Source organism: Echiichthys vipera (assembly GCF_963691815.1).
Source record: "Echiichthys vipera genome assembly, chromosome: 19".
Lineage (NCBI taxonomy): Eukaryota > Metazoa > Chordata > Actinopteri > Perciformes > Trachinidae > Echiichthys > Echiichthys vipera.
Window position 1 is genome coordinate 11,023,221 of NC_139844.1, and position 144,179 is coordinate 11,167,399.

The 144,179-nt window shown below is 41.7% G+C and overlaps 9 protein-coding genes across 13 annotated transcripts; 6 read left to right on the forward strand and 3 right to left on the reverse strand.

Moving 5' to 3' along the window:
- Positions 1-5,012: 5,012 nt before the first annotated feature.
- Positions 5,013-8,361, reverse strand: sod2 (superoxide dismutase 2, mitochondrial). The gene is made up of 5 exons (XM_083934140.1): positions 8,239-8,361; positions 6,939-7,144; positions 6,640-6,756; positions 5,729-5,908; positions 5,013-5,642 (listed from the first exon to the last, which is right to left on the reverse strand). Exons 1-5 carry the CDS (start codon positions 8,265-8,267, stop codon positions 5,497-5,499), a joined length of 678 nt encoding a protein of 225 aa, XP_083790266.1. The 5' UTR covers positions 8,268-8,361; the 3' UTR covers positions 5,013-5,496.
- Positions 8,362-10,738: 2,377 nt separating this feature from the next.
- Positions 10,739-17,885, forward strand: wtap (WT1 associated protein). Of its 3 annotated transcripts, XM_083934136.1 has the most exons (8): positions 10,739-10,894; positions 11,843-11,880; positions 12,001-12,056; positions 12,161-12,219; positions 12,352-12,479; positions 13,827-14,005; positions 16,399-16,553; positions 16,699-17,885. In XM_083934136.1, exons 2-8 carry the CDS (start codon positions 11,851-11,853, stop codon positions 17,355-17,357), a joined length of 1,266 nt encoding a protein of 421 aa, XP_083790262.1. In that variant the 5' UTR covers positions 10,739-10,894; positions 11,843-11,850; the 3' UTR covers positions 17,358-17,885. The 3 variants fall into 3 exon arrangements, with proteins under 3 accessions (XP_083790262.1, XP_083790264.1, XP_083790263.1); XM_083934138.1 differs by lacking the exons at positions 16,399-16,553; positions 16,699-17,885 and having other exon boundaries at positions 13,827-14,749; XM_083934137.1 differs by lacking the exons at positions 10,739-10,894; positions 11,843-11,880; positions 12,001-12,056; ... (1 more) ...; positions 12,352-12,479; positions 13,827-14,005 and adding an exon at positions 14,015-14,755.
- Positions 17,886-18,551: 666 nt separating this feature from the next.
- On the forward strand, positions 18,552-23,855 carry acat2 (acetyl-CoA acetyltransferase 2). Its single transcript, XM_083934508.1, has 9 exons — positions 18,552-18,673; positions 20,477-20,611; positions 20,781-20,962; positions 21,939-22,056; positions 22,137-22,280; positions 22,370-22,492; positions 22,601-22,755; positions 22,836-22,946; positions 23,105-23,855. The coding sequence occupies exons 1-9, from the start codon at positions 18,625-18,627 to the stop codon at positions 23,273-23,275; spliced, it is 1,188 nt and encodes a 395-aa protein (XP_083790634.1). The 5' UTR covers positions 18,552-18,624; the 3' UTR covers positions 23,276-23,855.
- A 158-nt stretch (positions 23,856-24,013) lies between these two features.
- On the reverse strand, positions 24,014-29,305 carry tcp1 (t-complex 1). Its single transcript, XM_083933483.1, has 12 exons — positions 29,189-29,305; positions 28,639-28,724; positions 27,723-27,851; positions 27,231-27,328; positions 27,011-27,121; positions 26,703-26,884; positions 26,286-26,412; positions 25,848-26,023; positions 25,588-25,711; positions 25,131-25,323; positions 24,844-25,007; positions 24,014-24,445 (listed from the first exon to the last, which is right to left on the reverse strand). The coding sequence occupies exons 1-12, from the start codon at positions 29,259-29,261 to the stop codon at positions 24,232-24,234; spliced, it is 1,677 nt and encodes a 558-aa protein (XP_083789609.1). The 5' UTR covers positions 29,262-29,305; the 3' UTR covers positions 24,014-24,231.
- A 3,532-nt stretch (positions 29,306-32,837) lies between these two features.
- Positions 32,838-77,371, reverse strand: LOC310961817 (pleckstrin homology domain-containing family G member 1). 2 transcript variants are annotated; one of them, XM_083934058.1, is made up of 17 exons: positions 77,299-77,371; positions 57,169-57,743; positions 51,724-51,824; positions 50,472-50,541; positions 44,999-45,045; positions 42,835-42,985; positions 42,095-42,226; positions 41,164-41,346; positions 40,957-41,052; positions 40,510-40,596; positions 40,038-40,071; positions 39,827-39,919; positions 39,671-39,732; positions 39,381-39,566; positions 39,153-39,272; positions 37,210-39,061; positions 32,838-35,854 (listed from the first exon to the last, which is right to left on the reverse strand). In XM_083934058.1, exons 2-17 carry the CDS (start codon positions 57,592-57,594, stop codon positions 34,884-34,886), a joined length of 4,611 nt encoding a protein of 1,536 aa, XP_083790184.1. In that variant the 5' UTR covers positions 57,595-57,743; positions 77,299-77,371; the 3' UTR covers positions 32,838-34,883. The 2 variants fall into 2 exon arrangements, with proteins under 2 accessions (XP_083790184.1, XP_083790183.1); XM_083934057.1 differs by lacking the exon at positions 77,299-77,371 and adding an exon at positions 67,604-67,942.
- Positions 77,372-117,603: 40,232 nt separating this feature from the next.
- LOC310961902 (uncharacterized protein) lies at positions 117,604-120,698 on the forward strand. The gene is made up of 2 exons (XM_083934195.1): positions 117,604-117,673; positions 119,449-120,698. Exon 2 carries the CDS (start codon positions 119,511-119,513, stop codon positions 119,865-119,867), a length of 357 nt encoding a protein of 118 aa, XP_083790321.1. The 5' UTR covers positions 117,604-117,673; positions 119,449-119,510; the 3' UTR covers positions 119,868-120,698.
- Positions 120,699-121,042: 344 nt separating this feature from the next.
- On the forward strand, positions 121,043-126,198 carry paplnb (papilin b, proteoglycan-like sulfated glycoprotein). Its single transcript, XM_083934411.1, has 13 exons — positions 121,043-121,113; positions 121,383-121,468; positions 121,804-121,913; positions 122,457-122,517; positions 122,626-122,728; positions 122,971-123,101; positions 123,264-123,575; positions 123,921-124,097; positions 124,182-124,332; positions 124,412-124,492; positions 125,122-125,272; positions 125,390-125,468; positions 125,742-126,198. The coding sequence occupies exons 2-13, from the start codon at positions 121,406-121,408 to the stop codon at positions 126,027-126,029; spliced, it is 1,707 nt and encodes a 568-aa protein (XP_083790537.1). The 5' UTR covers positions 121,043-121,113; positions 121,383-121,405; the 3' UTR covers positions 126,030-126,198.
- Positions 126,199-127,448: 1,250 nt separating this feature from the next.
- Positions 127,449-131,134, forward strand: erh (ERH mRNA splicing and mitosis factor). Its single transcript, XM_083933795.1, has 4 exons — positions 127,449-127,621; positions 128,101-128,188; positions 130,112-130,232; positions 130,341-131,134. The coding sequence occupies exons 1-4, from the start codon at positions 127,619-127,621 to the stop codon at positions 130,441-130,443; spliced, it is 315 nt and encodes a 104-aa protein (XP_083789921.1). The 5' UTR covers positions 127,449-127,618; the 3' UTR covers positions 130,444-131,134.
- Positions 131,135-131,512: 378 nt separating this feature from the next.
- On the forward strand, positions 131,513-143,692 carry smek1 (SMEK homolog 1, suppressor of mek1 (Dictyostelium)). 2 transcript variants are annotated; one of them, XM_083933463.1, is made up of 15 exons: positions 131,513-132,516; positions 132,903-132,958; positions 133,053-133,151; positions 133,283-133,900; positions 134,800-134,877; positions 134,968-135,084; positions 137,514-137,630; positions 137,744-137,875; positions 138,401-138,503; positions 138,597-138,755; positions 138,868-139,037; positions 139,560-139,702; positions 140,585-140,775; positions 141,571-141,779; positions 142,512-143,692. In XM_083933463.1, exons 1-15 carry the CDS (start codon positions 132,375-132,377, stop codon positions 142,638-142,640), a joined length of 2,463 nt encoding a protein of 820 aa, XP_083789589.1. In that variant the 5' UTR covers positions 131,513-132,374; the 3' UTR covers positions 142,641-143,692. The 2 variants fall into 2 exon arrangements, with proteins under 2 accessions (XP_083789589.1, XP_083789590.1); XM_083933464.1 differs by having other exon boundaries at positions 139,563-139,702.
- Positions 143,693-144,179: the final 487 nt, after the last annotated feature.

Here is a 144,179-nt window from a genome sequence, read left to right on the forward strand (position 1 = left end):
GGATGGCTCTATACATAGTCGTGCAGAAACAGATGTACTGTAAACACAGACTGCACAGAGCCAAAGAGGAGGTGCATGAAAGATAAACCGTCTTTAAATATACTCTGTCCTATAGCTAATCAGGATGGTTAATAAAGATGGACATTCGATCTCATCTTTCCAAACACATGTCTCCCATTTATTAGTAACCTCCAGTTTAATGTGTGTTTATATTTCAGTAAATCCTTCAGGGATATGGTAATTAATAGCAATTGGGCTATTTCCTGGCTTTCCTAAGAGGGAAACCAAAGACACAGTCTATCTTGCTACTGTCTGCCACTTTCATCCATTTTGTTGATACCTGTAAAAGGAGGAATACTTTTTTAGTAAAAGGCCACCTGGACAGACTGATCCCCTCCATCACAGACAGGGAGTTAAGTCTGCTGCACTTGAAAGCACAATATTGCATTATAATTCTCTCAAGTGTTTGTATCCTCCAGATACTCTTCACTTCTCTTCCTCCTCTGACATCCTGAGCACCCGGCCAAAGAGGATCTGCCGAGTGCTGACTCTCAGCAAAGGATGAGAGAAGGCGGCCAAATTCTGACAGAAAATGTATTAACTACAGTATCTGTTCTCCGGATTGGATCCAACGGGATTATTGAATCAATATCCCACAGGCTTAATTGCCAAGATGAACAACACAGAAATGGAGACGACATCTTCAGAAATTATGGATATGGAAAGAAAAAATAGGGGCAAAGAAAATAATTTCCAAACAACTTTTAAACAAGGTGTCAGGGCTAAAACTTTTAAAGTTTAAGCTTCAAAACCAGTGCTCCAGTTTCATTGCATTGTAAGCCAGTAAAATGATCCATAAACCAAAGCAGGGGTGAGGCTTCATGAGTTTAAATACGTGCAATTATTGTTCATTTTAGGGATACAAGACTCTACATGAGCTACATTTGACAAGTGAGGAGAGCATTTCACTTTTGTAAAAGAAAAGGCAGCGATCTCCATGTGGATTTGTCAGGTTTGGATCAATCCCACATAAACTTAAACGACCCCAGGCCTGTGGTGATTTATCACACTCTGCTGCCCGAGCGATGTCCACAAGACTTTACTCACTGGTGCAAGTGACTGTTACATAACTGAGAAGAATTAAGCAGACACGGTCACGCCCTCTTGCTAACACAATCTTTTTCTCTCTTTTCTTAACAGCAAAGACTTTCTCAGAGTTGAGGTTTTCAGGTGTAAAAATGTTATTGCTCAGATGAAACAGAGGCACAAGAGTTCGCCAGTCATAGAAAGCTGATGAAATATGCACCTATTCTTTATGGAAGCTCTTGAGGATGCTTCTCTGGCCGTCATGAATCAATCACCCTGTCAGGCTGAGGTATCAAAAGCTTCCCACAAAACCCTGCTCTCTCAGACCCTACGGAAATGTCTGCTTCCTGGCTCTCAGTGCCTGGTGGAGGGCTCCCTCTCCAAAGCACTCAGACTTGGGCTCAGACCCAAACGGGTGCCCCGGTTTGAGCTCAGTCACCCTGTCTGCCAGGAACAACGGACGGCGAATGCTGGAAAGTTTTACCTCCTTAATGTTGACACTTCACTTTTTCTTAGTGCTTTCCAGTCCAAATGGGACAATGACAAGCTTGTGTAGAGCAAACAGCACAAGCAGTTCACATCAGGGAACAATGTGGGACAGCTTCGCATGGCGGAGGATAGTCTGGAGCCTAGAAATGTGAGGACAAAGCTGTGAGGGCTGGGGAGACAGAGAAGAGATTGAAGACATCCATTCAAGAAAGAGTCATATGACAAGTATGCAGAGCTTGGATATCAGATTTGCTTGGAGGCTGATGACGAGTATTAATCTTTCTCTGCAGGTGTGAATGCTGTAGAAGTTGTTTTTTTGTGTCTGGTTTTCTCAAATGAACTCAAATACCCTCGTCGCCCTCACCCATCATGTTCCAAATTTAACACTACTGATTATACAAAAGTGGATTTGTAAAAAGAACTTTTCATTCAGGTGAACTGTTCATAATTTGGTTCGTTTGTATTCATACTGCCACCACCTGAAGCTGGATCTTTCAACCATTTATGAGTTATGTTCAGCTAAACTGACGACTGACTTCTCTGCTCGATGGCAAAGTAGTGTTCAGGTGTGCAGGTAGGGCTGGGTATCATTTTAACAATTACATTACCTGTACCCCTAAAGTGATACAATAGAATACTTCATTTGATACATTTACATCTGTTTTTATATGATTATTTTGAGCTTTTATGCCTTTATTCTTCAGTACAGCTGATGGTTAGCACAGGTATTGGGGGACAGAGAGAGGGGATGACTTGCAGCGAAGTCCCACAGGTTGGAGCTGAACTCAGGCTGCTGGAGTCCGCTCTACCAGGTGCCCCGAGACCTTTTTTTCTACTTCATGTAGAGTTACTACATCCATCCAACCATCTATACAACAGTCTGCCGTTACTTTTACAGTCTCTGTGTTCATACACTAGTCTACAGTCATAGGCCTGGATCCTGGTTTTTGAAGGTTTCTATGTTTTTCTCTCTTGGCCACCCAACATTTATCTTTGAATTGTGGGACAACATTCACAGTGTTACGCAAGAAGACAAACTGTGCAGAAATGCAGGCCATAATCTGAATCAGTAAAGAATACAGTATGTGATGGGCACACACTTCCACCCATTATCTATGCCCCGAAGAAAGAACAAAAAGGACGTGAAGCAAAACCACATGCGAGTCTCGGTGCATGCTTGTGTGCGCCCACTGAGAAATCGCACCAACAGCGGAGCTTGTGTTTTCCAAAGTGTGTGTATCAGTGTGTGTGTGTTTACAGCTAAACAAAACAGTCTTCTTTGTTGCTGTTGAAAGTTCTTTGCAACACTGACCCTCATGTTCCAAAACAAGAAACTACTGGATGGACATTCCTCAATTGTCTGATAGAGACTGAAAATGGGATAAGCCACAACGATGAAAGTGTTTCAGTTTCAGATTTCTCCATGAAAAGAGGTTTTTAGGAAAGAGCACCAGAGAGAAACAGGGAGAAAGAAGAAAGACTAATGTCCAATACTTGTCTTTCTTCCCTTGCAAAGGTTAGAGAAACATTATCCTGCGTGAGTTCCATCTTTTTTACGAGTTGTGGAAGAGGGAGATATTTTTTGGCACACCCAAACTTTTACAGAGCAAAAGTAGGCCATATTTAGACAAACCATGGTCTTATAAATGGGGAGGCTTCTGTTTTTAAAAGCTGGCAATGTCTCCCAAATAAAACTACTCAAGTATGTCTACTTGTATTCGTGGCTCTGATAAATCTAAAGCACTTCTTTGTCATTTATCCCAAAAGCAAGTCTGAAGTCAGCTGTCATTAATGTGTGTTTCCACAGGCTCTCTGCAGCAGCTGGTTTCTGTCACTTTGGTAGTATTTTGATATCTAAGCCCCAAAAGGCCTGGAGGTCAGATCTAACAACCATTATCCGTGTAACAATAGAGCCAAACTGATGCATTTGCAAAATGTGAATCAACACGGTTTAAATGACATGTTTTATTTTTGTAGTCATCCATTCAGTAATTGCATTCCCTTAGGCAATCATAACAAAAGTGATACAAAACTCATTACAACCACATTTCACTCTGGTCAAAATGTGCTTGAACTCACAGTGTCCACTGAAAACCAGTTCACCTCTACATCAAGACAGCACCTCCAGGAAAAGGGAGAGATCTCTGGAATGTGAAATTCCCACTGGCAAACTGGTCAGTGCTAATCACTGACAGGAAGAGCAGAGTCACTTGGATGACGGGAGATGAACCAGCTGGAAACTATTTGTACAGTTGAAGTCCTTGATATTATTTTGAAGGGAACCTTCTTTTAAGTCACACCCAGTGTGCTGTTAAAGCCCTTGAAAATCTGTGGGTTGTATGTGTGTAGAAGTGATTATCTCTAGAAAGTCTGTCTGGGCCTAAGGCATGGATTTATAACCCCCATACAGTCGTCATTTAAATGCACTTGATTTTTTTTTTTTCCAGGAAGAAAGATCTGCATTCAACTCAGAGTTGCTACAGTGGGAAACCTTAGGAAACACTGCCCTCTTTTGGTAACACTTTTCAGAAGCAGGACGGATCATAAAGTGAACAGCCTGTACGGCCAAAATATATTTTTTAAAGTCAGATATTTCAGCTCAGACATGTACGTGAGGTTTTACAGCAGTAAACCTTCAGTATGTGCCTCAGATAGTGTTCACAAAGTGTTGGCACACCTCATTAACTCGAGCTGACTTTATCAGCAGGGCTGTGGTTTCTCAGCGAGCACTGTTTTTCCAACTAAAGCTTAAATCTTTTGATTGGATTGAAGCCAACTTGGCCGTGCTGTGGAAGAAAAACAATCTTAAAAAAAAGTAGTGGGAAACAAATGTTGCTATCATGTAGCGCCTCACAAGATGAAAGCTGAGAATTACAGCCAGAGAGGGCTCTTTGAAGTGGACTGGTTTCCAAATATCTTACATGCCTCACCAAATGTGGGAAAATGCTTATGCTTGCCTGCAAAGACTATGTTGTTTTATTTTTTAAATTCATGACCCGTGTTTAACACCCAAATTTCATGACCTAGGGTGCCGGCACATTGACTCAGAGTGAAATTTGATACACACTGGGATTATTTTGGGAAAATAAGGTGCCAGAGTGCATTAAAATGATCAAAATAAAGTTTTATATATATATATATATCCATCCCTCAAATCCTAGAAAGGCTTTGCGTACATCTGCCTTCATTTTAAAAGAAAGACCTACAGGAAGTGATTGATTATCCATTTTATCTGATAAATATTATTGTCATTTTGCAAAAGTGGCCCCGGCTGATTTTAGTTGCCAGGTCAGAGGCGGCTGGTGGGCATATTTTTATTTGCTCTGTCGCCCCCTCTGGCATAAATGACTAAATAAATCACATAACTAACAATGGGATTATCCATCACAGCACATAGAAATTGAAGAATGACACACCAAACAACCAGCTTGTACAATTGAAATCCTATAATTTTATTATAATACATCAAATACATGGACTGCAATAAGCTCACTGAATATGCACTCTTGTTATCTGACACCTACTGTAGTTTGCATGTATGGCAGTCAATATTTGGGTGTGATTAACAATAGCCAGCCTTGGATGTGAAAGGTGGCCATTTGTGCGCTTGGAAAAAATGATGGAGGTCGGTAACAGACCTGAGATTCAATAAAGCACTTGCAAATGTTTTTTACTTTGTTTCAACCTGTGCGTGTGTGTGTGCAGGGTGGTATGTTTTTCACATGGGCACCAACATACGGAATATTTTAAGGTTACTTTAATTAACTTAAATGCAGCTGATCATCTCAAAGTCCAAACAGTCATACATCTGAATACAAATGTCACCACTCAGATACTCCATGCTGTGTAAAATTGAACATTTGCAACTGCTATTTAACCCAGGTCGAGGTCAGGGTGAAAGGGGATATTTGAGGATTAGAGCTACTTTTTGGCAGTCTGCAGTCGCTCCATCACATTCTCCCAGTTGATGACATTCCAGATAGCCTTAACGTAGTCCGGCCGCACATTTTTGTACTGAAGGTAGTAGGCGTGCTCCCACACATCGATACCAAGGAGGGGGATGAGACCTGAGGGTAAGACATAGGATGCACTTACTCTGACGCGTCTGTTTCATACACGTCTTATCTCTACTTTAAAGCGGTTTTATACTGACCTGTAGTTCCTTGCAGGGGATCCTGGTTGGGGCAAGCAGCAATACGAAGTTTTCCACTCTCCTTGTCATAGCCCAGCCAGCCCCAGCCCGAGCCCTGCACTGCCACTGTAGCAGCAGACATCTTCTCCTTCATTTTCTGGAAGGAGCCAAAGTCCTGCTTAATGGCCTCCATCAGCTCCCCTACAAGAAGGGGCAGATGCTACTTCAAGGCAATACTCAAGAGTTATCAGTTAACTTCATTTTACATGATTTATTCGTCCTATATAATCTGGAAGAGGGCTGCCCTGTCAGTCTCATATTAAAAATATATATTTCTTCATTCTTTTTCAATAAATAATGAAATAAAACAATGTATCTTTAGGTGAGCCACATAATAATGTGTATAATGTTCCTGTATAACCTTTAAAGGCAGCATCTTTGACCACTAGGGGGCAGAATGACAAAAGAAAACAATCACACAGGTTGTCCCTTTCAAACACAAAATCAACCCTGGTTGAGCCCTTGGTGTGAAAGGGGTATAAACGTAACACAATGGTGAGATACCATCAGCTTTACAGGTTGCTGTGACACACTGGGGTCATGTTTCTGCCACCTGATGCACACAAGGCCAATATGAATACACTTTTACCTCTGGTTTGGTATGCAAAATCCTCAAACACATCTCAGACTTGCTAGTGCTTCACAATCCATTTATTTACTTGACTCTCTATTGTATTTATATTGGAGTAGTTAATGTTGATGGCTGGAGTGGGTGGTGAGACTCAAAAATAAAGTCTTTGTGAGGGCTAATAACCCACAAACAATGAGCTAAAAGCGGCACAGAGACGCTCACATTAACTACAAACCAAGCAGCGTAGGAAAAATAATAAGAAGACAAGCTGAAGAAAGTATTGGATACGTTTTTGCTTTACCCTGCGGCTCGCCTCCACCATTTGGAGAAAGATTTGTCCAGAAGATAGTGTGGTTAATGTGACCTCCTCCATTAAACCTCAGAGCAGGCTGGAGGGCAACTTGTGCCGTCACATCTCCTAAAATACAAGTCAAACAAATGCAGGTGAATGTGAAGAAATGTTTAGAATATATTAATAGCAATAGGAAATAACATAAACGTTAAAACCTGTACTCTGATAGTAAACAGTCTGATGGCAACTACTTGATGTAGTCAATTATTTGATATACAGAAGCTGATTGGTCATGTTTGTATTTGTACCCTTTGCCAATGCCTCCTGATATTTCTCCTCTGTAACGTTCAGGTTGTTGACATATGTGGCATGGTGCTTGTTGTGATGCAGCTGCATGATCTCTGCATTGATGTGGGGCTCCAGGGCACCATAGTCATAGGTCAGGTCAGGGAGCGTGTGCTTCTGCCTGGATGGAGCTACCTGGTTTATAGTCTGGCTGAGGCTGGCAGCACACCTGGCACAAAGCAAAGGTAAAACTCAACAACCATACAACTGGACATAAAATGAAGCTTTTAGTCAGGTTTTAAAGAAGCCAACATGATTGGAAAGTTTGACGTATGTCTGAGCATAATTCTTTTTTTTAAAACAATAGCTGGATATATATATATATAAGGGATGTCTGTGCAGTTGAGTTGCAAATTAGCCCAAGATAGTCTGGGACAGATGGGTTCAATTGTTTTGTAAGCCTTGAGCTGGCCTGAAGTGACCTAAATAGCCTCTATGTTGATTGTGGATTAACATACAATAAGTTCATGTTAGTTAATGTTTAGATATTAGCAGTGGTGGAAAGTAACTAGATTTACTCAAGTTCTGTGCTTAAGTACAATTGTTGGGGTACTTTACTTGAGTAATTCCATTTTATGCAACTTTATACTTCTACTCCACTACATTTCAGAGGAAATGTTGTAGTGTTTACTCCGCTACTTTTATTTGCTTTAGCTACTTTACACATATAGATTATTAATGCATGATATTATCAACAAATTAGATAATATATAATGTTATTGATGAAGCTACACAGCAGTGTATATAGTCATAAAATTAACTCCAGCTTTATCAGCTGCAACATTAAAGTGATATTTACACTAATCTATCAATATATAATTTGATAATAATGCTAATAAAAATAACAATATACTGCATAATAGATACTTTAAATGTTGTATTAAAGTACATTTAAAAGTAAAAGCTGTGAATACTTATTACACCACTGGATATTAGTAGAGTGAGATGACACTGAGTTATCTAGCTAGGTTTGAACAACTGTGCCGAACATAACAATAAATCAACCACTATAAGAAAGGCCATGAGTGCAGGACTATGCCATAGTTTAACCTAATCCTTTATTTGGTGCGCCACAGGCTAACCATGCGAGCTAACGTTACTAAACAAAGTTAGCATCGTGGTTAGCTAACTGTTAGCTCTGGCTAAACAACTGTCTCAAGTTCATGAGCAATAGCTGCTAGCAGGAGTGAGCTGTCCTATTTCCTATTTGCTCTTTGAACAGGCATGAATGACACTAAATGGTAAGTTGATATCAGTCATTACCTGCGTATCTGGCCAACTCTGCACAGCATGTTCGTGATAGTGCTCACAGGATAGACACACTGGTGGTAACTGCCCTTGAAATGTGCAATTTCAACTTGACAGCGGCAGCCGACCGTACCATTATCGTCCTGTGGGGGGGTGTTGAAGGTGTTGACGAGTGTGCAGGAATTAGATCATCCTCATCTGCCACAAATGAAGCCACTGCCCCTTTAAGAAATATTTACAGGTTATATATAATGACATTTGTATTTCTGGTACATCGGAAGATATTTAAAAACTAATAGATCATTTATTGTATCCCTCCCTCTTCTATAATACGTGTAAACTCACCCTAGAGTGCGTATAAAAGCAGCTGAAGCTGTCGTTGCATGTCACAAATAAATTCTACATGCTAAAATTAAATCTAGCCATAATAACTGTAAGTCATTTTTTCCAGACGGCTGCACAATGTAGCGTAATTAACGATATTGAAACTTACGTCAACGTAGAGGGTCACGTGAACGTCTCTTCTAGTACGTCGGAGGCGATGCCAAAGATCGTCTATATGGAGAGAAGCATTCACGCTAAGACATGAACCAACGAAACAACAGTATTCGTTATTAGTGGGTTCACTGTTTCCACAACCATAAGGACTAGAATGACTAACCTAGCAATTAATTTGTTCTGCAGGCTTTATGTATACTATTATTACCTCACCACATCTGATTCAAGAAATGTCTCACACTGAGAAAGTAAGCACACATTTCCATCATTAAAGAAAGAACCAGAGAAGAAGAGGCATCCACTAACAATTGATCATGCACCATTTTTTTGGTAGGTAATGGTAACAGCCCTGTAATAAACAACAAACACTGCAACTAATGATTAGCAATATGGATTTAGCAGCACATTCATTTCTTAATTAATTATTTGGGTTATAACATGTCATCAAAAATAATTAATAATATTAGTCTAGATCAGCGGTTTCAAACTCCAATTCACAGTGGGCCAAATTTAAAAACTTGGGCAAAGTTGCGGGCCAAACTCAATATTTACAAAAAAAAAAGGGGAAAAAAAGACTGCAAATGTGCATGTTTCCTTTCTCTCCAGATGTGTAATGTTGAACCTTTCCAGTGCAGGTCCTTGTTCATGTTTGTCGACAAAGTAGATGTGTATGTGCTTTATACTCGCGGGCCAGCTCTCGTAGAACCTTGATATGATCTTGCGAGCCAAATATAATAACACCGCGGGCCAGATTTGGCCCACGGGCCTGAGTTTGACACCCCTGATCTAGATCTACATAATCACTAGAACCCAAGGATGTCTTAACATTGCTTGCTTCATCTTGATTAAGTAAAAGAACTGAGTACTTCCTAAATCACTGAAAAGAAGTAACTGATTCAGCAAGCCTTAGATCCTCGGGCAGGTTGTTTCAAGAGGGGGCCCAATAGAGTGGTGAGGTCCTGGCCCTTCCGCTAGACCCCCATGTGACCTCTGATATCGTAAAAAATTAATGGGTCTCAATGCAGAAGATTGAATTATTTGCTGGTCCCTGTCGTTATATGCCCTTGAATTAGAAGTTGTTTGTGGATTTAAATGATGATTTTTCATGTCAAGAGTTTGACCGTTTATCGTGCGATTGTTCAGTTTAAGGCTGTAGAGGAAACACAATGAGAAAGACTACATGCCGCATATGTGACGGGTCATATCATCATCCTTTCTTACCGTTTCGCAGTGCTCATCAAACCAGGACGCTGGTGGGTTTTGTTCCTGAATGATCGATGCTATGATCCTCCCCTTGGAAAAAAAGCAGTGAAGTGGAGCAGAGATATCGCCATGTCACCAGGAGCAAATTCAAACAGCGGTACAAACAGATGGTATTTACAAGGTACAGGGGAGAAGAGGGGTATGACAAACACTAGGGTTCTCCCGTTTTGCAATACTTGTCTTTTTTTTAATTTATTGTTTTTGTGTTGTTTGTTGGTTATTGTTTGTTTTTGTTAAGCGTATTAAAAAAAACAGGATACACAGGAAGTAAGAAAACCTATAGTACTAGGAACTAAGTGGAGAAGGGGTAGGAATTAATAAGCCAATGCTTCTTCTTACTCCTTTTCAAACATACAAAGGGTTTTAATGACTAGTGCTTCAAGTGTAATATATTTTTCACATGTCTGAAATAAAGCATTCATTCATTCATCCACGTCTGTACCAGAGTACCAAGCGCGGGTGATGATGTATATCATTCAGGTCGAGAGCAGGGAGAAACACAAAAAACCTATGTGAAATTAATGGCACAAGTCAAACAGAATAGGAATACATGCATCAGAAAGTCATATTGAGATCTGATTGAGATCCCATGTACCGGAAATACAAAGGCGGGACTTCCCCAATCTAAATCTATTGAAGCCAAGTTTTTAGATTCCTGAAACCTTGGCGGAGTGAGAGCTCTGTATCGCCCCTCCCATCTCTGGTTGTACTCTGCAGCAACGCGAGTGCAGCAGCTCGGCCAGATCCATTCTGCCCTGCCGTCACACAGCGATGAAGATGACGGTGAAGCGAGTCGACTACGCATAAATCCACAGCTACATTTCAACACGGCTGCAATTGTGCGTCTTTGTTAAGTATATCCGTGAAGCAGAGGTGGTTCCAGAAACGTCGAAAGAGACGGGGCCCGGTGGTAAGTGTGTTTTTGATCGCTGAAGGCCCCGACATCTGCAGCCCAAGAGCCCGCTAGTTTCAGGAAAAGGAGCGCAAGGGAGGGAGTCATTTCCTTCACCGCCATTTTGTGATAACAAGGAGCCGAAAAACGGAGCCAAGATTACCATGCTGTCAAGCTGAAGAGAAAGAGACGAATGTAGCTTCACATTGTAGTTTCACAGCCTCTGTTTATTTCGAGAGCGGATGCTGAATCTTATTAGCCCCGGAGAGTTAACCTTGGTTAGGTTATTTGTGTTCCTCCATCGGTGCTGCCTGCTGCCACACCAGCCAACATTAGCCTCGACACCTCTCTATTGACTGGTAGTGCTGACTTTCATTTGGTCGGTCGTGTAGTTGACTTGACCACTTATAATTCATTTGTGAGTAGGAAACTACAGCATTTGTAGCAAATGAACAACTTGTCATACATGTCGTGTTTTGCTGCGTGTGGACGGCCGGGGCTCAGCTGAAGATGGTGTAGCAGCTTCAGTTCAGTTGAAATGTATTTATAGTGCTAAATCACAACAAAAGTTCTCTTAACACACTTTCCCTATACAGTCAGTTCAGACCACACATATATGACTTATTTGTGATTTACAGAGACCGACAGTTCCTCCATGAGCACCAAGTCACAATCTAGAATGATACTAATAATAATAAGGGGATGATCATCAATTTTAAATCCAATTTCATTTATGGTGCCAAATCATAACAAATGTTACCTAAAGACACTTTACAGATAGAGTAGGTCTAGACCACGCTATATGACTGATAATCAGCAAGTTGCACTATCTATAATAATGATAATATCTTCAAACAGTATTTATCCGGCAATCTTGTGCACACAGTAGCAATGAAAACATCAACATAACACACAACACCCAATCCTGTGATTTATGGTGATTTTCTTTTACTTCTTTACTTCTAGAGTTCACAATGACCAATGAAGAGCCTCTACCCAAGAAGGTGACTGTCTTTTTTTGGTTGATGCATCATGTCACATGCCTCCTTCATGTCTAATTATGAGATGAATTCATCGATGAGCTTCTTTAACTTAGCCAGTTTTTGTTTTTTTCCTCCATGCAGGTTCGCCTCAGTGAATCTGATATGAAGACCCTGACCAGAGAGGAGTTGTGTACAAGGTAAATGAACAGTTCTGCAGTTGGAGATTTAATTGTGTTGTGGGGGAAACTAGATCTATTTAGGTTGAGCTGTTAATGTTTACACATGCCTCTGCTCCTCTTAGGTGGAAACAGCATGACGCCTATGTCCAGGTCCTGGAGGCAAAATATACAGAGCTATGTTGTAAGTACATCTGCTGTTGCTTAAATGTGATCCAAATACAACATCGGTTATCTTGCCAAACTGCATGTTTGTGAAAGGGATGGCTCTCCTGATGCATTTTCTTTTTTTTCTCTCCTCTCCACACCGCCTTAGCTAACGATGTGCCAGGGCTGAAGGAGTCTGAGGAAAAGCTGAAGCAGCAGCAGCAGGAGTCTGCACGCAGAGAGAACATCTTGGTCATGCGACTTGCCACCAAGGAGCAGGAAATGCAAGAGTGCACAGTATGTATCTTTTCTTCTACTTTCTTAATGCTTGGGAAACTTGGTTTTTGTTCGTCTCAATGGGAGAGCAGTTGGTGCACTCCTTAACTTGATGTTGACAGCACCTCATAACTGAACTCTTAAACTTACTTTGTCTATACTTAGTGATGCTGTTATGAGATATACCCCATGAGTATCAGTAATAATGTAACATGCTGTCTAACTACTCTGTGGCTGAAACTAATTATTGCTTCAGTTCTTCATTAATGATCGGACGTTTTCAAATAAATGGATTGTGGGTCAAACGGGGGGCTTCGGTCCATTTTCTCTCAGTTGTCGGATCTATTCTTCAACATAAATTCAGCACAGTGTCAAGGCTGGCATCTGTAGCTCTTATCAGATTGACAGCTCAGTTGATCACCCAGTGGCTTCATGGCTGCACATGCCACTCTTAAAGGACAGCCGAGGTGAACACAAGGCACACTGGTAGAGGTTAGGGAGGTTTTAAACAGCTTAGCTTTGAGGCATATCATTTACACTTTTTGCCTGTCATGTAAATACATTCAAATAAGTTCTGTGGAAATGTGAGGTCATCATAGCTGTCACTTTGGCAGGTAAGATTTAGTTTGTTTTGAACTCGTTTTGGGGCTTTGGGGAGACTGTATGTAAAGCCGGCTCCTTTTGTGATGAACACATTGTGAGTCAGCTGGTACACAGGAAATCTAGCTATTTTTCAGAAGCATATTTTACAGCTTGTTCCACACATTCATTGCAAGTTTAACAGATTCAGTGTAGAGCAGAAAGATATGGGACACAAAAGATACTTTCTTGCTGCTAGGACACAGAAGAAGCGTTCTAAAAATAGATTTCCCTCTTTGAGGAATCGATCTGCCCTCAAGTAATTCATGTGATTACTCAATCTGGGAAAACATTACTCGTGCCCATGCCTAACAATAGCTTTTCATAAATAATTCAAGTTGGTTTGATTTTATATAACTTTAATCTTAATAGCTATGACTAATCATCCAACCAAGTAATTTTATTTTGCCGTTATCTGAATCCAAATATAGATGCTGTTGAAAACTGATTGATTATACTAATTGAAAAGGCAAATTGCAGAAATGACTTGAGTCGTTATCTCAAATAATCTCTTGTGACCCAATTTATCCACTTGAGGCTCAGTAGTGAAAGGTACTACGATACTCTGAAAATATAGCTGGATTTTAGAACCAGAGTATTTTAGTTCATCTGATTTTGGGGGTGTCAACTGAAGATTGGTCAAGCTAAAGACCTGCTACTCATAACAATCAAAAGTAGTAATATTCTACACTCTACCGTTCAGTAACACCTGTTTGTTTTATCCCCCAGACCCAGATCCAGTATCTCAAGCAAGTCCAGCAGCCGAGTGCAGCTCAACTGCGGTCATCCATGGTGGACCCGGCCATCAACTTGTTTTTCCTCAAAATGAAGGCTGAACTAGAACAGACTAAAGACAAACTGGAGCAGGCCCAAAATGAACTGAGTGCCTGGAAATTTACACCTGATAGGTAAAGACAATCAAAATAACCCACCCTCCCAAAAAAAGTCAAGACTTCCTCATGCCCCCCACCCTCACTCTCACTGCAGGCATGCAGGAACAATGGTGGGGGGGAAGGCTGACAAATGCTGTACTCACCGCGAGACTCAGACTTTACAGAAAGCCAGTCACTGCAAAACAAAACTGTTTTTGTACTCTTGCACTGTGCCAGCTACATATCACATAACCTAAAGCGAAAAGACAGTATGGTCAGGCGACACTTGTGTTTCAGCTCTCTCCCCTCGTATCCCCTCACCGTCCAAGGGCCTGAAGGAGTCCGGACTGTTCCTGAAGAGGTGGTCATTCACTTCCTGACACGGATATGCCTTCCCCGCCCCCTCAGCTCAAACCAGACAGTTCACTTATTAAATATTGGGGTTTATGGTGGAGGTTGAGTCAGGCAGGGAGCATCCCTAGCCTAAACGGCTATTGAACATTTTAAAGACAATTCCCATACTTGGTTTATAAAGACATTTAACTCTGGATTACACCACACACATACCCTCTAGTCTGCCTGAGAAACATAAAGACTTTTTGGACAGTCAGATACATTGCAGTCACATGAGGAAAGTTTCTAGGATTAAAAGTAAAACTGTGGGTGGAAGAGCCACTAGAAATGCTGTTAAGACTGTGAGCGGAGCCAGATCCACGGTCCACAGAGGACTATGGTTCAGGGATGAGGGTCCAGTCGCCTGTGTCTTTGAACATGGGCCCACTCACGGTAGAGTGTATTTACATGTTTTATTTTGTGACATGTTTATTTTTATTGACATTTCATTTGATCGTTCTCCTGTTTCTCTGAAACAAACACGTACTGCAGTGTGTGTGTGTGTGTGTGTGCGTGCGTGCGTGTGTGTGTGTGAGAGAGAGAGACAAACAAGAGGCACGATTGGCTTTGTTTACACTTGTATGAATATTTTCACTAAATTCTTCAGATGCATATTGAAACACACTGCTGTAGGTGCACTGAGTCCTGTTTTCAATTTGTGAATCCAAATGTCTTTAATGAGTCATGTTTTGAGTTGATGGGACTGTATTTATTGTATTTCTGTGTATTTTTGTGATTGACCTCCCATCTCTTCCTCAGCCATTTACTCTTAACAGCTCATTAGACCATTCTTGTCTCCCCTGTATGGCACAGATCTTTAACCACTGTTTTCTTAATGAAACACACGTGGATTCTGTTATGTGTTTTCTTGTCTTTAAGAATTAATTTATCTCTCACACTTAAGTGAGACTGTGAGATTTGAGCAGGCTGTGTATACACAGCCTTTTCAGTGCTAAAAGCTTATGTCTTCCCTGTCCTGGAGACAATCATGGTTATAACAACTATCATTTGAGAAGAAATGCAATTAGCTGATTTTTTTATGACAAGTAAGAATACCATACATGGTTTTTGGTCAGTTGTCTGATCTGTTACCACTTTTTTAGAACAGCTTCTACAGGGTACAGTTGCTGAGTTATTTGCCATTACTGTTAATATTTAATTTTCTTCTGGCTAGATGACTTCCATAGGCATTTATAGTCTAAATAGATGGCGGTTATGGTTTAATATAGCATGTATGCCTGTCATTTGTTTGCGAATTTGGCTTCTTCATTGGGGCTTTTGTTAAGAATGGCCACAAAAACGGCTATTGTAAAAATAACAGGTGTGCTGGACTGTTGGAGAATTCCTTAACCTGTTGAGAAAGCAACGCTTTAAGCCGTTTTACTGCTGAAACACTTGCTTCTGTGTGTTTAAAGTGAAAATTGCACAAACTCAGTGCCTGGTTCTGCACTGAATATTTCCTGTTTGCCACTCATAGTTAAGGTTCGATGTCTAAATTGTAGGGTTTCTTGTAGTGTGTCATTCTATTATATTACTGTTACTTTCTTTATTCTGCCTTTTACTCACATTCAGTGATGTAGCAAGTGCATTTGAATTTGAGAGTTTTGTAGTGACAGAATTGCTACTGTTTTTAAATTGCTCACTTTTCTTCAATATGCAACATGGTGAATCAAGACAGGTGTAAGAATGGATGCACTAGTTCCACAGAAATGTGTCGAGGTAGCTTGTTTTGGGTTTCAGCCTTGAGGACCTTATATCTTTTTTAAAACATACTCATAATTTAGCTTCTAATTTTAATTAGTGACAAAAATGTCAGTTTGTGTATTTGTACAGAATAGATTTTTGTTAGTGATATTGTATTACATTGAAATCTAATGCTATAATGAAAATCCTGTTGTGTCTAGTCCTTTAGGAGTCTCCTGGATAGAGAGTTAATTTTGACCCGTAGCTTGTGGCGGGAACAGATCAATGGCACCTCTTTGCCTGTTGTTTGTCTCCTGGTTCATTGCGTGATGTGAGACTTGTTTCCCTTACAGCCAAACGGGGAAGAAACTGATGGCCAAGTGTCGAATGCTGATTCAGGAAAACCAGGAGTTGGGTAGGCAGATGTCCCAGGGACGTGTCGCCCAGCTGGAGGCTGAGTTGGCCCTGCAGAAGAAGTACAGCGAGGAGCTCAAGAGCAGTCAAGATGGTGAGAACACGAGCAGCATCCACATCCTGGCCATTTTCACTTTACCAAGTGTGACTGTCATATGTCCATCTTTTAACATGCTACTGTTGTTTGATGTTTGATTTTTGCCTTTGTTCTTTGTCTGTTCCTCATCTGTCACTCCCAGAGTTGAATGATTTTATCATCCAGCTAGATGAGGAGGTAGAGGGGATGCAGAGCACCATCCTGGTCCTGCAGCAGCAGTTAAAGGACTCTCGTCAGCAGCTGACTCAAACTCAGGGGGCACTGGTCGGAGCAGGACCCAGCAGGACTTCACCCGCTGCTTCCTGCTCGTCCACTGAACCGTCCACCCAGCCTGAGCAGGCCGTCGTACCCTCTGAACCAATGGGCAAAGACTACGGGAGGGTCTCCAACGGACCAAGCAATGGCAACTCATCCCAGAGGAGCGAGACCACCACACCCAGCCTGTACCGGGAGGTCAGCAGCACCGAGGAAGACTTTCCCATGTCCCCCGTGGTTTCCAGCCCCGGTGAAACCGAGACCAAACTGTCCAACCACTCGGAGGAGGCGTCAGGGAGTCAGACTGCTGCTGGGAGAGTTGGAGGACCTGTGGGCTTCGGGAGCCAGCTGAGTGCAGGGTACGAGAGCGTGGACTCTCCGACAGGCAGCGAGACATCATTGACTCAACACTCGAATGACACAGACTCCACCACCGACCCCCATGAGGACAAGGCTGCCCTAGTGACCAAGGGCACCAGGACTGCAGGGTCACGGCACGCTCAGAATGGCCTGGACTCCGGCACGGGCGACAGTGTGGTTTTGTAATGTACTTTGACGTGTAATGTCTTTCTTTTTTTCTTTTTTTATACAATATACAAACAAGGCAACAAATGCATAGTCTGTAACACAGCGCTGCTGTCCAAGACATTTTGTTTTCACCCTCCTCCTCTTGCCTCTTGTGATGCCTGTCACATTTGTGTTGCTAAACAGGGATATAACAGGTATTGGTTAATGTTAGATTTGAATTGAGTGGATATATGATTTAAAACTAGTACGTTTCATTCTGCTGTTTCTTTGAGCATGTCTATGCTGTTCTCATTTGAGCTCTTGACACTGAAATCAGGCATCTGGTGTTGTAACTCATCGTCATAAGTCAGTAAAATCACTGAATTACACTAGCTTTGCAATATTAAAGGTCATTTTTAGATGTTGACCCATGTTTTTTTTAATGCAATTTTAATTTTTCATTGACAAAAAAAATTCTGTTCAAAAGACTGTTGAATTGTGAGTAGTTTCTATGCGATGTTCATATTATTCTGACTTCAGTCCTTTTCATGTACTGACCAAATACCAATAAAGACTTTAATACTACAGAGCGAAACCCATTATTACTAACCATCAATACATTAAAATTGAAACTCAGTAATTATATAACTGAGTTTGGCTGAAGCATAATATATTTTAAAGGCCTCAAATCTACCCCACTGGGTTGTAGACTGCTCCTCAAGTGAGTTTTAATACAAGTATTCAAGTTTCGCTTTATTCCAAGGTAATTATGAAAGGATGTGTTGTTACTTTTAAGTCTTAAGCTTAAATCATTTTTACAAGAATCTTGGATAAACACGATTTGGTTGTGACATGGATAAAATCACATTTAATGAATCCCTTTGTTACAGCATTAAAGTAGTACAGCAAATAAGTCTATAATACACAAATGGGCAGATCCTAAAGTATGTTATCCCAACCAATGTGGTATGCCTAATATTTGGAAAGCCTAGTATAAATACAAAGTGAACATATAGGAGGATTTTCTATTAAATGTTTGGTTACTTTAAAGTATTTATTAAATTCAGGTCAATGGAGAGTGGGCATTATAATGACTGCTCACTCTTCCTCCTGACCCAATGGTGGCACTGTGGTGCCTTTCTCCCCCGGTTACACTTGCACACATACTGTGCAGTCCTGAGAGACAGGCAGTAGTGTCAACAGAGCACGGTGCGGTGCGTGGACAGTCAGGAACAACCACTCTCCGAGGATACAACCAGCAACACTTTGAAGCAAGCACTCCACCTCCAACCAGCCGTCTGTCAAAATGAACACCGAGCCTGTAGTCATCGTCTCTGCTGCACGGACACCAATTGGTGAGCTTTAATATCCGCTTAGTGTCATACACGTTCATTTATAACAGTTTGCTACTTTACTGTTGCTACATTCTGGCTCGTTGTCGCTGTGGTAACCTTAACTATATTGGAGAATGTTGTATATCATGTTTCATTATAAATACTTACAGTTACACCGTTGCATGAGCTGCTTTTAAAGCTATCAGTTGTCTTGTTTAATTTGGCAAAGTGGTCGATGTCATTCAATTAAACACGCCGAGTCCCACAGGGCTCCGATTGGTTCGCTCATGTGTCCGGGAGTGTTCCAAGGCCAGTGATTGGCTGGCTGGTCATAGTGCCACGGAGCACCAGCCTCCTGTTATTGGTCATCCTAAAACATGTCCACCTTGTCACAGGGAGTTGGGCGTGTTACATGTAATTTGACAGTAATTTAATAACAAGATACTGTCAAATCGAACTTTACATAACTTATTATATATATATATACTTTACCATTATACATATATATCGTGGTTAACCTTCAACTTACTGGGTTGATACAATCTAGAACAGCACCAACATGCAGTTACCACCATACTACTCACTATATTCATTTCCACTTTCACCTAATCTATTATTATTTTTATAGAGTATTTTTATGAATTAATTAAAATACATAATTCGGTTCAGGATAGTCTATACATTAGTAAGTCCTAATTACGTGTCACGTACTATTTAGCTTTGATACAATTTGAAATTATCACACAATTAGATTTTTCGTTTCCATGACAACAGCAAAGAAAATGCTAACTGCCGGTTGGTTTCCAGTCACGCTAGCAAGCTAACTTTAGTAATGTGTAGTTCGTCAATATTTAAGTACTTCTAAGTGCTAAATAGGGAAAACAGGGAAGTCGACACACCTTTAAAAACAATAAATGACCATACCTCAATGGATGAATGTTATCGTTTCGTCGCTGCTATAACCGGAGTCCTGACGATGTTGGCGTGCGTTCGTACGTACGTAAGCCGTATTCGAGACCTTGGCTGACCGGAGATCAGTTCTCCCGGCCACAGACAGTCCTGATGTTACTGTAGTAGTTGGAAATGTCAAACTGGTCACACATCAGCGGATCAGCTGTCATCATTGACTCATCAGCGTTATGTTGATGAATTTAACCAACTACCTATGCCAATCAGATTTCAGGGGTGGATTACCAGGGCCACCACCTAAAATCGCCATGATTTTGGTACTTCTGGTTAATACCATACAGTCTATAATCTAATCTATTAATGATACACAGCATGCATATCACTTTTCTAGATCAGAGGTCCAAATTGCTTCACAACAAAAGATAAATGTAAGACATTTAATGGAGACTTTATTGACTTAAACTAATAGATAAAACTAAGTAAAGTCCAGTCTGAACAGGTTGGTTTTGGGCTGCTTTTTAAAATGACCTCAAAGTCTCTTGACGGCATTTTTATAGTTTTATAGTTTATAGTGTTAAGCCCGGAGTGAAGAACAACCAGTAATCTCTAATCACATTACTTTAGGGATCTACTGGTGATTTCTGGCTGCAGTAGTAGATCTCAAATGTATAAACTATTCAAAATCCAACAGTATCCAATGTAGAATAATATAAAAGAGGAAATCCTAAGTGACCTAAAATGTATTATCGAATAAATTCAAGAGCCGATGGACAGCTGCAACATCTGCTTATCTACCCTCCTTTATTCATTTTTTGTGATCTGCTAATTAAGTAATCGTTTAAGCCCTTGCAGTGGATCGAACCCTCCACTTTGTCCCGCATTATGTGCACATGCTACATTATCTTCCCAACACAGGGTCCTTGAACGGTGCTCTGTCCACTGTGCCGCTGCCTGACCTGTGTTCAGTGGTGATCAAGGACGTTCTGAAGCGGGCTGGGGTGAAGCCAGAAGAGGTCTCTGAGGTTATCATGGGCCACGTCCTAACAGCAGGTGAAAGTTCACAAAATCACTGAGATAAAAGTGTCCCGTATTCTGTGTTAACAGATGTTGAACCAAGATATGGCTGCTCTTTCACATCATTTACACTCACTCAACCTCCAAACTCACTTTATCTCATTGGTGTTCACTTCAATTGTATTTCTCCCTTTCTGCGCTTAAGGTCAAGGGCAGAACCCGGCACGTCAGGCCAGTGTTGCGGCAGGTATCCCCTACCCTGTCCCGGCCTGGAGCTGCCAGATGGTGTGTGGATCTGGGCTGAAGGCTGTGTGTCTAGGAGCTCAGTCCATCCAGTCTGGAGAGTCTGCTGTGGTGGTGGCAGGGGGCATGGAGAGTATGAGCCGGGTAGGTCACATTGGAACCAGAGCGGAGGCATAATAGAGTTAAAATACCTATTAGTTGATCGCATAGTATCTAAATATCAGAAATACTTTAATAATCCCAGGGGGAAATTATTTAAATTAAATATATAAGAAATGTGGCAATTATAGACTATTTTACCCTCCTTGCCTGTTTGTTTACAACTTAATATTTGAAAACTATGAACATTGTAGTAAACTAAGAGGTTGCTCAGTATCAAACTTTGTGTATTTAAATGGAAATAGTATTGAACATTTTTTAAAAGATACCCGGCCCTAAATGTAATGCTGTAGTGCTAATGTCAGTGCATATGAACTCATGAAAATCAAGGCGACGGGCCTCATTGCAAGAACCACTTGTATGACCACGTCTGTTCTTCAGTGGCACGTACAAGACTTTTTGCTATTTACCAAATTTGTCATACGTGTTTTACTTATAATAAGGCGCAAACCAAAATCTCAAATGCTCCAGACGTGTCGTGCAAGTCATGAACAGAAAGTCTGCCTTTTCTCACAGGGAAAGACATGCAGTAAGTGTCATAATGCCTTCATCGTTATTAAGTTTCTAAGTGTATTATGATACAGAAATAGCTTAAAATAAATTATCACTAAGACAAACCTAATGCAAAATGATATGGCATCTAATTTCATGTCAGAACACTTGCATAATATAACAACTGACTCTGCTAAACATTTTGTCTGCTTCCAATAGCAGGACTTGTCAATATCAGGGGGTGTTGATTATGCTAATAATGATCAAATTTCACAAACTAGCTTGAGAGTTTGGTGGATCCGGCTTGAAACGCTGAAACAAAAAGTCTCACAGCAGTTAAAAAATTAGGATAGGAGATAAAAAATGTTCTTGCTTAAGGCCCAATGTTTTGCAGTAGTCAAGATGTGAAAAATGACAATTCCTCAATGATATATCATCTTTAAACATTTGTTTCCTGGTTTCACCGAAGGCTCCTCACACTCTGCAAATGAGAGCAGGTGTGAAGATGGGCGATGCCTCCTTGCAGGACTCCATGGTGGCTGACGGGCTGACAGACGCCTTCCACGGATACCACATGGGCATCACAGGTGTGCATGGCTGAGAATATACATAGGCGAAGCGAGCATTTATTGTGATGTCATTTACTGGACCTTATGTATCTCATCAGCTGAGAATGTGGCGAAGCAGTGGAAAGTCAGTCGGGAGGAGCAGGACCTGTTTGCTGTCCAGTCTCAGAACAAAACAGAGGCGGCACAGAAAGCGGGACATTTTGATGAAGAGGTTGTCCCAGTCATGGTGCCATCCAGAAAAGGCGAGGAGTTGCTCACTGATTTATTATCAAGAAATTGCCTCATTCATTCTTGGTGTGCATGCACTGTAACCTTTGTCTTTCATCTTCAGGTCCAGTGGAGGTGAAGATGGATGAGTTTCCTCGCCATGGCAGCAACATGGACAGCATGTCCAAACTCAGACCCTGCTTCATTAAGGACAGCAGTGGCACCGTCACTGCTGGGAACTCCTCAGGTTTGACAGTCATTTTTTACCTCATTAAACAACCACACGTTTTACACTGCTGTATGTTTTAGTGCAAGCTTTTTGTCTGAATGCATATTAACCTTCGTATCGCTGTAGGTATTAATGATGGAGCAGCAGCAACTGTCCTAATGAGCCATTCAGAGGCTGTGAAGCGTGGCCTAAAACCCATGGCCAGGATCGTATCATGGGCTCAAGCTGGTCTTGACCCGTCTATTATGGGAACTGGACCAATACCAGCCATCCGGAAAGCGGTGAGAAATCAGAAGCACCTTACTGCAACAACTGAGAAAGCGCGCCTGTCTTTATTATTGTCATTGCATTCCTCCTACAGGTTGGGAAAGCAGGCTGGCAGCTGGACCAAGTCGACTTATTTGAGATCAATGAAGCATTTTCTGCCCAGTCGATTGCTGTGGTTAAAGAGCTTGGCCTGAATGTAGACAAGGTAACTCTGTCAGCGCGGCATCAATAGTCCATCTTGTCATTCTGAGATTTTAAGTTTAAGGTCATGTTTATCCAGTGTGTCCATTAATAGCCCGCAACTTGTGTAAATTTCACCGTATAATCGAACGACATGCTAACACATATCCTTTTTCTTCTCAGGTGAATGTGGGTGGTGGCGCCATCTCTCTGGGCCATCCCATTGGCATGTCTGGCTGCAGAGTGCTGGTGACCTTGTTGCACGCCCTTCAAAGGACTGGGGGACATAAGGGCGTGGCATCTCTCTGCATTGGAGGAGGGATGGGAATCGCCATGTGCGTGGAGAGGGTTTGAGATGAAAACTTAAATGCTGCCTCATTGATTGCACTCGACCTCATCTTTTTAATGCATAAGGGATACTTAAACTCAGTTTACACTGCGGGACATGATATAAAATGGTTTACCTGGGCATGAGGCAAAAGTTGCAATTGTTTGAGCTTATCTCACTGTGAACTTTAAATGAACCCTTCCTCAGGTTATAGCCGTGAAGCATGTGACTTAATGTTATTGGGTTTAAAATGTCTAGATAATGTAAATCTAGCGTATACCGACAGCTTAAACATGCTGGTGTTAGATGTGCCAAATAAGCACCATACTTTATAGTTGTCATTGGCAAGTAATCGACAAAGACTGGATCTGCTCAGTTACCTGTACAACTGAAAAGAAACAAAACTGCAATAGCATGGCTAGGCTTCAGAAGACATGCTACCGTCTCTGTAGATCCTCATTTTGTGGTTTAGTTTACTTGATAGATGTTTCAGGCACTTAATCAGAATTAGTATTTAGAGCAATCTAAATCTATTAACATTCCACTTTCTCTATCAAATAACAGCCTTGAAACACAGTGCTAAGTGCCATAAGGTTAAGTATGCCAGCCTTCTCTAATCTAGTACTTCCTGTACATAGCATGATGTTTGTCCCAATGTTTCCTGTAATGCAGCGGTTCCTATTTATCAATAAAAAACTATAAACCATAGTCAAACATTTTGAAACTCATTTATCAGCCTGCACAATAACAACAGCAAGTCGATCTGAATTAACAAATCAACGGCCATTTACAACCATTGGTGCTTTATTAAGTGTCCAAAAAAAAAAACGACAAATCACTTACAGTTCCTCTGGAAGCGTGAGCCCCGAGGGAGTGGGAGAACAGTAAACAGGCAAAGTGCACGGTCTACACTAGAGCGACAGCCATGAAGAGCTCCTTGCGTATAAATACAGATAAACACATCAGGACCGATGACAGCCTTTTAACCCTGCAGAGATCCAGACTGCACTGCATCCTGGTACGATTGCCCACCCTCCTTTGGCTCCGGGAACAGTTTGATGAGGTCGTCGATACGAAGGATGGTGATCGCAGCCTCTGTGGCAAACTTGAGGCTCTTTGTCTTAACCATGGTGGGCTCGTACACGCCAGCCTGACGGTTGTCTCTAGGCTTACCATTGACCAGGTCCAGACCAATCCTACAAGACAGAAAAGTGATGAAATACTGATTTTACAAATCACAAGTTCACCTAGCAGCTAAGAAAGTAAAACTTCTCTCCTCCAAGTTAAGTGCCTGCATTTTCTAGTTTCAAATGGGTGATGGCAAGAGGTTGTCGTTTGCAGCTTATTACCATTATTTACTTCATTTATTGATTTATTTTGTTCTGGTAGTGGGAAAATGTTCCACTTTTCCAGAGTCTATCTTCAAGCTGCTAATTTTGTCCAACCAACAGTTCGAAATCCAAAGATTTTCATTTTAAAACCACTTTTTTTAAAGCAGCTGTTAGAGGTGCAAGACTTAAAGTGTGTACAGTGTCACTTAACTAAATGGAAACGTATTACATTTTCATGACTGGTTCAAGAATGAAACACTCACCACTTGAGATTCTTGCGTTCAGGATTAACCTGAGCCTCATTGTGGAAGGCCCGAAGTTTGGCCACCAGATCAGTGGAGTCCTGTGCTGCATTTACAGCCAGCGTCTTGGGGATGATGAGGAGAGACCGAGCAAACTCAGCAATAGCCAGCTGCTCTCGGGAACCCTGAAGAAACATGGGATGAGTAACAAGCTCAGCATTGGGGAAACCATCATCTCTTCGAAGAGAAGAACCCCACCCCATATACCCAAGAGATGCGTGCTTTTAGAAACAAAAAGTTTTGCTCACCATGCTGGTCGCATAATTCTCAAGGTAGATTGACAGAGCTGCCTCCACGGCGCCACCTCCTGGCACTACAGACTTTGACTCCAGCACCCTCTTGACCACACAGAGCGCATCATGCAGCGAGCGCTCCATCTCGTCACACATGAAGTCATTGGCCCCGCGCAAAATGATGGATGCTGATGTGCGTGCTTTGGTACTGAGGGGAAAATTAGGCAATACAGTTAACATATGTCAGATTGTAGAAAATGTATATTTATGCAATTGTAGACAGACATAGGAGGGACATCTGCCTTGTAGATCATAATGAAAAAACAAAAACAAAACTGCAAATATCATGAGGCATAACTGAAAGCACAGAAATGTTCTGATCCTACAGTTGCTTCGACATAATGAATTTGCATTGTGTTAGGAGTACTTTAGTTATTATGTAATATAAAACTGTATACGTTGCAGTTCTTACTTCTTGACAAGGATGAGCTCGTCGTCACAGACACGTTCTTGCACAACTTCCTCAGCCTGGCCAAGCATAGTGGCCTCAAATGTTTCCTCTCCTTCCAGATTGGTCAGAGAAGGGCAGATGGTGGCTGAGAAAGGACAAAATAACAAAGTTAACATGATATGTATTAGTTTTAACCACTGAATACAAGGGCTTTACCAAAACAATAAAACATGTACACATGTTAATACCACAACACAAACTTCAGCGTACTCCCACCCTACCTCCTGTTGCCTTGGCAATGCGTTTGAGGTCCTTTTTGAGAACCCTTCTCACTGCCATGGCTCCTACATCCACAAAGTACTTGAGACACATGTCATCAATGCCACCGGTGGTCAGGATAACGGTAGCGCCTGCTGCCAAAATCTTTTGGATCCTCTCCTTGGTGATATCAGATTCCCTGGAGCAACGGAAACCAATATTGATTCAGTTTCAATAGTTGTATTTAGATAGAATACAATATTAATATAATACTAAATTGTCCAGCCCACAATACTGGTACAACAGCTCGGCGAAACTGCTGCTTTATATTGGGGCTGCTTATATTTTCTCCCACGCGTATCACTGTGTAAACTATTGATTCAGCATCACAGCAAATTTTAATGGGATGATTCTTAAGGACATGTTTGTGACAGTGCGAGGAGGTGAAAAACAGTATGTACCTTTGTCTGATCTGGTCAAGCTTCTCTGGGTCGTTGATAATGACTTGGACTCCCATCTTCATCTTAGTCTTCTGCAGGCTGAAGTCCAGGCAAGCAATCTTGGCGTTGACAACGCGCTTTACCATGGCTTTGGAAAAACACAAAACAGCATGTTGAATAGGGGAAATGCTTCACAACTCAATAGTATGAGGACAAAATAACATTAAAAAACATTTTACTTTGGGTTATTATTCCATTGTCTGGCTAGAAAAGTTTTGACGCAGTGAAACTACTGCATCCACATTCCTTTCAAAGCCAGTATACTGTCTCCCACGCGTATCACTGCTTACGCCATTAGGTGAGACATAGCAGCAAATTTAAATGGGAAGTGAATCAACCGCAATAGTAACGTGTGAGGCATAATGGCAACTAACATACCTTGTGATCCAACTGTGCAGTTCACTGCATAGCCATTAACCAAGAAGCTCTCTTTCTGGCTGCGGCCATGGGCTTTCAGCACATTGACAGAGTTGATGGGATATCTGGCTACCCCCTTACTGTCAACAAACTTCACAGCAAGGGCAGCATCCACCACCATGTTAGCGAAGAAATCTGAATCACTGAGGGCTCGGGGTTAAGGCAGACACAGGCTTTACAAACAAACACTGCCTGAAAAAAAAGAGCCAGTGGCTTTGTGGGTTTAATCAAAACAAAACATCATATGGACTGTGCATCAAAAAGGATACGTTCCAATGATTTTGGACGACATGGAGGTCTTGGCTGCATTTATTAAGCACTCTCTGCCCAGGTCATCTGTCCCGATAGTGAGATTCTCATTAATGTAGCGAACCGCTTCCCTGAAAGAAAATGATAAAGGCAGGTTAGCATGGCAAAACATCCGGACAGATCTGACCCAGCCATAATCAGTGTCTCTTGTGAACAGAGTACAGTATGTTAGCATCTCACTTGCAAGCCAGACGATATCCACTGATGACTGATGTGGGGTGGATCTTCTGCTTCACCAGCTCATCTGCACTCTTGAGCAATTCTGCGGCGAGAATTACCTAAAAGAATGCCACATGACATACATATGCACAAATTGACACTGGTTTCCTATTCCAAATGAGAATATTTCGTTACACCACAAATGAAGGAAAAAAGGTATGAGTTTCATATTGTACCATCATTTCATTAGGGGTGGCAGAAATGAGGCCGCTCAACCCCTTCAGACACAGAAGGACAATTTCTCTCTCCTGTTAGCATAGCCACACACCCGTATCAAAAGGCAGATGCACGGTACTATAACAGGACGTTACATTTCACTGTTTACAACAAACTTAACTCAGTATTACGTGTAAAGTTAGAATTTTGTTTATCAAGTACAGATCATTCTCCCTGAGAGAGTATTATGAGCCTCAGCTCGGACACCATGTCGGAGCAGCTGTTGACCCTACTCACCACGGACGTGGTCCCGTCTCCGACCTCCTTGTCCTGCAGGTCAGCCAGTTCACACAAGACCTTAGCAGCTGGGTGCTCCACTTCCAGCAGCTTCAGGATGGTTGCTCCATCGTTGGTGATGGTCACGTCCTGTCGTACAATAATCAAAGTCAGCTTTAGTGTCATGTATGGCATAAAAAGGAATGAAAAATGTTAATATTTATCAGTTAAACTTGGTCCGGGGGTCAGGGGCTTTTAGTGTTCTATGTGAGAGCTGCAATGAATACTTGTCTTATCGATTAATCAATCAACAGAAAAATAATCGGCAACAATTTAGATAATCGATTAATCATATTATGATGCAGAATATGCTATTTTGTTGTATATCATATTAAACTGAATATCTTTGGGTTTTGAATATAACAAGATTATTTACATCTGAAACTGGGATGACATTTTACACACCAAACGATTAATCTAAAAAAATAGCAGTCGATTATAAAAAAATAATCATCGGTTGCTGTCCTAATCTGTACAAAGTGGCTAGTGCCGTGTGTTAACTTGGGTGCATGCATCTATTATGAACATGTTCATGTTTCATAATTATAACTTTTAAACGTTTCTTCTTATATATTTGTGTTATCCTAGTTGCATGGATTTGAACATATTTAGTGTATTCTATGTGTATATTCTGTATCTTTCTGTAATTTTCTGCATCCCCAATTCATAAACACCAGGTCAAATTCCTAATATGTAGTGTGACAACATACTTGTCAATAAAGTTGATTCTGATATAGTTCTTGCAGCTAGTGCTGTGTGGCTGTTTGCAAGGGGTAAATTAGTGAATCTGGGAATGACAAGTTAGCAACTCAGATCACAATGTTTATCAAGTAAACAGACTGGTAAAGGCATAGGAATAGTGGACTGTGACACAGACCCCGATGTCATCCACCAGCATCTTGTCGAGGCCAACGGGTCCCAGGGAGCTCTTGACGATGTTTGCGATGGATGATGCGGCCATGACTGCAAAGACAAGAAGCAAGCTGCTAACTGGTGCATCCTTTAACACGTCTGAAGATAGTACCTCTTTCATTGGTATATATCCTGTCATTTTATTGAGTGGGGCTCACAGTAAAATAGCCACACCTTCAGACCATGACAGTGTTTTTCTAACCCATTAGCATAGCCTGTCCATTCATAGTGATGCGAATGGAAGGTACTGAAATGGGATAACGACTTCATAAACTATCGCATTTGGGTGTGTGGTGCGCATTTATATAGGAAGGGCAAAGGAAATAGCAGACTTTAGCAGAATTACACTGGAGAAGGAGCTTAAAGTTCACATAAAAGTTAGCTAGCGTTAGCATTAGCCACACGTGTGGTGTACATGCAGTAAATGAAATCACTTCTCCTGTCGACCATTCGTGACGCACAGAAAATACACGAAGCGTTTGTAAAACACTAGTTAAAAGAGCACCGTAACTCACCATTTTGAGTACGAACGGACTCGCCAGTCGTCCTCTGGCCGAGCACATTTAACGGACCATCTAATAGAGACATTTTGGACCACCACACAACCAAGAAGAAAGGAAGCGGCGCAGTGCACTATGGGTAAACCGGCATTAAGCAGAAGCTTCGAGAAGAAGAAAGATACAAAAAACAAAACGGAAATTACTCTTTAGGGGCCTTTAACTGTGTAAAATATCCCAATTTGTATTTGCAATGAAGTTTCACATTATATGCTTCCTTTTTCAAATTAGAAAATAACGCTTTGTCACGTAATTCTGACACACTACATTTCCCAGCATGCTCCTCGTTTTCTTATTCTTGCGACGATAGCTCGTTGGTGGCTGGCTGCACGAGCGCCTTCTGTTGTTGATTCTTGTTATCACAGAAATGTATGGTGACAAAATCCATGTTTCACAGTTTACCTTTAAAGGTTTTAGATCAGAGGTCTTAGCAGGGTGTCTTCAGAGGTACTGTCCGTTTGATCATTTTCCATTTTATTTTTCAAAAATGTATGTGAATATACACAAACGTGAATGCGATTTATTATTAGCAAAGATACATTTGTCAAAAGAAAGAAATACATTTAAACAACCTTGACGATTAGACTTACTGGCTTATAGGTAGTCACTAAGGTAGCAACTAAAGTAATCACTAAGGTAGTAACTAAAGTAGTCACTAAGGTAGTAACTAAAGTAATCACTAAGGTAGCAACTACGGTAGTAACTAAAGTAATCACTAGGGTAGTAACTAAGGTAGTAACTAAAGTAATCACTAAGGTAGCAACTAAGGTAGTAACTAAAGTAATCACTAAGGTAGTAACTAAAGTAGTAACTAAGGTAGTAACTAAAGTAGTAACTAAGGTAGTAACTAAAGTAATCATTAAGGTAGTTACTAAAGTAGTCACTAAAGTAGTCACTAGAGTAGTCACTAAAGTAGTCACTAAAGTAATCACTAAGGTAGTAACTAAAGTAGTCACTAAAGTAGTCACTAGAGTAATCACTAAGGTAGTAACTAAAGTAATCAATAAAGTAGTCACTAGAGTAATCACTAAGGTAGTAACTAAAGTAGTCACTAAAGTAGTCACTAGAGTAATCACTAAGGTAGTAACTAAAGTAATCACTAAAGTAGTGTAGCGTCCCGAAGTGTACAGGGCTTCTAAAGTCACTCTTTACTGCTGACAAGAACTCACGAACAGAATACTCTTTTGGAGCTGAGCAACACACTCCGTTTATAACTACCTTTTTTTTCCCCGCAAACACAACATCAACCACAACAAGCCCACTGTCACAGTAGCAACTAAGGTAATAACTAAGGTAGCCACTAAAGTAGTCACTAAAGTAGTCACTAAGGTAGTCACTAAAGTAGTCACTAAAGTAGTCACTAACATAGTCACTAAGGTAGCCACTAACATAGTCACTAAGGTAGCCACTAAAGTAGTCACTAAGGTAGCCACTAATGTAGTCACTAAAGTAGTCACTAAGGTAGTCACTAAGGTAGCCACTAAAGTAGTCACTAAGGTAGCCACTAATGTAGTCACTAAAGTAGTCACTAAGGTAGCCACTAAAGTAGTCACTAAAGTAGTCACTAAGGTAGTCACTAATGTAGTCACTAAAGTAGTCACTAACATAGTCACTAAGGTAGCCACTAACATAGTCACTAAGGTAGCCACTAAAGTAGTCACTAAGGTAGCCACTAATGTAGTCACTAACATAGTCACTAAGGTAGCCACTAAAGTAGTCACTAAGGTAGCCACTAATGTAGTCACTAACATAGTCACTAAGGTAGCCACTAAAGTAGTCACTAAGGTAGCCACTAATGTAGTCACTAACATAGTCACTATGGTAGCCACTAATGTAGTCACTAACATAGTCACTAAGGTAGCCACTAAAGTAGTCACTAAGGTAGCCACTAATGTAGTCACTAACATAGTCACTATGGTAGCCACTAATGTAGTCACTAACATAGTCACTATGGTAGCCACTAATGTAGTCACTAACATAGTCACTAAGGTAGCCACTAATATAGTCACTAAGGTAGCCACTAAAGTAGTCACTAAGGTAGCCACTAATGTAGTCACTAACATAGTCACTAAGGTAGTCACTAAAGTAGTCACTAATGTAGTCACTAAAGTAGTCACTAATGTAGTCACTAAAGTAGCCACTAACATAGTCACTAAGGTAGCCACTAATGTAGTCACTAAGGTAGCCACTAAAGTAGTCACTAATGTAGTCACTAAAGTAGCCACTAACATAGTCACTAAGGTAGTCACTAAAGTAGTCACTAAAGTAGCCACTAATGTAGCCATGCACAGATACAATTGAGCTTAATGATTTAATGTGCCTTGAAACCAAATGTAAATTAAACATAAACATATGATGTATAAATATATGAATATGTTTATAATGATCATTGTATTATCTTAGTATTGTATGCACCATTAAAAGCTGTGTGTAGGCTTTAGGCCGCCCTAGCTGTTAGGCCCAGTTTAATATGCAACTCAATTTAATACAGTATTTGTAGTAGGGGCTTCTACTTCATTGGTCTTTCAGCGAAAGGGTCCTAGGCCTAAAAAACGTTGAAGGCCTCTGATCTAGGATTGTTGATTGTGTTTTTTTGTTTGTTTTTTAAGTGTACTCCTTTTCCTTTCTTTCAATTTTATTTGATCTAGTCTCTGCTCTTCTTAATTTTTTTCTCCTTATACGATTCTTATTTGTCTTTCTGGACGAGTGTGTGATAATTTACCGACTTGCTCAGACTCCCTGTACTTGGGCAGCTCTATCTTTCTATTGATGCATGTGATTAGGTCCTGTTTGAGCATGTGTGTTTATTTCGGCGCTATGTTATGTATTAAATGAATAAAACATTTAATGTTCCCTCAGGGATCAATAAAGTATATCTTCTTCTTCTTCTAGTGTAATAACCAATCGCTCAAGCATTATGCTGATAAGTAGGAATGCGTGCTTGTTACAACTATACGTGTTCCCTGTCCTTTGCGGTTTACTCCCCTTTTGCCTCTCCTGAAACTCTACGCCTGGGAAAAAGGGCCTAGAAGCTCCTGTGGCAAGGGCAGAAGGGAGAGGCTCTGGTATTGGGTCTGCTGGTGTTGCTGTCTCACAGCCTTGGATTTTATATTGTTTCATTTACGCGTTTTTATGTTAAAATTTGAGTGTTTTAAAAGTGTTTTCTGTGGCTGTTTTGAGTTAGAGGTTATTAGCCCCATATGGCTGCCTAGGGGTGGGGTATAACAATATTTATATGGCATTCGGCATCATATATATATAATAAAACTGATAAATGATAATAAAAAAAACAATGACATGTGTTCTAAATGCTATTAAATAAATGGGGGATGCATTATGTTTATTCCCACTATGCACATTCTTTCACAAAATGTTTATCATCTCAAGTGTTGTCATATTTGAAGGCTGCTCTGCTTGTGTTAGACATCTTTAAAACATAAGCAATGAATACTTCCTCCTGATGAACATAATATCTGAATGATCGGCAGCTGTTCTGAGCAATATTCATATTTATTAAATGATAACCACAAAAATACAAATGGGTTTAATTTGAATTTATTACCTCCAATACATTGTTTTGTTGAGCAATGGCAACTAGGCAGTTAAAAAAAAATACAGTACACTTAACTTAAACATTAAAGCATTATGAAGCATACCTATGGCATACGAGAATAACTTTCCTAAAATGTACATCTTTACAAAGTGTTTACAAATAAAACGTTAAAAAAAAGACCGAAAAGTGCAAAAAATAGTCAATGAAGACAGACAATCCCCACCAGTGATAGAGGAACAAAAATGTACAATGAAAAAAAAAACATACTTCATATTCCTAAGTTGCTTTTGATGCATATGTTGTGATATGAACATTAGGCCATGATATTGTGCTTTTCAACTTTTCACGCTTGTTATGGTTTGGAAGTTATGCGTGATAGAAAACCTACATCTGAAAATATTCACAGTATTTGATTCAAATTTCGTCTGCACCCTCGAATCTGAATCAAACCATCTTTTAATAAATACTTTATTTTACAACTTGTCTGTGGCTTGAAGTGATAGAGATAAAGGCCAAAATACGAGGGCCAACTTTTCAAATAAATAGGAAACATTTTATGATTTCTTTTCCAAGGCCATGTGGCAAATAAATGCTTCAAGGGGAGAGAAAACAAACGTGCTGTATGAACCCAATTAAAGTGATCGCACTGTGACTTTCTTTCTGTGACTGTGGATGCAATATCAGTAGTGTGACAGTTGGGAGTGTCCCATAACGTAAACAAAGTAAACAGACTATCCGTTTGAAAAAAACAACAGAACACACCATACAGTACTGTAGTCTTTTAACTATCTCTCCTTATTGTTCTCCTTCGTGGTCCCTTTTAAAAACAAAGTATAGATAGAAAAACATCCACTTGTTGAGATGCATTTCACCACATGATGGATGCTTCCAGACCACACCGCGTTAAAACATCTCTGATTTACTCACAGATTCAAAATAAATATGAAGCCCTACAGTTTCTTATAGATGATCTAAATTACCAGCATCTTCTCTTGGTTTTAAAGCGTGATACCCTACTGATGACAAAGGTGGCAGGTAGTTTGAAAAACAATACCTTCAAATAGACTTAAAAGGTCGAAGTCTACCTATACTTATCCTATTGGATGAGATCAACATGTTTTTCTTTACAGCTGCGTCCTTTTTGTTACGGTTACTGCTAAAAGCTGTTAAATGTGACAATCTAGCCTGAGAAGCAAATTTGAAAAAGCTGCTTGTTCAGAACAGTTTGATCGTGTGAGCACAATTAAAAACACTAGCCACTCTGGTGCACCGCTCCTACACGGGTTAAGATTAACTAGTGCTGAAAATGCAGTTAAAATAACCTTAACAGCAAATTAAAAGAAAGAGTTTGAAGAGACAAGATCAAAGTTTTTATGCCTGTATGGAAACTCTGAGAGGCAAGCAAGATTTTCTTTTTCCTTTTTTTTTTTCTTTTTTTTGCCAGAATCATTTTTCTAAGTGTTACGTTTGTTTATTTGTTTGCTTGTTTTGGGAGGAGAATGAAAAATGATCCTGCCCAAATTCTTTTTTAATATAATAATCTTGCTTGCCTCTCCGGGCTTCCGTATATTTGATACGTTGGGCACTGACAAGATTGTATTTCTTCCAATCTGCAACATATCCTGAACCACTGTAACTGTACAACAGTTTATTGGCACTAAGTTCTCCAGCAGAACCAATTCAAATATCTCTACAAGGCTCATGAGTCAAGCAATTAGTGCGTTTGAACTCCTTTGAATATTAAAACCCATTCAGTCACACTGAATGCCTTTACAAGCAACCAAGAACGTTTTTGCTTTGACCACTGACGCCTCACCCCCAGATCTGTTTGAAACATACTCAAGAAGACTGTTACAGCCTGGAAGTGCTAAGGCGACTCATGCAGGCTTCTGACTATGAATAGTAACCTATCATGTATTTTACATGAAAGCCCTGTAACAGAAGGTTTCACACAAGTTGTCTGATCTATGTTAAGAGAGGTTGTATACTTGTGGACTATGATGTTGAATGATGGAGGGCATTCAAGGCAAAGCAGCAGTGTCCCTTTGTTGCTATATGCTGTATGTGTATATATATTTGGCTTTTATTCATCCTGTAGATTCAGGCGAAGCTACTGGAGCTCAGACACTGAAACTTCTCCCTCAGAGACTGGACGATTTTGGGTTGGCTCTGCTGCGGCTCGCTCCACAGGTACTTCTCCAGATGCTCGCGGTCCAGAGATCTCAACGGGTCGCAGGAGTGCCCCGGTGTGCATGGCAGACTCTGGGAGTGGACAAGACCCCGGTTCTGATTAAGGACTGCCGTGCTGCAGTTTTGCCGTGCCAGCCTGTCCTGCTCCTGTTCACTCTCATCCTCTGAGCGGATCTCTACATAGTCATCATCATCTTCCCCATCGTCCTTAAAATTAGCCATGTAGTTCTGGGTGGCCGTAAGTATGCTCAGTGCAGAAGCCCGGTTCAGGACCACCACCTGTTGACCGTCGTGTAAAGTGAGGTCTGACTGTCCATAGGTAGAGCGTTCTGGGAGGCTACTCTGGCGACCGGCACGACCCAGACTTGGGCCACGGAGTCTGTCTGTGGGTCCGTTACATTTAAGTCCAGACAGGCTCTTCTCCTGGCTGCTCAGAGAGCCCAGTGACTGACAGTGACTGGATGTCGAAGACTTTGAGGAGGGCAAAGACGGAGCATTAAAGGAAGTATGTCTCTTAATGGAACTGTACACGTGCTCCTCTTTTTCGCTCGGTGCCGACATGCATGAGCTCCATCTCTGGGACGGTGGTGTGGTAGGCGAGGAAGGGGAGGTCTTAAGAGAAGGGATGGAGCAGGCGGAGGTAAGTCTGTGCTGCGGGGTAGAAGACGCTCGAGCACTGTCCAACTCGTTGGACGAGTAGACGAAGCTGGACAGCTCTCCGTTGCTGTACGTGGAGTGGAGCCAGTCCTCCTCTAGGGAGGTCTCGGGCATGGACGGAGAAGACGGCAGCCCTGGATGGGTGTGATGTGGGCCAGCTGGACCGGCAGAATCCTTAAACATTACCTGGTCATAGAGCTGGGAGTATTCTGCTATCCTTGCACCTGAAGAGGGAAAACAAAGGATGTAAAAGTGGGAGTGGGTTATATTTGTATTTTATTATATTATATATATATATTTAAGCCTAAGATGTTTATAAGCCCAAAAGGAAAGATGGTTTATGATTTTCTCTACTTATAGTTAAGACAAAGTGAAGGGAGGTATATGCAGTAGCATATATGCAATGTCTTGATTGACAGCTGTGATCAACTGGCTAGACGCTAGATGACGTGCCTCCACCGCCCGATCTCTATTGCGCAAACTGCGGTTGCAAAATTACAACATGGCGGCGCCAGTATCCGGGATATTTTGGCTTCACTTTTGTATAGTGGGAGGAAGTGGAAACCATCTTTAAATACATTCTATGTTCTGCACCGCTACTGTAGCCGGGGAACGACTGTAACGGCACTTTCTACCTAAATATAGTATAGTTGTGACATCACAACCTAACAGAAGTCCACAGTTTCTGAATACGGGCTATGTGCATTTCTTTGTGGTTTGAGCATTTGAATATGTTCACAGTATTTATATACAGGGTTCCTACACATTTCCCATTTAAAAATTCCAGACTTTTCCAGACTCAAATTTCCAGACTTCTCGGAGGATTTTGCAGTCAATATTAAAAATCTCAATACCAATTGTTGGATGGTTATGTAAATAAATGGTTTTAAAATCCAACTTTTAACAAGTATGTTAAATTCTGAAATGTATGCCATTATGTTGCCAAGCATTTTAACATACGTATCGTAGCTCATATAAGTGAACGATCTCCAAACCGAAACATGATCAATGAACATCATTTTATTCAAGCTAAATGCTAAAAGAGTGCAATAAATAACTTAATAACTCATCAGGCCTACTTGTGGTTGATGGGTCAGTTGTTTTTTTTCTTCGCTGACGCTGACGCTGGCCAGTGCTAGATGCTTTGATGAGACGACAGTGCGTTTAGCCCTGCATATGGCTTTCAATTGCTGCCAGCTTGATTTGTTTCATGTCATCTACAGGTAGGCTGTGTTGCATTAGTAAGCTTGTTTTGATTTGTATATATTAATATATCTAATTTAAGAAAGTGAAATAATAGTCTGGAAACAACACAAACATTTTTCCATACTCTTTCCCTTTTTCCTTACTTATCCAGACCTGGAAATTACTCAAATTAAATTCCATTATTCTCCGTACTGCGTAGGAACCCTGTATATAGCATCTCAGCCTTCTTTATATTAAATAAATAAAAAAGACATGTAAATCTCAATTTTTACAATATGGGACCTTTAAATTGCAGATTGGTACTCAGTATTGGCAGATTCCCTGAGTTTTGATATGATAAGGTTTAGGTTTAGAGTTACAGGTTTTGTGTTACCTATGGCAGTGCCGCCTTGTTTCTTTTCTTCCAAGATGGCTGCCAGGTCTTTCTGCTTCTTTTCAACTCTGACCCGACCACAAGCATCTCCAGGGTCCATGCTCCTCATGCGCAGCAGCTGGTTGGCTTTCTTGATCTTCTGGCTGTACTGCCGTGCCATCAGGAACACCCGGTTCTTCGATTTATCCAGTTCCAAATCTACAGACTCGCCCAGCAGGAGAGAGGAGGAGGCCAGGGGTGAGTCCAGGACTGCAAGCTCCCCTGGAAACAAGCTATGAAGGTCCTTGAGGGGTATATCCTTCTGAGGGGTGTTTCGGTGAGGAAGCTCCACCAGGTCGTCGTCCTCTAGGCGAAAGCTGCCGCTGCTGAGGCGAGCCAGTCTGTTACGGATGCTCTTCACTGTGCCTGGGAGAGGCTCTGGGGTGACAGGAAGGGGGCGTGATGTTAGAGCATGGCTATGGCTTTCATCTGCAGCAGTGTCTTCACTTTGAAGTTCAGGGAGGTTGATGACTGGGATGGTGAATGACAGCGTGGAGGTGACAGGTGGGGGTTTAGGCTGATGTGTTGGGGGACTCTTTGTTGGAAGGCCGGCTGCTTCAGGACTAATAACAAGAGGGCTCTTTGTAGGGCTGCTTCTGATTAAGGACACCTTCTTTGGCGACTCACTGGCACTGACAGGGAAGGCAGCAGGGAGTCTATCAGCTTTCTTCTCATTGTTTTTGATGTAGTTTTCCAGATCGTTCCAGATCTCATCAACTTGCTCTGACATCTTATCCCCTTTCTGTGAGCGCTGAGAGAAAGTCTCAGAGGCAGAAGAGGAGGAATAATCAGGTTCAGAGGAACCAGGGACAGTGTGGGAGGTATCTGGTCCTTCATCCTCTCCAAAGTGCAGGCTCTCCTCTGATACAAACCCTCCAAGGCTTTCAGTCAGGTCTTGTTCATAGGCCAGCAGACTGTCCCTCTCTTGTTTTAGTTTGCTGCATTCAATCATTCCTTTAAGCTCCATTGATGGGGGCTCCCTGAAGCAGATGGTGTCGTAGATGCTCTCCTCTACTATCTTGAGCTCACATGGCCCAAATGGCCTCCCCTCCTGTGCGGTGGACTGATTGCTATCAGAGGAAATGTCTCGTTCGATTATAGGCTCTGTGACCACAGGAGCCTCTGGAGCATTTAGTACGTTTGCTGCCTGGCCCTGGGAACCCTGTGCATCTGTAGAAGTGTTGTTCCGTGACTGGCTTTCCTCAGGGTCTCTTCTAACTAGGCCCATGCTCTTCAGGTCCTCATAGCTGATGTTGTCATACACATTTTCAATATCGTCTATTGTCAGCTGCTCGGCTGAGGATGATCCAGATATGTCATTGCTGGAGGATTCGGTGTGAATCACTTCCAAGTTGCTGGGACCCGTCTGGTCATCATCAGGACTCTGTCGTGCCTCAGTAGCCTTCTCCCCTGCGCTGCTTGCCCTCCGCAGGACTCTGCTCCCATCGGGCGGAGGGTCAATCTGCACAGTGGGCACCTGTTCCACGTGCCAGCTGCAGGGCCGAGCTGTCTTGGGCGAAGAGGTGGCCTCTGACCTCACCAAGGGCGCCTCGGGTTCTGGTCCGCTTTGCTCTGTGGGGACAAACATCTGGTAGATGTCCTCGTCCTCGTCATCAGGCTGCATGGTTCGCTGGCGGGTGGGGAACATGGCCCTGCGAGCACGGTGGTCTGCCCAGATGTTCCTCACAGAATGGTCACTTTCTGTGACTACTACAGAGGGAACGGGGCTGTCTGGAGGCTCCTCCGTCACGTTAGGTGTCCTGAGAAGCGGCGGGTGGTGACTTCCTTCCCTCACTAGGGATTCTCTGGCTCTCTGCGGGAGAGGAAAGTTGTTGTTTTATACTTAGTTAAGGCAGCCTAAAAACATCAGGATAGAAGTAGATTTGTGTATTTGTGATTAATACCTGTAGGTCTGAAGTGCTCATGTTGAAGGCTTTCCACTGTTCTATACTGTCGACAGATGCCTGAGGGTTCAGCCTCTTCCTACTGCTTTTGCCGGGGACTCGCAGCCGCTTTCCGCCTCCCTGAATGCAGAGATTTCAGCATTAACAACATGTTTGTAGGACTAGAGATGACAGTGGAGTTCTACAAGTGAATAATGAACATCACTTGTTGAGCAGCTTTAAACTCACCAGGTCACTGTCATCTTCATCATCAGCATCTTGCTGATGTGGCTCTTCTTCTCTGTCACTGTGGTCATAGCGATCACCGGGGTCCAGGGACTCCTGTGATTGGTTGATGAGACTGCGGCTGCGACCAATGGTGCCCAAAGCCAGCTGGGACATTGGCGAGAGCAGGGTGGCACCCAGACTTATTCGCTGGAGGGGAGAATGTTTTTTTCAGGAGTTTGATTTAACAACTTTACTGTGAGCGTGAGTACTTATGAGCCTAAAACTGTTCATCATCTCTGGCTTTCACTCACCTTTTCACCTTCTGTGTTGGCAGCATTCTGCTTGGCGTTCTTCAATAATTTGGAAAAAGGTTCTGGAAAGTCAAACAAAACATTTATGAATTCTTTAAGTTCAGCGTTGCAAGGTGTGACACTTTTTAAATACAGTATATATTTTAAATGTCTTACCTTTTCTGCGCCCTCTACGAGGGGTTGGACCCTCCTTGGTCTGAGGGGAATTCTTCTTGTCTCCATCTGGGGTGTAATGAAACCCTGGATGATCTAGAGAAAGAAAAACATGTTTAATATGAATGAAATATGGCTAAAGATGTGGCAAAAACATGAAATATGTTGTAAAATATGGGTTTGTTAAATTATAATTATATAAATTGGCACTTACGCATTGCATCCATCTCCAAAATGGCTTGTTTAGCCTATAATTAAAGTAATAAAAAGGGTGAGTTAAGTGGTTCAGATTATGGATGAACATAAACTTTGACACTTGGTGGCGCCACATCACAGTTCTCTCAACAATTATACCCAAGTTTGACACTTAACAAGCATCCCTTTATATAGTCACAGTGACCTTTCACAGTGACTTTCACCCCTGGAGAGGAATCGCCAGTTTCCACTTCCACATGGCCAAAAGATGAAGAGACAGAAAAGTGATTGTGGTTGAAAGAAAATAAATTAGAAGAAGAAATTGGAGCACATAAAAGGAAAGAGGGGAGAAAAAGCAGGGGGAAAGAAAGATGAGTTGAAGGAGAAAGGAAAGGGGGAGTGGCACTTCCAATACATCCCACTCAAAGTTTGTATTTACACCATGTGTGAAACAACAGAGAGGGAGCTGTCAGGAGCCGAGCTGCTCTCACCTTGGCGGGGATTTTGGCCGGATGGTTTTCAAGTATGAGTCTCTTGAGGTGTAAGATCCACATGCGCTTGTCTTGCTGTGATTTAGCCTGAGGGCAGAGCGCGAAACATCAGAGGGAAGATCATTCAAAAGGCAGCCGAGAGGGTTGGGAATGAACCCTTAAAAAAATTGGAACATGGCTTTCTTGCAGCACACAGATTATCTTTTATTTTTCAACGCTTGTCCAAAACACAGTGGTTAGGTAACAACAATGGCTGTCATTAGCCTCTAAACACTCAACATGTCTGAGCAACTCAGTGAGGTGAGCCTGGACACCTGCAAATAATCTTCATGCTTTCAGATTGCACTCTTGCTCAACACTGCTGGTAGCTGCGCAGTTCAAACGAAACATGTAATTGCAGTTACACTTTTGTTATGATGTGTGCTCTCTTATGCAATGCTGCTGTACCTGGACTGTGTGCTGAAGTTTGGGATTCTTGTAGTGAAACACACTGAAACTCAGTGGTTCTTTAGGAATAACTTCCACCAGCATCAGGTTACAGCACTGCAGAACAGACAGGAGGAAGTGTGTGTTAAAAGTACTGAGCAGGAACATTTTTTTTTTGATTTTTTTTGTCTCTTTGGGACATGTCATGCTTCGAGTAGCATGACTGACCAGTATGTGAGCCTTGTACGTGTAGGTTTCTTCTCGTTTCTTGGTAATGAGCAGAAGCTTGTCAAACAGGAAGAGAGTTCTCTCATTTTTGGCACGCTGCAGACGAAACGTTCCTTCCAGAACCAACTCTCCGTAGCCGATCAGATCAGGGCCCTTCCAGTTGGTGAGCAGGCTCTGGATTTCCTGCAGAAAGCACAGACATAAAGAGAGAGAGAGGGGAATCATGTGATTATAAAAAAACAGACTGTGGAAAAATTAACATTCGACATACCACACATATAAAAAAAAAGAACAAAATAATTTGAAAACGATCATGAAGAGGACAAAACAACAAAACCCAAAATTTCTAACCCGCTTCCACAACACATTCCTGCATTCATATAACCCTTCTGGCTCACAGCTGATAAAAGCAACAAGCTTCTCTTTTTATGTGTCCTCCTTATGCAAGGCCATCATTAGCCCAGTGGAAAACGCAGCGTCTTACGTAAGACGTGGGGAGGATCAGAGCCTTGGCAAACTTAGCAAAGCTAGACTTCACATAACTGTTCTGCAGAACAATAAAATAATTGGCTTCTTGAAAAGACTAGAAGTCACCGCATCTGTTTTGGTTATGGGAATAATGAAAGATGAGGAAAGTGTGCAGAATACATCATTGAGGAGATCACACGCTAAACGTTTAATGGATTTAGGAGAAGTTGTGAGCAAGTGGGACAACACCTGTTCGTACAGTGACAGTCTCAAGTTGACTGAAATATTTTGCATCTTTCTCATTTTTACCTGTTTTCCTGTGTGTGCGTGTGTGCGTGTGTGTGTGTGTGTGTGTGTGTGTGTGTGTGTGTGTGTGTGTGTGTGTGTGTGTGTGTGTGTGTCATCAAGGCAAAATGTGTCATCCCATGCTGGTCTCTTGTGTGTTTTTGTGCCTGTGTCGTACCTGCAGCCTAACAGCGTGCTCGTGTTTCCTCTTCATGTCGTTGATGTGCCAGGCCACTCTCTGCATGGTGTCTATGGCTTCCTGCACAATCTCATAGGTCTCTGTGTCCTTCTCCATGTGGTTGGCTATCTCCTGCACGGGTGACACACACGTCACATCAGAGGGTTATGATTAGATTATGTTGACTATCGGAGGTAATGTGTAATATGATGCTTTATTAGCCACGGGGTCATAGATCTGACTTGGACTGACCCATTTAACACACACACACACACACACACACACACACACACACACACACACACACACACACACACACACACACACACACACACACACACACACACACACACACACACACACACACACACACACACACACACACACACACACACACACACACACACACACACACACACACACACACACACACACACACACACACACACACACACACACACACATAAATGCACCCTTATGGAAGGTGTACATACACAGGAACATACATGGAGAGCACCATATGTCTAAACATTTGGCTTGTTTGGCTTTGGCTTGGATTGTCACTGGGAGTCAGAAATGCTGATATTCCACCGTATTCATCTATTTGTATAGGTGCAGTAAAAAACATTAGTGTGTCCTGGACTTACAAGTGTGTGCCTGTGCCTGCATGTCTGTGGGTAAAGAGTAATTGTTTGCGCGTAAGTGTGTTGTTGTGGGAGACAGACGACAGTCAGACATACGTGGAGCAGTAGGTGGTACTTGAGGATCCTCTGCACTGGCTTGAGCAGGTAGGAGCCCAGGGGCAAGGAGTGCCTTAGAGATTCCTGGCGCTCGCGGAGAAACTTGGCCAACGCCTTGTTCCTCATGCACTCTGTTAGCACAGCCACCGACCTGTGGAGACAAAACACAGCGAATAAGATATCAGGGAGGTGCAGTAAACCGTAATTTGACAGTGATGATGAGTTAGAGATGTAATGTATGTCCTGACAGACAATTAGAAAACAAGGCAAAGACAGAAAGGTTGTAGCATGGTGTGTGAAAGTGTGAAGACATTAACACTGTGCATGCATATACAGTCAGGCTCGCTAGTTCAAAAGTCAAATCACCACAGGAATTTAAATTAAAGGATAGGTTCATATTTTTTTCAAGTTTGCCTTAAAACAATACTCACATATGTACAGTGAAAGTGTTTTGCTTGCTATAATCTGCCCTCCTGTTCATACAGATCCTTTAAGATCCCTTATTTACTTTGTATATATTGTTTATACTGATTGTATTGTGTGGAATGACTGAATAAAAATACTACGACTATTGTTTTAAAACAGGCGTGAAAAATAGTGAACCTGTCTTTCATTGTTCAATGCATCGAACTGGGTAGGTGTTTGTTGGGTGGGTTACATCAGATGCAACTCTTCACACATGTAAAACAATAAAAAATGTATTCATTTTTAATTTCCGTTTGCTTACATTATTTTATGCCATTGAAGGTGATAAATAATGTGAATAAAGGTGAGAATAATGGTGATAGTAAATTAACGTCCAGGTTTATTTCAGCCTCAGATCTCAATCTCAAATTGCATTTGATGCTTTTATGGTTTTCAAGGGCAGGATGAATTGATTTTTGATACATATTCCACTAACACAGCAGCTCTGTACAACCCTTGAAGACCTGGATTTACTGATGAATCTGTGTGTGTGTGTGTGTGTGTGTGTGTGCGTGCGCACGTACATACGTATGCACAGTGGAAAAAGACAGAGAAAGACAGTTGTGAATTGCTCAAAACCTTCTTTCTGTGTCTTTCTGTGTGTGCACGTGTTCATGCATGCGCATGCATACACATGCATGTCTGCATGTCTAAATTCCAGTGAAGCTCCACACAGGCCTCACATTGTTCTGGAGGAAACCCGACCTTAGAGCGCAGCATGACCATGATACATCTGCAGCCTGTGTGTGTGTTTGTGTGTGTGTGAGCGTCTACCATGACTGTGTGTATATCTGTCGTGTGTGACCTTGGTTGGGGTCACCAGCTGTGGTGTGGATGTGGGAGAAGGTCTATCTCAAACAGCTGACAATAGCCCCTTCTCACGCACGCACGCGCACACACACACACACACACACACACACACACACACACACACACACACACACACACACACACACACACACACACACACACACACACACACACACACACACACACACACACACACACACACACACACACACACACACACACACACACACACACACACACACACACACACACACACACACACACACACACACACACACACACACACACACAGTCATCATTAGCTTGTAAATAGTTTCTTCCCCCACGTGCCTTTCTTATCATACACCGTGGTAGAAAAATGGTAGCCAGAGGAGTAGGTGTGTTCAGTGGGTGCAGTTTATCTTTGGCATGAAGAAGAGCTTCACGTTTCACACACAATATACACACTGACACAAAACAAACTCCACATTAGTCCTCCCAACGGACCACACTCACACAAAGCTTACTAAAACATTAACAGCGTTAGGTATGATAAGGTGACAACTATTATACCCCATCTGTCAGTGTGAGCTGTAACTCTGTCAATAGGCAGCGAATAAAAGAATGGAGGGAAGAAAATGGGGCATGAAGAAGGGAGGGAGGGAGACCCTGAGGCACAACTGAAGGTAGACACTTTGACTCCTGCTGAGGGGACTTCTATGGAGCGTGTCAGCTCGTCAGGGAGGGGGACACGGTAATGCATTGAACGACGTACACAATGGAGCTACGTGAGACGCTGGGAAGATGAAATGTGGAGGTGAGATCAAGATAGGATGACAACAAGAAGATGGGTTTTGTACAGTAGACAGTTGATAAGAACACACACACACACACACACACTTTGTCTTACCGTGGGTAGTTGGTGCAGTACTGAGTATAAATGTGGAATTCTTCACTCTGTAAAACACAAGAACACAAGTGGTTGATGCATTTAAGTAACAGGAAATAACTGAAGAGTTACAAGAGTAAGCTCACATCACAGTCACAATGTTAGCAGGTATAATGCTCCTTATGTTCACCATCATAAAGGCACGGTCACTGACCAGGCGAGTGACCATCACCTGAGGAGGCGGAACCAGCTGGTTAGACACAGCATCAATCAACGTCTTCTCTCATCTTGGCTTACTGGGAAAACTACTGCCAAGCAGGCTCAACCACGCACACCGCCTTGCTATTAGTTGAGGCTGAAACTTCTAGGGTCAAAGTTCACCAAAGCGGAAGTTGGATTTGTTTTGCCACCAGAAGCAAATGTTTAATTCGCCCTTTCACTCATGTAGAATGGAAATGAATAGGAGGTGGATGTTGATTTTGCGCATGTGTGGCCCTGCCTTAAAATGAGAAGGCATTGCTGACTGCATTTTGTTGTGGTTTGGTGTTTTTTGGTTCAGCATAATTAGAGCATGAAATGGATTAAAGGCCCATGAAGCAACAAATACTTTGAGCACTCCATCGTGAGCTTTTTCGGTCGGGGAACCTCGACTCCTAAACAACCTGGTGAGCAAATATTTGTGAAATCATAAAATATTTATCATAAGGTTTTTGTTAAAAACAAATACATAACTTTTTTATTTTGGTAATTTGCATGCGTGCGTATATTTGTATATGTATACATGTAGTACTTGTATGTATGAACTGATCAAATGTTTTCATGGTTTATAATTCTTATGCGTTTGTGTATATTTGTCTTGTAAAGCACTAATTTCTGTTTTTGATAAGTGCTTTATTAATAAACATTATTATTATCATTATTGTTGCTGATCATGTATTTTAAAAAAATGTTTTCTTTCTTATTATTCCAGACTGCCTTTGGTTTCTGTTCATTTCATCAGTGGACTATCTACAGTTGCTTTGTAGCACTGTTTAATTGCAGATTGATTTATAAAGTCAAATATGTTTCCTCATAACAATAACGCTCATTCGACCATCCTAACGCACAGTTGATGGTCACAAAGCTGGATTGCAACTGAAGCATCTGCTCATAAATCCTCAAATCATAGGGGGATGATTTAAACACAAGGGGTGCCCGGAGCAAGAAAATTTGTTTTAAATTTCTAAAAACACAGCAACAACAGTTTGCAAAAGTGGTTAATAAAAAGCATACCTGCCTTGTCATACATGCAATACCACTGGTACTGAACGATGCTTTGAGGGTAAAGATGTATGACCCTGTTTTGCTTCATCACTGGTTGCACTGTATCTGCAGTGGTCCGATGCTGTTGTGATGGCTGCCCTGGTTGTTTCATGTTTAGGGCTCTACACACTCAAGAGTCCGCAGACAAGGCTTCCTCTCTCCTCCGTACTAATTGAAAGTCAACCCTGTAGCTTATTATTAGCCTGCGTCCTCGCCTTTAAGTCTCTGTTGATCCCAACGGCCCTGAGCCCTCAGATGATATCCCCTCATACTCCATCGCTGCCCCTTTAATTGAGACCTTTCCCACCTTTCATGCCTCCCTGAGCATCAAAGACATCAGAGACGGCATGACTTATCAAAGCTTGAAGCTCTCAGCGACTTCCTCTGCTCTTCAACTCCATACTGCTCACTGTGTCATCACTTCATTGACCTTTTTTTGGATATTCTTCAATTTTTTTCTCTTTCATAATCATAACAATTAAAATTCCTTCTCTTTTCTTAAAGCCTTTTCTGTTCATCTCTCCCCCTCATCCTGCTCTCCTGGAGACCTGGAGATGAACCCCTTTGTGTTGGATAACGTGAGAGTCTAATTGAACTCTATTTGTGTCCATAAACACTTGGGGGTCGCAGGATGTGCACAGTCATCAGGAAGCGACATCATAAACACACGGGGCAGATGACAGAGGTTGTCCTGGTTCATAATGCACACACACATGCACACACACACGCGCACACACACACACACACACACACACACACACACACACACACACACACACACATGAACACACGCACATTTCTCAACATGCGATTCTTGCTGTAGGGAAATATACATTCCTATTCAAGTCACAGTGAACAATTCAAGCCACCTACACAAACAGAGTGAATCCCATCAAAATATACCAAGCATAACACACACGCACGCATTTGCACACACACAAACTCATGATTTGTTAGCCTGAGGTGCTCCATGGGAACCGTCCTAAATTGAAGAGCAGAGCTCTCCTCCTCGTCTCCAGCAGTCTGCCGCCACAGACCAGGCCTAAACACAACCAGATGTGCCACCATCGATTTCTGACGACACACACCGACACACACTCCTAATACACACTCTTAATATCCCTCTGGACCGGGGACACAACACCGCAAGATACATAAATGCTCATATGGAGTACAAATTTGTGCAGAGCATGCATGTCTGCACACACAGACTTTGTCATTAAAGCGAACATGTCTGCACACACTCTTTGAACCAGCAGACCCTGAAATAGCTCAGATGTATAATATACTTCCCCTTTAGAAATATATACAATCTATGCTCAATCGTATAATCATCATATCCAAATGGGCCGCATTTGTGAGGGTTTTGGCTCCTATACATGATGAAAAATATCCCTTTCCACAGTAACAAGATACAAATTATATAGAAAGATTCTTACTGTTTTAAGCAGTGGCTCCAAATCACTATTTTGTGTACAAGTAAAGGTTGACTTGTATCAGCACCCACTGATCGTTTTTAGCGGCCAAGTTATACAACAACAAAAAATGATTGATTGAAAATGATGATCGAATTGATTTGCCAGGACTGCTCACAGTGAGTCATCAGCTGAGCACCCAACACAACAGGGGGGCGAAGAATATAAAGCTTAAGATCTTGTCGTAATTGTGCTCTCTGTGCTTCAGTCAGCATGTAGAAACCCATAAAATGCATTAAAGGCTTACTCATCACATTGCACAGTTAGGATTTAGTGGAACACAGAGGAACATGAGGAGAGATAGCCAATTATCTGAGAGAGAGGCGGAGATTTACAACTAGAGCTGTCTCTTCTTCAAACACTGTGCTGACTTGTGATTGTTGGCTGCTCAGACTCGAGTAGTATTAGTATTAGTAAGTATTAGCTGCGAGTGTTTGTTTGTGTGTGTGTGTGTGTGTGTGTGTGTGTGTGTGTGTGTGTGTGTGTGTGTGTGTGCATGCTCATTTCATAGCAGATAGTGAAAGAGAGGGTTTGTGGTTTTTCTGGGTCTAAGCAACCGTGACTAACCATTAGCAATACAAAAGAACTCTGGTTACAACCTGTTAACCAGAATTCAGGCTGTAAAATGTTGAACACACACTCACACACACACAAACACACACGTATCAATGTAAAGGGGGCGTAATGGTCAGTGGTGACATATATTTCCAGGCAGAGGTCCGGCTGCAGACCAAACATTCAACAACTGTATTAAACCTTTTACTGACAAATCCACAAAGGCCTAAAGGCCGCTTTCTTCATCATCATCATCCTGTATGTTCGTCTCAACTGTTTCAGACAATCTTCCTCAGCAGGTGAAGCTTGCCCAGCTGCATGTCTAGATTTCCATGTTTTTCTCAGTATTTAAATAACTTGTTTTGCTTTTTTCAAGGTCAAAAATGTACTTTAAACCTCAGTTTTTAAGCCAACACGGACGAGAAGTTTTTACTAAAGTGATCGGAAAACTTAAAATCCCATGAGAAATTGGCAAAACTACATCTGCAGAGGCTCCAGAGAGCTCCAGAGCTACTAAATGGACCTTGGGATGAGATTATTTTGCAAACTCTTTGCAAAGTCAAGAATAATCTTTCAATCTTAATGGAAACATGTTTTCATAAAGTAAACTTGGGGTTGTGTAAAAGTAGTTTGGTGAAAGTCTGTATGGACTATGTTAAATCTAATCCAATTCACTATTTTTGGGTTAAATTCTGCACGGCGTGAAGGCACCAAAACGGGTACTATAGCTGAACTGTATCCATGCATATTAACATTAACAGGTAGAAACGCAAAATAGGTGTGTGTGGAGCAAGTCAGGAGATCTTCTAGTAAAAAAATTGGAAATTTCTAAGAATTTTTAATGAACATCTGCATGAGAGGATATGATTTGGATTCAAGAGGTGGAGCATTGTTTTCGGCTGACTTTGACCCATTACATCCCCAGGCTATAAGGATGTTATGCTGGCTACAGAGCAGTCACCTACAGGTTGTCTGTATTATCTGAGAACAGTTCATCACACTGTAACATTAATCTGTCTGTAACAAGATGTCATCACGCTGGTTTGTTTATGATATCAGTTAATTATGCAGAGTGTTGCTGTGGGCTGCTATAATACTGCTTCGTCTAAACAACAGCTGCCGTATTTAGGGAGTCTGTGATGCTGACTGGGGCTTGCTGCTTTTATATATGGTCAGACAGTTGCTCTGTGGTACTGGGTGTAATTGCCATCGGCAGGGAAGGGAATGTAAAGCGTTTTAGAGGAAGTGCTGGAATGCAGCACATTATCATGAGACATAATCGTGCAGCCTTTTTTTTTTTAGGGCATGGACGGGGCGAAGAGCAAGAGGGAACAGTGATACTTTCACAAGAGTTGCTGAGTCTTCTTTTCGTGATGAAGCACTGCTATTATCCCCCTTCAGTAAAAAAAAAAAAGGTGATTATATATTTGGACGGTCCTTAAAATTCCTCTGGAGTTGTCCTTCCTCCCGGCCCTCACGTTGCACTTAAATCTCACATTCCAACCACCAAAGTAATGCTACTGGCTGCAATAAACTTAACTGACTTCATGCAGTGTGTCTTCACCTGATTTTTTAGGTCTTATCTCTTATGATAATGCATTACCTGCTCCTCATTTTCTGTCCTAAGTATTTCTGTTTGTGCATTTGTGGTTGTCTGAACCAGCTGTTTAGACAAGTTTCAACGAGCGGAGGAAAGGTGTGTATACAGACGGACGGACACACAGACAGTGGTGGAAGAAATACCAATACAACAATATAAAAATACTCCATGAAAAGAAAAAGTCATGCATTCAAAATCCTACTTAAGTAAAGGTACAAAAAAAAAAAGCAAAATGTACTTTTAAGTATCAAAAGTAAGAGTATTCAAATCTCACGGACCACAGCTTTAAATACATACTCAAATAAATGTATTTTCCACCACCGGAGACAGAGAGATAGATGGCGGGGTGTTGGAGTAGAAAGGGGGCAGGGGGGCTGCCGGCGGCCCGGTGGTTGGAGCGGTCGCCCCCATGTGGGGAGGCTAGGGGTCCTCAGCCCCGGCCTGCGGCCCTTTGCTGCATGTCTCCCCCTCTCTCGCTCACCCCATTTCCTCTCTGAGCTATATAGTAAAGGCTTGAAAACTGCCCAAAAAACTAGGGGTGTAGGGAGGGGACCATCTTTACCTTAGATACGAAGCACTCTGCGATGGCCACAGGGTCAGCGTTGCACTTCTCAAGATCATGAAGAAGATCCCTGAAAGAAACACAGAGTTCAAAGGAATCAGGATTTGATGTGAAAATGTGCACCATAACAACAAGAATATAAATGAGTCCCCCACGACTCATTGTTCCAAACAGGGTTTCAGGAGCAAACGTCAGCCTCGGTACAGAAATGAGGTCTCAGGGCACTCAGCTCTGAACAAATGAGAAACTTCCATGAATTCAAAACGGGCAGCTCCCGTGTGTAGCTGTGAATGTGTGTGTTAGTGTACACTGTGGTAAAAAAAACAAAAAAAGAAAAGTCCACCTTTTGAGTTATTGTTTCATAGCTGCAGCATGAGGTCATAGTGACCGCTTTAAACTGCTTTTATGCTTCCTTTTAATGGCCGGTTTGTCTGCGCTTGACAGCTGAGAAATGAATAGGTGCAGAGAAAGAGTGTGCATGTTTGGGTCTCTAGACCACCATGGCTGATGCTCAACTAGCCATCTCGTCTGAATACACAACACACACACACACACACACACACACACACACACACACACACACACACACACACACACACACACACACACACACACACACACACACACACACACACACACACACACACACACACACACACACACACACACACACACACACACACACACACACACACACACACACACACACACACAGGGTTTAGAGCGGTGCCGGATGAGACATATATGCAGACAGGGACTTATTACACACACACACACAAACACACACAACACCCCTCCCAGAAATGAACAGGTGGTTCAGCCCAGTTTCACTATTAGTAGGACATTGTTGAGCCTGAGAGAAACAAGAGTCTGTTTGTACATTTCTGTGAGTCAAAGCTGTTTTTAGTCTCCAGTCTTTATTAGCAAACTCAAAGTCAAAATCAATGTTTCTCATTAAACTTGGCAGACTTTGGCATAGGTGAGAGATTAAGTCATTCAAATGACGACGCCTAATTATGTTATACTGAAGCTGTAAAACATAGTAAAGTGTGCCTGTTTTTATCTTGTTCAGTTTTTATTGTTCAAGAATTTGACAATATTTTTTCTTTCAAATCTCAAATCCATTCAAGACTCAACGTTCACACCAACTTGGCTTGGGAATCTTTCCCATCTTTACCATCCAATTGATATGAAGTGAACGCAGCATTAATTCTGACAAAAGTCCAAGTCTCCAGCTGAGTGTGTGTCACACCTGTTGAAGTGGTAGATGTCCTGGATGTTGCCGAACAGGGAGCCTTTATCCTCAGAGCTCAAGGCCAACCGAGACTGATTACTGATACACTCCAAGTAGTCCTGCAGAGAGAAAGAGGGAGAACGTAGTCGTGTTAGAGCTTTGTAGCTGACAACTTGATTGACAGACCGTTCACATTATGACTCCTACACACACACACACACACACACACACACACACAGCACCTATAGTTTTAACTCCATTGGGCCACTTGACTCTTCTTTGCGCCACTTTGACCTTGTGACGAAGACTGTTCTGTTCTTCCATAATTACACTCTGTGAGTTACCTGTATGTTAATGTACGAATACTTTTTTTTAACTACTAAAGAACATTTAATAGCAATAAAGCATTAGTAGTATGATTTAGCTGTTTTTTGAAGATCTATGTCTCTTGCCTGGGAACCGGTCAAATCTGCGAGTTCGTGGGGTTTGATTTGGTGATGATTTGGTGCCTGCAGGATTTGGCACCAAATCAGCCACAAAATAATGGGAGGTTCAATTACGGTTGGAGTACGGGTGCAAAGGTTCAACAAGCCCACGGTTCGGGTTGTATTGCAGTTTTTGGGTCATAGTTTCAGTTTGGTTTGTTTTGCACATTAGAGATGAGAAAAAAAACATTTCTAATGTTCTGTATATTTTATCGTTTTTATTCCACCCAGAGATTTGATAATTGGGGAAAACGATGGGAGAATCCTGCAGGCACACAACCCAACAGCTTTTGTTTCCTTATAGAACAAAAACATTTCAGCTCACTGCAAACGGGCTGAGGTTTGTGTAGTGAACAGTTCGTAGGATTTGTAGGATTCTTCGTTAATGAATCAGGCAAACCATAATCTACTTTCTTGAAGCTTAGTCCTCCATTTGTCAGAGCCTTTATGGCTCTATTACTACTTAGTATTACATTTCATCACCCAGAAATGAATAGAAGATACAAAAAAATAAAACACTGTTATATATGATTTCAGTTTTAATGAGATTTAAAGCGGGAGAAACAAAAACTAAGGGGCCGTCCACACGAACGCGGGTATTTTTGAAACCACGGTTTGGCCTTTCATCCACACGTAACAGCAGTTGTGGGCTCCTGAAACCAGAGTTTTTTTGTAACCGGAGTCCAGGGTGAACTTTTTCAAATGGTCCGGTTTCAGCAGTCATGTGTGGACAGGAAAACCGAGGAAATCCGCAATTTCTTGTCGACACTGTTTTACGTCCCACTGTGTGACGGTAAACAGTCGGTTGTATCCATGTAGACTTGTGGAGCACTCTAGACATGACCAGCTGACGGAGGCCGATGTTGCAGTTTCATGTGGACGTAGAGATATTTTTTATTTTTTGTATTTTTTGTTTCAAAAACCTCCGTGTTTGTGTGGACTAGGCCTAGAATTCTAAATATGCACCGGAAAACAAATCCGGACGTAACGTTGAAAACAACAGCTCATTTGTGTAATGCACTGCCTGATCCCTGTAATGTTATTTAGTGTAAACAGCTTGATAAGGAAACTGGTTTGGTGTCAATGAATCCTGGAAACAGCAGGTTTAACATGGCTCCTTGTTAAAAACAGGAAAGAGTCTATTCAAGAGGATTTTACTCTGTGGCTCTTATCACTGCCGTTAGTGGGGAGTGCAGATTAAACAGCAGCCTCGGGGCTCAGTCTGGCCTGCAGAAAGAAAGTGAGAGGTGGGGAGAGAAAGACAGATAGACCAGAAGTCAATACGCGACTGTCTCTCTGGTTCTCGTTTGGAAACTTCTCTGCGCAGGCAGCGTGCTGATTATGATCTACTGAAAATTACAGCTACTGCTGCAGGCTACAAGCCAACTTTGTTGCACGTCATTCCTTTCAGGTGCAATTATTTTGTCATTATTCTGTGTAAATATTGTTTTCACTCCATAACAAGCAAACGTGGTCTCCAGAAAATCAGAATCAGACAACACATAGGAGACAGGGAAAACTTTGTCTGTGTCTCGGCTCTTTCCTACAAAGTGTCTCTTGCTTGTCTGACTCCCTTACAGACAGGTTTACCTCGGATACCAGCATCCAAAAACACAGGAAGAACACTTGAACCACCAGTGCACACAAACGTCCACAAAAATGATCTCAACCATCACTGCAGCTGTATTTAAACTCAGGAGCAGGTGTGGATAGGGGCTAAGGAGGAGCAATCATGATGGTGGCAGCACAGTTACAGTTTTTAAACCAAACCACAGTCTGCAACTGGGCAGGACAAACATTACAACACTGAGAGAAAAGTATCAGGCTGCTCACTCCCAGTCTGTTTGCCTAATTTCCAGTCTGCTGCGGTGGTTTCCGTTCCTGTTAATGTTTTATGTATTTACCCATCATTAGCAATAGCTGAACCTGAGCAGTCCATTAAAGTGTGATTATAGACAAAGGAGAGAGGCAAAAAGAGAAAGAGACAAAATGATCTCAGCTAAAACAAAGACTGGAGAGTTGACAGATGACAGTCATCTTGAATGTTTTGAGCTTAAGGCCAAGCTTTTGGTTTTGAGGATTTGAGTTAGTGAATAAGACTAAGGGGCATGTTGGTGGTTATGTTTGGGGGTCACGCCAAAGGGTCATGTTTAGATTATGTTGACTATCGGAGGTAATGTGTAATGTGATGCTTTATTAGCCACGGGGTCACAGATCTGACTTGGCCTGACCCGTTCACTCATCACACACTAAAGGCTGACTGAGGTTAACAATGGGCAGCGTTCACACACACACACACACACACACACACACACACACACACACACACACACACACACACACACACACACACACACACACACACACACACACACACACACACACACACACACACACACACACACACACACACACACACACACACACACACACACACACACACACACACACACACACACACACACACACACACACACACACACACACACACACACACAAGCATCAGACATAACATGTATCAACTTGATATTTTCTAATGTTAACCATTAACCTCCTCAAGTACACACTTTTTTTTTAAACACACCAAACATATCCTTCACTCTGCACCGTAGAAGGAAGTAATTTCTCCAGACAAAGAAAAATGTAAACATCTAAATCTCATTACTTTCAATGTTTCTGCAAGTCAAGCGATGTTGTTTCCAAATTCCTGCTCGGCCTCAAATGGTCGACAGTGCGTCAGAATGAGGACCAGGAAAGAGACAAAGAGGAGGAGGGGGGAAACAAAGATCAGAGCTTTGTCTTTGAGCTTGTTTGTGGATGACGGATTGGCCTCATTACACACACTGATCGAGCTGAGGAGGGGTGATCACGCAGAACTGACAAACACCCAAACAATGTTCAGACACAGAAGTGTAGAGGGTGGCTGAGCATGGGACAACATGAACATGTCATGCCATGACTACCCTGGCTAAAGTTAGTGGCTGTGTTTTACTGTTTACAGCACGTTATGAAATGCCCTTCATTTGCCATTCTTTTGTCTATCTGTATGTCTTCTCTTAACTTGCAGTACGCTGTCCTTTCTACCCCCGTAGAAAAACACACACAAACTCGAAACCTACTGACAAACGGTGCAATACTTACACACGTGCTGTTAGCAATCTAAATCCACACATACAGTTCACACACAGGCAGGCAGAGTATGAGTGCCGCTGACAGATGCAACACAGGTGAGCCTAGGGGAGTCTGGGTAAATATTTGTGTTAAGGCCGTCACACCCTCTTCCATTGCAGGAAGCAGCATGGGCAAAGGGATTATTGAAACGGGAGTTGTAGGACCAGCTCAAATAGGACGGTGTTGATAATAGATGGTGCGATGCTGTCCAGCAGCCCGAGTCTTTTCCTCAGTGTAGGGAAACTGTCATCTTAAAAGCTCTATTCAAACACATACAATCTGTGCAATCCATCCTCTGTGCACTCACTGGAACTGTCATTAAAGGGGTGAAGAAAGGCTAAATGCATGTGTCCTTTTTCCAAAGTAGTGGTGAAGAATTAGCTGTCTTGCCATGTAAGTGTGGTCTTCCATGGCTGGGTGGTCTGCTTCTCTAATGGCAATTGGTGGTCTGCAGGGTACAGGCAGAGGGTTATTAAGTACAGCTCCTAAGCTCTGTTCAGTGTTTTCCTAACCTACTTTGGACATTGTTATCTCAGAGCTAAATCCCTCTACCTATCTTCCTCACTCTCTCCCCCCTTCCTCACCTCTGTGCCTTGAAGAGGGGAGGAAAGGAGGAGCAGGACAGGGTGGGACATCGATCAGGGGTGACAGGCCAAAACCACAAAAACTAAACCTCACTCCCACTACTTATCCCATGTTGGGAATATAAGTTTCCTGCTCTTTTTTGACAACAGTCATGGACCTTTTTAACCCTGATAACAGACAGACACACACAAGCACACACACTGGCCCATGAACCAACAGCCTAGAGTGGGGGAGGAAGCAATGTTAAGAGGGAGGATATGGGAAAGTGTGGACAAAGCTCCACACAAACCTTTTGGAATTTTAGACCAGAATAAATCAAAATCAAGCTGCAGAACGCAAATGCAAAACACACATCACATGTGCGCACCACATTTGAGCACACATGATATGAATTTTAAGTTTTAATAGAGAACCAAAAAGAGCTTAACAGAGAAATAAAGAGGAGGGAAAGAGAAAGGTGAGCAACCTTTGAGACAAACCACTACACCCAATCCATAACAAAGCCACTAAAGCACTGACTAGAGGCCATGTGTATCCTTGCAGTTCAAAGCCAACCTCATAAAAAGAGTGTATTTATCTGAGGGTGTGCATACAGTATTGTGTGTGTTTAAAAAGTTTTGAATGTGTGCCTGTGCCGGCAGCACAAAGGCACCGGTGTCGTGTAACTCGTCCCAACCCCGCCTGCAAGTGCAGGTGACCTTATTGTACTGGAGGTTCCCAGCAGGCAACGAGCTGTGTGTGTCACGTGTGTGAGGAAAACCACAAAGACCTAAAGGATGTGTGTTATCTGTGTGATTTAAAGCCCTGCATTGCTCCTGGCGTTCCACTGCTGCTTGGGCCTAAACTGGGTCAGCAGGGAAACATTTTAGTTCGAAGATGGGACCATCACAAGGTTTAAAACCATATGCTCTTATTTCCGTTTCTTCATTGAATTATTGAATTAGAAGAGTGACTCCTAAACTGGGGGCCACTGTTTAGGTCTTCAGGGTTTAGAGACTTTTAACAGGAAAGGATAGAAAAAAACATAAATATTTCTGTCAAACAAAAGTAAGTCTAGTTTTTCAGAAGAAGTATTCTGGATTATATTTGAAATTCAGGCATAGATGTCACAATGCGCACATATTTGTTCAAGGCCTCACTTGACATTTAATGTCCTGCCACACCTTTGAATCGCTGCCACTACGTCGGCTCCTTCTGCTTCTAATTTGTGCAAGTTCCTTACCTCTACTATGCTCCGCAAGTCCTGGACGTAGGTTCTCTCTGTGTCCAGTATCTCCTGCACCACCCGGTCCACATACGTCCTTGGTCCCTGCACCTGACCCGTCCGCTCTCCTCCCTCTGGGCCCACCTCCGGCTCTGAATGTTCTGTGTTCTGAGTCTGTCCGCTGCCCTGTGTCCCTTGTCCCCTCCCCGTGTCCACCTCTCCATCATTTCTGTCGTCTTCCTCTCGGCATCCTAGCTGCCGAGCCGGTACTAGTTCCAGCCGGATCGCCCCGGAGTCCCGGTCTGAGGTCACCGGGTTACAGTGAGGGGCGGGGACGAGGGTGGAGCGGCTGCCCAGCGAGCAGTGACTGTCCCGGGAGGAAGCAGAAGAAGAGGTGGAGCTGTAGCTGATCGGCCTTTCGGCGCTGTCTGGAGAGGAGTCCATGCTGAGGGCGGAGCAGTAGCGCGAGGAGGTGTGGCGAAAGACCGTGTTGCGGAGGCAGCGGGCCGGTATGTCAGCGGAGCTCAGGACTGAGCCAGAGTCCGGGACTTCAGGAAGAGGGGGTAACGCATCAGGCAGGTAGTTATAATCGTCTGGAGGAGAAAAAGAGAGGAAGGAATAGATTTACATTAATTCATTTTATATCAAATATGATATTGTTTTGAAACACTCAAATGACTTGGTCATGCTTGCTGTTGTTGGGCTGAACGTGCCCTACACAAGGCTCTCACTTTTGCATTTTCTGATATATAGTTGTCACATAAATCTTGATGACATGTATAATTAACATCAACAAACAAGACCACGGTCTAGACAATCGGCCAACAGCATTGTTTGTGGTTCTAAATATATAGTTGTATATACAATGCATGTTGTTGCTGTCTGTCACAATGATGTCGGGCCTGACACATTTAGTGTACCTTGGCAAAAAAAACGATGAAGGTTTTAGATTCGTTAAAACCAGAAGAACAACTTTCTCGTTCCTATTTTTGTTTTCCTTTGGGCTCTAAAGCAATGTGCAAGAAATCTGGCACAAAATGTACAATGTTTTCAAACAATAAAGCAGTTGGTAGTTGTTAATTTTATTCTTAGAACCCAAAAATGTTTTTTTTCTCTGAGAACTTTACAGATCTTATCACAAAAGACATGATGTATCCTTAGAATGTCAACTTGGATAAGAAAACTTAAGCTTTAAAAGTAGAGGATTTCCATGAGGTGCCATAAATCAGAGTAGTCAGAAGCAGCAGTAGTAGAATTACGAAAAGGAGTACACATTAGGTTTATAACATTTATGAAATATTAAGTGTAATAGGCTAGTGTACACAGGAAAAGTGTCAGATCTGATGTGTTAACAATCATTATATGACTCTCAAAATGAACCTCCCAATGATTCTGGAAAGTCACACGCAGAGCCGTTAAAATTCTAATTAAATTCACACATTCGACAGGCCCTGAACTTGTACTTTCCGCTCTCTCACTACGTGCTAAAAAGACTCACTATATGGAACTTCCAACAGTTACAATACCACTTTCATATTCTTACAGTCGTTATCTGTTTAGCATCAGCAATTCTCGACATTCCAGCTGACCACAGTCTGACTGACCACCCGGCCTACGAGTACCACTAGCCCTCCCAGACTTGTCCTCAGTTCCACCCAAAGCGAACTTTCATAACAGACACACACACAAGAAACAGCAACTTTCCATTTCTAGAGTATTTGTGCTAGTGGTAACCATATGTGGGTCAGCAATGTTGCACCAAAACAGAATAAAGATTGAGTTTAATGACAAGATTAAGAGTGTAATGCTGAGAAAGCTCCAGTCTTGAATGCAATGAATGAAAGCCCTATTTCCACGAAGGACATACAAGTTTGTGTGTTTTGCGTGTGTGAAACTACAGGGGTCTATTTGGCGTCAGGCCGCGGTGCCAAACTGGCTCACAACCTTGTGTCTGTGAAGAGATCCGTTAAGATATGATTACCACCGTCCAAGGCCCCACAGCCGGGCCAGCTGAAGTGAAACCACACAGGCAGCGTATCAGACAGAAGCCTTCCAAGTTTCCCCTCAACGTTTTCCAAGGACTCGCTTCATAGACAGGGCCAGCTTTAACGGGAAGAACAGGGAGTAAATAAACAGAGCGGACAAGTTAGGGAAAGACGGCATGAGAGGGCCTCATACCAGCTCAGTGGGAGTTTGACCCCAGTCTTTATCATCAAAGCTTGATACACCGGTGACCCAGCAACTCTGCTGTTGTGGCAACATTGAGATCCGATGCCCTATAGAACAATGTCACTCTCTCGCTGCCGGCAGCACCGGCTCAGCCTAAACCCCCTCTCACTTCAAAGCATCGAAGATCACAAACCCGCGTTCAAAAACATGAAACGTGAAACTGAGAACGAGCTCAAAGAATCCGGCTCTCTCACCTTTCAAATAGGTACCTTGGTAGGGTTTTTTTTTTGTGCTATGGTGACACATCTTTTGAGAGCACTTTAGCTGCAGACTCGCTTGTTAGACTGGTCTGAGATAGAGAGATCACAGGTTTGATTCTGGCAACCACGACAGTAGTGATACCAAGTTAAAAAACTGAACCTACATGTTCCTGCTCTAGCAATTTATTAAAGTAATTTTTTTTTGTTATGCATTCATTTAACATTTGTTGTCTTAGTGAGTTACACAAGAAGTTTGATACCACTGTAACATCTGTGCACTACGTACAGAGTGAGTCCAGGAGGAGAAAAGCTAGCCTGGTTCTGCATGTTAACACATGGAAAGTTTACGTATAAACATGTTGTGTTTCGTTTGTTTAACCTTCACACACACAGAAGTGTAAAAACAACATGCTGTGGCTGTGCTAGAACTATTTCTTGGGTATTCACTGAGCTTTGGTCAAAGCTAGGCGACAGCTGTTTCCCTCTGCTTCCTGTCTCTTGGCTAATCTAAGAACATTACCCAACCACTGACCCAATCAAAGAGGTTTAAATTGGCAATATTTACCAAAATGTTGGCAATAATCTAGCTTTTTAAGTGTTAAATGCTCCACTTTCTTGCTTGCTAATTTAGACTCTGCTGTCCGATGCTAGCCAGATAGCGTACCGTTGGTTTATCTGAGGTTTTTCACTGGAAACGAGGTAGATGAGACATGCAGGCCAACCAAAACATTTAACAACAATGAGCTAAAAGATGCTATGTTAACACTGCCACATTGATTAGCGCAGCTTCAAGTCCAACAATCACATACAGAAGTTTGCCCTCAAGTCCGTCCCTCTTCCCTGAACTATTACGTTAGTGTTTTGAAATCCACGTCTGAAAAATAAGAGTGAAGGGAGATTCTGATGCACTGAATCACAGCTTTCTCTAGTTTGGATTTTGCTCCACTGCCATGCCAAGAAAAGCAGGAAGGAATTGGAGCGTCCAAAAGCTAAAGTGGCATGAAACTTTATTTTCCTCCGACAACTGATTCCCCGTGCATGTGTGTCCATCCATCCAAATGTTTTTACTCCCAAGCCTGACCCACTTTTTAACAATTACAGATCAGAAAGGAAAAGGGATCTGGAGGGCGAAAACAACACATGCAGACAAACCAACAGCCTTGGCTTTTACATACGCAACACAACGCCAACACCATGACATTAATAGGTAACTGACCATTTTCTTTGCCCTTTGACAAATCTATAATCCATCCTTCCTTATCACAGTAAGTGATAAATGTAAATCCATACTGTGTGTGTATGTTTCACACACAAAATGCATTACGTTTATCACTTCAAAGATAACACGAACTGAGCTAATAACTTAATGGAGCTCACAACTTTGGCAGCTAGATATGAATGGGCAGAGTGTGCACACGTGCAACCTGCACACACACAAACATACAAGAAGAGCAAATACAGAGAGACCGTGTTTCCGTTTGCCGTGTAACCCAAACACAACAGAGAGAGAGATTGCTCCATGCCGTGTTTGTCCAGCCCCTCCCTCCAACCTTCATGTTTGGGGCACACCCTGGCCGTTTCCTGGGTGAACTGGCTCTTGTACACACACAGACAACCAGCACCCCCACTCTTCTCCTCCTCATCACACACACACACGCACGCATGCACGCGCACGCACAGGCACACGAGCACAGAGAGCAAAGATGGCTAAGCTTTAGTTACCTCCTGTCTAGATTATGTTCAACCTGATCCTTGTAAATGATCTTTAATTATGCTCCTAAGCATGCAGGTTGGGACTGTTTCTCTTGTGTGTGCGTGCATTTGAGGATTAGGATAGTGTGTGAGAGCTGTGTTTCCTGCCAGACTAGAGAGAGAGAGTGAATCAGCAGGTTTATGAAAAACCTGGCTTCAATCTTTGGCTTTCATTTCACTGTGACAAAGACCCGGGGGCGCTTTATTATTCAGCCAAAGTTTAATAAGTTGAACATCAGGCCTGTCCGGAAAACATACAGTGAAGAACAAGACTGGAGACTGAAAAGACAATGTACACTGAGGGGCAAATTCATAAAAGGATTTCACGGGCATGGCATTTGATAAACCTGCAGAAATAAGACAGAAAGAAACCGTGGAATTCTTAAAGCATCCACAGAGGGTGAAATGCAAACTTAACTGCGCTGCCAAGCAAATAGCCTCTTAGTGCTCCTGTGCTATTTGTACGTATTTTAAATAGGTAAAATACATACATTTAGTGCTAAAGTGCTTTCTATGCAAATGAGCCTCATTGCAAAAACAGTCCAATTCACAAAGATCAGCACAAATTAAAATGATTGGCATCTTCAGAGAGTTGGTGGTAATGAAGCACACTTAGAAGGGGTTTCCTCCATTTAAAATCATGCCATCTTCTGTGTATGTTCATTCATACATGTGCATGTATATGCTGCTTCACTCCATTGATCCAGAGCCAGTCCAACAGGCAAGTCCAGCCAGGTTTAATGACTCATGCAACACTTAACTCGTCCACTTCAGCCGCACTCTTCATGGTCACCTGAAGGGCTCTTTATGCTGGAGTGGTCAGCAAACAGCTGTGAGCACCCTCATCTCTTTATGGCCCTGACGATACTCACAAGTGGCTCAAACACCACCAACAATCCGGCGCCTGTTTTGTTATGGGCACATGAATATCCTACAGTATGTGGACGTTTAAACCTCAAACAAGTTCAAACTATTTCAAAGTATTATGTCATATGAAGGATACAGAGCAGCAGCAAAAAAAACAATCCCAGTGTTTATTTGAAGTCTTGTGGTATCCTAAATCATTGGGTTTAAAACAAGTGACAATATGTAGTAGTCGGTCCCAGCAACAAAACCCACACGCGACTTCCAGGGAGTATCCCTCAGCAGTAAAACACAGCCCCGAAAAATCAAAGAGGGGATTTCGTCCTGAAAGGACTACTTTGGAAAATACCCACTTGGTTTGGCTGGCTCTAAAAGGCTTGCATTAGATTTGGCTGAAATTTGAAGGCATTTTTGCACAGAGTGAGGACTGTGTCGTGCAACAGAGGAAACAGTTCAGGGTCAGTAAGAGAGGATGAATGATTACAGCGACCAATTTAGGGGCATATACGCTGTGGATTAGGCCACATCGACCGCTGACTTGCATGAACTTCTTCTTTTGTTACATTGGGTGTCTGTGTTTGGGTGTGAGCATACAGTTTAGGCAGTCGTACATTTTGGGCTGGATTGGGACTGTCCGTGCAAAATGTATGTTACAGATGTGTGAAGTATATATTGTAAGCCTTTATTACATCACAGAGAACTAAAACTGATTCCAAAAACAAAATCTGCATAAGGAATACATTGGACAAGAATTAACTACAACAAAATACCGGACCGAAATCAATTTATTCCAAAGGAACTACCGACATCAGTGGACTTGCACGTTGAAGCAAAGCAATCTTGCACTCTGCCTTCATGTTGCTGATCTTAGGGCGTGATCACACTGTCCTCCCGGACCACGACCCGGACTTTAGGGTACTTGTCCCCCCTCCCTCTCCCCCCCGCGCCCCAGCCCCGTTTGTACTCACACTACCTGGGCCTCGGCCAATGCTTCTTGCTGTCCATACGCCTTCAAGCCGTAACACGTCACACGCATTGATCGCGTGTGTGTGGCTTTGTTTACAAATCTTTCCGTAGACCTCAGAGTTTTTGTGCGTCTTGTCGACTGTTTTTGAATATTTTCATCCGACCAAATCTGCAGTAAACACTCCACCTCCGCATCACACCAACGTGAACCTTTCACCACCATTGTTGTTGTTGTTAAATGTCCGCGCATGGTCCGTCCTTCTATTTACATGTCCGAACAGGCGGACATAACGCTACTGCCGTAGGGCTCGTGCTCGTGCTCGTACACGTGCGCACGCTTGTGCTCGTACATGTGCAAACGGCTCCGCTAAAGCCCACCTCTTTCAAGCGGGCCGTGGCGGCCCAGCTGGGCCCAGTTGTGCACGGAGCGGGTGCGCTCACACTACTTAAAGGTACTAGACTTTAGCTGAAAAACCGGTTTTGGCCGCGGCCAAAAGGATAGTGTGATCACGCTCTTAGACACGCAAAATCTGTCCCCTTTGACAAACTGCTAAATGTCTTGACACTGCTGGCATTAAGGAAATGGAAAGAACCAGAAGGAAGCAGTCATCTTAGCTGTTTTACACCATCCAGTTCTATAGAACTCGACTCTGGCGAATTAGAAGCAATGCCAGTAGAGCTTTACTCTTCATTTTGCCATAAACAATGCTAACTGCAACCAAAGGCAGTCCCAGTCATCACTTACTTTCTACTTTGCGGGTTAAATAAAGAGAGACATCAACATCATCATTTACAACATGACATCAGTGAGGAAAGAACGAGAAAATGGGTCATATCAGTCAGTTGAAAGACATCATTTTCATTAGTGTCACTTACATCCAGCCTCTCTGTCTTGATTCCTGACATTTTTTCCTTCCTTCCTTCCTGCCATTCCTTTCTTCCCTCTTCCTATTATATATTCAAATATGTTTGGCACGTCATAAAGTAACGCCAAGTTCACTGTGTCATATGAGCTCCACAGGACATTCCTATGGGCTCAGACTGGCCTCTCCAAGCATACACTTTACTAAATAAAAATACACATTGAGCGGCCTGTGTATATGGCTACAGACCACCAAGGCTCATATTTGCATTTGGAGCGCATGTGCTCATACCACTCCCTATTCACACTCAAATTACTGAGGATATCACAGGCGTTGAGTCTCATTTCTTTTAGAGTTATTGGGAGAGTTGTAAACCTTTAAATTGCCCTACAAGATTTTATGGACTTATTTTAATTGAATTTTAAATGTAGATATAGATAGATAGATATAGCCAGCTTCACAGACTTTTCCCAAAATAGAAAGTTGAATTTAAATGGAAGATTAACTTAAAAGACGATTAAATATAAGACAGAGAGAAAGCAAAGCCAGAGAGTGTCCAACTGGTGCCAGAAAATGATTTCTTAAAATATATTTAATGCCCGTTGATATAGAAAAACGTGACTTACATTTTAGAAATGAAAGAGCAAGACATTATCTCTTGAAGTGCAATGATTGACATTTGACATGTTTTGTGTCAAATTTCACACTCAAAAGCACAATTAGGTACAAAAAAAGATGCATAGATGTTCTCACTAGGGCAAAAAGACAGTTAATACAACATTCACAGGTGCCCAGTTTAATTACGTACCTCAAATGAGTTAAAAGACTGAAGCTTTTGTCCCAGAGAGGAGTGAGTTAACCAGGCAGAACATGACCACACATTTGGAACAGCTCATGGGTCCTTTAATCAACCTTGTTTGTCCGTGTGTGTTCTTGTTTATACTCTCTACCAGATGGCAGCTGAGTTCAATGCCATGCAGCTTATTGCTGACTTTACAGTCCTACGGCACGACAAGAATTGGGATAGATTGTTTTCATGCAAAACTACAAATTGGAAGCGAAAGCATCTCGAGTCATAGTCGAGTGGTTTTTGTCCTCACTTTGGAAAACAGTGGAAACCCTTAAAAAGACAACGTAAAGGGGAAAGATGGTGGGGAGAGGACATGTGTGACTGTGAAAGAGTGAGAAATGAGGAGGAGAGGACCCAAAGGAATGAAAGTAGGAAGAAGAGATGAGAAGAAAGGACAGAGGTCAAAACACCGCCCACTCCTTCGCTTTTCTCTTTTCCATTTCCCACTCGCTCATTTTGAATCCTGCCTTTTGTAGTACTTTTGCAGTACTTAGTGTAGTAACCCTCAAAAGTTTTCTCCATCTCAAACCAATCTACCAAATTATTTCGGCATTTTCGTGTTTTAAAGTTTCTTCAAATACAAACCTCTGAGTGTTTTTGTTCCCTGAAGGCTGAGCAGAGACACAGCAGCACAATAGAGTGCCTACTGTCCGTTTAGTTACGGCCTCATATCTTCCACCGCGTCCACTCAAAGGTCAGTCTCTGTTTCTGATAGAGACGCAGGCCTGATCTCAACTGACGCTAAGGACCTTAAAGTGTCACTCAGGATTTCACACCGCAGATTAGACACCGCAGTCGTTCGAGAGGAGAAGAAGAGTGAGGGCAGAGGTGGGAGAGACGGAGAGAGGCGAAGGATGGGATTGGAAACGGGAGGCGTTTTCCCCTGAGCAACTTATTACTGGACCAACAATGAGCTGCGCTGGAAGGGACATACATTATAATGCAGATGTTCCAGAAGATGGATGGAGACTGGGTTGGTGCAGAACGAGCTGCAATAGCTCTTAGAATCTCAAGATGCGTCATGACTGGTAAAGACAGGAGTTTAAACATGAGGTGGGACTTAATAGACTCCTGTGGCTTTCATTGCCTCACAAAACATGGTTTAAGTAAACATACACACAGCAGCTGGGAGGCTAATTAGCAACAAATGGCTGTTTTCTCACAATGTAAAACCACAGAAATAATTAAGCATCCGGCATGCACGTTCACATTCACACATTTTATATATGCAGATCAACACCCTCTTATCTTCAGGTTGTGTTTTATGAGATCTGAGGTTAAATCCTACAGTCTAGTAAAGATTCTCTGCTCGTCTCTGACACTGTGGACATCAGCGAGGAATGTGCAGCAGCGTTTTAGCTGACAGCACCGGTGTTTAGCCTCTGTGGGAAAGAATGTCCACCTGCAAACTTACACCCCCTATTTTCAGACACACACTCTGCACCCTTGGGACGCCGAATGCGACCCTGGCTGCACACACCCTTGCCCTCCCTCAGAAAGCGACACACTAGCCTCGTTCGCTGACCCGATTGGATCGCAGCCCAGGGACTGGGCTCTCTGTATTCACTTCAGTTATTCTCTGTGAAGTCCTGCAGCTCCTATAGCTACACACACAGACTTGGGTGGATCATGAAGCATGATATTGGAAAACTATTGATTTGTTTTCAATATAAGACAGCTCTGCCCCCTCCTTCCTCCTCCGCCCATCTAGCCTTCAGAGGGCTGCACGTCCTTGTGCGCGAATCCTCAGGATGGGGGGCAGATGTCCTCCCAGAGGACTGGGCTAGCAGGGTGGGAGGAGAAGGTTGGAGGGGTGGTCCATTGTCTCCGGCACCTCTAAACCAAAGAGTTTGCTCTAAAAAGTAATTACCCCCCCCCCCCCCCCCCTCTATTCTGCTTTCCTCTATTCCCATTTGTAGCAACCCCCCAACTGCTGCCCTCCAGGCTCTAATTTGGGTCACAGGCTGTAGAATGGCATCTCAACACTCAGTCAAACTTACACCATGGGAAGAGGACACTGAAACATGCACTGGCCTTAAGAGGTATGCGATCGGAAGTGGAAAAGAGGTAGAAAAGAGTTTATTAGTTATGTTCTTTCTTTATTGGCATTTATATATTAAAACTACCAACAAAGTAAAACTTTTAACCACCACGGCCATGACAAACCAGCAGTAAACTGTGTACAGCATCATTAGGAATTTAACCCACGATGTCTGCGAGAAAGCAAACACACTCCATTCAACACCAGAGGTGAGAAAACAATCAGTAGACCCTGTTCATACAACTGTACTGCCGAGAGACGGACGCTGCAAAGGCACTTCACACGACGCTGTCAGCTGAGGAAAAAATATCACACACACACACCACATAAAAGAGCCCCTAATACAAACAGCCACCGATTACTATTAAATGGACCTTGTATTTTTAAGTTGCTGTTTGAAGTTTGTGACTTTTTCTATTGTTTTGTGACGCCACCCATCTTATTCTAATCATCATCAAGTCCTCATTTCACCAAAGAGACATGTCAAATCAGGATATTATTCTCCATGAGGCTTTTGTTTAAGCCCGTGTGATGAGGTCTGCAGACATGCAACACTTTTAACAGCAAAACGTAGTCTGACCACATCACAGAATCACAGGAAAGACTTGTGTGAGTCTTTAATTTGAACATGCTGGGAAACATCACTGAACATATTTGAAGAAGAAGAAAAAAAGCAATTTGCTCTTACCGGTAGGCATTGTGGCTTGGCTCCAATTCAAAAGAAATGAGAGTTTGTTTGTTTTTTGTTTTTTTAAAAAGTAAGGCTCAGGTTTAAAGGAAAACAGGGTTTCCTGAGCAGGTCACATATCCAGAGTATTCCAAACGGTATTCCCAGCAAAAGCATGGAAAGATCCCCTTAGATTTCCCAAAACATTGTGAATCCTTTCTCCTGGGAGCAAACGTGCAGTCCGCTCCTCCAAAACATACACAGGAGCATACACTCTCAGGTTTCCTCCTGAACACACACACACACACATTCAAACACACTCCTGTGGCTGATGTCTTTTCTTTCTCTCACTTTAGTTTGTCGAGGATCTCCTCTGTCTGAATGCCTCTCTCCCTCCCTCTCTCCTGTGGCAACACATCCACCGCCTGCATGTGTGCGTCTAAAAGTGTTTTTGTGTGTGTGTGTGTGTCTTTGCATGCATGTGTGTCTATAATAGTGAATGGTCTCTGCTCTCTACTGCTCCCTCCCCGCTGGGTATTCCCCTCCCCTTGACTCCTCCTCCCTCTCTCTAACAGCAAATTACAAGGAGCTGGGAGTTCCTCCTCTCCCTTTTCCTCTCTTTCTATCCCTTCTTTTATCTTTTCTCCCTCTATTTCATTTGTGCCTCTGCTTCTTCTCCTTCCAAAATCAAACATTTGAGCTCGGTCTGTAACGCTTGTAGGGCTGGCGACACCTTTTGTGTGTGTGCGTCTGCTGCACGCTCAGCAGGCAGCTGAACTGCACAGCTCCAGAGATCACACACACGCACACACACACACACACACACTTTACAAGGACGAGAGAGAGGGGGGGCGGTTAGGCTTATCAATAGGGCCGGGAGCCATCTCAAACAAAAGCTCCTCATACATGCTCATTGTGTGTCAGATCAGAAAAAAGGCTGGGCAGAATGAGCGCACAAAACGTCACAAGTGGGATTCCAGATGTACATGAACATCAGTGGACGTGGATGCAGATGAACAACGTAAACACAGTGGTTCCAAACCTTTTTGGCTTGTGATCCCTTAAATTAGCTTTTTTCAAGCTCTTTCTTTGGGGGGTCAACCGCTTTTTTTCCGTATTAAGGCCCACATTACAGATTTTTACAAATCCATCACAGGCGTATTATACTTTCCAACACTTGAGACATGTGGGAGCCAGAAAGGGTTTAATAAAAGACTCCTGAGGTGCATTGAGGTAATTATAGGATCATTTTAGGAGTTGTACTCATACTAGGGAGTTAAAGTCTGGATATCTCAACCTCTGCTGCTTTGATTGTTACCATTCCTTTATTTCAATGTGTCTCTTTTACGCCCTGAGCTTTATGGTATTGCAATTCTAAATACATGGAGTACCCCTTTAACGTTGCTTTTACACAAGTAGCCGGATCAGACATAAATGGACAGCCAGTTTACTTATGATTTACACCAGGAAATAAAAAACAGCAAAGACTAAAAAAAAGGAACTGACCAAATATGCAATGCCAACTTGACATGACAGTATAAAACGATTTTTGGTTGGTACTTAAAAAGAATCAAGGTTCAATACCAAGTGATTTTTGTTTTCCTTGTTTTAGAATAACATACTTCATTTCAAAAACTTAAAATATACATATATATATACACATATATATATATATAACAAAACAAAACAACCATTAACGGTGCAAAAGGCATCATAAACATTTCATATTGGAAAAGGACACAGAGGAAGCAATATGCCTGTAAAGTCCTACCGCTATATTAATCCCTATACTTGTATTTTTACTTTTTAGAGGTCTGAGGAACTGAAATTATCCAATCATTTGAGGAAAGTTTGGCTAGCAGAAATAAGTCCTTTTTGTTCTCTTAGGACCTTTCACACTCATCTTGTGACCCCTCATAGGTGTCACGATCCCCAGGTTGGAACCCTCAGCTCTAAAAAGGTGTATAATTTCAGAGTGCAGTTATAGTTCAGGACAGGCCGTTTGTCACAGAAGGAGGACACACGTGAGACAATAAGCCCCCCGTCTCACGCACTAAAGCAAATGTGTTGACTTATTTGCCGTCCCTCTTTAAAGACGAGGACTGGTCCCAGCAGCATGAGGTCCTGCTAACACCACCCCCTTCTCCTCAGCAATACAATTATAGAGACCCCCTGGACTATATACACACACCAGACTCCAAGAAGCACGACCCATCTCTCTAATGGTTTGAGGGTCCGTTGACCCACGAAGCCCCTAACCCTCCACTCCCAATCTAAATACTGTCCACCTCCCCCTTCCACCTCCCCCTGCCACCTCCAGCGCGCACACACACACACACACACACACACACACACACACACACACACACACACACACACACACACACACACACACACACACACACACACACACACACACACACACACACACACACACACACACACACACACACACACACACACACACACACACACACACACACACACACACACACACACACACACACACACACACACACACACACCTTAATGAGCACCTCTAGCTTGGCAAACACAGAGAGCGTCTAAACTCCTCGGTTCAGCCAAGCACGACCTGTTGATGACAGAAACCTACAGCAGCAGTCCGGCTTATCTGATGACCCCCGCGTGCTCCGTAGGCCTCCCTGCAGGAGGTCGACCAGAGAAACCATATTGTTCCTCTCTGACTGGATATGACAGCTGCTACATGAGCTGCAACACATGTAGACACAGTTTTTTTTTAAATCGCAGTCGCCAACAGTTGTTTGATCATATCCACTGAAGCCGACACGATGGTCTCATACAACAACATAAATCGTCCGGTTTTAGAAATAAAAACACGCCTCTACATGCACATACAGCATACATATGTTGTACACTCAGCCCTGTTCACAGTTCGTGCACACACCACAGATCCGATCTCCCCCCTCACGCATGTTACAATATCACATGCACACGCCTCAAGCTAGGCATACGCTAAATGCCGTTCTATCTATCTAGCTATCTATGGGCGCACTCACACGGTTTAGCTGTACCGTGCCCAAGCACGTTTCACGGCCTAAGTCTAGTTCATTAGACCAGTGTGAGTGCAAGACGTGGTACGGTTGCCAGCCATGGCCCGTTTGGGAGAGGTGGGCTTTTGTAAAGCATGTTTGCACATGTACGAGCACGAGCGTGCACACGTGTACGAGCACGAGCCCGAGCACGAGGCCTACGGCGGTTCTGACGTCATTTTGTGTGCACCTGTTCGGACATAGAAAAAAAGACGGACGGACCATGCGCGGACATTTAAAACAATGGCGGCAAAAGGTTCACGTTGGTGTGATGCGGAGGGGGAGTGTTTACTGCAGATGTGGTCGGATGAAAACATTCAAAAACAGTTGGAAAGACGCACAAAAACTCTGAGGTCTATGTAAAGATTTGTAAACAAAGCGACGCATTGCGATGATGTCAAGCGATGCGTTTGACGTGTTACGGCGTGATGACGTATAGGCAGGCAAGAAGCATTCTGCCAAGGCCCAGGCAGTGTAAGTACAAACGAGCCTGGGCCGCAGGGGGGAGAGAGAGGTGGGGGACAAGTACCCTAAAGCACGGGGCACGGTACGGACGGACAGTGTGAGTGCGCCCTATGATTAAGTTAGTCAGCCTACCGTACCTCATTGTAGCATTTTCCAGCACGTTCACAACAATCCGGTGCACACACACTGACGAGCACTCGATGGGAGGGAGCGGAGTAGCTTGGTGATGGAGGGGGAGGGGCGTGAGAGTCATAAACATTCGAAAATTTGACTGAGTCAACTTCGATCTGCCAGGATGAAAGGGGAGATTTCAAACAGACGTCTGAAGTATCTTTCCCTTCAAGAAAGAAAGATTGCAGCAGCTTGGGGTTAGTGCTCCGATGATGACCATTTTCATTATTGATATAATCTGTCGATTAGAATTTATAAATCATACAGTCTGTACAATTTCACAGAGCCCAATGTGACATCTTCTTTGGGTTTGGCTCATGTCTGTATAATAAATTATGCTAGAGAGCAGGAGGGGATTAGCATAGCTTAGCATTAAGTCTGGAAACTCTAGTCTAGCCTGTCTCTATCTGGTGGTAAAACAAATCTGTGCTCGCAAATTAACTAATTTGTTGATTGCATGCATTGACAAACGTAAAAACAACAATTAGTTAAAGACGCTACTGGAGTTGCATTATGGGCAATGTAGGAGCTTGTGTTTTTGGAGCTTGTTCCACATTAGGGACTAAAATTCCGGAGGGCTCTGCCACTGCTGCCTCAATTTTGACGACTATTTCTAATCTGTCCCAAGCTCCCAATATTTTTTGAAGTTTTTGGCTTAACTGCTGGGTACTCTTTTAAATGATTAATCAAAGCTGATAATAGTTTATGCACTACTTGCTGTCAACTCAATAATGTGGGTTTTCCCTGCCAAGTGCAGCACATGCTCCACACCTAACTCTTTCTCAACACCTCCGCCCTCACTCTCTGCTCTGCTCTGATATCATTCCCCCTTTGCATGTCATCCGTCTACACTCCGAGAGCAGGTTTCCCAACAGACCTCCCTCCTTTTAAAGGCGAACAATAAGCAACACACAGACAAACACCCTCCAAAACCCCCTCCAATCGACCAGAGTAAGAATTGATGGTTTTTCGAGTTTGCGGTGTTGCCAAGATGATCGGGAGCCATAGCGCCGTGGTGGTCACTATGGCGACAGCAAGGCATTAATCTCCAGTGGCATGTAGAAAGACAGTGAGAGCGCGAGAGAGAGAAGAAATGCCTATTGTCAATAAACCACTCCATTCCTCATAACACTCAGGCAATGCAAACAGTGAAGCAGGGCACAGGGTTTATACACACTCTATTCAACTAATACTGGTGCGCGCACACACACACACACACAACATTGTAAACTTCGACTTAAAAGACCACAGCCTCTTGAAAATGTTTGTTTGTGTGTGTGTGTGTGTGTGTGTGTGTGTGTGTGTGTGTGTGTGTGTGTGTGTGTGTGTGTGTGTGTGTGTGTGTGTGTGTGTGTGTAATCAGAAGTAAAAACAGTCCTGTCTACAGTTTGAACACCCCTCAATGGGATGTTCTGGCCTGTGTATGTTGCTCCTTCTGAAATGGACAGATGCCATCCCTCCATACCACACACTATGAATCAGAAGTACTTTATCTTATATGAAATTGGAAAAAATAAAACATACACTTAGAGGTTCACCTAGCAAATTTTATGAGATTTGGCAACCTTTTTGAGAAATCAGAGCTGCATGAAACGATGTAATTAGAACAACTGCTGGCTTCACCTTATTTAGGTGACAACCTGCTCGGATTTGACTCTGTATGTACTGTACTTTTCTAATGTTTCTTTTCTGTTTGTTGTTTTGTTTCTCTAGTAAGACTCTCTCTCTTTGTCATCATGTGTATATATGTCCTCTCTTAAAACAAATTTGATATGCATCAACTTAGATTTACTTTTTTTTGTATTTTTGTTATTATTTAATTATCCACTTTTTGGGGTGGGAACTCTGAATATTTATGTATGTCTTTTTTCTGTTGAAAAAAGCTCAATAAACAAAGTTTAAAGTAAAAATCAGTCCCCATCTACTTAAGCATGTATGTTTGCGTGTGTGAGTGAGTGAGTGAGTGAGTGAGTGAGTGAGTGAGAAAAATCAGGTCCAATCTCTTGCTCGGACGGCCTGGCAGCTTCTTCATTTTCTCAGCTGTCCACAGTTTAAATCGAAGGCTGTTTCCTCGGTAACACATAGAGCACGTCGGAGGACTTAACTGAGGGAAACAGATTCAGACTGAGAGAGACTGTGACTAATGACAGGAGTTTGTGGGGTGGAGAGGGGTCATTCATATACAGTTTCCCCCTCCTTCTGTGACCCTGTCTGTCTTTGTCACTGCTGAGATGGATCATCTGCAGACACACTCTTTCTTTCACACACACACACACACACACACACACACACACACACACACACACACACACACACACACACACACACACACACACACACACACACACACACACACACACACACACACACACACACACACACACACACACACACACACACACACACACACACACACACACACACACACACACACACACACACACACACACACACACACACACCGCCTGAGCTCTTCATTAACCCCCTAAACACAGTTTCATCGCTTTTTTTTTAAATGTAAGGTTGGAGAATTCATTCCTCCCTGTCTTGGCAGCGCGACACGTATTCTATATTCAGCAGGTACAAGTACCCCATTTTAAGTGGCAAAATCCAGCATTCGTCCATGCTCTCTAGAAAAACACATAGTGTGTTGTGATCTGACCCTATCGGCAGCACATTGTCATATGTCATTTTATCTTATTTCCTCCAAAGTCATCACAAATCACAATTCAAAGTGAATCAGTTTTACGGTTAAGGCCTGGTTTACCCACAAAAACAGATGATGGTTTCGGTGAAAGTAAACCCTTAGCTAAGATTCGGATTGAAATGATAAGTTCATTTAGGTTAGGGGACATTCGACGTCATGGTTACAGAAATTATCGCGTAGGATATTGAAGCATCATGGTAAAGGAGTATTCACTATTTGCTGTAAACAGAAAATGAACAGCTGTCCATTGTTCACCATTCAGCCATCAGTTAGCCTCATAATAAGAGTGAATTGGCAAACAGTTTCTAAACAGTCAGTAGCAAATGACGTATGCAGGTGTCCTAAATATGTGTAATATCAGCTGACACAGACGCTCCATTTAATAGAAGCAGGTAACATCTTTCGCATTGACTGAAAAAAATGTGACCTGAAATGAAATTATTTGCTTAGATAAGAAGATGAATTAAACTCTCATGTCTGTCTAAATACGAAGCTACAGCCAGCAGCTGGTTAGCTTAGCTTAGCGCAAAGACTGGAAACGGGGGTAAACAGCTAGGCAGTATCTGCCAAATGGGCCACTGAACACACTAATAAGACCTTTTCACATGAAGACATCTGACATATCACAGCGCAGGTATAAAAAATGACAAACGATGTCTGAATTCAATTTTGGTCAATTTCAGGGGCCTGTGTGTGTGTGTGTCATTGCTTACTGGAACATCTGAATAGACATATTCAGCCATATTTAAGAATATTTTTAACATCTGTGCTACAAGTCCAAATGTCTGCTGTACACATATACACATTTCTCCTACATTTTGAAATATCCAATAGAATTTAAAATGAGTTCTGTGAATATGAACACATTTTGGCCACAGAGCCGGAGAATGTATTCTCGGAAACACTGGCAGGTTTATTTCCCCTCTTTTTGATGGAGCATCTACTTCAGACTTCACTTCAGGTCGATGTTAGAAAGTGATCTTTTATTGTGCCGTTAGTGATGCAGGGCAGCACACTTGTTACAACACATTTGTCTTATTGGATCAACAGAGACCATAAATCATGATGACATTTCTGGCAAGCAACAGTCAGTGGGGACGTGCAGCATTCTCTGTGCCGGGGCCAATTCCATCTATGTAAAATCTAAAAGTCCTGATTCACTCAGAAATAGCCCGTATTGATTTTTCCTTTCCCAGATGTATGAGGTTCCGGGATTCACAGACAGTGTTCCCTCGGGCCGCAGCGGTTTGCTCGCAGTGCCAGGACAAGTCCAGGAATTTCTCTCGCTGGCCAGAAGTCCGACTGAGGCACCAGTTCCAGCTTATAAAAGCAGGAATCCCTCAAAAATTGGCCGGAGGAACATCCAGGAAAACAAGGAGTGTCTTCGTCATTCCAGCAGACTAAACAACAGCGACACAGAAATAACTACAGCTGCTACGTCAACAACAACAAGGTCAGCAGCCGCAGCTAATGATAGAGCAGGGTGGCACCACGGGCCATAGCAGAACCCGGGAAAAGTATTTACGATGGGAGATAATGTCAGTATTCAACTATGCAGCAAGTTGGTATTCACATTAACAGATGCAGACGACAAGAAGGAAATCACCAGGAGGAGGAGAGGAGAAAAACAGGTGGTTTACAGGAACTGTTGCTTTCATTTTCTATAATTCAATATTATTTGACTGTAGAGACTATAGATATACATTTACACATCAACACTACATGAAACTATACATTGTTAATGTTTACTGTCCTTTTGGTTTCTTTTAACTGAGTTTGTGTAGCGTACAGTAGATCTCAATTAAGCGTGAGAATGAAAATAAAGTAGTGAGCTTCATTTCTTTAGGGTTGTGTGTGTGTGTGCGTGTGTGTGCGCGCGCGTGTGTGTGTGTGCGTGTGCGTGTGCGTGTGCGTGTGTGTGTGTGTGCAGAGTAAGTGTGTGTTGAGTGAGCATGTGAGCATGTGTGGCGGATATATGGAGGAAGCTGTGTTTGGCCTCAGATTAAAATGCAGGACGAGGGTCCCGCTCCAGGAAAGGAGACCAGCAGAGTGCAGACATCGGGACTTTTGTCCCATTAGGGAAACACGTGACATGTACTCAAATCATACTCTGTAAAAGGTACTCAGACTAGATTTATTTTACTATGTGAATACAAAACAATATGTTTCTTAAATAGGTTGTAATGTGTTTAATATGCACATGCTTGTCACGTTTTTATAAAGAGCAACATAGATATGAAAGCAATTCAGGAATGATTTGCGCACATTTCTGATCTGCCACATAAAGCTCTGATATTTATCTTAGCAAAGACACCGCAGTCATGTATGACAGCAGTTAAAATGTCAGAACTGAACTTATGAAGACGTATATCAAGTTATCATTAATAATAAATGAACCAGGTTTATTATTAGAAGTACTTTAAAATGATCCAAATGCAACTATACATGACAAACAAGGTAAACCTGAGACCAAGTGTCCTCTGACGTACAACCAGAACAAAGAAACAGTATTACACAGATTGACAGATGACCAAGAATCAAGTGACATAACACATTAATCTTAATGGTTGAGATTTATGGCAAAAGTCACACATGCCGACAAATGAGTCCATCCCATTTTAACTGTAAATCTGTGTCCCTCAGAAGCTGGGTGCTCCAGTTAGAGCTCCCAGAATGAGGACACACCACAAAGGAGAACACACGTCTATGTGTGTGCGTACACACAAACACACGCACACACACTTAGGTAAGAGTGTGAGGGTTATTGTAAGAAAAGTTATACTATGTTTAAGTGACTGATTTCTGTTGTATAAAATGTTCATTATCAAACTTTCCTGTGAAGAGGCACATCTGGTAAAACAGTGATACTTCTTAAAATTCAACTACTTCTAATGTTTTTCTAAACAAAAGTTTCTTAAAAATGCACAGGCGACATTCTTGAAATCAGTGTCACTCAGCTTTCTTCAAAAGACAACATACGGTAACAGACTTATCGTCAAACACCATGTTGATCCTCTCACATACACAAAGGTGAAAGTATTATTAGATATCCAAGCAGCATTGACTCTCAAGCCTCAACACAAACAGGTAGTCTAAGTGCAGCAGTCTGACATGGTTCTTAATCAGACAAGTGGGCAAAGGTGCCATTAGAGTGATGCTAAATTGAAACTTTGGACCCAGTAATTGAAGGTCAGACTGGCTTTGGTGGAGTCAACCCCTGCAATTATGATTAAATAAAGAGCTGGGCTGTTAAGAAGGAAAAAAAAGACTCTCGGCGCCACACAAAGACAATGACAGCTCACCTCAGAGAGACCATTCCCACGATTAGCCTTTCCTCAGCCGCTGGCATCCCAGTATCCTGTCCGGGTTAGATCCATGTCCAGGCATTCGAAAAGTTTCACACTACGCATATAGTCTTAGAAACGCTGACTGGCTTCAGAGAGGTAGGTAGGGCTCGTGTCAAGGCGGCCCGGTCTGTGGTCCACCCCTCTATGAGGTCAGAGAGAGAGAGAGAGGGGCGGGGGGCAGATGGAAGCAAAATGCAACTGAACTGGGAGGGGAGGGGGACAGAGAGGGAGAGAAGAGCCTGCACATCCAAGCAGCCCACTTCCTGACCAATTACTGCTGCAAGACTAGTCTCTCTCTCTTCCTCTCTCCAACCGGGCCCTCGCTCTTTCTCTCTCTCTATATCTCTCTCTCTGTCTCACTTTGTGGTGTGGGATCATCCGCAAGAACTGGAGAGCGGCCAGCACTGCAGGAGACACGAGTGGCAGAAATCAACACTGGAAAAAAAGCGAGAGCGAGCTGTCGTTTAAACTGTGACGAAAAGAAAAGGGGAGAGACAGTGATCAAGAATGAAAGTGGGATAATAGTGATTAACAGGAAAGCGGTGTTAGCGAGTGAGACAGAACGATGACGCAGGAGGAGGAAAGAAAAAGAGGGCAGCACAAGGACGAGTCGTCTAGTAGAACCCCAAAATACACTTCAAGTGGGTCACACTACAGACAGCATCAGTTAAAGTCTTTTTTCCTGCCACTTTCTTGGTCTTGACTTAACAGAGTCAGAGCTTCTTGGATAAAAGAGGTCGGGTGAGAGGAAAAGGTACCCCAAAAAAACAGCCAGCCAGCAGAGATCACAGGCCTCAGAGCTCAAAGTGCAACCTGCTGTGAGCTGGTCTGTATGAGCACACACAGAAAATATCCAAGCCAGTCATCATTGTGTATGTGAGAGTAATTTGGTCATTGTTCTGCATCCTAACAGAGCAGGATGAAGGAAAGTCCCTGTTCTCAGAGCCAGTGGCTGTTGTTCCTGCCTCCTGGTAGCAAGGCTTCCTGGGATTGATAAAGCAGCTCCTGGCCCTGTCAGCACACACACTTTCTCACTTCCATGTTTTCACCGGTCTTGAGTTTTTCCAGGGAAAACAAAACTGCACGTGGTTGTTGTACGATCGCAGACAGTGGCAAACATTGACATTTCAGAAGAAACAAGATACACTTAATTCTGAAAATAATAAACCTAAATCTTCTTAAAACATACATGATTTGTGCAAATACACACAAAATGGGGCATGCAGTGACTTTTAGCATGCGTCAATAAACTCAAGTAACTTTTTTGACCCCCGACGCCTGTGACCTAAAGTCGTATTGACCGCAAACAAACAGGGCTGATGCGGGTCACTGACTCGCTGCAGCTATCCTAACCTGGATAAAACACAGTGCCTTTGTAACCAAACACCACACCTTGCACTTTAAAACACACAGAGACAAAGACAGACTGCATCTGAGGAAAAACAAGCTGATAGCCGTCTGCAAACTGGACCTTCTTATCATTGTTTTTATTCTGCTTCCGGGGCAACACAGGTAAGCTTTTCAACGGTTTCCTATAACTGTTTGAGATAACTTAATCTGATAGTATATGGTTATCACAACACTTTATAGCTAAGGTATTCCTTAATATGTTGTTTATGCTGTGACTGAGTTATCTGCACATACACAATGAGGCTATTAACAATAGATGGACAGCATATAGGTAGATTTATCTGAATTCTGGATATGTGATTGCTATCTAAGGAAAACTAAAGGTCAGTTTGTAAACTTCGGTATGTTCATGAGCTTTAAAGGTTGAATACGTGGAATCTTCATTAAAAGTTATATATATTTTTCAAATAATACACCCACAGGGCGTTCTGAGGGGTACAGAATGAAAGTATTGCTTTTCCATAAAGAAATTTATTAAGTCCAAATTTTATCCTAATTTACGGGTTTGACAATGACTTTCTGTCACGTTCTGTTTACATTGTACCAGCCAATAGCAGCTGGCATTGCGGGTTGCTAGGGTTGTCTATTGTTTGGCGCTGCTAATCCTGCAGCTGCGTTATTTGTCCCAGCAGCTGAGTGACCGAGACAGGCAAAAACGACGTTAACGGTGAGTTCAATGGCATTAAAACGCACGCCGAAACAGCTACATTTCTCCTTGATTGGTGAGCTAACTCTTTCATGGTAACGGTAACTGTCAAACTCAAGTGCACACTTGATTTTATGGTGCAATTTTTCTGGAGGGTAACAGGCTCAAACAGGCTCAAACAGACTCCGGTCTCCTGTAGGCTACTGGGCCTTGTCTGACCAACCTGGCAACCCGAGTGCTTTTAATTATTTTTGTTGTTGCGACTACGATCTTGAGACACTAGATGGCGTACTTCTGCTCATTCTACATATTCAACCTTTAAGTCCTAATTTGGAAAAAACGTAGACACTACAAAAGAAGAAGTGTTGTTTTTTTATTGTTTAAAGTGTTTAAACAACATGCTGTATCCAGTATTTGCATCACATCGAAGCCATAAAGTATGATTGGGAATACAATTTTTCCAATTACTCTGACACCACATGATTGCAGCACAAATCTCACAATGTTATCGAAAGTGAAAATCGATTTGCGTCTGCCCCCTGGATTCAGATCTGCTCCAAAATTGAATGGGTTCTCCCTTGGCCCACGCTACACCCTTCCACCAAGTTTAATGGAAATCGGGCCAGCCAGAAACATGACCTCCTTGACGCAGTTACATTCTTTAAATTGTAATGATACTGAAAATAATGTGATCGCTAATGGTTACATTATTTGCAGCCTCAGAAAATCCAGCCTGCCCTGAGGTCATACGCTTTTTCAGCTGTGTGATCATGAAGAGGAAACCAGTCATATCCCATTCTAACTGAACAGGAGCTGCCTCCATGAAAGAATTCAGAATAAAATAGCTGTATGTGACGGGAAAGGGAAAGAGGTCAATATATTTTTGTCTGAAGCGACTGGTGGATAGCATGGGATCATTCCAGTGTTGACAGACGGATGGTTTCTCCAACAGGAAAACAGAATAAAAGTAGAAATGTGAATTCGAAAAGCTCAGGACCTCCCCGAGTAATAGCAGAAGGGAAACTCCACCCCCGACGCTTGTTTACTGATAAAGGAATCAAACAGGATGTGACATCATCAGGCAGGTGAATCACACATCATGTGGTGGCTTTGTCATTCGAGCATCACCGTACATTACGCTTTTATCTCCTCCACCCAGGGATTTCCTGGTTATGGTCATTCTCTTATTGTTCTCTGATGTCATTAGGGTTCAACTCATACCACTAATCAATTATTCATTAAATATGACTCATAATTGGTGACATGACTTTCTTTTCATTAGTTCGCTTTAATAACTCCAAAGCCTCGACAGCTACATGTTTAAATCAAGGTGTACTGAGATATCTATCTGTAGAGGAACGTTTTCCTCCACCTTCACCTGCTTCGTTGGTTCAGGGGAAAGAGGGAGATATTAGCAGACCAGACCCCAACCAAACGCTTTGGAAATGGAAAAGTTTTTACCATCCAAACACATATGTATGTCTGACTTTGCTATATACTACGACCCACAAGCTAATGGTCAAATGTGGTTCTATATAAAGGGCAGGAGTCACCTCAAATCTACGTAACCACCCCTGAATTCAAAATACATATTGTTCATATAATAAGAGGCTAACCAATGGACCAGTAAACCTTGCCTGACTCTGTTCCTTTTATTACTAGACAACTCAAAAAAACACAAAGAGAATCGTAGGTGTAATTTAATCCCAGAATCTCCATTTGTAATCCCTTGTATTCCTTGTTCCACATTACTGTAACATGTGCATGTAGTATTGGTAATGCATTACTGTCCAACATCCGAGGCCAGGCACATACAACTTGTGCCAAAAATGTAATGCTGAGCTTTTCCACAATAAAACAGCATTCTCACAACATGGACCGGATTCACTATATTAAAGGCGGGAGACAATTAGGGATATCTAATGTCTGACAAAGCAGTGTTGTGGTGTAGAAACGCCTTGACGTCAGCATTAAAGTGACTTCTTGAAGGAGTGCTCACCAACGGCTCTGAAATACAAACACACTTAGATAATAATATTTCTTGGTGTGGCTTTGAAAAGTGTAACTGATCCTACCTCTGCTGCTATAAATATGAATGGGGCATCTTTGTGAGTGCATGTGTTTGGCATTAAGATTAAAAGCTTTGCATTTAGAAACAGAGAGGAGGCCACAGCTCAACCGCTGGGCTGCTGTTGTCAGAAGTAGGAGCCAAAACACATTATTGCCCAGACTAAGATAAAGCAGGGGTGAAGTGATGGGTGTGTGTGTGCTTGTGTGTGTGTGTGTGTGTGTGTGTGTGTGTGTGTGTGTGTGTGTGTGTGTGTGTGTGTGTGTGTGTGTGTGTGTGTGTGTGTGTGTGTGTGTGTGTGTGTGTTTGTGTGTGTGTGTGTGTGTGTGTGAATGTGTGTGTGTGTTTGTGTGTGTGTGTGTGTGTGTACGCCTGCATGTCTGCTTATGTGGGTTAGAGTGGGATAAAGAGCCAGGAGTGCTTGTCGGCAGGTTCCCTTTGACCTGTGGAGGCTTTATTTTCCCTCATATTCATATTGGGCTAATACTCTGCCTTTCCCATGCCAGTGAAAACCCTGGAAGCCGAGCCCTCTCCGGCCCTCTCCTCTCTTTAGGGAACCTAAGATGTCACTGCACACAAAAGGAGCCGTGAAAGCCGCCCAACTCAAGCAGGGGCTATTATTTACAGTACCAAAAGAAAATCGCTGTTCTCCCAAACAGTACCCCCCCCCCCCCTCCTCCCGAGCGTCAGCCCTCTGTCTCCTTGTAATGCTTCCCCTATTTTGCCCTATTCCAATCTCTTCCTTTCATTTTTCTAACATTTTTCTTCTCTATAGTTTCATTTTCCTCCAATCGTGTCTCTCTCTCTCCCTCCCTCTCTCTTTCTAACCCTCTCGCCCCACCATAATAAAGTAAATAGTGGGTTTTGTAACCAGTAAGCCCAAAATTAGGAGTAAGCTCTAAACCGCGGCTTTGCCTATCTTCATTGAGCCATTCAAAACAGGCATAAAAATCCACACTGATCATATAAGTCCCTCTGAGGGGAGAAAACTTGAAATTTACACAACAGCCTCACATTTATTCCTTCAGGGGAATTCAGATTTGCACACAAAAGCATTGACTTACTTTATGCTTAAACTAACAAATCTGAAAACAGAGGGAGATTAGGCAGATTACAAACTTCAAGAGTAATCTTCTCTCTGAGTTTCCGTACAGTTACGATGCAAGTGCATGCATTAGAGTCCGCTCACGGCGTATAAGCTAAAGCAAATGTTGCCCCGATTTTTACTGGCACGAATGAATCAAAATGACAAGCTAACTCATGTTGAGAGACGACAATTGGTAACACACTAGGGCTGGCATACTGGCGCCTGGTCTGCACACAGTTTCCATTAAAGGGAATGTTTCACACGTGAACAGTGATTAAACTGTAGACAGATATTCATTTCAGGTATTAACATAACAGGTTTTTAATAATTGCTTAGCAACATGATCCCCGGCCATTGCTTTTTTAAGGAGTCTGCAGCCTCTCAATTACAAGCTTCTGTGTAAACAGTAGTCCAAACTGTGGTCCGGCTGACAGAGAAAACCATGAGGTCACATGTAGCTGTAATAACAGCTGGACACCGAGGCTAAAAACGTGTCTACAGTCCATCTAAATAAAGTTGTAAAAGGAATATGGAAGTGGAAAAGTTCCTGCCCTCGTGTTTACAGTAAATACAGATGTTAGTGACAGGTCTTAACTCGACCCAGCTGTGACCACGAGGAAAATAGTCCTCATAAACACTGCAACACCCACAGACACCCTGACAGCACCTTCTACACCCTGGAGAGGAAAAAGAGAAGTAAATATGCATCCACAGTGTCTGACACAGGCAAACACAGCCAAGACATTAGAGCATTAGGAATGTGGTCATCTGGGACACTCTTGGGAGTGCACACAGGACATCTGACGCAGTTTGACGACATTCTAGTCCTTAGATCTGGTTAAATTCAGGTCTGAGGACCGAAACATCATAAATAAAATGACAATAGCCAGAGTTTATGATCCGGCACACCTAAGACTTTCTGGTGTGTAGGAACTTTGTGCTAATTAAAATTATATTTTGGAAAGACAATAATTGAGGGCATGTGTTTGTTTTTCCTTAGTCTGTGTGTGTAGAGCTGAAATGTGATTTATTTTCTAATAGCCAACTTTTGAGTAACAAAATGAGTTACAGCACTTCCTGTTTCTTTAACAGCATTCAAGTGTTAAATATCAATTGAAAAGCAGTATTTCCAAACATTATCATGAAAATGTTATCATGAGGTCAAAATCAGCAGCTGAAACTGATATGAAAACAATTGTTCTCTATGTGCTGGCACATTAGATACTAATATGCTTGTGCTGGATTACTTAACATATTAAAAAGATCTCTGAAAAGTCTCACAGCTATAAATGAAGCCAGAGATACTGACATCTTTTTTTACCTGCACAGTTACTCTACCTCTCTTTATCTTCCTCCCTCTCTTTCTGTTGTTATCAGTCTGCAGTGTTCGCCACATGTATTATGTTTCAGCTGAAGTGTGCTGCTGATATAGGCCCTCAGTGACCACACACATACACACACACGCACACGCACACGCACACGCACACGCACACACACACACACGCGCGCACCCATGGAGCTGTGACAGAACTAAGGATCAAGGATAGAAGAAGAGAGGAAGAAAGAGAAAGCGGGCGAGTTAGCAATATTTTTTAATAAAATGATACAATTAAATGGATGTTTACAACATAAAAATGCACTCATCAAATAAGGCATCAAGACAATTTTTTTCTATTAACGCAGATATCCGGGAGAGACGCTAACAGCCGCTAACAGCCGAATGCGGCTAACAGGCATTAAAGCGGCTTTTTTAACCACTAATACTGCTCAAAATAACACCAAACCTCTGCAGTAGGATGAGAAGAGTCCCTACACATTAACCGAAGCACCAACAACGTAGTTAGTGGACCTGGAGTTTATTAACAGAGTGTTTTGCGAGACTTGCCGCAGTAGCAGCTCCTCTCCTTGTAAGGTCCATTCAAATCAATAACAAAATGCAATCCAAAAGGAAGGAGCCCATTGATGCTTTTCACTTTATTACACTGCGCGTAAAACTATTAAGTTTATCAATGAGCTCTCTGTAAATATTATGGATTATTCTTGATATTAGGGTTTCAATTGATGGTTAGTATTATTTCAGATTACAGTTAATAAAGTCATCATTTAGTCTATAATAGTCAGGAAATAGTAAAAAATGTTTTAGATAAAACACAATTTCTTCTCGCTTGATAGATTTCTTAATCTGTTACCAAACATTGCTGTTAATTGATCTTTAATTCAATTCAATTCAATTTATAGTGCCAAATCATAACAAAAGTTATCTCAGGACACTTTACAGAGTAGGTAAAGACCACACTCTATGACTTATTTATGATTTACACAGACCCAACAATTCCCCCATAGAGTACGGTGGCAACGAAAACCTTCACTATAACAGACAGAAACATCAGACAGACCCAGCTCTGTGGAGGACGGACATCTGTCTGCACCGGTTGGGGAGGAAGAAAAGAAGAGAGAAAGAGAGAAAAGACAGACAGATGGACGGAGAGAGACAAAGACAGACAGACAGACAGACAGACAGACAGACATACTTCCAGAGATGCAAGCAACCACAAAGTAACAGTGACTATAGTGATGGTTAAAGCAATATGAATATGACTTACAAGTTATGGCAGTTAATACAGCAGAACAGCAAGAAACAGGCACAGCCAGGGTGACAGAACATGAACATGACAATAATCACGGTAGCAAACATGGAGTTGAATTAGTAACATGCATTGATGAGACATGAATGATACAGACAGAGAGGATAAAAGCTCAGAGTATCAGCAGCAGGATTATCACCCAGCAGACTAGGCCTATAGCAGCATCATTAAGCAGAACACAGCTTCTTTCAATTCATTTCAGCAATAATAGGTATGCATTAGTTATTGTGACAGAGCTGCAGAGCCAAACACTCAGACGTTGTTTCAGAACACTAATAGGTATGTATATCTTATGTTGAATGGTTGTTGTTTTTTTTAACATTGAGACAGCAATCATTAAATAATGTTTCACATACTGTGGTCAGTCAGTCTTGTGAAGTGCGCAGTAAACCTTCATGAGTAACTGCTGTGTAACTGTCACAAGAACACTGCGAGCAAAAGTGACTGAGGGTGAACTCACACTGTCCGCCCGTACCGTGCCCCGGGCTTTAGGGAACTTGTCCCCCCCTCCCTCTCCCCCCGCTGGCCAGGCTCGTTTGTACTCTCACTGCCCGGGCATCGCGCGAATGCTTCTTGCCATACGTCATCACGCTGTAACACGTCACACGCATTGATTGAGTTTTTGTGCGTCTTGTTTTTGAATATTTTCATCCGACCAAATCTGCAGTAAACACTCCACCTCTGCATCACACCAACGTGAACCTTTCGCCGCCATTGTTTTAAATGTCCGCGCATGGTCCGTCCTTCTTTTTTCTATGTCCGAACAGGCGCTAATAAAATGACGTCAGAGCCGCCGTAGGCCTCGTGCTAGTGCTCGTACACGTACGCATGCTCGGGCTCGTACATGTGCAAACGCGCTCTAGAAAAAGCCCACCTCTCTCAAAATGAGCCGTGGACAGCGAGCTGGTTGTACTCACACTGGTCAAACGAACTAGGCTTTACCCGTAAAACCTGTTTGGGCACAGTACGGAAGGACAGTGTGAGTGCGCCCTGAGCAAGAAAATAAAGGTCGCATGAACATGTGTGTGATGACGCTGGTGAGAATGTATGGCCCCGGTCTATATGTGGCCTGGATACACAAGAGGCGAGGAGTGAGCTGGATGGAAGAGGGAGGAGGGTTCTTTATTTTAAGCATTGTTCCCCTGGGCCTTTATCACCAAGATGTGATTTAGAGAAGAGTTTCTACCTGAGCTTTCGCAGCTCATAAAAGGCCTGACGCCAGGATTATGAAGCACTCTCAAGTGTTAAAACTGCATTGCTGACAGATGGAGCTGAAACATCGGAAAAAAGAGCTTTTGACTAGCTGATGTTCTCAACTGTTAATAACTTTGAATAATTAAGAAAAATCTTTGGAAAAAAAGAGACACCAGAGAAAAAAACAAAGTCATGTGAAATATTGCTGTGTTGGGAATTTACAACTAGCAAATTGCACCTGTGGAGTGCTCAATACAGTGCAACTTCCTAAGGTACAATCCATTGACATCAAACAGGAACACACACAAGCATGCACGCACACACAGCACAAGAACTCCACTCATGCAGACGCAAGAGGCTATTTATACACCACATCCTTTTATTTACCCTGCTCATTGTTCAGACCACATCTGCTGAGGGCCAAGGGCACAATGGCCAGTCCATATAGCTGACCACACACACACACACACACACACACACACACACACACACACACACACACACACACACACACACACACACACACACACACACACACACACACACACACACACACACACACACACACACACACACACACACACACACACACACACACACACACACACACACACACACACACACACACACACACACACACACACACACACACACCCCTTTGGTTCTGAGTCCGAATGACAAACTCCAAAAGCTGATACCACCTGTTACACAGCCTGACATTCTTGCACACTCACCCACTCACAGACCCATTCACACAAAGACACAGGCTCACACAAACAAAACCCTCACACACGCATATCCAAACACGCATTAATTCACACGCGCCTGCACACAAACCTGCACAGATGCCGTATGTTAGCGTTACTTGCACAGTTGGACATTTAGCTCGGTGCTGGAGATGACAGCCCATTACAGCCTGTCTGTTTCATGTCAGCTTTAATACAACAGGAAGTCACTTAGGGGCTTTAAAAAGCCACTGGACAGCTCATTACCTTCATGGCCCAAAGGCTGTTGGCTCAAAGCTGAAGAGCCAAACACAGCAGACCGCATGTCACATATACACAAAACAACAAGTCTGTAGAATCGACTCAGCTCCTAATAAATAAAAAAAAACAACACGCACACACACATACACTGACATTCAATTCCTGTAATTCTAAAAACTCTAATGTTGCTTTTAGCCATCTATTTTGAGTTACTTCCTATGTGGACGGGAGCTGCCCAAAATGGCCCCTACGGAGTAAACAGCTCAGATCGTTATCTTCTCAACTCTCCACCAGTGAGCCACAGGGGTACAGTACAATGGTGGCAGACTAGGGGTACAGGAAACCACTACGGTTTCATTTTCAAAACCACTAACCCAACCACCCCACCACAGGTCTCCGTAAATCAGATCCAGGTACACAGTAACATGTTGTAAAAGCCTGCAATTTAAGCTAGTTGACACCCTCTGACTTAAACCGCAAGAAAAATTGACTTTACTTATAGGCTTCTAAAACTGTTGAGATCAAAAAGTAGCCTAAAAGGTAGAATAGGTGCAACAATGTCAGGAAAAGACACAAAACCATTTAAAATCCAAGTAAAATATTATGCAGGAAATAACTTACAAATGACTGAGCTGAAGTTCAACAACAAATGTAGCATCAGAGAAGAAAATCATCTATAATGCAGTGAACGTAACACTTCCTCAGTAAACACACTTTCACGCAAATATACCCTGGAGCTCTTCCTTGGTCCCTTCGCACCACATTCAGGCTGATTGGTGGTTAGAGGGTAAAAACACATCCTTCGTGTTCTTTTGAGGGTGCTGTACTTTGTGGATGGTACTGCAGGAATTGAGGCTGCTTCTGATTTTTCACTCCCTCTACATATTTTCCCCTCTGTACAGGAAACAGTCGTTTGTCAACACCACAAATAAATGATGTTTGTTTCCTGTCGGGGGATTTTTCGGCCCATTTGGAAGCAGCATGACAGATCCTGGAGCTGACGTGGGTTTTTAGAAGCCGAGCAAACCATAAAAATGTATTTTGGAGTTGATATTTACGGAAAATGTAACACAAAATGGCTGAATTTTAAGCTTATATATTTTTATTCCTCATTTATACAGGAACAAATCGGTCTTGGTAATAAACACGTGTGAAAGACACAAACTATTACTTTCGGGGGTTTCTACGAGAACATGTTTTCACACTTTAATGTTCAAAAAACACATTTTTCTCATGCTGTCTGTGTGAATATACCTGTGTTTTTCCTCTGTCTGTCAGGCTGCATGCTCGTTTCTTCAGCTTAACATTGTTGAAACACAGCAGCTAATACTGGTAGCAAGAGCAACAAGTTAGCGGACCGCTGAGTGTTTGGACGCTGTTTCTCTGCTCTGCGTGTGTTTGCAAAGCCCCACCCTTTGATAAAACACAGAGATCAAAGGAGAGGAGAGAAACGAGTGTGACCGTGATGACGGCAAAAAGAAATGAAACAAGTGCACATAGATAATATAAATACAAAATGTGGTTTCTTTCTTTCAGTGGTGGCGGGTCGGGGGTGTCAATCTGCATCTCAGCACAGAAAACTTGTTTGTTTTTTTACTTTCACAAGTGTTAAGAGTGGGGAGACTAACAGCTAAAACTAACAGCTTAAAAACGTCACAAAGCTCATTTAGAAAGCAAATGTCCAACCGCCTCTTCTAATCTTCTTCTTAGCCGGGCATTCACGCTGCTACACCCCAGAGTTCAGAGGGGGTCGGACCCCTACCCCGACTCCAGACGGGGGTTTCCCTGTTGAAAGCTGCACAACAATAAAACAAAGGCATCACACTGGGGCCTGTGAGGGAGGTGGGGGGAGCATGCAGGGGTGCAGGGTGGGGTAAGGAGGGAAGGCGGAAAGTGAGAGGAACAGCTGCTGAGTGGGAGAGTTGGATGAGGGGGAGGACACGGGAGAAAAAGGAAAGCTGGAGGAAGGAGGAGGGAGTTCTCGCTTTTCTCTTTCAGTGAAATAAATTACTTTTATGTTTGCAGCCAGTTCAGGCTATGCTATCGTTAGGGTGCGAACCCCCCTGTGCTCTCTTTAGGCGTACGCAAATTGACAGGCGCACAATGACAGCGCTTATAGCTACACTGTTCTCTCCGCAATATTGTCTCAGTGTGGAAAGCTTTACCACACGGACATGTTGGCATCCTAGTGTGCACACACACTCAGTAGGAAGCTTTTGCCTCCGTCTCTGAGGAATTCTCCTTATTAGAATCAGTGTGTCGGCCCGTGGCTGAATGTGCAGAGTGCTGACAGACCTGCTAAACACAGCGATGGAGATGACAACTAGGAGCTAAGTCAAGAGCCAGGTGTGTGTGTGTGTGTGTGTGTGTGTGTGTGTGTGTGTGTGTGTGTGTGTGTGTGTGTGTGTGTGTGTGTGTGTGTGTGTGTGTGTGTGTGTGTGTGTGTGTGTGTTTCTGTGTGCGTGACAAAGTTCTACCAGTCAGACTCTTGTTTCTAATCCATCTTTGATTTCTGGAGTCGATTATTAAAAAGGTACCCTGTCCAGGTTTTTAACCATTAGTGGTGCTATGGACCAATGTTTCGATGAGCAGATCTAAAGTTCTTCTAGCAAGTGCATGAGACACAGCACACATTCTTTTTTGTTTTGTTGTTTCTATTTTTTGTTTAAATTATGAATAAATAAACAGAGAAACTATGCAAGTCACATTCCAAACTAAAAATAAAGAAGAGCTTTTTTTGATCTCCACTAACTCCTGAGAGAAATATCTGGCTCTCTAGCTGCTAAATGTTACAGTATGTTCACCAGCTAGTAGCTGTTTGTCATTTGTTTCCAAACACTTAGTGTACAGAGGGTTTTTAGAGCTCCTCTTGGATCATAAAAAAAATGATCAAAATGACAATAGTAGCAACACACTGACTGGTTTTCAACTCATCTATAGGCATTTTCATGAACTTATCTTCGTTTCGATCCATTCCTAAAACTGAAATACACTTGCAGTCATTTATTGCTCCGAAAGTCGTCAAAGCTGTAAAATGTATTCTGCTGAGCATCAAAACCATTGTCCTTTAACCTCGCGTCAGCAAATAGCCGACATTGGTGCTTGAGGTCAATTCTGAGAAACAAGGTGACCTAAATTTACAACATTATTATTAATGTAAGTTATTGCTTTAGTGCATTGGATATTAACAAGTAATAAAACAACATATCCTCATTCCACATATATTTTACGACGCCTCTGACAACCTGCCATTGATTACCTGACTGTTTCCAAGAAACAAAGCAATGACTTACAAGTATGCAGGCTAGGTGGTAGACAGCAACACGCTTCATCCACCCCTCCATGGACAGTTGTTTAGTTGACAGTGTTTGCGTTGGTAGAGCCCTTTGGCGACATCCAAATACAGCTGCTCATTCCACTCACCCAGTTGCTAAAAAACACCAGCTAGCAAATGAAAAGTGTAGAAACAGGACTGGAGGCCTAAAACTAAATTTATTTGGGGTATTTTTAGTTACATGAAGCAAGCTGGTAAGTGTTTCTTTCAACACTGAAGCTAAAAAAAGCTTTGTTAGTTGCAATTTCCCCCACTTCCTCACCACAGCTTTTTATTTTTGTTAGCATTTAATAGGCTGCCCCACTCTCATCCGCTCTTTCCCTCTTCTTCTCTTGCCCTGTGCCTCTTTTACTGGGCAGCGCCTTTCACATATACATTAAAATGAATGGAGGTCATAAATAGTGCAGTGTATTTGGGGGGGGGGGGGGGGCTGTAGACATAACAAAATCAGGGAGGAAAGTAGCCAGCCACATATACAGGGCCTTGGGGAGTACTGTGTGAGAAGGGAGGGTGGCGCGGAGGCCAACAATGGCACACATTCACATTCTGGTTCAACCTCATTATTTAGCAGACTTAAGTGGAACACTAGTCTGTGCAAGAATTTAAATCTTGTATTAAAATGATTGAAAAATGTCTCAGTGAATATGAAAAATGCTCTTCCAAATAAACTGAATGATGACCCCATAGACAACAGATGTGTGACTAATCGTTTTTTGGCAGTTTGGCTACTCAAACTCAACTTTTTCTAGTGAAGTACAGTGTGCCAGTGTTGCGTTTTTAAAATTACTATAATGATGCATTAGTTATCTCCCATGTAATTAATCAAATGATTAGGTGAAATAAATAGTTTCAAATAGTGAGTGTTCTTCTGAGGCAATTATACCAAACCAAATGTAATTAGTGTGCCATCTTATGCATTACCGCTCACTGGCATTGTAATGAGTCAGTGAAACAGAAAGTATTATCTCTGACTAAGTCCTCCATGTCACTCCTACAGCTTTATCTTCAGTCATCGGACTTTAATCTGTCTTATTTATACCTGATGACATATCAGGTTTGAGGTTAACCTGTGACTGACCCGCCCTAGAAGACAGGAACACAAGGGGAATTCATATATTATTTCCTAATTATCTCAAATGACTTTGTGCGAGGGAGATATTGAAAAGAAAAATGGAAAAAACAGTAAACAGAATTCCTTTTCCACCACTAAACTCAACTGTGCATAGTTTCCCACTTCACCAACCTGATAAACTTAGCAAGGAATCCACTCGACTGGCATAAAAATGCTGCTGACTGTCATGGGACATTCCCTGGTTATGGTGAGCTGGTGACCCCTGACCCACACTGGCACTCTCTTTCATCTTCTCCTTCTTCTCCTTGTCTTTCCTCCCAGTAGGAAATATCCGATGGATTGTTACAGGACTGTTTCACTGAGCGACATGATTAAGTGAAAAGCCCCATGAGAGTCAGCTCTCAATATGGAGCTTGGGAACTTGGCTTAAAGCTGCTCTATTGCAAAGGAGAACAGCTATTGCATTCTAATGACTGAGACAAACTTAATCAGAAATGTTGCTGGTGGAATACGATAGGTCAGTGAGCGCGGTAGAGCTGCGGTGATGGTCATCCATTACAAGGAAGACCCAATGAGACTCATGACATAAAAGACAGCCTGTAGATGTGTTATTAGTAAATAAGAAACCTACGATTTTCTCCAGCAATTTACTTAACCGAGCACCGCATTCTGACTGAACCTGTAATCTTGGAGGTCATACAGAGGGATCCCAGAAACTACAAGAATAATCGTCCTTCAAAGATTAAACTTCCTGGCCCACACTTGCATCAGTTCTCGTCCCACGTCGCCTGCTATCCCACAATCCTTTGAGAGCGAATTCACTCACAGAAAGAGAATATTTTGCATCCTTTAAATCAGTTAAATTGTAACAAAATCATGACAGTATAAGATATAAAATACCTTGAAATAAACAGTATATTAGAAGCACACACAGGCAGTATAATGAGTGTTGGTAAATCAGAATAAAAGCACTGAAATATCTACAATTTTATGGATAAATAAGCTTCACATTGAACCACCAGCATGGTAAGGCAGACAAAAGATACACACAAATCCCAAACACGCCCACACGTGAAAGGACAAAAGCAGGTGTGTTTACATGCCCTTTTTATACAGAATTAACTCTCCACTGTATGATCAATGCACCTCATTCAGCTCTTCAACTGTACAGACCCTCAGTGATATAGCACATACAACCACTGTACAATAAAGGAGTGTGTCAACCGACCTGCACTCCCATATATAACCACTACTTTTTGGATTCCTTTCATGTTATCTGGAATTAGCCTGCTGCCTTCAGAGCAAGAGTATTTCAGTCTCACCCTGCCCCTGACCTCTGACCTTTTAGCCCTTGGTTTACACGGCCACAACCTGCAGGGAGCAGCAAGCTGGGAGTTACAAGTGCACGGGTGAACACTTCTCAAAGCTGGTGCAGTGAATATAATATTTCTTCAAGGTGTTCAGATTAACCAACATGTGCTTTCAGTATAACAAACAGTTGTTAAAAGATTAGCATCGATGCAGCAGAACCACAGATGTCATCTTGTTCTTCTTCCTTGTCAAAACCTGGCCCCCTACATTACCCACAATGCAACAAAACAAGATTCTGGTGTCTTGTACTTGTGGCATTTAATGGTTAATCAGCATAAAATTGGTGGAGTTCCCCTTTAAGCTTGAGTACTGAGAGGTGATGGGCTGATAATTTTAAAAAGATGAATATATGTGGGAAAACACATGCAAATAGAAATATGAATATCATTATAAGCTTTGTACATTCTGTAATACATGCTTGAGTGGTTTGCCGTATCTGCCCTATGGCCATTATACAAATCTAAATCTGTGCACAGTGGCAATTAAACAAATCTGATTCAAAATAACCCTATCATTTTGGTAATCGTTCTCTTGTTCAACCAGGTGGGTATTAAAAGCTATTCTGAAAAAAGCATGCATTTAAATATTTTCTAACGTTACCATTTTAAACGTTAAACTCTGCGGGGCCAAACTTTCCCTGTCCTCTTCACAAACCTTGTAATTATGTGAAACATGTTTTCACAGTAGATCTCTAAAGTAGCTTAAGTGGTAGTTGGTAGTATAGAAAAAGCTTGAGAGCCAACATGCACTGAAATCACAGCCTATAGGTATGTCTACAGGGAATGTTTTTCACTACTGAACAAATACAGACACCGGGGTGTTATCAGATGCAGAGGGCGCGTCATGACATACAGTGAATATGCACAATTAAGCCCACACACGCTTCATTTCACATCTGAAGTAGATGCGTTACGTGTGTATGTAATCAGCAGGTTTCATGTGTGCCCCTCGGTAATCCAAATGTCTCTTCTGAGTCATTTTCAATGATTCAAACCAGACACACACTGACACAAAGCCACACACACACACACCGACACACACATACCAAACACAGACATGAAAACCTGGGATGACCTTTCTGCACATCGCCAGATAATGACATAAAATTGAAACGCTACCACGTTTTAAGTACCATCACCTGCACAAAGCTGTCTAAATTTAAACTATCTTAATGGGGACCAATTAAGTTTTTCAATATAGAAAACACAGCTGATTAGCAACAACAGTAGATTAAAAAAACATCAAGACAGTATGAAAAACATTCAGTGTAGAAGTAATAGAAAAAGTAACGTAGAGAAAAAACAGAGATAGTAATAATAGAGTATAGTGAGTAAGAAAACAACCCTGCTGTCAACACAAACAACAAATGGGTTGAAACAAGGTAAAAACATGGTACACAATGCAAAACCCATTACAAAAATTCCTGAAACAGGATGAAGCCTGCTGAAATTGTGTTGAGGGTATTTGCTTGGTTGTCCCCTCTTTTCTGTGGGACTAATAGTACAGGATGATATCGCATTATTTTACACAGTAAGCTAGCCTGAGACCAAAAGAGTTAACTCAAATGATCAGTATAACAAGCAGTCCACTGAAAAATCTGTGGAAATCCTAAGAACATTCATCTGCATGCACACTGCTGTTCTGCATCCTGCTTTAATTCAAGATGAATAAAAAAGTAGTTCTTTCTGACTGTGTCAACATTAAACTTCTGCCTGCTTCTAGCTTGATGTTCACCTCAGGATATACTAGTCGAAGCCATTTGATCATTCTGTGTTCAGTACAGATCAGGTCAAGGTTCCCCATGTGGGTTATCTGTATTTAGCCCCGAGGTAAGGAGGTTTGGGGTCAGGTTTTACATCTGGATCAAGTCTTGACAGAAGACCTTTTTCCACTTCTAGAAAATCATTCATTCTCGGATCTTAAGACCGCAGTGAACTGTTCGCCTGCAGGTGTTGGTAATGACCACCTGGTTATTTTAGCTGTCCGCGTACTTTATTGTAATGCTGTTTATAGTTATACACTGAATAAAAAGTTAGCAGCTGGTGCTACTTGAGCAATCCAGCCTCCAAGACCTAGAAAAAAAATGGGTTTCGAAAAAGGAAGTTCCTCCTACAGGCTGTCGCACAGTAACACAACAGTCCAAAAATATCCCTGTGCAGCACAGAGCAGGTCTCTGCATGTCCTTCTGCTGCTCCAGTCTGGGCCACGGAAATATGGGCTGGACTTGGAGACGCACGAGCAACCGCAAACGAGCATGCACGCACATACACAACTTATAACAGGAAACACATGGCGATATCAACATCAACCTTTCACACACACACACACACACACACACACACACACACACACACACACACACACACACACACACACACACACACACACACACACACACACACACACACACACACACACACACACACACACACACACACACACACACACACACACACACACACACACACACACACACACACACACACACACACACACACACACACACACACACACACACTTTTGGAAATTATAACAGGAAGCCCAAGTCACAGCCGCTCATCCATGAAAGCAACATTATTAAAACATACAGGGACATGATCAGAACCAAAATAAACCACCTATCATGCTGACCACAAACGGGTATTGCACTAAAACTCTTTTCATTATTATTATCACAGGTTAATGAATTCAACCAGAATGATGCTGAAACACTGTCTGTGCTTGTCTCTACATTTCTACCTGCGGTGCCAGGCTGCACCTTGTGTTGCTGCCACACAGCTTTGCATGTGAAAGGCATACTTTGCATGCCGGCACAGATTGGCGGCGTTGTTTGCATCTCCACTCACGGCAGGTACTAGTGAGAAAATGACAGGTGTTTTAATCGCTGACAGAGGCGGCAGTACCTGTCTTAATGCTGACATTTCTATTTAAGAGGAAAAGCTTTTAATAGAAGGGTGGTGCTGAGGCTTCTGACACACTATTCACTGAAGGAAAACAACACTCTACAGACCACAGGTTTATGCTTTAGTGTGCAGCCTGTATGCATCTACGACTTGGCTAGATTTAAAGCTGGATGCCTTGCTTGTTAGCACAGCTCACTCCCTTTTCCTGTCTGACGAGCTAGACACGATCATTCAGCTGTGTAGCTGAAACCAGGGTTGTCTGATTGAGACGAAGCTAGGTGAGAGACGTGCAATAACGTGGCGGCTTCTCCGGACTGCAAGACCATGCACCAGAAGTTCCAGTTGCTACGGTGCTGAAGGTAAAACAGCACAGAGAGCACAGTTTTCCTTTCCTATTTTTCTCTCTTCCCATCCTCCTTTGCGCCCCCTCTCTTGTCGACTCCTTCACGCCTCACCTCCTACATGTGACCTCCCAGCAGGGAGGACTGCCAACAGCAGGTGAAAGATCATGACCCCCCACACAAAGACCCGCTGCCCTCAGCTCCAGCCTCAAGCACAGATTAGGAAAACGGGGGGGATATCACATCTCTCAACACCAACATTTTATCAGGGAGGTTTTCAAAACACTAACAAAAGGTAGCCCTGAGAGAAATGGAGATTGAGCAAATCCCATCATCAAGCTGCCTTCATTTTACTCACAATTCAAGTGACCATGAACTGAAACAGAAGAGTTGATATGGAAACAATAGAGAAAATATGAGGTTTCCTGTTCGTCTGTTAAGAATAAATCAAACCATTCATGATTTTCTGATGAACTCTCCTTCCAATATCCATTTGTTAGTGTAGTATCAGTCTCACAAAAGGTACTGTAACCGCTCCAGTCATCCAATATGCTCCAGATAGGCATCATTCCACATAAGGAAGCACAGTAGGTTCTCTTCCGCAAGCAGTGCGTTTGAACTCTGCATGTTATCTGGAACCGCTTTAGGCAGAACAGAGATAAAAGTATTAGATGACACTAGACATCAGGATGGCAGGTATATGATCATTAAACACAGGTACGTATTTTTACACACACACACACACACACACACTAAACTGTTTTTCCTATAAACCATCGCCATCAAACATATGAGTGCTGTACACTTGCGCACGCACCACCTGGACCTCAATATAAATAGTGCAGGTTGTGGAGTGATTTAAGACAATCTTCAAGGGGGAGAAACGTGATACAGCGCGGGACCAGAGACATCCTGCGGAGCCATCCATCTGAAAGACCTCCAGTAAAAACATCAATCAGGAGACTGTGAGAGAAAGCTACCTGACAGCTGCAGCTCATCATAAACGTGACCAGTCGTCACTGCTACGGTTTTGTTTCCATGTGACAAAGATGAGTACAGTAGGCCTACAAATGGCTGTTTAAGGCAATGATACCTCACCTCTGAGTTTCCAATAAAATTGATATTCTAGTTACATGGAAATATGAGAAAATATTAGGAGGTACTTGACTAACTCATTATTATTTATTTTATTTAAGCCAAAGAGTCTACAGCCTTGCGTCTCTGTGAGACTGTACTTTGCGATAAATGCTAATGTTGGCATGCTAACATTCTGAAGTTAAGCAGGTATAAGATTTACCATGTTTACCATCTGTGTTAGCATAGAAGAGAGCAACACATGAGGCCACACCCCCATTACGGTGAAAACAAACTGCCAGATTTGACTGGCGGTAAATACAAATCCAACCTGCATGGAAACCTCCTGCAATGACTTACGTTAGTCAGGCAGACGGCTATATTGTTGCCAAACGATAATTGGAAAACATCGACGAGTTAGGGAATGTTTGTGTCCAGAGGTGACAAACCCAGACATTTATTCCTACCACAGTGAATCACCAGGTAATGCAGGCCTATGACATCCCTGTCTCTGTTAATATACTGTCGTTTTAGTTTATCTCTATGAAACAAAACAAACAGCCAAAGCTTTGTCCACCTAAGGTTAAATAAGATTGGAAATGTACTGACTCTCACACTCACTGCATCTTTTTGACATCACTCTCATCTTTCTGCCATCATTCTATCAATAAATATGGGAATATTACTTATATTTCCCATACACTGTAATGTATTTCCTCAAATGTGATTCAATTTATTTTTATAAACTCAGTACTCACTCCTGTTTTTCGTATTAAAGCCTATACAACACAGAGGTCTTCTGTTTTGTTTTCACCGGCCGGGGGGCGCTGCCTTTTACATGACGTAGGGTTGCTCTCTTCTATGCTAACATTTGCTAATTCGCACTAAACACAAAGTACAGCTGGTGGGAATACCGTTAGTTTGGCAAGTATTTGGCAGTGTTGGACTAACTAAAGATTTGACCCAATGATGGTGCTAGAGGAAAAGTTAAGGAATCAAAGTTATTATAATTATCCTGAAAGGAACATGAATATGTGGAGGCCTACCACATTTTATGGTGACCCTTCTACAGGTTGTCGGATGGGTTGCCATGTTGTTTGCGTTGTTAGAAAGAAGCTCCTACAGCCACATGCAACATAAACCCAGAGTCAATGTCATGAGAAGACGAGCGGAAGACACTAAATCACCACGACTGAACTACTGACAGCAGGACATGAGAGGAGAGTCTGGTGTGTCCTGGGTTTATGGTTACAGGGTGGCACACCGGGGGTGAGGGTGCTAAGGTCGTCCACTCTCAGATTACCTTCTCACGAGATTTAGATGTGTGGAAGAACACCTGCCACCCTTCTCTGAATGTGAGAATTAACTTCTTCTTTCTGAGAAGACTGATATCACACTGTACCACGGAAAATAAGAAGCTACAGCCAGCAGTCAGTTAGCTTAGCTTAGCTTAGCTTAGCTTAGCATGAAGACTGAAAATGGGGGAAACTGCTAGCCTGGCCCCTGTCCTCCTACCAGCACCTCTGAAGCTCATTAAATGCTTCCACTTTAAAAATGGAAGTGACAACAACAATTCGCTGTTTTACAGGGAGTTTTGTGTCTAGGACCAGTAACTTCCTGGAGTTTTAGCTGGTGTCCCAGCAACTAGATCAAGGCTAGCTATTCCCCCTTGCATCCAGTAATAATGCTAAGCTAACTGGCTGTGATCTAACTCTCAGCATTAAGTGAATAAGTGTAATCTTACAAAATGTCAGACTTTAATTCAGTATGCAACAACAGGAGCGGATGGCACGGTGGCAAGAGGGCCTTGTCAATCATAGACGCAAAACTTAATATGTGGTTTTATGTTGATGTCCAACATTAATCAACCCTTGCCTGAAGCGTGAAAGTCACCTGTGAATGCCGTCCTCCATCTGCTGCTGTTTCATAACAGCCTGAAGTCTTCTCCTGAAGTAAAACGAACCAAAAAAAGCATGATTTGAAACTGTCAATCATGACATACTTCTGTGTCCAGACAGAGAACATCTTAAACACCCATTTTGGGCCAAAAACAGGTCTTTTCTGAGATGCTCCAGTTATGCAAGATCAAGTACAGAGGGTCAGAGTCCATCATGTCTCATCAACGTATTGACAGCAGGACTCCATGTTCCTTCTGTCCATCACACACACATCTCACAATCAAGCCCCACGGTCTCATTATTTATCACTCTTATGCAACCTGTTCCACCGTCACTCTCTCTATTACCTCCCATCAGTATTCATCTGTCAGCAGGTATCTGTCTTACCCAGGAGGACCGCAGTCTGGCCTGCAGGCTGCTCACACACGCGCACACACACACACACACACACACACACACACACACACACACACACACACACACACACACACACACACACACACACACACACACACACACACACACACACACACACACACACACACACACACACACACACACACACACACTCACGCGCCTGTACATGACCACAAACACACCTGCCGCATTGACGACAACAACAACAACACCACCTAAACCGTTCGTTTCTACTATGCTAACCCTTATACAGATAAACCGATGGGGTTCGAGGTTGCTACTGGTGTGCCAGTAGGGTGATTAATTACACACGAAGAAGAGGGTTCACTGGACGTTGTTCCACTCACTCTTTTTCCTCGGAGGTGTCTTTGCAGAGGACACACGGGAACACCTTCGGCTCCCTGCTGCTGGAGACAAGTCTTTCTTCATTACGCGGCTAAAAGTTCTACTTTTCCACGTCACTGCTCTCACGTTGACCCACTTGGCAAGTTTGCCAGCTCAAACGCGGTGTCCTCGTTTGTCCGGCGGAGGTAAGAGGAAAAACCTCAATCCCATCGCACAGGGCCCTGTTGCTGTTGCATTGCGTCATCAGCATCACCTGGTGAGAGTGAGGAGGCTCCAGTTTGACGCAGAGATACTTCCAGTGGTCCACAGTTGCCCTCGGACGCGCAGTACGCCAGTTGCTAAAAATAAATAAAGAAAGAAAGAAACAAGTTTTAGGTCCATTGAAGACACTCTTTTTTTCAACCCAATCAAAAAAACTTTATTTGGCATCAGGTTGGTGCAGTTCAAAGTGCTTTAAAGTTGTACTCGGTAAGATTTTCACCTTTTTATTTGCCTTTAAGTTACTATCTATCAAAGAGAGAGTTAAAAGAATGATTATTGATCATATGATCACCTAATAAAAGCGTCTCTACTTCTACAAGTATTACAATATCCGTGTCTGTGGTGACATGCTAGTGACGCAGCGGTAGGTTGTTGCCTAGCAATGGAATTCCATTGGAAAGGTCTATAGACCAGGGCTGTTCAGTTAGTTGGGAATGGGAGCCAGTTGATAAAAAAAATATTCAAAAATATTGTTTGAAAAATATGAACATCATATTAATAGCTACATATGCTGTAAAACATTACAGCGACACGAGTGCATATTGTCTTTATTTTTTCCAAAGTAAATAGTAGTAATAGGCCTACTTACTCAAAGTGCAAAAGCACAAAATTTAACATGTAAAAATAGGCCTACTCAACAGTGCAACAACCTTTTTTAACATAGACCTTCCATAGAGGAGGGACTAGAAGTACAGAGGTGAATTTGATTCAAAAAAGTTTACAAAAAACAGTCAACTCACATAAGCTGTATTCCAAATCATTCCCTCATTCACCCACTCACTATTCCCCATATAGCCGGAAGCTGAGGAATCGATCCACCGATCTCTTGAATGGTGGGCGACCCACTCTATCACTGAAACACAGCCGCCCCGGAAACTTAAATTAGATGTGCAGTGTGGGTATTTTATAGTGCACTATATAACGAATGAAATGAACCACAGAGAATTCAACTGTGACAAGATGTATCTCTCTTAAATATCATATCTTAATTCTTTTTGAGTACAAATTTAAAGGTCCCATATGATGATCATTTCGATGTTCATACTTTGTGGTTTTATCAGAATATGTTTACATGCTTTCATGTTTGAAAAACACGTTCTTTTTCCCGACCTGTCTGTCTGAATATACCTGTGTTCACCTTCTGTCTGAAACGCTTCATGTAGCACCTGCCCCTTTTATGATTTATATTTTATTAAAGTTTCCACATTTTCACACAGTACACATACACGTAAATAATAAATATCATGTAACTCTTAACAGAAGACAGAAAATAAAATTGATTTAAAAATAAAAATAAAGCCCAGTCTGCTCTGATTGGTCAGTGTTTCCAGGACATGGTCTGCTTTCTCTGTGCCATGGTAGTTTTCTGGCATTTGGTCTCGAAATTATTGGGTAACTTAAATTAAGTACAATATTTTACAGTTGTTTACTTTTTTTTTTTTTTTTTTTACCATACATCATTACTCCCATAAAAACAGCATACCACAAGGAGGTCACAGCAAAACCTACAGATAATGATATGTGTGGAACCTCTCCAATCACGACGTTTTCTGCAGCCTACAAACAACACAACATTTGATGAAATGGGCAGTAAAACAAAGGACCTGTCTATGCTACAGTCTCCACGGCGGGACCATAAAATGTTGTTTTTTTGCTTTCAACTTCCCAGTTTAATGTTCTCTCCAACGTTTGGCTCGAGCGGGTCTCAGTTACCTGTGTGGGAATCGGTCCCTGAAGGTCCTTGTAAGATTTACAGACAGTAGCTGAAGTCACATTGATTTAGCTGATGTCAGCCCTCAGGTCAGACCTTCTAGGGAACATTCTGTGCAGAGTTTCCTTTTATGTAATCAGAGAAGCTCAAAGAATAATGGAGACCTATCGACCAATAATAGAAATTACATTCCCAGGTGTGATCTTCTTGTACTACGTTATGCTGCCTTTTTTGGGGATATTTTACTTACTGTAGTTTTATTTTACCAATCTCTTCTCATAGCCGGATATGAGGCAATGATATTTTCAGTCAAATAAAATTATTTGGCCTATATGGTGGTCAGCAGCAACTAATATATCGAGCATATTAAAAAGTGTCAAACATCTTGGACAACAGTCTTTTACAGTACCAGTAACTGATTCCAGTCACCTCGCTGCATCAGTTACGCAGAACATGTCTGTGATCACTGAATGGAAACTGGGTCAGTGTGAGGAACCCACACAACACAGTCCTGTACCTATTCCTCATATCCCTGTCCTTCCTTTCTAATGACTTCACACTCAGAAATACTGAAATAAAGAAGATGTTAGTCATAGTTTGCATGTGTTTTAGTCTAAGGTAACCATAAAACTTTGTCTGGACCTACTTATAATAAAAATGACAATTTCTCCACAACTTATCTGCATCATGCTTTCTGCCAGCTGGTAAGTATTACCTTTGGCACTGGTGAGGTCGCAGCCTAAATGATTTTCCCACAGGGGATAGGCCTGGCCCCACAGCCTTTCCATACAATATCATCTTTCTCACAGCAAGATGACTTCATTGTCAACTGAAACCGCTGAAATCCTGAAAGTGATAAGGATTTCCCCTCAGGTAGCAGCTGAACAGACAAACAATGCCAAAGCTGTCTGTTAACATTGCTGTCCTCTCAACATGTCAGTGTCTAGTCCTGCAGTGGAAAAAAAATATACCTGGCTAATAACTGTTTTTCTCCATACGGGTATAGGCATGCCCGGCCATTTTCAGTTAAGTGGAAGTCCCATAGTCCAAATAGTTTTGGGTTCAAGTTAGAACGTTACGGTCATGAACCTTCGGTAGCCTGAAAGCAATTCCCACTATACTTAACTGAAATACAGTATATTCAGATGTTATCAGATAAAAATGTATAGAAATCTGGTTCAACTGCTGCTCAGTTAGGTGATGAGGCCTGTTTGATCTAATCAGTTGTGTCAACTTTCTAAAATAAAGGATATTCTGAATAAATTAGTTTCACAGTGCCCTGCTTTAAAATCTGACGCTCTGCAACATCAGGAAATTACGTGCTGTTCAAAACAGGCATTTATCTCAGATGACTTGGGCTGTGAGACACACAAAATGACTTCCTGACCTCAAGATAGATATTTCCTGCTTTTAACGATGTTTATGCACGCCTGATAATGTGTGTACGAGTTGTTGTGTCATTTCCAGTCATAGTCGTCCATTTGTACCCACTCTTTTTGAAAAATATTGTTTACAGCACTTGCTGCCATTTCTCCTAAAGAAAGATGTTAACGTTTCTTTTCTGTTGCTAGTAGCAACCACTACTGGCACAGTTCCTTGGCAGTTTAACTGACTTTGTTTCAACCACCATTTTGTCATCTTTTATGTGCTCGTCAAATGCTAATGTTAGCATTATCTGTATGTAGGCTACTCTTTTTTTGTTAATTCAAATCGAGTTCAATTTTATTTATTGTGCCAAATCAAACAATGTCAATAGCAAGTCACAATATCTATTAAAAAAATGATAAATCATAAAAAGAAATGTGTTAATTTGCTATCTGTTGACTGTTAACTAAGCAGTCCAAGGCTAATATGCTGCTAACATTCCAAGTAGGCCTAAATGTTAATTTACTGTTGAGCTAACATTTATGTATTTTTACTCTTTTTATGAATCTCGCACTAAAAAAATCTATTTTTTTTTTTATTTTTTTTTCAATTCAACTCCAACTTTTGTTCATGGTAGATAGGCTATCAAATGTCCTAAACTTTAATTTGTAGTGTTCTTAGCTTGCTGACTAGCTAGGTCACACACACATTAACCTTTACCTAAACTAGAGCAAAATTAGCCCGGCCTAGAGGGTTAGCACCGGAGGGGAGCGTACCTATGTTCCCCGGGTCCTATGTTCCCCTCTTTGTATATGACCGGGGAACATAAAACCCTTTTTTTAAAGAAAAGGTCTGATGTTCCCCGCTTTTCTCAAAAAAGGTCCTATGTTCCCTGGTCTGTTATTTTTTCCACAATCAGTGCTGAATTCCCTGGGAAATAGGCCTATGTAGACCCTAACAGTACCCCCTAATCCTGCCCCTCACCCTAACCTAGCCCTAACCTAATCCGGAAAGTCAGAGGCTTATGCAACCGGGGAACATAGAACCCTTTTGGGGGTCAGATGGCTATTGCTCCGGGAACATCGGTAGGCCTACTGATCTGCGGGTAAAATGCAATGGAGCTCGCAAGTTTAGAATGGTCTCGTGAGCTCCATTGCATTTCACTTGGAGATCAGTCTGGTAACCTGCGGCAAAAACCTGTTGTTTACTTTGCCTCAACGCTCTGTTGGTACGTCATACGGTTCGTTGATCTGATTGGTTGATTTGGCCTTGGTGGTAGATAGATGATTTATGCAATCAGTTTATATCAACCAGTATTCCAGCCTCTTCCCAAAAGATTTTCAACCAAGAGTTCCCAGATGGATATGCAGAACAAATGGGAATTATGCGAACCAATCCATCTGGCGGAGTCGGGTTAGAACATCGGACCCGGGAAACACAGGTATGACCCCCACCGAAGGGACAACATGTACTCGTTAAATTCTTCCGTCCCCACATTTGCAAAAAAAACCATTTGGAACAGGAACCCTTTGGTTTCATCATATTCTACCATCTCAGGGATGTAACCTACTATAAAAACTCCAAGAGCACATCCAGTTGTGATCTTATGAATATTAGTTGGCCTATGTTTTACTTCTGGTTTTGTAAAAGAGAGATGTGTGGGCATGGTTTTAGAGGGTCGATCCCTATGTTGGCGTGTGACTCAGCTGACTTGTTGAAGGGGGGCGAGCTTATCTGTGGCAGACTGAGGAGGAGCCGTGGCAAGGACTGCTGTTGAACTGAGTCACGCTAAAGATAAACGAAGTCTGGTGTTCATGATGTCAAAGGGCATTATGACAGATGAGAAGCCAAAAATAGGAATAGAGATTTTGCTATCCCACAAAAAAAAGCTGTAGCTGAAAGAAAGATGAGGGCAGCCATAACAAAAAGAAAAGATTGAGAGAGAAAGAAATACATTGCAGGTTCGTACTGTGCTTATCTCATGCCCCCATGTCTTTAACCTCAATACATCCGTTTGGATTAGGCCTCACTTACAGTGGTTTTAGACAGATTTTGTACAGTTTGGCATTGTATTTACAATTTCCCAGACAGTTTTTTCCCTAGGGCTCAGCTTTAAACATGACAGACATGCCTCTCATACATGCAGACACACAAGCATCTGTACACCTATACTCATTAGTTAGCTTATCTCCACCATCAGCTCTGAAACACTGAGAGCCCCGGTCTGCTGCTTTCAATTCAGAGCTACAACTTTGTGTGTGTGTGTGTGTGTGTGTGTGTGTGTGTGTGTGTGTGTGTGTGTGTGTGTGTGTGTGTGTGTGTGTGTGTGTGTGTGTGTGTGTGTGTGTGTGTGTGTGAGAGAGAGAGAGCCTTTCTTTGTGATATCAGACGCTGAGACAGAAAGAGCTGTCGAGAGTTTGCCAGGATTAATGGACATTAGCACATGAAGTTTTGAAGAAAGCAGGAAATGCCACAGGAAATGCCTCAGAGGGTGTGTAATGCTATCTCCGATCGCTGCCCATGTGGCGCATTATGTATGCTGGTGGGGTGGGAAAATATTGGCGGCTTTTGTACGTTTAGCACATGATTAAGATGGTAAATATTTTGAGAAATTTTGAGAAGAGATATTTTAGAGAAAGTGATCGTATTGTTGCACCAAGACACCAATTATTCTAATGAGAGTAGTAATAATCACAAAACTCAAATCAGATAAATTGATTACGTTTTTACAAAAGAATGGCATTTGGTATGGAGTAAAGTAAACCCTATTTTATTTATTAATCCATCATCAATCCATTTATTAGGACTGTATGTCTACGTCAGTGGCGTCCAGCAGTTGGATATAAAGAGTAATTTCCTCAAAATATAGCATGAGTAAATTATCATTATTGAAGAATGTATAACTGTTTAACATTAAATCTAAAATGATAGAATATGAGTTAATTGAAAATCAGAAGAGAAAGCATAGAACAGCTTTGTTTTTTAAAAATACAAACACTTTTTCAAACACAAAAATTGTAGAGTGGTTTTGCTTTTACCATGTCTACACAACACGTCTATCTTATGCATTTCGTTATTGGTACAATAACATAACATGGTTTGATGTCTCACGGGTACCTGAGCCCAGTCTCGCCCCCTATGTGTGTATTTCACACCCAGGGAAACAGAGCGACAATCAGGTAGTATCTTATCAGCACAGGAAGAAACTACCGTGTGTCTGTCACCACTGTCCACGGGCTCATACAAAATCCTCAGGAAACATAAGTTCACACTTTGTTGTGCTACTGAGTTCACTGATTAACATTGAAACACTTTTCTTTTTGATTCAGCAGTTGTGAAAGGAAATCACAAGAATGAGCAGCTGGTTGGCAGGTGACAGCATGAACGAGGGATATCAGGAGGGCGATCAGATAATGTTCGGAATGTGTTTTATAAATCCACTTTGTACAGTTTATCCTTCTTTTCCATGTATATTATGGCCTACAATGACACAATGTTAGGTGATACACTTCAGGTCTCTGTGAAGAAATATGACATAAGGTGTTAGGTAAAAGACAGACGAGCACAGACACACCTAAAGACACACAACCCATTTTGTGTTTGACCTTTATTAGAGTACATTTCTATGAATCATTTCTGGTGTCCCCGGCCCTTTTATTCTATTTTTAACACATTATTTGTTATTTCACGTCTGGGTAAAGTAACTGGCTGCTCTGAAAAGATGATCCTGGGAACTATTTCATGCAAATAACTAGAATTTGTTGTTCAATCAGTTCAACGATCAAAACCTAAAAGTGCTCTACAGAAAAATGATAATGAATGCTGATACTTGTTTTAGCTATAGAAGAAGAATTAATAACAGACACAATAGCAAGTATTCCAAGTTTGGACTTAGTAGTTCAGACTTGGAGGACAGGAGGACACAGTACGGCCGTTAATGTGAAATGCATTCTGGGATACCTGGCTCTCTGAAGTCTACACAAGACTCCTCCGATGCATCCTCGATTCAATGGGCAGAGCAAGTCATATCCGGGCATTTAGATCGTAGTTGGCGAGACTATTAAATTGGAAAACGGTACTCTGGCTGCGACTGATGACTTCCACGAGAAGACAAGTAAAACCAAGAACACAGATTGAGAAGTGGCTAATATTTTCAGACAAGAGTAGTTTCCTTTCTTTCTGTTTACTTTCTCTCACATCCATTTGTGTATTCTTGACATTGGCTTTATTTGCCCATTGTTTGGGGTTCCACAGGCTAAAACTGCCTTAAATGTAATAATAATTAGTTTTGCTTTTCTTTTGACCTTATTGAAATCCAGTTTCTATAGAAACTAAGGTAGAAACTCTCTGTTTACTACAAATTGGGCGTGCATGTTTGATGACATTAACATTAGGACTAACATTTCTCTCCTTTTCCTCTGTGAATCACTGCATAGCAGCAACAACCCACGCCCTGACCTCTGAGCTCACATTATACCTTTCAAGAGTATTTCACTTTGCACTTGGCATGGACATTTCTAAACCAGGTGCCACTTTAACACCATGTCTTGTGACCAATACGTTTACATGTTCACTTTAACAAGTAAGTTAGACGTCAAGTCGCACTGTGACCCATGCATCTCCTCTGCAGTCACCTCCCTACAACCTGCAGCTCAGTTTCCCAGAAATCTGATCCACTTCCACTGTTTCTATGAACCCTGACTTTCAATCCATTTCTCATATTCTTGCGCTATATTTCTCTGTCTTCTGTTGACATGCGTTGCATATCATATTTGATTCACCCATACAACCTCAACCGTAAGAAGGAGAGTGGCAGGTGGGGGGTCTGTTTTCCTCATCAGTGGAAGTCTAGGTCATCAAACCACAAGAGCCTCTGGCTCACCTCAGACAAACTTTGGTTTCGTCTGACTGCCACAAAGAGACCAGTGTTTTAAGCTTTAAACAAGGGACATTATTATCTAGCTGCGTCAGTGAGAACGTGTGTGAAATCTTTCAATCTAATGTCTTTGTGACAGAGCAGTGTGTATTCTTATTAATTCTACGCAGCTCGAAGAAAATGCAACATCATAACACAACTGAACAAAAAAAAAATGATTTTCAGAGCAGACCTTCCCTTCCCCAAAGGGGAATTTTGGTATTTTTCAACCTGGAACTTATTTCTCCATGTATTTTTGTGTAACTCACTCATGGCAACAACTTTTCTTTTTAAAATGGTCCAGTATTGAGCAAGAGCACTGCAACTGCCTGTAATCAGATGGGGCAACTCTGCACCGTCAATGTACGTCCACCAAAGGGTTTGTTTTTGCCACTGACAGGCTCAGGTAGTGTCTCACTACATTATGTAAAGAAGTCTTGCCAGAAATCTCATAATTTGTGTTATCTAAAATATATTTTTTTTTTAAATAACAGCTGGACTTGTTTTTCAAAGGATTTGGTTTGTCCATGTTCCAAGACACAACATCATCTTTGGAAACCTGATGATGAGTCTCAGTAAATAAGATTTATGATTGTGTTGAATTGCAAAAGGTCTCAGTCTCCTTTAGCGTATTGAAAGGCTGACAAAAGATAATTTGAACCAGACGGGACCAGCTCACAGGCTCCCGAGTAAAAGTTCCTGCTAGAATATTCTAAAAGGAGCTAGGATGTCACCAGTAGGCTCTGCTCCATCTCCCTCCCTACATTTTAGATAGCGGACAGATGGAACTAGGCTGTCGCTTTGCTAAAGTTAGCAATGCAATTAGTTCACACACTAATTAGCTGTGAGAGGAGCAGAGGCATGCCAGATTTCCCTGGTGTCCAAAGCCCGTTTCCCAGTAAATGAGGTCCTGGTAGCAGCAGCAGCAGCAGCAGCAGCAGCAGCGGCAGGAAGTATCCAAAAAGAAAAACATGGCAGCTCCTATGATACATAATGGTTCAACACTTGATATAACTGTGGTTTAGTTCTGGGAAATGAGAGTGAAAATGTCTGTTCTTCTGTGTGATATGACAAGGGCAAATATTTCCTAATCAGTTGTAACTAGAATGACTTTTTCCATTTTATACAAATTGTAGAACAGTGGTTTGTGTTTTCATTAGCTCAGAATGAGCCTGTAGGAACCTGCCCAGCTGCACCGCCATCTTGCTACAGTAGGTCAAAAGGGACAAACCAAACACTGGCTTTAGAGAGGGCCTTTTGCATTTTTTCGGAAGAGACCAATAAATTCTATACACTGCTCCAGCTCTCCTTTGGGTTGTATCTGAGGTTAGGAACAAACGACCTGTGTGGTCATATGGGTTGGAGGACTTTTTGGCCAAAAATGTTGAGAATTGCTATTCCAGAAATGTGAATAATTCATTTTAAAATGTATTAAAAGTTTCCCATGTTACAACATCAACATAGTACTAAACCACACTGTATAAGTAGGATTCTTTCATTTACTTAAACATCTCTTATACTGAGCTCTTTATTTTAACTCTACTTGGAATAAAAGTGGTTTTACTTTAGAACCAGGATTCCTGAGAAGGACACTTTACCAAACACTTGTATTTGTTAGTACTGCTAGGCAAGCGTGGCACTGTAGAAAAAATGTCTACTGAGTGTTGCTTCAAGTGTGTGTTGAGGTGAAACTGCAAGCCCGGGAATGTGTAGGGGATATAAAACAATTAAAGCTCTCTTAAGGAAGTGCAGCGCCGGTACACCTCCAAATAGGGAGTGCTCTGGTCTGGTGAGCAGATCCATGTCATGCGTAGCGCTTATCATAAACAGGGCCAAATGCTTCACTTGACTGACACTCCGGACACATTAGACGTTCATAATGGACATGAAGGTCAACTTGATGCATGCCACCTTAAATTACATCCTTACTCTTGCTTATCTTCCAAGGTCTTCACAGTCTTTTCTGACCCCGACCACTCATCAGGTGAGACAGTTTTATAGGCTTTCCTTATGTTAAAGCATCCAATACAACCGAAACTGTACCAGTAAGATGAGTCATTTGTAGTTTCTTTCAACAGGTGCCAAAAGGAACATAAATCACATGTTTTCGACAATCTAGGCCGAATCTGAAGGGAAATATGTAAACTTACCGTCTGACTCAGACCACTAGTTGTGTAAGACTTGGGTTTCTGAGCAATAAACAGCATTGATTTCACATTGTTGTTTGTCTGACAGTGGAGAAGAAATTCTCTGGCACCAAATGAAAGCAGGGAAGGTCTCTTTGGAACATTAACTATTCATGCACTTGTACTCCCCTGGAGGGACGGGATCAGGAATCCCACCCATTTACGAGAAAAGGGCAATGTCTCAAGGAAACTGATCCAGATCTGAGGGTTCGGGTGGAGCGCTGCTTAGCTGTTTTTCTTTCACGTCTTTTAAAAAATGAAATCTTGCTTTACTACAATGCTTTTCAACATTAACTCTAAAGGCATTTACTCTTTTTTGTAGGGATTTAACTGTCACTCCTATTCACTGTCATTTGAAAGAAACTCTAAAGGACAGCATAAATAGAAATACCTCTCAAATCTTCAAGGTAAAAATGCCGCCCTTCTGAAGGTTAACTTGTTTTGGTTTCATTACTTTTATCCACAAAGCATTCCTACAAATTCTCTACAAATCTAGATTGGGAATATCAGCAAATATTGGTCCTTGATCAAAAAAACAAAATGGACTGTTATCACATTATAAAGTTAGTATGGCAAACATGTCGTCGTCACCCTGTTAAAATAAGCGCTTCACTAATTTTTTCAAGTTTTCCAGTCAACACAAGCAAACTTCACATAGGCCATTATCATAAAGGGGTAAAGTCATGTAATCTGATCAAGTGAGGGCGATTTTACCATAGGTGGCCAGCGTCATGAGGTGATCCATCCATCTTCAACCGCTTGTCCATATCGGGGGCGCAGGGGCCAGCTGACATTGGGTGTAAGGCGGGGTACACCCTGGACAGGACACCAGTCTATTGCAGGGCACATAGAGACAGACAACCATTCATACTCACATCCACACCAACGGACAATTTAGAGTCATCAATGAACCTTAACACATGCATGTTTTGGACCGTGGGAGGAAGCCATGCAGGGGGAGAACATGCAAACTCCAAAGCAGAAGAGCCCCAGCGGGGATTCAAACCAGGAACCCTCTTGCTTTTGAGGCTACAGTGCTAACCACCACACCATCGTGCGGTCATCGAGGAGATAATTTAGGCAAAATAAAGCAATTTTGACAAAAAATGACAGTGTGACTGTTAAAATAATGTTGTAACTATTGACCCGTCCAATAGGCTGTTCTCATTCACTGTTTGATAAGACCGCTAAACTCCTAGGGAGGAAGGTTGGGGAACCCAAAAATACAGGACTTTCACCTGGAGGGCCGACGTTTGTGCCCTAGAAACCAAGCCAAACCACAAAATTTTTTCAAAGCCTTATGTTGCCTAAACCCAACAGGTCATCTGTGTCTGCGGATTAAGGTTATGTTTCTTTGATTCTAGTAACTTCCTGTTTTGTTTTGAAAGTACTCACCTCTTGTCTCATTTCAGATTCCTCCACTTCCTGCTGTCCTGGGTTCCCGCCATATCTGTGTCTATTTAGTCTGTGTGATCCCCTCTCTATTGTGCCAGTTTTTTTACAGCTCTATTCTGACAGGATGAGTTTAATGTGGGGACGTAAGATAAAATAGTCTCAGCTCAGGAAGTAATGTAATATAAATGGCCAATTCGCATGGGATTAAGAAATCCCTGTATTCTACCAGAGGTAGAAGGGGTTACTCGATTTATGCACTATGTCACCTACCGCCATGTGCGTGCTATGTAGCTTCCTGATATCACAAAATTAAGTAAACATGCAACTAATGGACAGAATCGATGATCTAAAAAAAGTGATGAGAGCTTCTTCAAGGCTCTCCATGCTTAAAAATATGTAGATACTACGTATTGACGGGTTATAACGGAATATCAACATGTGTTTTATGACTTGTTTTGCCTAGTCGACATGACTCTGGTAAAAATGACCTTACCCCATGTCCCCATAATAAACTAATCCCGTCTGAATAGGGCTTAAGATCTTCTGTGTCTTGTGTTCCGGCCAATATTTTGTGAATGCTTTATTGCAAATTAGATCTTGTTCCTTGTGTATTGGACCCATACAAAGTATAAAAAATGGACGTGGCCCCTCCATTATGTTCCTAAACCATCTGTTTGTACAGTCGATCGAAGAGCAAACCATCTTGTCACTTATGGTAACATCATCACACGAATGGCCGCAGTCGAGGTCAAGATGATGGAGTTAGCGTGCTAATCCTGACAAATAGCCTCCGAGGAGAAGTGAGGGCCAGCGGTTTGTGTACCGACCTGATTCCAAGTAAAACTAATGTATTCTACCTGCCTGTGAGTTGAGTTGGGCTTCTGAGTCGCTCCAGTGTTACAGGTAGTTTCTATGCCTAAACCTTATCATCACCTTTTGTTGCCGAAACGTAACCGCCATGGTCCGCGTCCAGTCGTTTCACAGTGTTAAATACAACGTAATATTATGTAAGATATCATAAGAGTTAGTGCAGAACCGAATACATTGATTCGGCAGACACAGAGAAAAAATAGCTTACTTTTGTGAATTGTTTTTCAAGCAACCTGTGAAACAAAACAGTAAAATTCCTGTCTATAAAACCAAAACAATGAGCTGAAAGATGCTAAAATGCTGAAATATAGAGTATGGTCATAATTCAGGTTCATCAGTACGATCGAACTCTGATGTTATTTATGTTAACATTTGGATTAGTGCAGCTTTAAAAGGAGCTGAGCCGCTGGACAGGCTATGAAAACAAACAGGATTTGGATTATAACACACACACACACAGTGAGTGCGACTTCATTCTCTACTCAGGATGCCATTACTCCATTATATCTTTACAAGGTAACATTTGTTTGCTGCTATATTATTGCTTTGAGTACATCTATTTTAATGTTTTTACTGCATTGTGTAAAGCACGTTGAATTGCCTCATTTGTAGTAAAGGTAATAAACTTCTCTTACCTTGTCATGGGAGATTATGTTTGTCTTAGATGGACTTGTGAAAGCTTGTATATTATATATATCTCTACAAAGCCCCATCAAACCCCATTTTTTTCAAATGGCTTCACTTCTTGTATGGGTATGGGTATGGGTTACTTATATATTGTTTATCTGTATCTTCAACCTTTTACCTTTAAACATCTTCAACCACTTCACATCCGTAAATGCAGACTTTATAACCCAGTCCACAGTCAGACCACCCGACTTGCCCTCTTTAACCACATGCTTATCCCCATGCCCCCCCCCCCCCCCCCCCCCCCCCCCATGAACCTCCCGCGGCACAGAGACTCCATCTTTAACTTCATGTCCGGAGTATTGACAACAATGCCCCCAAAGCACCAGATGGAGAGCCATAAATCACGGGCCCATGCACACCCAAGAGAGTCCATAAATAGTGTAACAGTTCTGAGGGTAAAGACATCGTGGTGAGGCCCTGGTCCCTCAAGGGTCGAGGGGGCCGTGGCAACATGTGAGCCACCAACCCATAACTCTCTCATTCTTTCAGTGACAGAAAGCCTTCTTTACGTTCTCATTTACTTGCGAGTAAATCATAGAGGGGAAACACTTCCATGCACTTTCTCTTCAGCTATGACTACTGATGACGGCGGCTTGTCTGGAAGCGTTCTGCAGAGACAAACCAGATGTCTGAGTGGTGATCGTGTGTGACAAAGAAAGACAGAGATATGGAAGAAGACACTGACAGGGAGGTTGAGGCAAGTTATTTCCAAGAAATTCATAGGATTGTTTTTTACCAATACCAGAGGACTGAGTAGGATATAAGTGCTTAGGTTTATGAACTGATAACTGATCTGATTCTATCTTCTGGCTTTGACAAATCTCAACCATCTGATGCTTTACGCAAACAAAAACATCCTCCAGGAAATTTCCCTTTATATAAAGATTTATTTCATACCAGTCACAGCCAATGTAAACCACATACAGATGCCAGACCATGAGAATTGATACATTTAATCCCTTCACTGTTATAAAAAAAGGGGGGTTCAAGCATAGTCATAGGGGTCAGGCGGTTGTTGCAAGTGTGTTTCTGTTAAACCCCATGGCTGAATCTATTTTCTGAGGCACCTATGACACTCATCTGGACCACAACAATGCCCCCTTTCTCTTCTCTGCCTCACGCTTGGCTGACTTTTCTGAATACAACCCAGGGCGAAATAATCCATACCCCTGAACCCCCACACAGCACTCACATACATGGAAACACACACATGAATGCACATGTGGGCACTTATATGGTCACACGTGTTGGGGGCTCACTGACAAGCAAGTCTCACTTCATGTAGGATTTACAAGCAAACTTGTGAAACTTGGGCAAAAACGTCACATTCAAAGAGAGGAGCAAATGAAACAGGCAGACAATACACATAATGCATGCAGGGACATTGCAACCTAAACATCTACAAGCGCACAAATGGGAAACCTCAGAATTACAACACTGCCTTCATGTGGAGACATGTATGCCATGCATATTGTTCTCCACAATTAGTTAAAATTTGTACCAAAACTATTATATATGACAGTCTACATAATACTGACTTATATGCACACATACACTTTTGTTTCATAATATTATTATTTACAGTCTATCTATACAGATCTGTTTTCATTAGAAGTGCATGTAACACAACAGCCTTAAGCAACATATAACCAATTCATTCACATTTAACACTTGCCAACAATTCTTTTTCATAAACTCATGACCATTTAATTTAATTCAATTAATTTAACCAAGGAAAAGGACATGTATGTGTAAATTTCTTAGATTCATTCATTCTTACTTCATTTGCTCTCTCTGCTGTTTTATTTTTGTATATATTATTATTGTTATAGTATAATTTGCATGTTTTGTTGTATATATTATTATTGTTTATTGTTTATAGCACACTGTGCACTGTATATATACACTATGTATATATTGGATTCTATTTATGTTATGTACAAAGTTTTGATTTGCTGACCCGCTACTGCTGTTACAACATAATTTCCCAGTCTGGGATCATTAAAGTAATTCTATTCTATTCTATTCTATTAAAGTTTAAATTTAATGGTGGCTTAATGAGAGCAGTTCACTCTCTGTGTACACACGACAATAACAGTAAAGGCAAAAATCCAACAGTTAGACAAACATAAAACTTGCATATGGCCGATGATGTTTTAATGTGTTAAGATCTATGGAAAGCCATTTGTGCAACTAATGTCTTTGTCATGTTTAGATGACATTAAAATATATTAACATGTGGAGTTTGGTCATGTTGACACACATTATTTTTATGCCTTTTCCGGTTATGGCCATTGAGGGGCCTTTAATCAAGGCGTTCATACATATTCAGGGGGATAGTTGCATCAGTTATGTTATAAAAATCTACATTTTAACACATTGAAAATAGACACTTTGACATTTTTCTACACCTCAAGACGTCTGATTTTGACATGTTAACACAAAAAACACCTGTCATGGTGAAAGTCTAGTCTAATAGTGGTTGAAAAAGGATGTTTTTGAATGTAGTAGAGTATCTTCAAAGTGTGAATTTGTACTTTTACTACTCACAACAATAATGTGGAAGATGTTGTTGGATGTGAAGAACCTATTCAGGGGTGGGCAATTCCCGTCCGGGGGTGCCACTGTCCTGCATGTTTTAGGTTTTTCCCTACCCTAACACACATGAGTGTAACAATGATCGAACTTCAGCTGCTTGATAACGAGCACAGCATTAGAATAAGGTGTGTTGGAGCAGAGAGAAACCTAAAACATGCAGGACAGTGGCCCACCCCTGCTGTAGATCATTATAAGCAGAATCTGCTGCCCCCAAGTGGTCAAAATAAACATTTGCATACAGGTTAAAAACTATAATGTGATAAACAAAATACCAGTTTAATGTCATGTCTCCATCCACACTTTACTGATATATAACCCAGGCCTCAGTGTGTTTGATAGTAGATATTGTTGTGACTCACTTCAAGAACTTGAATGCATTGTTTTGTAATTATTTCAAACACTAGACTTTTCTTAAAGGTAGACTGATCCGTTAGAGAAATAAAAAAATGTAACGTATTAAGGACATCTAGCTGAAATTAATTTGCAGCCCAGCTCCCTGGTAAGACAGTACTGGGGGTATGATGTTCAAAAAAAAAAGTACAGAATGAGTGCTGTGATGTTTGTCTGTTTGTGTATTTGCACAAGTAGTATGTTTAAAGTATATTGCTCTACAGTCCTATTTGAATCAATTTGTATTTCTGTCTTCAGCTGTGAATGTTTAATAGTGAATGTATGGGCATAGATACATTTAGACTGTATAATAATTCAGCAAAGTCCTGTCCAAAACATACATAGTAATAAGTGTTATTCATTTTATTAATAGTTCATCATAGAAAGTCGGAAGATGCCTCTCAAATAGAATATATACAGATGTCCACTGTCACAGCCCTCAGCATTCACAAATTTCTGTGTGAATTGCTGATAAGTAGCAATCGGTCTTTCACTAACAAGACCACACCATTGTACGGTATTGGAGAAGTTTAATTGGAATGCAAGAAGGTGGGGTGAGGGTGCGTTAGGATTAAGAGAGGAGTCGAGGGAATGAGGAGAGTCCATAGCCAGGGATGAAGGACGTGGGTCAATCGTCGGGGATGAAGGGTGCAAAGCGGGTTGAGGAGTGTATGGATGTCACACCTGCCCGGAGAGCGTGGCTCAGTGTGTTGTTACACCTTGATGTGTGCTGCTTCATCAACCCAGGGTTCATGTTCAGAAGCCTCTCATTGTAGTGTGGACTACTGAGCTGCTGTCTCAAAAAGGGGGGAAAGAGAGGAGAAGAACGGGGTTTCCGGGGGGGAGGGTTGTGCAAACTGAGACAAATGAGAGAGAGAGTGGGTAAAACACGATATATATAAGGGTAGGTACAGGTACAGGCACAGGTAGTTGAGTTAATGAGACACAGGTGTTGATAAATGTGAGGCGTGAGTGGAATTAGTGAAGGGAGAGGGGTTTCCATCTGAAAAGAACCAACCAGGACCATCATCGGAGTGAATACAGTTACTGTGAGGTGGGCTGGGCTGCTGTTTTTCTGAACAACATCACACACTATCTAATCTTCAGACAGCTTGTTGAAACATTCTGGATGCTCACAGTAAATAACCCCAGGAACAAGTAAGTGTTATTTTCTTATTTTAAAGCTTATAGACAAACTTATTTATACCTGATTTTAAAATGAGTAGGTCTACTACATTACTAAATCCAAATATTTGCAGTTTTCCCTTTAATTGGCTCAGTTGTGTTGATGCACACTCTACTTTCTTCTTTCATGTATTGTTATTTGTATCAGTTTTGTTGTACTAAAGCTTTAATATAGATATCAGAGGGATCAGAGATGCCCTTGCAATATATTTTGGTATTGAATAGATTTTCCCTTACATGATACATATAAAAGCAAATATAAGCTCCTCTTAAACCCTATGGTGTGTTTGCATTGATCTAAGATGCAAAATACCCGACTATATTCTTGTTCTTGTGTTTTCTTTTAACCGTTTGCTTTACTGTGTGCTCTGGTTTATGTCTTTAACAATAATATAACGGTTGCAGCTAATGAATTGCGTTGTTTTTTTCATGGTTGATGTTTTTAAACTCTGTATTTACTTCTCAGTAATAGCATAGTCTGCCCCTGACACTGGCCCCCCTGCAGCAAGTTGGTTTGCTTTGATAAGAGATTGAAGGTGGTGAGGTCACCATGTTTGACTCCTTATCTTTACAGCCATTTAAAGGGCTGGTGCCTGAGTTGGCTCTTTAACTCTAAAGCACATGGATTTTCACCATCGCTTCTTGAACATAAGGACGGTTTCTAAACCCTTCAAATGTTGAAATAGATATGAGATGTCATTTTATACTGTATGTAATAAAGGCTCATTGCCTGTGAACTTACTTAACTATGTCAATATATATTACTTTAATTCAACTTAATAAACACATGTCATATATTTCCTAAACATCTTCACTGGCTAAGCCATGTTTTCACTATCATGTCACACCTTTTTTGTCATATGTAACTTTGTCTTTCTTAGTTTCCTTTTTTTTCTTAATGGAGCACCCTGAACCAAATAAGCCATCAGAGGGCGTCATCTCACAATCTTCTTTCGCAAAATTTAAAAACTTAGACTCCGGAGTGTATGGAACCATTGTGTATTTGATTTATTTAACTAACCTTCACACTCCGTGTGTAAAGTATTGATAGAAGATAGCAGAGCAAAAGCTACACATAGCGTGATGATGTAATTGAGTTGTATGTATACATGCATACAAAACCACCTGTTACTGTAACTAACAAGAGTTCAGCCCAAACACACAGTGAGAAGTTCATTGTTAGGTAGTGAGAAGTTCATTGTTAGAGCAATACCTGAGGAGAAGGGAGACGTAAAGACAGAGGTCTGCGAGAGAATAAAAAAGAGATTACAATGCGCGTGAGCATCAAGGCCACCGACAAACGAGTTCACAAGGACAGGGGTTAATCTGTCTACTCAGACAGCCGTGGGGCAGTAGGCTGGGAGGAGGGAGAACCACATAATCTGATGTCCCGCCTGCCACTCGCATCGCTGCAGCACTGGTCTGGACTGGAGAGGGTGTTGCTCGGGATAGCTTCCCTAAATGGATTACAGGACAGCACAGTGAAAAGGCACCTGGACACAAACGCACACACCTACACATTAACACACACACACAGTACGTGAAGGTGCACAAGCAGGGGGGATTAGTTAGAAGTGCATTTTTCACCCCCTGCGAGGAGCTTAAAGTCATTACCAGCTGAGAGAGACAAGAGGTGTTGGAGCAGCTCTACATCTTTGACATTTCTCAGCCTTTCCTCAGAGTATTTGAAATCTATCCACACTTTTACAGCCATTGGTTATCAGCTAAATGACTCCCTTTTCTTCCAGATATCTGTTTCACTGAAGTCTGACTTGAATATCAAGTGCCTAAGAGCCGCTACAACAGGAGGATGGCGTCGAAGGAAGAGCCAGAGTCTGAGGCCCAGGCTCCAGACAACACCCAGAGCGTGACTCTGGACACATCCGGGTTCGAGGTAACTGCTGACCGGCTGGAACAGCTGATGAAGAGCATGCAGGTGCTGCTGTCGGACGTGGAGCAGCTGCGGGGCCACTGCAGCCACCAGGCCACTGAGCTGATGCGTGCGGCAGTGGACCTGAGGCAGCAGCAAGATGAGCTGAAGGAGGGTTACTCTGATTTGACCAGAGAGATGCAGGAGATCATGGAGACAGTGGACGACCTGTTCAGCACCAAGAGTGCATTCGAAGCCAAAGAGAAGCAGGCACAGAAGCTGAGCCGACAGCTCTGAAGGACAGAAAGTAACTGATATTAAAGTTTCTCGTTGTGGGGGTGGGGGTGGGATGGGGAGGTTTGCTTGAATGACATTATATAACATTTTTGTTGTGCAAATTAGACTTTTTTAGATCTATATCTGACAACCACATTCACTGAAAAGGAGTTTGTCAGATGATTCTGCATCACTTCACTTAGTCCAGTAAATATATAACAGTCAAAATAAGCATACATTTGAATCAACACCTCTCTGTTGTAGTTTTAATAGAACTGGAATATTATGATCTTAATAAATGTACCATGTATTGCATTGCTTTCATGCTAGATTGACATGAGACGCTGTCTTTAACACAAGCAGTGACAAGACCATACAGACCTGTGCTGCATGTCAAATGATTTATTCTAACTTCTACCTACATCATTTTCCCCCCGTGCACACACACACATTCATTTTATAGGTATTCGGTGTTGACAGTTCAAAGTATATATGTTACTCCCGTCAGCCTGGGTGGCTCCTTCTCCTTTTTCTGGCACATGCAGGAATTTTCCGCTTCACAGATGGCTGTTAGTGCATCTTCCATATTATCTTCCCATCACTGCAGTTTCTCACTTTTCTAAATAGAGCCTGAGGGTGATGTTTACCTCCCACCAGCTCCTCTGCTGTGACTTACTGGTCTGTATTTAGTGGTTATGGGATCTGTGAAAAGGGACATCCAGTGGCTTGCAACCTGAAGAAAAAAAAACAAATCAATCAACGGGTAACTTCAACATGTCTTTTAATCTCAATCTCATTTTACGGGTTTCTTATGCCACGGGTATTATTGCTTTAGCATTTGCGATGTATTTATGCAACCATTAAACGATGTGTACCAAAAATATGCTCTTTTTCTGCTGTGTGGGAACAAACAATGATTTTACTGAATTGTTGCACAAAAGCACTTTATTGTTTTGGATGATGTTTAAGTAAAAACACATGACTGCTCATGAAAGACTAGATTTAAAACTACAACGTATACTTTCACAGCCTGAGGGTCTTAGCTGGAAACACCCCTGTTCCAAGCCGAAGAAACCACAGCTTATATTCAGTTAGATCCTTAAAAAAATGTGTCTTTGTGTCGTTGAAACCTGACACTTTATGGACTGTGGGTTTGGTGAGTAGAGAGGCTGAGGAGATACAAAGCTGGGCGTCAGTGCCTACCTTCACTACTGAGGTGCACATCTCTAGACTGCTGGTCGACAAGCTGGGGATTCACTTTGACAAGGTAACAGGATCCCATCATTTTCTTAGTCTATCCAGGTGAAACACTTTAACTTGCATGTGTTAAATATTAGGAAAGAAACTACCAAGGATACCAAGAAATGTATCTGATTTAATGGACTCATTATTTATTAGAATTTGTTCATTGTATATATCACTTTTGGACTTATTGCACATATAAGAAAGTGACAATAAAGTTGACTTGATTTGATAAAGATTGCTTGCACTGCACTAAAAAGTTAGGTTTTTATTTGTTGATCTCCTCATCGATAGTTCTGCAGTAGCTTCTGGTGAAAATGGTGAAAAACACCCTGCAAGTCCTGGTTCTCTTACCGCTGCTGGCTGTACCTGCTTTCACTGTGAGTCCCACTTTTAACAATATTAATCACACTGTACCATTTGAAATTCCATGTCAGTACTTTAGAACAGTTTCGTAAAACGGCAAAGAACACTTCGTACACGATGTCCAAAATCTCAACATATACAAAGCAACATGTACTCGTGTGCCAGCATCATGTTGTCCTTATGCCACATAATTGAGTTTATGCAACGTGTAGTGAACACTTTGTGGCTCAGCTTCTATTTTTGAACTTTCCAGCATGCTCTTAGTGTGTGTTAGTGGTTTGTGGTGGCTACATGGTGTGTGAGAGCACTATGTGTTCCAGAGGCTGAGTGAGGAAGTTATTTTTTTCAGCTCACACCGCCAACCCATGACTACTGGGGAGAGTTTGGCGCCTATGGGCCCTGCAGCCGTACCTGTGGCACAGGAGTGGCAATGAGAACCAGAAAATGTATCACCTCCAGGTAGGACATACAGAGACTAGGGTTGCAACAATGTAGCGGTATCACAGTATACCGTGCTATGAAAATGCACCATGTACATCTGCTAATCTAAAGTATTGAAAAGATATTTTATTTATTCTTAAAAGGGAAACCTTTACATACATTTCCATTAAACAAATGGTTTTAAGTTTCAGTTATAATTAAATATAAGTGTAAATAATGGTCATTGTAACTAATAATGATAGTAATAATTGTGTAATACCATATACTGAGAAACTGATATTTTCTGAAAATATCTTCACATTGCAATAATTATTTGTTTGATGATTTATTATTATTTGAAATCATCTTTTTACAATCTTGTTCATCTATCGCTCTCCATTACCTTGCAGTGCCTTTTTTATTTTCTGTTCTTTTTCTTGATAACACATAAGAATAAGATCCTTTAGTCATGCACGCATGATCTATATTTAAGTAGTCATGACCAATATAGCCAAACACATTTAACAATAAAGAGAGACATGTGGCTTGCAAGTCATTAGTATTCTAACCTTTCTCTCACAGGACAGATGGAGGGCATAACTGCATAGGATCCTCTAAGTCCTTCCGAACCTGCAATACACATGTAATTATACTTAAACCATTGTTTTCTTCTTTTTCTATGCATCAACCCCCAACCTGCACTAATGTATCCTAAAATATAGCAATCATTTAATACTTTGTGTCACTGCAGGATTGTCCAGTTGGATCCAGGGACTTCAGGGAGGAGCAGTGCTCCCAGTTTGACAGAACAGACTTTCAGAGCAAACGGCAGACATGGGTGCCTTATTATGGAGGTATAATACCTCCACCACATCCATATTACTTAAGTCTGGGTGGAATAATACTTCCAAATAATTATTGGTCTTATATTTAACTTCCCTGGATAACCGTTTACCAAGTTGTCAAAGAATGACATGCTGACACTCTGAATTGCTCTACAGTACACAGAGAACACTGGTTCACAGCAGTCAAAACATACTAAAAGTTAGTGCAGGTGCTATTTCATCTGTTGATCTCTGTAGTATTTGTTCTGTAGCATCCAATCCATGTGAGCTGACCTGCGTACCAAGAGGAGAGAACTTCTTCTACAGACACAGACCTGCAGTGGTGGATGGGACACCGTGCTATGTGGGCCGCACTGATATCTGTGTGGACGGCGTCTGCAGGGTGGGAACAAAACTGTGATCCGTATTATAATGAGAGACTTTCAGAGCTCTATATTGCACCGTTCATCTGTAGAATATCATCTATTTTTCTTCATGAGAGCTTTTATGTAGAGTCATGAATGCATAAAAACAGTATATTTTAAAATAATCTGTCCCTCCCCAGCTACTGATCCATGGAGAGTTTATGGGCCTGGATGAAGACACTAATTCTGTACACTCTGCTGCTCCTGTTGCTCCTCACCCAAGGGAGACGCTCACATACATCTACAAGATGGGTATCTATGGCGAGTGCTCTGCCTCCTGCAATGGAGGCATGCAGTATCGCAGCGTGGAGTGTTGGGTTCAGGACCCGGTGAACCCCCGTGTGGTGGAAGAGTCTTACTGCATCACCCAGCGCCTGCAGAGGCCACAGAGCCAGCAGGCCTGCAGCATGCATCCGTGTGCTGCTGAGTACAGTGTCTCCAGCTTCAGTGTGGTTTGTAAAACTATACATTTTGAGTATCATACAGACAGGCAATGGCATATTGTTAAATATATTCTAATATATTTATCCACAGTGAAAAATTCAACATAATGTTCCAATCTATGTTCACTTTTGCACTGACACGCAGCGATATCTATACAATATATTTGTCATGGTAAAAAACTGAGGTCTCTGGTCAATGTTATAAACTAGAAAATAGAGGATGCCAACTGTCTTGTCTTTGGTCTCATTTAACTATGATCAGCATGACAAGATATCAATTTTGTTTTGGTAATGGTAAATTAATGTTTATTTTCATGTGGGACTGACCAAATTTGAATTTCTTGTGCTCGTCAGTGCTCAGTGACTTGTGGGGAAGGCCAGCAGACGAGGGAGGTTACATGTGTGGGGTCGGGGGGCGAACGTCTGGGTGACCATGCTTGTAGTGGACTGGCAAGACCCCTTTCTGTCCAAACCTGCCGCAGACCTGCCTGTCACACACACATCACCTGGCATGTGACAGACTATGGACTGGTAGGTGAAATGGAGCACACATAAAAAGTGTTGGACTCTCCTTTATCTCCACATTATTTACCCTCCCCTGTCTTGTTTCTGCAGTGTACCAGAAGCTGCGGCGGTGGTGTGAGGGAGAGGAGAGTGGGCTGTTTTGATACAGATCTAAACCCTTACCCAGAGGTCCAGTGTGGAACAGCTAGTAGACCCACCTCTGTGGAGACATGCAACTCACAGCCATGCCCCAGAGCACAAAGTGAGCCCCTCTGAACCAATCAAACACTCTTTTGGTTTGATGTGCTTGTTTGAATTTATCCAATATATCTCATCTTTAGTGGTCCCAAGTGTACAGGACCCAAGGGCACATGAAAGCACCATAAGAGGATTTGTGCCCCATGTTCCAGGAGACCCTTCAGGTATGTAGAACATGTGAAGGACATTTTGTAGAAATGTTATTCTCTTTCTCTGTGTGCAATTGAATGTGATTTAATGTGCAATTCTTTTTTTATACGTGTAGCCAAAGCAGTAGTTAAAAAGATGTAGGAGTTTGTTAAATGAATGCACAAGCAGTTATTTGAGTGCAGATATTACCCAGATTATTTTCAAGTGAATGCATCCTCGGGCAGTAAACAAAATGTGCCCTTATGTTGGAATTTTTAGAATTTCTAGACCAGTGTTTCCCCAAATGGTGTGCCTGATGTTTTGTTTTACTAGCAAAGCATTGAAAGGTTTGTGTCGGACTGGCAGGTACATGTAAAGCAAATAATAAATCTTCACTGAAGGGGGGGGGCTTGGGAAAATCTTTACCTACAAAAGGGGGGCCCAGTAGAAAATGTTCGGGAACCACTGGTCTATGTTTACACTGCTTCCCCATTTCTTTTTTTGTCCTTTTACTACCTTACCTCTAAAAATATATGGGGCCAAACTTAACAACTACCAAATTTGATCCTAAACCTTAAAAAAAGGATAAACATATTTTCTCAGGTGGTTTGCATGTACAGTATGCTTGTTTGACCATGTCTGCGTCTGTGTTTACTTACTTTAGCTTCCAGGCCACATACAAGCAACATTGCATACCCTCCTGTGATTGGTCCTCACTGTACGCAGTCAGCTTATGGCTGCTGTTCTGACGGCCAGACCTCCGCCACGGGGCCGAGGAACGAGGGCTGCTCCCAAGAAGACTGTGTTCGCACCAGGTACCACTGGTCCCTGGATCCAGCTCTTTTGACCATTATATGACTTAAATAAAAACTGATGCATGGCATATTGGCTCAATATGAAGTGTGTCCAACAAGAAAACCTCTCTTTCTTAGATATGGCTGTTGTTTGGATGGTGTGACTCCAGCTCAAGGATTTGGAAGAGCTGGGTGTCCTGAGTACCTGACAGCTGTGGTATGATGATAATTTATTAGTAGTATGAATGATTATTATTATTATGGATAGTCCAAACAAGCCTACTCTTCATTGAAAGTGTAGTATCTGGTGTTTTTGGAGATTTTGCTGAGCTATTAGAAAATAAATTTGGAATATACTGCACAAGTTTTGACAACAATTAAAGTGATATATCACTATACTGTTTTTTAAACGGACCCTCTAAATAGCCCCTGGTGCTGTTGCCTATGCAGGATGATCAACTGTCTCTCTCTTTGTGTCCTTCTTTGTTAGCAAAACCCACCACCTCCTGCTCCTCCATCCACTGGTAATGTGTGCTCCATGCCTCGCGATGAGGGCCCCTGCGACACTTGGAAGGTCCGCTTCTACTATGACTCAGGCACTGGCAAATGTACTGAGTTCTGGTACGGAAGCTGCCAGGGCAATGCTAACAACTTTGCAACCCTGGAAGCATGCCAGCGGGAGTGTGGGGGTGTGGTGATGAGGGATCCCCCACCTGCACCTCACAGAGGGATACCAAGGAGAGGGTCTTCCAGCAGGGCTTTCGGGGCAAGAGTGTAACCATGCGCACCACTAAAACCTTCAAAGAACAGGAGAATCAGAGTGACGTCTCTATGAAGCTAATCAAGTAATATTTGTATTTGCATATGTGACACATACAGTTATGTATTGCAAATGTACTACATTCTACCTTTCACCAGACTTGACATTAAAAATTATCCAGACAGTCTGACATAAGTACTTACATGATCCCAGCTCATGGTTCTGATTTTGTTAATTTTTTAATTTTTGGTGTCTTGTTTGTGATGCTCAGTATATTCACTTTTCCCTTTTAGATAGGACTACAATAAAGTGATGTGAATACCAAAGTTAAATCATGAACCTTATCAATACATTTTTTTAGCTATCTAGTAACCTTGAAAAATATTGGTAGGGATTATCTTTGTTTCAGGCAGCAAAGTAAAGACGTCAGCGAGGAGTTGTCCTGCTACACACACTTGAAGGAGTTAATGCTGCAATATATTTCCACAGCGTCTTGAAGATCTGTGTATAAGGACAACATTGTCAGTTTAACAAGGGAGGGGCTATCTAGTAACCTTGAAGAATATTGGTATGGATTATCTTTGTCTTTAATTTGACATCTTTTTTAGTAAACTATTGGTCTGTTTTTATAAAACAAAATACCGTGGTCTGATATAACACTACTTTTTCTGAAATACGTAATGTCGTAAAATGCAGTTTGAGGTAATAGTATTTGAGAATTCTCTTTTTCTGTTATTTTATACTTCTCATTTATACTTTATCACATTACATTTCAGAGGTAAATCTTTTGGGCTACCTACTTCAATGATAATTTTATAAAAAAAAGCCTGTGTGTCATTATCACTAAGCAACATTATCGACCAGCTATAACATTAGAATGTTATTTACACAATGATGCATCAATAATCCAGTAACTGTCCAGTTATATGTTTCAATATAGCACCACCAGGCCAGGAGACATTACAGCGCATAACAATGTATTTTACCTTTGATCGTCCTACTTATTACACTGATGATAAAGTACATATATACATAATTAATCTTGATGCAGGCCTTAACTTGAATTAGAGTAGTTTTGCTTCATGTGATTTCTACTTCTACTTAAATAAATGATAAAAAAAAATACGTTTTCCACCACAGACAACATGTTAATACTTTATACACGTTTAGAATTAAGATTGATCCTGTGTTTATTAGGCAAGACTTTTATTTTGAAAAACAAAAGTTTATTCTGAAGGTTTTTTTTCAAACTTTATTTGCATTTTTCAAATTTACAACAATAAGGCAGATTGACATTTCTAAAATTCACATGGCTGGAGAAGAAAAACACAAAAGTAGGATACAAAATAAATAATAAAATAGTATAAATTAAACATATAAACAAATCAAAATCTAAAACCATTTTTAAAGACATCAAATAACACTTTATTCTGAAGGACATCTCACTTTACAGCCGGAAACAAAGTATTTAATTTCCTCTGAATATTTTCCTCAAACAGCTAGCTAACAACTACATCGCACGGGATATTGAGAATCAATAAATACCGTGTTTTTGTTGCAGTTTTTGCATCCTCGATATATACACAGTGTCTGTAGACAGAACAAACATGGTAAGTGTATTTTATTTTATGTTTAAAGAGGTAAAAGCGTGCAGTATTAGCTATATTAGCTCCTGAAAATCCACCATAGCTAAGCTAACAAGGTACGAAGCTAACGTTTACTCCTCTGTAAAACATGTAACGTGAGGCTATTTTGTCCAATTTATTCTTTTGCTATACACACATAACTTTGGTTTTAATGTTAGTGCTTAATTAAATCACCTGTGTTCGTCCTCTTAAATGTGAATAAAGTGACTTTTGCGGCACATTTAGTGAAAGATTAGCTAGTATGTTAGCTATCAGTGATGTGTTGCTATACAACCAGCATTTATCTCAGGTTTATCTCCTGTATTTGAAAGCCTCCGGGAGAAGGTTATTCGTAATGCAACACATACAACTCTGCGTCGCATCAATTCGGGTGATGTGGTGTGGCCCAATGAACTGGCAATGTTGTGTGTATTTAATACTGTTTTGATTAATCATCTTTACAGTCGCACACAATTTTGCTTGTCCAACCAACCAAGAGACCAGAGGGCCGCACATATGCTGACTATGAGTCGGTGAATGAATGTATGGAAGGTGAGTCTTCATCTGCATTAAAATATTTTTTTTCACTAATAAATCGCTTTTTTAAAATTACCTTTGGTGTATTGAGTGTAGTCTAAACACATATTTTGTTGTTATCGCCATTAGCAATACAACATTTTTATTTCAGCAATATCCCTCAATGAGGCCACTGATACTATGTAATTTGGCATTAAGCTCCGTTTAGTTTACTTTATTAAGATCCCTATTAGCATCTGTCATTTCTTAACAGTAACTACTCTTCCTGGGGTCTTTATTATTTCACAAGGATATTACATAAGATGGATTACATACACCCATAACATTCATACTCGCAGTACATAAAAAATACAACACAAACAAAAGATTAGAAACTTGCAACATAACAAAAATCTACATAATACAACAATCAGTGTTTCCCCTAGGTTGCGTGCAGACAGAAAGGACATGCTGTCATGTATATAAGAGGCTATTTAGTTTAAAGACAAGCTATAAACCTGTTCCACAAAAAAGATATCTTTTTATAGATATCCTTTATCCCTCTAAATGACTTCTGTTGTAATCTGGCGCTGTTGGGATACAACCCCTGAAACTGGTTAGTGAGATGTGATTGTGACCCCTACAGTCATTAGTTGATTGAAGTCTTTTACTCCCAGAGTAATAGTAAATACAAGCTGTACAGAGGATAAGCATGTCAGTGCACATACAGTTTCTGAAATTACTGAATTTCAGAAACTGAATTAACACCAGCTCAAAACCTGTCAAATAATTCTGATACATACAGTAGCTCAACATGATCAAAATTAATCTAAGGGCGCACTCACACTGTACTTCCGCACCGGGCCAAAAACAGGTTTTTCGGCTAAAGCCTAGTGCGTTTGACCAGTGTGAGTGCACCCGCTCCTCGCATAACTGCGGCCAGCTGGCCGTCCACGTCCATACGTCATCACGCCGTAACACGTCACACGCATTGATTGACTTCATCGCGATGCGTCTCTTTGTTTACAAATCTTTCCATAGACCCCTGAGTTTTTGTGCGTTTTGTCGACTGTTTTTGAATATTTTCATTGACCAAATCTGCAGTAAACACTCCACCTCCGCATCACACCAACGTGAACCTTTCGTCGCCATTGTTGTTGTTGTTAAATGTCCGCGCATGGTCCGTCCTTCTATTTTCTATATCCGAACAGGCGCACATAAATTACGTCAGAACCGTCGTAGGCCTCGTGCTCGTACACGTGCGCATGCTCGTGCATGTGCAAACGCGCTCTACAAAAGCCCACCTCTCTCAGACGGGCCGGACAGCCAGCTGGCCGCAGTTATGCGCGGAGCGGGTGCACTCACACTGGTCAAACGCACTAGGCTTGACCCTAAAAAACGGTTTTGGCCCGGTGCGGAAGGACAGTGTGAGTGCGCCCTGAGTCACAAAATAATGGACAGGTAGCTCAAAGTCCATTTCAAATATAGAAGTGGCTCCCTGTCATTGTTTGGAGGTAATCTCACAAAATATAGTTTTTATTTTAAATTGATCTCTCAGATAAAAAACAACATATTCTTAAGACTATTTACAGTTTTATTATCAGTGAGGCCATGTGAAAGCAGTTTAATGCCTGTGTGTATAAAAATATTAATGTTTATTTTGTCACTTCTTGATTATTGAATAAGTGTACTGTACATGCTAGAACACAACATGCACAATAAATTGGAGATGAACCTATAGTATTTAATACTTTTATAATTGTATTCCTTTGTTAATCCTTCTTCTCCTGTATGTTTCCCTCTGAAATCTGTATTGTACGTTGCAGTTTCTCAGATCAACCTTTATACATTGAGAAAGCTGCTGTATAATTATTTGCACCATTTTAGCTATTTTCTTTTGATGCACACTTTCTGAAAATAGTTTTGCTTCCATTCAGCATGTCTGCACCTCTCTTCCAGGTGTTTGCAAAATGTATGAAGAACATCTTAAGAGGATGAATCCGAACAGTCCCTCCATCACTTATGACATCAGCCAGTTGTTTGACTTTATTGACGACTTGGCAGATCTTAGCTGTCTTGTGTAAGTATGATTTTGCTGGTAATGCCTATCAATTTTTAAATAAAAATTAACCTTTCATTGAACGTGTTGATCACTTCCAGTAAAAATATAAATTTAATTTGTATACAGGTACAGAGGTGACACTCAAACATACCAACCATACAACAAAGACTGGATCAAGGAGAAGATATATGTCCTGCTGCGGCGTCAGGCTCAGCAGGCAGCAAAGTAAAGGCGTCAGCGAGGAGTTGTCCTGCTACACACACTTGAAGGAGTTAATGCTGCAATATATTTCCACAGCGTCTTGAAGATCTGTGTACAAGGACAACATGGTCAGTTTAACAAGGGAGGGGTTTACATATACTGTACATGGGTAAAGAAAGGGTTTGAAAACCGGGCAAAAGTCTGACATTTGGGGCTTTATATGGTAATGGAGTCATGCTCTGCATCACACGTATGTTCTGATCACTAAGATCAGAGTAGAGCTAATGGCTGCAAGGACTAACTTATTGATAAAGAGGGATCCATGCTTGGAGAAAGGCTCCACAGGCTAGATAAAACCCTTCTATTCTCTTTTGGTCAATCTTTTTAGTAATGTGCTTTAAGTTTACTTAAAAGTTATGTAAATTCTTTTTATTATTTGTTTTTAAATGCATGCCATGACTGTGCGGTTGAATTTTAACATGCTGTGGATTTTGTATGCAGGGGATTTGTTTTTGAACGACATAAATGTCTGCAGACTGACTGACCTGTTAATGTAACTCATCCCAGAAGATGTATTTCCTTATGTCGTTTATTATTATTATTGTTCATATATTCTACCATCATGATGTGAATGCTGTTTTTTCTTGGGGTTTTTTTTTAATGTTTTTTTTTTGGCATCTGATTTTCAACTCAGCGCTGTGGAGATAGCTCTGGAAATATGAGACTAGATTTTAATGATCTTTGTTTCTGTTTTCGTTGATTTAAACAAAATAAACTATTGTTTTCTGACTGTGTTTCCACTCTTGAATATACCGCCTGTTAGCACATTGTGCGATACACTTCCTCCCTTTATTTAGTTTGGATCAACATTGATCCATGTGTGTTGTACATATTCCAGTTATATGAAAGGTAAAGGGCAGAATGATATTAGATGTTGCTGGAGCCGAGTTGTTTATGCTTATGATGAGAAAATACAGCTCTGCGCTTTTTAAGTTACTGTCTCTTTAAATGTGGCGGGCTGCCCTGTTGTTGCTGTGCTGGAAACCCCGTACAGGCTGAAGGGACCCAAGATGGCTGAATACTCACGGGAGGGGGGGAGCAGTTAGCATTTATCTGAGCCAAGACGTCGGGAATGAATGACAAATAGCATTATAATGTAAAGCGTTACCTCGGAAGTAATTATACGACTACAGTTTGTTTGGTTTGCATATTTTTTTGGGGGTGCATGAATACCTGTAAAAGGAGAGAGCGGTCTCTCCGCGGCGGCCCCGAGCCAGAACATGGCGGAACACTTGGGGAAGAAATAGCAGCTAACGGCTAGCTAGCTGGCGTAATATTCAGACACAATTAAAGAAACATTGGCTCAGGTCAAACACGGTGTCTGTGGTTCCGCGAGTGTAAGATAATGTTATCGGTGCACACCTCTGGTCATTCTTTGCTTCAACGGGGTTGTTTTTTTACATTAAATATAGGGAGCGTAGGCAGTTAGCGTACTAGTTAACGCGTTAGGTTCTCGAGCTAACGTTGCCCGCGAGCGTACAAACTGTACTAATAAGCAGGCAGGTTGTTTTTTTGGGGGGGCAGACATCGTAACGGTGGGGCTTTTGTTTTGGATACTCCTCATTGACTGTGTGTGCAAAGGCTTCGCAATGCCTGTCAACCCTTGTGTTGTCGAGTGACACTGCTATCTAAACGTCAATGCCCTCCGCACTGTTAAGTAGCTTGTTTAAATAATCGGATATTGTAGTTGTAACTGCAGAATCTTCCTGGGTACCCCGGGGTGTCCCCGTTATTCTTTTAAGTTCTTTCAAAGAACAGAACAGTCTGGTGGACCCCTGACACTAGTTAGTACTGCATTGGCTGGTGTTGTGGCGTTACTAGGTGAAGCAGACACCCTGTTAAAAAAGCCAAGAAAGGTCCGGAAAGGGGAAAACCGGTTACAACTACCTGCCTGCCAGGATGACGGACACTCGTCGACGAGTAAAAGTCTACACCCTCAATGAGGACAGACAGTGGGATGACCGTGGGACAGGGCACGTCTCCTCGGGCTATGTGGAGCGTTTGAAAGGCACGTCTCTACTGGTGCGAGCAGAGAGTGATGGTAAGGACAACGAACTTGGAAATCACTTGCAGCGTTTATGCACATATCCATATAGCTACTGTATATGTTGTGCCTCTGTTTATATCCACCCACAACTGTACTACTGCATTAACACTTCTGTCCACATTTATATAGTATTCACCGTACTGTTTATTTGCACTTCTGGTTGCATGTTAACTGTATTCCATTGTCTCTGTACTCTGCACAATGACAATACAGATGTTTTAAATCATGTATAGCTACTCAACAATTACTGCATGTTAACAATACCTTTCACGCTTATTTGTTTCCATCTGGAACCATGCACGTTACACTCCTTTATATGTAGGTAATACATTAACATACCTCATGACACTAATTGGCCACTTTTGTTTTTAACCTGACAGGGTCCCTTCTGCTCGAGTCCAAAATCAATCCAAACACAGCCTACCAGAAACAACAGGTCAGTACATGGCATGCAGTATTGTCATCTATAATATGTTTTTTTTCTTCTCTGTGTACTTATTGTAAATTGGCTTTGCTTTTCTTTTGGAAAGGATACATTAATAGTTTGGTCAGAGGCTGAGAATTATGACCTGGCACTGAGCTTCCAGGAAAAAGCCGGCTGTGATGAAATCTGGGAGAAAATATGCCAGGTAGCTCTTTGTGTGATTGTGTGTTTGCTCAGTCTGTGTATATGTTTGGTATCAAGTATGTTTGGGTGTTCCTGGTGATAGTTTCTGTAACTAGTCACATCCTACGTCACTCATGTTTGTCTCATTGTTAGGTGCAGGGAAAGGACCCGTCGGTGGACATCACCCAGGATGTGGTGGACGAGTCTGAGGAGGAACGATTTGACGACATGTCATCGCCAGGTCTGGAGTTGCCACCTTGTGAACTGAACCGCTTGGAGGACCTGGCTGAGCTGGTGGCCTCCTCTCTCCCATCACCACTACGGCGCGAGAAACTGGCACTGGCTGTAGAGAACGAAGGCTACATTCGCAAGCTCCTGGAACTGTTCCGTGTGTGTGAGGATTTGGAGAACAGAGAGGGACTGCACCACCTGTATGAAATAATTAAAGGCATCTTCCTGCTCAATCGTACTGCACTCTTTGAGGTTATGTTCTCTGAGGAGTGCATTATGGACGTCATTGGTTGTCTGGAGTTCGATCCAGGTCTCCCGCAGCCACGTCGGCATCGAGAGTTTCTAACTAAGACAGCCCGCTTTAAGGAGGTGATCCCCATCTCTGATCCTGAACTGCGTCAGAAAATACACCAGACGTATCGGGTGCAGTATATTCAGGACATGGTTCTGCCCACGCCCTCTGTTTTTGAGGAAAACATGCTGTCCACCCTGCACTCCTTCATCTTCTTCAACAAGGTGGAGATTGTGGGCATGCTACAGGTGAGATGGACATACATGTATTATAATGTTTGTAGTGAAGGGTATTTACTTTTATCGAATGTGTATGCAACATATTTTCACTTTCATTTTTTCATTTCAAAAGCAAATTATGCAAATGTGTATACTGTACAAACTTTACAGACAATCCTGCCATAAAATCAAAAGGCACAGAATTACTTCTTTAATTGGTGAGCAGTGATGACTAGAAATTACAGTAATTGCAGGATTGTACAAAGGTTTTATTTTTGGCTGATTATGCTCAACCCAGTCTGAGTTTGTCTGCTAGTCTTTTATGGTCATGTGACCTTTGTGTTTTTGTACTGTGTCAACTCAGCAGTGTTTATGTATGGCTGTCTCCATAGAGATGGAGAAGTGTTGTGTAAATCAGTTGTGCTGCGCTAGAGGAAAACTGAAACTGGCACGCGGTTCACTCTGGTAAATGTACTATGTGAAGGTCTGAAGTCAAACACTACTGATATGGACCGTGAGGCAGTCTTTGCACATGAACAGACCAAATGTTTTCATTTAAACTAGCAAGATATTATTGAATGGAACTGAGAAAATCCACAAAGATGTTATGTGTTAGCTTTTAAGATGTTTTTATATATATATATTTTATATATATATTCTTTAACTCTAAATAATAGTGAACAAAATGTTTTTGATATCTGGTTGTAATCTGAATTTAAAGCTGTGTTTATAATGACAAATTATGTTTCCTGGTTATTTGTATCTGACTCACACCATTGGAAAATTGACAACACATTTGTTATGAAAACAGTGTACAACTGGACCTAGATTTCTGTGAGGGTTTGGGCATGGGTGATCTTTCAATATATTGATTTGTTGACCCTCTGTTACACTCACCCCTTTTATCTCCCCTTCCTTTTTGATGTCAGGACGATGAGAAGTTCCTGACAGACCTCTTTGCACAGCTAACAGATGAGGCTACAGATGACGACAAAAGACATGAACTGGTATGCCAGACTTTTATCAGAGATTATTTATCAAATACTGTTATGATTTTCTCTTGTTTCATAGAGGCGTTGTTTGTTTCTTCTTTAAAGGTGAACTTCCTAAAGGAATTCTGTGCATTCTCACAAACGTTACAACCTCAAAATAGAGACGCCTTCTTCAAGACATTGTCAAACATGGGCATTCTACCTGCACTAGAGGTCATACTGGTGAGTGCAGCTACCTTAACATTCAGAAAACTTTAATGGTCCCAAAGAGGGCAGTTCATTTGTAGCTTACCTCCACAGTCACTCAATGTTACATGTCAAAAAGCCCAGGTCAACAGATAAACAGGTTGTCAGAATAGGATAAATTGGGAAAGTTTGCTCAGATATGCAAGGTTTTTGGCTCTTGGTGTCGGTAGCTTTGTTAGGGGGTGACCATTTTTTGCATTAGGATCATGGAATGTGCGTTGATGAATTTTAAGTTGAATTTAGAGACATACTACTAGAAGAACAATTAGTCGATATCATCAGTGAATATGGTATTTGAGTCTTGTGCTATTCCATACAATGCTATTTGTTTACCATGTTTGTGCACACCACAAGAACATGTTAACTGACTGTGTTATTAAAGTACATTGTGTTGTGTATGCAGAGCCAATTTAGGATCTTATGCTGATTTTATGTGCAGCTCTTGTTCCAAGTGAATGACTTAGTCTCTACTTTAATGGTATTCTCATTATGACCATGACACCGATTTTCTTGTTCTGAACAAGCAAATTAACTTGTAGTGCAATAAAACAAACAAAATATTGTTTTTGTCAATGTAATGTTAAACCTGAAGCTTGCTATTCATTCAACATACATAGTTGTCATGGTTTTATTTGGTCTTAAGATGAAAACTGTAGAAAGTAGCATCTACTGGTTTTGAGTTTTAATAAAGCTGAAGTCTTCTCCCAAGTCTTATCTAACACTTATTAAACTGGTGCATCTAATCATGCCTGCCTGTATTATCTGTCAGGAGAGCATGCTCTTAGGTCGTCTCTTGGACACACTGAGATCCTGTGTCTAATACGTACATTCAGAGTTGGCAAGGCCACATAATTGATCAGTTATGTGTGTAATATATATAGTACTTAAAATGCAGGTGTTGTTTAAATAGCTAATTTATTGTTATTTTACACCGCATGAATATCAAGGAAATATTTGGTGAAGTGAGTGAAAAAAAAAAAATGCAGAGTGCAGTCTGCAACGGTGTGACAGTGACAAATGAATATATGAATGGGTCCAGCGTGGGTTGAATGACCATTAGCAGTTCCACGTTGTATACGTCTCATGTATGAAATATCTGTATGGTCACTGTGTTGCAGGTGGAAGGGGGAGGTCTTTTGCATGTACTTCCACAAAACTGGTTGAAAATCTGCCCTTTTAAGAAGCATGTCTGTCTCTCACACAGCACGGAGTTGTATCACAGAGGTGCTACTGTGGTCATTTCATTCATGGCACTGACCAATTTTTTTTGTAGCATGCGTGTTACTCAAAGGTCCTCCGCTCTTACCGTTTCGTGGTTTAAGTCACTGAATGTCACAACAGAACACCACAGTAGCGAGAGCAGCCAAGTGTTTGAATGCTGTTTCTCTGCTAGGCACTGTGCGTGCAAAGTCTGTCCTCATGTGAAACAGTGAGGGTTAAGAGGAGAGAAAAGAGCATGACTGTAAATGACAGCAAAGCTCAGTAAAAACTCTCACACTGAGCTGAAATGAAACGAGTGCTCATAAATTATGCGAGCAGCTCCCCTCAAGGCAATGGTGGGGGAAACACTGGGATGCACTTTTCATTTAAGGATGATTTACTATACTGTCTGTCGAGCTATCTGTAAAATGATCACAGATCAACAGAATTCTCTCTCAAATGTCATGTGGACAGTGTGTCACACAGTGAACACAAAGGGGGCTGATTTGATTTACAGCTGATTCAGTTAGGAAACAAAGAACTGAGTTTGGGACATCACAAAAAACAAACCAACAACTATATATTAAAACACAGAAAAGACTCTTTTCTCAGAAACTTGCCCTTGCACCTCTTTTCTGTCTAAAATGAGCATTTCTTGTTTTGACAATTTCACCCCCGAGTTTTGTTGTTTGTTGGTTGGAGCTTTGATTTTACAACTACACCAGTGACTGCAGACAAGAAAGGATTTGATACAAGTGGACAGATTAGACGAATACACTTTGTCCTCAAACAAAATGAACTACAGGTTTTCCTTCATCTAGGCAGCCTCTGAGCATGCAATTTGTTATGTTATGTTTTCTTACCCTACCATACCCACTATGCAGTTTGGTTATATTTTGTGAAAAACTTGCAGTTCATGCGAAAACATTTAAACAGATACATAAAGCAAATTGAAACATCAAACTGTAAGCTGATCACCAACACATGCACACCTTTCCACATACAGACATTTGTCCCCTCCTTCCGGTCCAAACAGTAAATGAAAAAGAAAGAAAGATCAGTTTGTGAAATTTAATGAGGTTGGATCCTTTTTAATTGATCAATTTTGTTTTCGTTTAGTTTTTAAGATAATATTAAACTTAAGTGATCATTAATGGTAAATTAAATAATCCACTTGACAAGCATAATTTATGTTCACGAAACAGGGAATGGATGACGTGCAGGTGCGTGGGGCAGCCACAGATATTTTCTCTTATCTGGTGGAGTACAACCCCTCCATGGTACGAGAGTTTGTCATGCAGGAGTCTCAGCAGAATGATGACGTGAGTATATAAACAAAGTCAGCCAGAAACATCAGAGAATAATATTCATCATTCCACCACTCAGGTGGATATAAATGTGCCATGTTACTAATGATTACTTATTGGCCTTCCAGGACATCCTCCTGATCAACCTGATCATAGAACACATGATCTGTGATACAGACCCAGAGCTAGGTGGAGCGGTGCAGCTTATGGGCCTGCTACGGACTCTGGTGGACCCTGAGAACATGCTGGCCACTGCAAATGTGAGTTTGCACACTAATCCTGTCAATTTATGACAATGACTTGACAGTAAATACTTGATACTTGGATCAAGCTTGTCCAGAAGCACTTGCTTGCTGAATTCAGTTCAGTCAAACTGGATCATGAAAAAACCCCTTTATTGTCCTTCAATTTTATTACAAAAGATGCAAGAGTGAAGACAGAACTTTGGTACTGGAAGAACGGGGTTATTACAAGGAGCAAATGGAGGTGGTGTTGTAAATATGAAAGTGCTGCATTCCCTTCTATATATGTAAAAGATAAGAATGTGATCCATATTTATATATTGGCTGTTAGAACAGAGTGCAGATACAGTAGTCATATCAGAAAAGAATGAAATGTTTATAGAGATTTAGAGACAGCTGGATTTTCCTGCTAATCAAGTTACAGGTTGCACCTTCACCATTTTTTTAAGTGTTTAGTAGTGTAAAAATATCCATTGCTCTTGATATTAAAATTGTTTAACTTAGGAAACAATGTTTTTATTTTATTTTTTTTCTCGTTTCCAGAAAACAGAAAAGACAGAGTTCCTGAGCTTTTTTTACAAGCACTGTATGCACGTCCTCTCTGCTCCACTACTGGCCAACACCACAGAGGACAAACCTAGCAAAGGTATTGAATGCCTGATCGTTGTGTATGTAAATTAACCTTTGGAATGAATGTACGAGTACTTTATGTTGCTTACTACCTTCATTCTTTTATTAGATGATTTTCAAACATCCCAATTATTGGCTTTGATTTTGGAGCTGCTGACATTCTGTGTTGAGCACCACACCTATCACATAAAGAACTACATCATCAACAAGGACATTCTCAGGAGGGTACTGGTGCTCACTGCCTCTCAGCACGCCTTCCTGGCACTATGTGAGTCACATATATAATTCTTAGTACATGTCAGCTCTGACAACATTTTGCACCATTGAACTTTTAAAGGTCATTTATTTTAAGGTAAATATTCATTTTTACCTGTGCCCAGGTGCCCTACGCTTCATGCGGAGAATCATTGGTCTCAAGGATGAATTCTACAATCGCTACATCATGAGAAACTTTCTCTTTGAGCCTGTCATCAAGGCCTTCCTCAACAATGGCTCACGCTACAATCTGATGAACTCTGCCATCATTGAGATGTTTGAGTATGTCCGTGTGGTGAGTATTTTCTTGAATTTTACTACAGTAAATATATTTTCTAAATTTGGTAACGAATAACATGGCTGTTTTGCCCATTCTTTTCATTTTTTGCAAATGATTAGGTACATGTTCATCAGCCAGCCAGTCTTACGTACATACACCTCAAAAATACACTTTCTTTTTTATATTTGGTCATATTTACACTTCTTATAAATGTTAGTTCATCTTAAAGTTTTTCCAATGCATTTTTGATGCAATTTCTGGATCAAAACTGTAAAAAGAAACCATTGTGTGTTGGCAGTCAGATATATTCCCAAGAGTGAAAACTTTTGGTGCATACGTCATTGTATCAAGTTATTTTAACTTCTTTGGTTTGTTCTCCACTCTCTTTCTCCCTCATGCTCATTTTCTCCACATTTCATTGCTCTTCTGCTCTGCCTCGGTCCTATTACTCTATGAACTACTCGTCCTACCTTTCTATACTTTCCCCTACTACTGTGTCTCTACACTATTCTTTCTCTCTTCTCCCATTGCCCCTAGGAGGACGTGAAGTCTCTCACAGCTCATATAGTAGAGAATTATTGGAAAGCTCTGGAGGATGTTGACTACGTCCAAACGTTCAAGGGCCTAAAGCTGCGGTATGAACAGCAGCGAGAGAGGCAAGACAACCCCAAACTGGATAGGTGAGAAAACCAAGGCTGCACTACTACTACTACTACTACTACCACAACCACATCTATTGTGTCATCACTAATGATTTATTTAGGCATTCCTTTGTCTGTGAGTGTGTCTCTCAAAAAATGGAAAGTACAATGTCAGTGTGACTCTCCAGTCAGATAACTCGCATTCATAAGCTGTTAACATGATTTTTTTGGAGTCAAATGTCCCCCGCCACAGTGCCATTTTGTTTTACGTAGTGTCTATTCTATTTCTATCGTTGTTTGAGATTTTGCTTGTACACTTGTTGTGTTACAGGTTTCTCAGTTAACACTGAGTGCCATACTCTGGTTGAGATTGTGCAATGTATACTTAATCATCTATGACTGACAGTCAAGAGCATGTCACTTCTTATGATGTGACTTATTATGTTGCCACAACTCCACATATTTGCCAACACCATTTTTGTTGCTTTGTTAATCAACCACTGCAAACAATCAGAAGTACTTTGATTATTGTAGCACTTTTTTATAAATAAACTGATGAGGGCTGAGAACAATTTTTGTGCAGATCACTGAAACATTTCATTTGCTTATGGTTTACAAGTGTGTTAGCAACACTGCATTATATCATACCTTTGTTCAGTCCCGGTACAGGTCAATAGTTAGAGCAGACTGAATGAATGGTATGTCCATACTGTATATTACATACTGTTCCTTAAGAAAAGCAAAGACCAAGAATTCCTTTCTGAAGGCACCTGTACAATATGTAATACATAAAAATATCATACAAAGGCCAAGGACTTTGCTGAAACTAAGTAAGGGGGAAGCTGGTTTTAGATACACATGTGTTATATATTCTGAGTATTTTGCTTTTTGACCTCTTAAGCGGTGCTTTGTCCTCTCCAGCATGCGCTCCATACTGAGGAATCACCGCTTCCGCCGTGATGCACGGACACTAGAGGATGAAGAGGAGATGTGGTTCAACACAGATGAAGATGACCTCGAGGATGGTGAGGCAGTGGTTCCGCCCTCTGACAAGATGAAGAGTGAGGAAGACCTCATGGAACCTATAAGCAAGTTCATGGAGAGAAAGAAATGTACGTATGGAAATGTATTGTTTTCCATCCTTACTAGATATTTTTCCGGTGAAACTGCTTTTGGATGGATTCACATGTTGTAGTTCACAGAATGTTTGTTATAATAATTGTGGTTACTGGCTGACTGTTTTGAAAAATCCTGTATCTCCTATGTGTGGTGGCAAAATGGTTATTTAATCTAAAAAGTAAAACCTTACAATTATATATCATTGTGAAAAAGATCATTGAGAAGGACTGAGGAGGGAATAATATCAGAAACAAAAATCACAGAGCTTTTGTGTTGTATGTAGTCATCCGCAATAGTCAACATGCCATTTTGATAACATTTGTTATTTGCCACAGAAGATGTTTTGGTGCACAATATGATGAATGGTCGTTATATATATTTTTGTGCAGTAAATCAACTTCACCTTTTCACTTGCATATGTCCAGGTACTTAGACATTTGTCTGCATTTTAGAGTATACTGTACAGAAAACTGTAGTCTCATGTATTTGCTTGATTCAACATAACTGTAGTTGAACACATTCCATCATTCAGAAACAATTGTTTTTACATTAAAGAAGAAGTTTAGTCTGTTCAGAATGGTTGTTAGTAGAGCTAAGCACTTTTCTAGGAGCGCTTTCACTTGTTGGGTTAAAGGCAAGATATATTTCCTGAATAAAAGCGTGTTTTCAAACTGTTTTCTTGTAAAAGCATGTTGTTACATAAGACACAAGTTGTTCACCCATGAACTGGTAAACTTTTAAACAGGCAGAATGATAATATCTTTCTCTACCTCTCCTTTTACTCCCAGTGAAAGACACAGACGACAAAGAAGTACTGGGGAAGTCGAGCTTATCGGGCAGGCAGAACCCCAGCTTCAAGCTCTCCTTCTCTGGCTCCACTAAAACCAGCCTGTCCAGCCCTCCATCTGCCTCATTGAACCCAGGTTCTCCAGGATCACCAGGTTCTCCGGGCTCAGGGGCACGGAGCTCACCCTCCACCACGGCTGTAACCACAAAGGTACCTGTCGGCATGCTATTGGTACTGATATGGATCTGAAACTAGTTTTCTTCTGTGAAGAGAGTCGACTTATCTTCAGTGCTATTTAGAGACACTTGACATTTGCTTAAAGTCCTCTCTGTATCAAACACTACTTAACTGAAAGGAAGGAACAATTTTGTGAAAATTGAGTTTTAACTAAGAATCTTCACACTTAGACTGTCAATTTTCACCCAACTCCCACCATCCTCGTTGTGTTTTACAAAGAATAGCCATCGCCATCAGTGTGCTGTTGGGCTGTACAGATTTTGTACTTGTTAGCTTTGTTTAGACAGGAGGGGAACACTAAGAATGTCGCATGAACAAATCATTTACAGGTCAAGTCAGTTTTAAAATGAGTACATTTACCAAAGATGGCAACATCACTGCACAAAGAGGAAAATCAACATCAAAAGATACACGAGGTATCCATGCAAGAGAAAAGAAACAATAACAAGTAATGAGATGAGAAAAAAATAGGCTTGTGACAGTTCGTTGAACACTAATGTGTTTCGGACATGAAAAATGTCCAAGGATACATAGATTTCTGCTATAGAGAAAATGGAGGGGTAGAGTTTTAAAGATTTACTAAATTTTCAAGTACTATAGCCTAGCAAGCTTAAAAAGTCTACCAGGTGGCTTGTAGTATTATCCCAACTGTCTGACTAATGGGTCAGGATAACTAGATTTTTGACGCGTGTCCTTTGTCTTCAGGGAGGTTTAGTGGGACTGGTGGACTATCCTGATGATGATGACGAAGAGGAGGAGGATGAAGAGGAGGAGGATGTGGAGAGTAAAGAGGACCCTCTTCCACCTTCGAAGAAGTCCAAACTGAGTTCCTAAAGAAGCTTCACTGTCTGTGCTCTGCTCAGACAGTCTCAGCGTATAGACTTCACAGGAATGATCAAACTTGTAAACAAATTGAATGAATGAAAGCCACCCCTCACTGTCAGCGGGTGGCCAAAAGAGGAGCGGACTGTGGACGGATATGAAGCCTCCTCAAACTAGCCCACTTCATACAAGTGCCAATCAGGAAACCAGGAGTGAAAACCCATCTGAAAGTGCAACAGACGTGTGAAAGTTGTGGGAGAAAAGATCCCATTCAATAGATCGTCAGCAGACTCGGACACTATGTGACACATGTTATGTGACAGGAGTTTGGTTATTTAGCAACTGGAGAAAAAGACCATATACAAAAACACATGTACACGTAGACTGAAATCCCAGAGAGCTTGCAGGCTCGGACCATAACCCACTGCCCCCCCCCCCCCCCCGCCCCCCACTCAGGGAAGGACATCGAAGCGGCCCAAATGGGTCGGCCAATTCAGACCCAGAACCACCACTCGCACCCCTCTCTCCCCCTCCTCAGAATTCGCCTTCCTCCTTGTGTCTTTCTACTTCTTTTTTTTTCCTTCTGCTTTTTCTCCCTTTTCTTTGTCTGTTGCTTTTTGTCACTTTTTTTAAGTTAGTATATAGGACCAGACGAGAGGCAGCATGTGGCAAAGAGCTGTCTTTGTTGTCGTTTGATGATGTCATCAGTGTCGTCGTTCCTCAGCGGACGTTCTTTCTCTGAAGAGAAAAAAAAGCCAGCAGTTTCTTCATTATTTTCTGTTTGTTCTCTATTCGTCTCAATCGTTCTCCTGTTTTTTGTAAATGACGACAAAAAAGACCTGCCTTTAAATGTTCAGGACGTTTTCAGTCACACTTGAACAGGTTTTTAAAGACCTCAGTAGGTGAGCTAGTTTTACCCTTTTTGCCCTTTGAAACTGCAGATTTTTTGGAGAATTTGTAATCCCGTCTTGATTAAAGATTGAGTGGAATTCTAGATGTGATGAATTTTGTCATATCTTTTCATTTATTTCCTTTTACATGAGTGTACACTTAGTTGTTCTGAATATTTGGGACCATTAAAATGATCTTTGCTGTAAGATGTCCTACTACCCTTTTGTCCTAATAACTCAAGTGTTTCCTTGCTGCATCTTGCTGTTATTGATCACTGTGGGTTTCCTTGGCACCACAAGAATTTGACCTTATACTTGTAACACAGATGGTGCCGTTGGCTTTAACGTGGTTCCACAAACTACAATCAGGCCACTCAACTCCACATTATGAAGATTAAACACTTTCCAACCCCATCCTGAAACTGTAAACATTTGAAATTTGAGTGTAAATTTGAATAATTTCAACAATTTGTTATTTCCTAGAACAAAGTGATTTTGTGAAACCACGTAGGCGACAACATATAAGGTCTCATACAATTATTTTGACTCAACTTTCAAGATTTTTCTAAGTTCACACCTATCTGAGTTCTTCCAGGAATCAAAGCAATGCCAATATTGTGGAAATAATATTTACTCCTGCATTAGTTCTTGATTTAATGGA

Bases quoted from the DNA above. Each gene is read 5' to 3' on its own strand.
- sod2 (XM_083934140.1), bottom strand. From the start codon at position 8,267: ATGCTGTGCAGAGTTGGCCAGATACGCAG. The intron at 6,757-6,938 runs GTACAAATACAA...CTTGTATTTTAG, and splicing joins TCAGGAGGCATTGGCAAAGG to GAGATGTGACGGCACAAGTT. The intron at 5,643-5,728 runs GTCAGTATAAAA...TCTTACCCTCAG, and splicing joins TCCCCTGCAAGGAACTACAG to GTCTCATCCCCCTCCTTGGT.
- wtap (XM_083934136.1), top strand. From the start codon at position 11,851: ATGACCAATGAAGAGCCTCTACCCAAGAAG. The intron at 11,881-12,000 runs GTGACTGTCTTT...TCCTCCATGCAG, and splicing joins AAGAGCCTCTACCCAAGAAG to GTTCGCCTCAGTGAATCTGA. The intron at 16,554-16,698 runs GTGAGAACACGA...TGTCACTCCCAG, and splicing joins GCTCAAGAGCAGTCAAGATG to AGTTGAATGATTTTATCATC.
- acat2 (XM_083934508.1), top strand. From the start codon at position 18,625: ATGAACACCGAGCCTGTAGTCATCGTCTCTGCTGCACGGACACCAATT. The intron at 22,281-22,369 runs GCGAGGAGTTGC...TTTCATCTTCAG, and splicing joins CATGGTGCCATCCAGAAAAG to GTCCAGTGGAGGTGAAGATG. The intron at 22,947-23,104 runs GTAACTCTGTCA...TTTTCTTCTCAG, and splicing joins TTGGCCTGAATGTAGACAAG to GTGAATGTGGGTGGTGGCGC.
- tcp1 (XM_083933483.1), bottom strand. From the start codon at position 29,261: ATGTCTCTATTAGATGGTCCGTTAAATGTGCTCGGCCAGAGGACGACT. The intron at 27,122-27,230 runs GTGAGATGCTAA...ATTTTCTTTCAG, and splicing joins GGATATCGTCTGGCTTGCAA to GGAAGCGGTTCGCTACATTA. The intron at 26,024-26,285 runs GTACATACTGTT...CCGTTGCTCCAG, and splicing joins CTTGACCAGATCAGACAAAG to GGAATCTGATATCACCAAGG.
- LOC310961817 (XM_083934057.1), bottom strand. The intron at 42,986-44,998 runs GTAAGACAAAGT...TTGTCTCCACAG, and splicing joins TACTGCACCAACTACCCACG to GTCGGTGGCTGTGCTAACAG. The intron at 39,920-40,037 runs GTAAGTGCCAAT...TTCTTTCTCTAG, and splicing joins TTTGGAGATGGATGCAATGC to ATCATCCAGGGTTTCATTAC.
- LOC310961902 (XM_083934195.1), top strand. From the start codon at position 119,511: ATGGCGTCGAAGGAAGAGCCAGAGTCTGAGGCCCAGGCTCCAGACAAC.
- paplnb (XM_083934411.1), top strand. From the start codon at position 121,406: ATGGTGAAAAACACCCTGCAAGTCCTGGTTCTCTTACCGCTGCTGGCT. The intron at 123,102-123,263 runs GTGGGAACAAAA...GTCCCTCCCCAG, and splicing joins GTGTGGACGGCGTCTGCAGG to CTACTGATCCATGGAGAGTT. The intron at 125,273-125,389 runs GTACCACTGGTC...TCTCTTTCTTAG, and splicing joins GAAGACTGTGTTCGCACCAG to ATATGGCTGTTGTTTGGATG.
- erh (XM_083933795.1), top strand. The intron at 128,189-130,111 runs GTGAGTCTTCAT...CCTCTCTTCCAG, and splicing joins GGTGAATGAATGTATGGAAG to GTGTTTGCAAAATGTATGAA. The intron at 130,233-130,340 runs GTAAGTATGATT...ATTTGTATACAG, and splicing joins GCAGATCTTAGCTGTCTTGT to GTACAGAGGTGACACTCAAA.
- smek1 (XM_083933463.1), top strand. From the start codon at position 132,375: ATGACGGACACTCGTCGACGAGTAAAAGTCTACACCCTCAATGAGGAC. The intron at 133,901-134,799 runs GTGAGATGGACA...TTTTGATGTCAG, and splicing joins AGATTGTGGGCATGCTACAG to GACGATGAGAAGTTCCTGAC. The intron at 137,631-137,743 runs GTGAGTATATAA...TTGGCCTTCCAG, and splicing joins AGTCTCAGCAGAATGATGAC to GACATCCTCCTGATCAACCT.